The sequence below is a fragment of the Martes martes genome, assembly GCF_963455335.1.
Source record: "Martes martes genome assembly, chromosome: 3".
In the NCBI taxonomy this organism is placed as follows: domain Eukaryota; kingdom Metazoa; phylum Chordata; class Mammalia; order Carnivora; family Mustelidae; genus Martes; species Martes martes.
In genome coordinates, this window is record NC_137890.1 from 177,366,041 (window position 1) to 177,510,219 (window position 144,179).

At 40.3% G+C, this 144,179-nt stretch overlaps 3 protein-coding genes across 9 annotated transcripts; 1 reads left to right on the forward strand and 2 right to left on the reverse strand.

The window, feature by feature from the left end:
* Window positions 1-14,873: 14,873 nt before the first annotated feature.
* Window positions 14,874-33,037, reverse strand: LOC308340317 (uncharacterized protein; the record flags this gene model as incomplete). Its single annotated transcript, XM_080799449.1, has 3 exons — window positions 14,874-14,996; window positions 32,313-32,755; window positions 32,887-33,037. 3 exons carry the CDS (start codon window positions 33,035-33,037, stop codon window positions 14,934-14,936), a joined length of 657 nt encoding a protein of 218 aa, XP_080655575.1. The 3' UTR covers window positions 14,874-14,933.
* On the forward strand, window positions 32,542-57,494 carry METTL21A (methyltransferase 21A, HSPA lysine). Of its 5 annotated transcripts, none has more exons than XM_080798509.1 (5): window positions 32,544-32,689; window positions 33,609-33,788; window positions 34,191-34,302; window positions 40,874-41,190; window positions 56,961-57,494. In XM_080798509.1, exons 2-5 carry the CDS (start codon window positions 33,642-33,644, stop codon window positions 56,970-56,972), a joined length of 588 nt encoding a protein of 195 aa, XP_080654635.1. In that variant the 5' UTR covers window positions 32,544-32,689; window positions 33,609-33,641; the 3' UTR covers window positions 56,973-57,494. The 5 variants fall into 5 exon arrangements, with proteins under 5 accessions (XP_080654633.1, XP_080654635.1, XP_080654636.1 ...); XM_080798508.1 differs by having other exon boundaries at window positions 32,551-32,689; window positions 33,044-33,788; XM_080798506.1 differs by lacking the exon at window positions 56,961-57,494 and adding an exon at window positions 33,044-33,367 and having other exon boundaries at window positions 32,554-32,689; window positions 40,874-42,556.
* Window positions 47,487-109,279, reverse strand: CREB1 (cAMP responsive element binding protein 1). 3 transcript variants are annotated; one of them, XR_013966550.1, is made up of 9 exons: window positions 109,044-109,279; window positions 91,475-91,596; window positions 85,313-85,459; window positions 78,455-78,555; window positions 72,869-73,011; window positions 68,043-68,225; window positions 65,878-66,028; window positions 53,911-54,478; window positions 47,487-52,600 (listed from the first exon to the last, which is right to left on the reverse strand). XR_013966550.1 is itself a non-coding variant. In XM_080798504.1 (9 exons), exons 2-9 carry the CDS (start codon window positions 91,586-91,588, stop codon window positions 54,334-54,336), a joined length of 1,026 nt encoding a protein of 341 aa, XP_080654630.1. In that variant the 5' UTR covers window positions 91,589-91,596; window positions 109,044-109,264; the 3' UTR covers window positions 47,487-54,333. The 3 variants fall into 3 exon arrangements, 2 of the variants coding, with proteins under 2 accessions (XP_080654630.1, XP_080654631.1); XM_080798504.1 differs by adding an exon at window positions 84,540-84,581 and having other exon boundaries at window positions 47,487-54,478; window positions 109,044-109,264; XM_080798505.1 differs by having other exon boundaries at window positions 47,487-54,478; window positions 109,044-109,264.
* Between the last annotated feature and the right edge of the window lie 34,900 nt (window positions 109,280-144,179).

The window sequence follows — 144,179 nt, forward strand, 5'->3', positions numbered from 1 at the left end:
GGGGCAGGCAGCGGTGAACCAGAGAGGACAGGCTCCGTGTGAAGTGGGAAGTCACCGGTCAGCAAGAGCCACCAGGCATCTTGCGGAGATCATCCCATTTGTGCAATAAGCCAGAATTCTAGATATTCATCCGAACTCTACCAGATTTGGAAATGGCTGCAACTAATTCAAATGTTTAAACTGGGAAGGCCAACAGTGAATGGCCAGTTTGCAGTTTCTGATTTCACTTGTTTAAGCTTAACAGTCTCATCTAAATCATGGCATTATTATATGGATTAATACTTAACAAAAGCTACATTCAGTAAGTGCTTACTTTGTGCAAGGTAATGTTTGAAGTGCTTTACAGTATTCATTTCTTCCTCACAGCAACGCTATGATGAAAGTACCTTGTAACCCCATTTCACACACAGGGAGTTGAGGTATAGAAAAGAACAGAGGAGATGAGAGACATTAGCATACTCCGGACAGCAGACTGTGTTACGGGAACACAAGGTAGTCCTACAATCCTAATGGGGGAGAAGAGGATTCTTGAAACATTTGAGGGGAAAGCCGAACAACGGTATTCTGAAGGGTCTCCATGTGTTCCGGTTATTGTACTGTGTAACAGATCACCTCAAAACTTAGCGGATTAAAACATTTTACTGTTCTCTCTCATGGTTGATGGACTCATCTGGAGAGTTCTTATAGGGATCACTCATGCAGCTGTAGTCGGATGGGTTCTGAGACTAGAGTCATGTAAAGGATTCTTTACTCACAGGTCAGCTGCTTGGGTCAGGATGCTGGGTGATGGTTGGGCATGTTTCTCCACAGCATCTCTCCGTGTGGTGAGCTTTAGCTTCCTCACAGCATGGTGGGGTCAGGGTAGCTGGACTTCAATGGTGGCTCAGGGCTCTAAGAGGGCACCTTCCAAGAGACAAGAAGTGGAAGTGGCCAAACTATGAAGACCTTGGCACTGAAACTGACCCGGTCACTTCCATTGATTCTTTAAATCATGGAAAGGACATATTGTCCAGATTGAAGGAAAGGGGCCTAGACTCTGCCTCCTGATGGGAGGGCTGACAAAGAATGAGCAGCCATCTTTAATCTGCCAAAGAATGGCATCCAAATGGACAATCTATTATCCTAGTGGATAGGTTACCGCTGGAATGAGTCACTGGCAATTTCTGTCCTTGTTCTGCCTGAGTTCTATCTCCATGAGAGTGTGATTGTCCAGGCCAAGGGAGGGCAAGCCCCCTTGATCACAGTCCAACCAAGGGCACACAATAATGGAGTGGCAGTTCCTCAAAAGAAAATCAAGGTGTTCTCACCACAAAAAGGATGAATGGATGCTACAGAGGTAAAAGCAATGTTTGCTTCAGGCATTTATTGTTTGTTTTAAATCTTTTTTTTGTCCAATGTGAAAATCTTCACACAAACTCATGCCCCTCCCCCATCCCCTTCACACTCATACTATTCTCTGTGTCTCTCATTTTATTTAAATAACAAAGGTCTTGGGGTGCCTGGGTGGCTTAATTGGTTGAGAGTCTGCCTTTGTCTCAGGTCATGGTCCCAGGGTCCTGGGATCCAGCCTGTGGTCCACCGGGATCTCTGCTCATCGGGGAGCCTGCTTTTCCCTCTCCCCTTGCCTGCCTGCCTCTTGCTCTGCGTGTGTGTGTGTGTGTGTGTGTGTGTCTGTGAAATAAATAACTAAAAGCTTTAAAAAAATAAATAACAAATGTCTCCTTGTAGCAATGCTAGGCAGGTGTAGGCTAGGGTCTATGGGGGATCCAAAATGAGTCAGACCTAGAACCTGCCCCCGAGTCATTCACTCTCTAAGAGGGGGAAGAGAGAGAAATAATGGTACCATCAGAGAAGAAAGGGGAAAATGCCTTAAGAGGCATCGAAAAAGTGCTCTGGAAATGCAGAGAGAGAGAGAGAGAGATTACTTCCAGCTGCACCCTTAATCACATACTGCCTCACCACAACTCTTGTACTGCTGTCTTGTCTCGTTATTACAGCCTATATTATTGAACAACAGCAAAGCAGTCCCGCTGAATAATTCACGGAGTTGCTCCCTCCTCTGCCTCCAGGGCATCAGCTCCTCTGAGGCAGGGCTGAAGCCCAGGTGGGCATATGGCAGGCATATGGCATATGGCAGGGGTGAATATCTATAGACTTAAGAAGACCAGTTTCAACAGAAGAAATCACCGAATAACTATTATCTGAATAAAGCCTACACGGGGCCATAAATATAGACCTTTATAGGCCATACATATAGATCTATAAACAAATAAGAAATTCAAAGGTTGCTTTTCGCCACTGCCCCCTACTTTTTTTTTTTTCCCGGAAGGAAGAAATGTCTATTGGCGTCTCCTTCCAATTACTGACGTCTCAGGTGGGCGTGTTTTTCCACCTTGGCTGTGTAAAAATGTCAAATAAAGGTGAGTGACTGTCATAGTAAAACACATCTTGGCGATGGCTCTAGAAGGAACTTTACATACAACAATCTTAGATTTCTTCATGGGAAGTTCTTTTGTGTGCGGAGCCTCAGATTGTTGCCTTTTGGCATCATGTCCAAGTCTTTCTGGAAAATGTACTACGTTTCCTTTTTTGTTTCTTATTTTTCAATGACAGATGGTTAGGAAATATCTTCTTCACTCTTATAATTATTTCCCCTAGTTTTTCTCCATTAAACAGCAATTACCCTCATGCATAATCTAAGTAGTTATTTTCTAGCTCCTGAAGAGAATAATCACAGTGAATGGCATTCATCTTACGTACTTCATGGTTTTTCTCAGCATGAAACTTCTATTGACTATAATTTGTACCACAGTAACCAACACAGACACTTAAACATGCTTGGTAGTTAATTTTTTTAAGTGGACCAAGTTTTCAGATGAAATATTCAACTGTTTTACAAAGGGTAGTTTTCCTGGATTTTATCCAAAAGTACCTTCAAAGAAAATTAGATTTATGACTGCTGTGTTTTAAATATTTTCCAAGGGAGCTGTGGAGTGAAAACGTTTTTCCGCCATGGGTTAAATTACCTCACATTCATACTGTGCTAAGCATTTTACAAAACATGCAAATCACCGGCTTTATAGAGAAGGAAAACCCCTTTTGGATTTACTTCTTGGTGCTAGCAATATTGAAACATGATTTAATTTACATTATACCAAAAAAAAAAAAAAACCAACAACACTTTAGATAGGTTTGACAATTCAATATATAAATCAAGTCATAATAAAGTAGCAGAAAACAGGAATAGTTATATCTTTAGAGGAGTTATAAATTCTCTAAGCTTAGAAGCAGTAAATGAAATATCAAAGGACAAAAATAAGAGATTTGATGATTTGTAAATTGTACTACTAAATACGATTTTAACAAGCAACATTACTTTAACAAAGGTCACGCATGATTAATTTAGAAGAAACTATTCTTGGCTTTTGGCATTCAGTTGTGTCCACATTTCATAAGTAATTCCAAAAGCTAGTGGTATAAGGAACTATGTTATTTTGTTGAGTCAAAATGTGAATTGTGCTGAGAGCATCGTACGCTTGATAGAGTCCCTCAGAGTCCCTCACTGACCACTCCCCACCGCACCTGACTTTTGGGGTGACCTCATCCTTCTCACCCACTGATGATGACATACTCCATCTCCAGAAATCACATGTTAATGCATTTGCGAGAAGGAAAACATTCACTACCATGGTTTTTCTCAAATGTGGAGATTCAAAAAGGTTTCACCGAGGATGCATTTCTGGAGGATGATAAGAGTTGCTGGGAAATTCCATAGAATGCAGATAAAAGAAAGATAAGTGGAAAGTTACCAAATTTCTAGAGATGTTGCCTGAATCAGGACTCTCCTTAATTGGCTTTAGGAGAATTGCAACTTTGATATTCAAGGGAATTGGTGTTACTGTTTAAAAAAAAAAAAGGATAGAAAAAAAAAAAGAAAAAAGAAAAAACAAGAAAGAAGCTAGAGGAACAGGATGGGGAGAGGACCCAGTTTCAAAATCCCACAGAGCAAGAGTTCATGGAATTCCTGACCGGGAGTCCTCTTGAATCAGATGTCTCTCTGGGCAAGATTAACAACACGCCAAGTGGGACAATGTCCAGAACTGCGCAGGCGGACAGTGTCCACGGTCACACACCTCAGGCATAATGACGGTGGTTCCCAGCCACGCCTGCATCCCTTCCTGCTGTCCTGTCTCCTTCCTCTTTCTCTCTGAGCGAGTCACACCCTCATCAGGCCACGTCTGGACCCTCGAGGGCTCTCCAGCTGGTCTCCCCAGGGCTCCAGTCTGATCCATCACTAATCCATGAAACGCTTTTCCCGGAGGCTACTCCCGGAAAAGGGTGTGACCGTGTCTCTTCCAGCTTTAAAATGGGGGCGCCTGGGTGGCTCAGTGGGTTAAAAAGCCTCTGCCTTCAGCTCAGGTCATGATCCCAGGGTCATGGGATCGCACCCCGAGTCGGGCTCTCTGCTCAGCGGGGAGCCTGCTTCCCCTCCTCTCTCTCTCTCTCTGCCTGCCTCTCTGTTTACTTGGGATCTCTGTCAAATAAATAAATAAAATCTTTAAAAAAAAAACAAACATAAAATGCTTCAGGGAACGGTCCGCTGCCTTCAAAGGACTGGTCCCAACTCTTTCTTTTTTATTGTGGTAAAGAACAACTAACATGAGATTTGCCATCCTCATCATTTTCAGGTGTACAATACTGTAGTGTTAACTATATTCACGTTGTCGTGCAGCGGATCTCGAGAACTTTTTCACCTTGCAAAATTGAAAGCATACCCACAAAACAGCTCCTCTCTTCCACCTCCCCCTAGCCCTGGCAACCACCGTTCTACTTTCTATTTCTAGGAGTCTGACAACTTTAGATACCTCACAGAAGTGGAATCATGCAGTATCTGTCCCCTGGCTACTAGCATATTTCACTTAGCAGAATGTCCTCAACATTCATCCATGTGGTAGCGCCTGTCCAAGTCTCCTTCCTTTTAAGGCCGAATAATACTCCGTTGTATGTGTTTACCACACGTTGTCTAGCCGTTTGTCATCCATGGATGGACGTTTGCGTTGTTCTCCCCTCTGGGCTGTTGTGAGTATTGCTGCTGTGAGCATAGGTGTACAAATACCTCTTCAAGATTCTGCTTTCAATTCCTGTGGGTAAATACCAAGATGTGGGGTTGCTGGATCGAATGGTAATTCCATTTTAATTTTTTGAGGAATTGCCAGACTGTTTTCCTTAGTGGCTGTGCACAAAGGTTTTAATTTTTCCACATTTTCACCAACACTTCTATCATCATCATCATCATCATCATCATCATTATAATGGTCATCCCCTTGTTATTATTATTTTTCCCCCTTGTTATTATTGAAATTGAGGATCTTTTCATGTTTGTTGCCCATTTGTGTGTCTTCTTTGGAGAAATGTCTATTCGACTCCTTTGTTCATTCTTTAACTGGGTTTTCGGTTCTCCCGTTGTTGAGCTGTTATTCCTAGTTCCTAAGCATGGTCTACATCCTTCATGGTCTGGCTGTAAGCCTCATTTTCCTCCTCTCTGTACATCACACGCTTCTTTGTGGCAGCTCATTTCTATGAGGTTCCCTCATGGAAGAGCCATTTTATTGATCTTCTCCCGTGTTGTTCCTGACAGGGTGCAAACCACTGGAGCAACATCTACTTCCGCCGGAAGGAAAAATGATCTTGAAGGAATTGTCTCTGGGAGGCCTTCTATCACCAGGTCCTGAAGTCCACTGTCCCCCCAAGCACGGAGTTCTCTGGCTTCTGGACCATCAACCCCCGCTGTGTGCAGGGCTGATCACATGGGTTTGTGATTTTCATTATTATCGGTCTCTCCTACTAGAGTAGAAGCTAGTTCAGGATCAGAACCAGTATCTTATTTAATATTCAAACTCTGATGCCATGCATGGAGACTGCCACATCATCTGTACCATTAAATATTTTCTGAAGGAAGGGAGGGGAGAAGGAAGAAAGTCTGGCAGGCAGGCGGGTGAACAAGCCAGCACAAAGGAAAACACACAACCAGGCTTCTCCTCTGTGTCCCACTTCAACTCCCTGTGCCTCCTACTTCTCTTCCCAAAGGACGACAACCCTGAAGACCTGGGGACGAGGCGTGCGACACTCAGGTCCCACCCGAACTCGTCTCAACTTCCCCAAGCTGGAATGGCTTCGTCCTCACAAAGATTACCCTCTGCTTCCTGGTGCAGGGGTCAAAATGGGAGTTTAGATCCAGGGACCGCAAACTGAGGTCCACGGCAATCTGGCCAATATCCTAACAGGTCCTGGATTAGTGAGGGAAGTATCATTTACGGAGCCTCTACTCCAAGCCAGCCTGCATGTGAAGGCCTTTGGATTTGTTATCACATTTCAACCCCTTTTCAATCCTTTCAGAAGAATTGTTACCCTCACTTTTCTACTGAGGGAAATGAGACTCAGCCAGGATGCTAGCGAAGTGTTTATTTTTAAAGATTTTTTTTTTATTTATTAGAGAGAAAGAGAGCACAAGCGGGGGGAGGGGGAGGAGAAGAGAGTCCCAGCTGAGCAGGAAGCCCCATGACACAGGCCCTGGGATCAGGAACTAAGCCAAAGGCAGATGCTCAACCGACTGAGCCACCCAGGCGCCCCAGCCAAGTTTTTTTAACGCTAAGGCCATGCTCTCGTTATTATATCATGACACCTCAAGGTCAAAGTCTTTTAAGATTTACAATAGACATGGTTTGTTGTTTTGATAATTATTTATTAGGTATGTGCTGTACAGTTCACAGCCATAGAGTCTCCTAAGCCTGAGAGATATCTTAGAGAACGTCTCATCTAATCCCCTCATTTACGAATGAGGAGGCTGACAGCCTGACACAACTTATAAACTGTACAGTGAATAGAATATCGTCATGCTCTGTAGAGATATTTTTTTTCTATTTGATTTTTAAGTGTTCTATTTTGAACTGAAAAGCAATACAAGCTCAATGCTGAAAAACTGTAAATGAGAAATTTTAAAAATCCATAATTCCTATTCCAATTGCCCTAACTCTTGTTGATAAATGTGGCTTTAGACTTAGCTCATTGGTACGTGCTAGACCTTAGGAAACAAATGTATCTATCAGGCAAATGACTATATACTTGTATATATACACATGTACACACATAATTAGTTAACATTATAGTCTTTATAAAATATGGTATTGTTCTCACTGAACATCATGAATATTTTCTTATTTTATTAAAATTCTTTAGAAATATTCTTTTTTTTAAGATTTTTTTTTAAATTTATTTGACAGAAATCACAAGTAGGCAGAGAGGCAGGCACAGAGAGAGGGTTAGGCAGGCTCCCTGCTGAGCAGAGAACCCCATGCGGGCCTCGATCCCAGGACCCTGGGATTATGACTTGAGCAGAAGGCAGAGGCTTTAGCCCACTGAGCCACCCAGGCACCCCTAGAAATATTCTTAAATGATGGAAAGAATTTTCATCGTAATCATAAAAATAATATTTGCTCAGTGGGGATAGATTTTTTAAAATATAATTCTGAAGTAAAAACTATCTATTTTCCCATCAATAAGAGATAACCACCATTAATTTGGTTGTTTTTTGTTTGTTTGTTTTGTTTTGTTTTGCTTTTTTTTTTTTTGCTGTGGAGAATGTTTCTTTGCTCTGTTTGTGTGTGTGTGTGTATAATCGAGACAAATGGAATAGATATTTTTAAACCCTTGATACATTTTCCCAAATTGCTTTCCAGAAAGTTTATGCTTATTTAAATCAGCAGAATTGGTGAATGAGAATGTTCATCTCACAACATGCTCACCAACTTTAGATGTTATCTTTTCAAAATTTTTGCTAATTTTATCATGGGAAAATGGTTATGAATGTGAACTTATTAAAAAATATTAATTGTGAAATTATTGCTTATATTTGTCATATTTTATGAAGCAAGTAAGGATAACCATGTAATATTAAGAGCTCTGTGTAACTAAACTCTAGCTTATATCATGCCTATTTAGACTATATTAAACCAAGGCTTTAAATACAAGCCTTAAAACAATGGCTTAAAAACAGTTTTGCAAAATGCATTATATTAAATGGAAATCAATAGAATAAGTACCAGGTAAAGTAGGTGCAAGAGCTTCAAGTAAGAATTCTTTTTTTTTTTTTTTTGAAGGATTTTTTTTAAAGATTTTATTTATTTATTTGACAGACACAGATCACAAGTAGGAAGAGAGAGAGAGAGGGAGAAGCAGGCTCCCTGCTGAGCAGTGAGCCTGATGCAGGGCTCGATCCCAGGACCCTGAGATCACGACCTGAGCTGAAGGCAGAGGCTGAACCCACTGAGCCACCCAGGCGCCCCCAAGTAAGAATTCTGTAGAAGAAATGAAGGCAGCATCTCTCTGTAATCTGTTTATTTGTCTCTTTCCTATGACGTTCCAAAAAGGGAAGATATGATGGGCATCACAATGAGAACATGACACCCCACCTGCAATCAGGATTTCTTAAATGTTCTACTTGGGTCTACTTTTTTTTTTTTTAAAGATTTTATTTATTTATTTGGCAGAGATCACAAGTAGGCAGAGAGACAGGCAGAGAGAGAGGAAGGGAAGCAGGCTCCCCGCTGAGCAGAGAGCCCGATGCAGGGCTCGATCCCAGGACCCTGGGATCATGACCCAAACCGAAGGCAGAGGCCTTAACCCACTGAGCCACCCAGGCGCCCTACTTGGGTCTACTCTAAAGCCACTGCCAGCTTGGAGAGATATACATCAAAGTCACAATCCACAAAATGCTACTGTTAGAAACCTAAATGCCTTCAGAAAAAGTTCAATTCCTAGTCCAGTTACTACTTTGCTAAGGCTCCCCAATGTTGCTCTATGTGCCCCTCCTGTCCTTTTGTACACGAATGTTTTTTAAACATATATTTATTCCTGTTAAATTTCCAGTACGATTTACATGCCAACATTGACCCTGATGCTGTGAGGATGCTGTCTGATGAAGGTGAAGGGAATTATGTTTATGGGTTTGCAGTGATTGGTATTGATATTGAAGAGAGGAAAGCTCTCTAAAGTCCTGATGTATGAGGAAAGACATTTTAGATTTCTTTTTAAGTCAGTATGACTGTACATAAACTTTGTTCAAAGTGAAAGCCTGATTTATGGCCCACCAAGCATACATTGTGAACCTACTTTATAAATGAGTGGCTTAAAGGAAAACCATCTTGTCCTAATGCTATCAGTCAATGTTCTTATTCTCTGCATTCCTTGACGTTGAAACTTGTGATTCCTGGGGCTCAGTTGGTTGGGTGTCTGCCTTTGGCTCAGGTCATGATCTCAGAGTCCTGGGATGGAGTCCCGTGTCATGTGGGGCTCCCTGCTCAGCAGGGAGCCTGCTTCTCCCTCCTCCTCTGACCCTTTCCCTGCTTCTGCTCTCTCTCTCTCTCAAATAAATAAATAACATCTTAAAAAAAAAAAACCAAAACAGGAGTAAAAAAAGCTTTGTGACTTGCCTCTTACTGGAATTCTTAAAAACAACAACAACAAAAAACCCCCAAACCACACCAAAACAAAAAAACCTCATGATTCCTGCCTCTATGTTAATCTATAATCTTTTGAGCTTCTAAAAGACGTAAAAAGTGTGTAACCCTGTAAAAATTGTTCATTCTCCGGAGCTCTTTTTTTCCTGTGAAGAGTGTGTTTCCTGGGCAGCTGTCTTAACTTCGGCTCGAATAAAACTCTCTTTCTTACTTTTAGAGATTCTAAAGGGTTTGCTCATTTTGCGTCTCAACAGTATTCAGAGGTCACAGCCCTAAAAAGGTCTTCTGCCCCGCCCAAGGGGAGGCCCTGCTGGTTTGTGATGTCAGTGTGTAAAGCTACCCTCCCCGTCTCTAGAGAACTATGTGAGATAATCCTGGGAGAAGGAGCAAGAGAGAAATGAAAGTGTTTGGATTGTATTTTGTAAGTATCAAGACACGTGAGAACAGATGCAAACTTTTGAAATCGATTATAGCCTGTGAATGTCATATGATGCTGTTACTAGCATTACCATCTGAAAAATGAAATCCCTCCATAGTGAATGTATTGCCTGTTCTGTGACTGATACTTGTTAATGATTAATGCTATCACTGTTCTGGAAACTTTGTGTTAAAAATGCAGGATAATCATCATAAAGGAAGCATGGAATTCCAGCTCTTTGTCCTGACATTCAGGGCCTTATGCAACGGTGACCTAACAAAACTTCTAAGCTACATCTCTTCCCTGTGCAAATCTTTGTTCCAGGAAAACTAGTTACTCAACATTCCCTTCCCACCTCCCTGCTTCCTTAGTGGCAGTCACTCCGTCTAGAATGCCCCTCTCACCAACACATGGTCTGGCAGTTCTGACAATCCAGGATTATATCAAATGCCACCTCCTCCATGATGTTTCTCTCCTGTGAATTTCTTTCTCTACTCTGACAGAGGGTCTTTGAAGATAGAAGCTACATCTCACACAACAGGAATAACAGACCTCTAGCTTGTTCCCCCTCATTCCCGAGTATCAAGTTGTTGCAGGGAAATGACTACCCAGCCAGGGACCACATTGGCCAATCTCTGACATCCGGGTGTGCCCAAGGGACTTGTTCTTACAGGTGGATGCAAGTGGCAGTGACAAGTGTCACTTATGGGCTGGGCGCCTTAAGAAGTGTGCATGCCTTCTTTACTCTTCTAATGCTTAGGCAGCTTGAACCAAGATTCTGATGTCCGAGAAGATGGCAGGAACTCAAGACAGAAGGAGCCCAAATCCCTGGATCACCAGGTGGAAGAGAGTTGCCTGATGACCTAGGACAGCATCACTGAGCTGTTGAGTGAGCATGAAATTAAGTTCCATTGGCCACTGAAACCTGATGTTTTCTTTCTTATAGAGCTAGACCCATTTCCTGCCTAATATAGCTTGGTATTCTTTCAGTGTTTGGCTCATTCCATTTTATAAAAGCAGGTGGTCCAAAAGTATTTGTTAAATCGAAGGGAAAATTCAGAGACAAACACAAAGAAAGATAAATCAGGTTATACTATTAGAACATAGTTGGAAATACCTGATGACACTAAAATGTTCTTTTACCCCTAATTTCTTAAAAAATATTTCTTGCTCAAGTCATTTGTCTTACATTATAAGTATTTACACATTGAGATCAGTTGTCACTTTGTTCTTGGCAAAGAGAAAATAGGATGTTTTGTGAATTGACGGTCATTCCAGTTGAATGTGGGTGCCAAATTTCCTCTGGTTATATGAGCCAGATGGCATAACTGTGAACAAATAATGGTAAAATGAAAGAAAATCTTTTTTGATTGTCACATTCTTGGGTCAGATTTTCTAATACAACGTAACTAGTGGATAGGGGCCCTTGGCCAATAGCACTTCTGTTCACCCTCCAATTAGACTTACATTATAAAATGATGATGCTATTACTGGTGGTGTTATTTCTTAGGTTGTGCTCAGTCGTACAAAAGGGAGATATCTCTTAGCTCCAAGCTCCAAATTTCATCAAATCAAAACAAGCATGGGTCATCAGCCCTCCAAATCAAAACATCAGGCTGATTCAATATGACTGGGTATTTGTTAGATATTGCATTAAAAACTCAAGAGTATAAAGCTCGAAGAGTAAGAAGATGACAAGGTAACCAGAAATGTGCTATGTCTGGTCTTTCCCTCCACATTCCTAGCACTTAGTCAAGGGTGAGATCTTTACGTCATCATGTGGATTCAAGTGTAGTCCAATGTCCCCTCATACAGCCCGAAGAACTCCCTCGAGTATTTCCTGCAGGATAGGTCAACTACTGACAAATTCTTTCAGGTTTTGTTTATATTTGTTTATTTGAATAACTTTCAATGACACATTTTACGAAAAGATTGATCCATTCATTTTAGAGAGAGAGTGAGTGTATGTGTGTGTGTGAAACGGGGGTGGGGGGAGGTGTGGGAAGAAGGGTGGAGGGAGAGGGAGAGGGAGAGAGAATCTTCAGCAGACTTCCAACTGAGCACAGAACCCGACACAGGGGTCAGTCCCACCACCCTGAGATCATGACCTGAGCCCAAATCAAGTTGAACGCTCAATCAGCTGAGCCACCCAAGCACTCCTCAATGATGTCTTTTTGATGGATAGTTCGCTGGATGAATAATTCTGTTTTTGTTTCAGCACTCTGAATAGGTCATCCCCCTCACAACTGGCCTCCACAGTTTCTGGTGAGAAAAGTCAACTGTTTATATATTAACGATCAATTATATATGATACTGGATTTCTCTCTTGCTGTTTTCAAGATTCTCCCCCCATCTCTGGCTTTAGGCAGTCGGACAGTCCGTCTATGGTGTACTTCAGCGTGCCTCTCTTTGGGTTGATTGAGTTTGTTGAGTTTCTAGGATGTGCAGATTAATCTTTTCCATCAAATTTGGGGAATTTTGGCCATTATTTCTTCAAGTATTCTTGCTGCCTTTTTTTTCTCTGGTCTCCTTACAGACTCCCAATATGCATTAGTTGGTTAATTTCCATTTCCTTATTAAATTTTTTCATGCAGGCACAAGTACTCCTATAGATTTATTCCTATAGATAAAATCGCTAGGTTATGACAGTGACATTACAAGTTTTGATAAATATGGCTAATTGCCTTCTCAAATGTTTATAATAAGCCTCATACCCACAGTGTTTGAGCAAGCCAATTTCTCTTAGGGGCTTTTTATTGATTATGTTGGAGATTCTTTTTAAGTATTTAAGTATTTTCAGTTGGGCCATAGTTCCTGAGATGAGTCTTACTGCCTCTCAGAATCTTCCAATGATGTTGTTGTTACCTGCTCTGTTAGCTCCTCCTAGAATTACCCTCAGAAAATATTCATGAAGTAGGAAGAAATGATGGGCACATTTCCCAAAACTTTTTTGTTCTATTCTGTTTTGTTTCTCACTAAAGAGAAGTCTGTTCATTCTAAATTACCTCTGTCTCAAATGATAGGGTCAACTGTGACCCTTCTCTGGGCACTCAAGGTTGTGGGGAGACATACAATGTCTGTTTTGTTAACTGTTTTTTTCCACTTAAACTACCTGATGTGAACATTTTCCAATGTCATCGTCGTCATCTTCTTATTATAATTTTTAAGCTTATTTATTTAAGTAATCTCTACACCTAAGGTGGGACTCAAACTCACGACCCCGAGATCAAGAGTGGCATGCTCTTCCAACTGATTGAGCCAGGCGTCACTCCAGTGTCTTCTTCAGTACAATTTATAATGGCTGCATAGGAATTAATAACTGCAGAACAACAATAACAACACTGATTTTGGTCGTGTTGTTTCTATTTTTCCCTGTTATAAATAACACTGTAATGATTATTAATAATCTTTAGGCGAGCAGAACCTTATTTTATTTTTTGTTGCGTGGCAGCACCTAGCATAGAATCTGCCTCGAAAAAGACACCAGTGTGTGTAGAATGAATAAGTGACTGAATAACAAACTTTAAAAGATATTTAAACCTTTAACTCCAAATTTGATTATTTTCTTCAAAAAATACCCAGAGGAGAAATTGATGGGTAGGTAGATGTGTATGTTTTTTAAACTCTTGGTCAGAATTTTCAAATTGCCTACAGAAAGTTTTTGCCAATTTACATACCCACTGGGTGTATATGGGAACACCCGCCTCTCCACCCCAGCCAAAGACTGATTTGTTGAAATCTATGTAATTGATGGTCAGAGAATAGGGTATTCTTACTGGTTTTAATGTACATTTCTTGTAGGGCAAATAATATTGAAATTTTTAAGTATCTTTTAGTATTTGCTTTTTTGACCAGCAGAACTCATTGGTTTGGGAAGGAGAGCTGGTCTCTTGGACTCTTGGGCGCTATAGCCTGGGGCTACTCAGGGAATGAAAGGGCTGTCTTGTGACTCATATGACACATGCTTCTCAGGCAATTTCTCAGGGTGTCATCTTTATTGGCAAAAAAGAGAAGCAAGGAGAGTCCAGTTGTACCTTGCTCCTGACAGGTTTGCCTCTCCCTGCGCCGCGACCCAGGCAATTTGGGTTTATCTTTTGGATTTTAAAGAAATTTAGCATCAGGCTTTGGTCACACCTCCACTGTTATTCACCTTCCCCTAGGCAGAGAGTTTCTAAGCTTTTTTGGTTTTGGCCCTATGCTGGCAAACCATTTTCAAGCATGTCTTTCTAGGTTACACCTATTAACTAATAAAATCTATGCATGTAGTATAAATTTTAATGTATTAAGTACATATAAATCCGTTACATGAACCTCAAAATTTTAAAGACTTCATTTATTTACTTGAGAGAGCACACACGTGCACAAGCTCATGTGCAGGGCCGGAGGGGGGACAGAGGGAGAGGGAGAGAGAATCCCAAACTGACCTCACACTGAGCCCGAGGCTGGGATCTCAACCCTGCAATCATGACTTGAGCTGAAATCAAGAGTCAGACGCCTAACTGATGGAGCCACCCAGGAGCCCCTGAAAGCCAAAATTTTAAAGGGTGACATTAAAAGCACACATAACTGGCAGCTCCGTTCCTTCTTGCTGCTCAGTGATGCTGCCTTTTGGACTCTGCACGTTGGAGTCCCCGCTCTAGGGTAGCTGCATGAAAGCGGGTTGTCTCCCGTCTGAGCAGGTGGGTTGTTGACACATTTCTTAGGGAGCCAGACCTCCATCACCTCCACCACAGACCAGTGGGTGTATAAACCAGCACTTTCTATGGGCGCTGTTGAAGGGCAGCTGACACCGGGACAGGCTGTTCAGCAAAACGCAGGCTGCGTCCTCCAATGCACACTTTGTGTGAGGACTGGGAACCTTTCTCGCTCTGCTTGCTCTCTGCTATCTCACCATCTGTGGCTAATCTGCTTGTTCAAAGATGGCCTTGACATTTGAGTAAAGGCAGGTGAAGCAGGATCCTGGTCAGGTCCCACCCTTGGCTGTTTCCGTAGATTTTGCGTCACAGTGATCCAAGTGAGTCAAGTATTTGGTTCACACCATATTGTGTCAACATGTAAGGTCTCTGGACAGAAAAATAAACACACAAAATAACGTAAAATCTAACTGACGTAATGAAAGACACGACACACAAAAGTTGTGGCGGGGTTGTCTTTACGGTAAAATTTACCACCAAGTGCTTTCAAGGAAATACCTTTCCCTAAAGAGAGAAGAAAACTTCTCAAATAGATTTGATTTAAAAACTTTGACAAGGAGAGAATGAGAACCTCCAGAGCGGGACCTGCTGATGCCACCCCAAAGGGTCAGCTGTATTTAAAAGGGCAGGTGTCTCTGGAGCCAGACAACTAGGTTTTTTTTTTTTTTTTTTAAAGATTTTATTTACTTATTTGAGAGAGAGAGAGAGAGAGAGAGAGAACAAGCACGAGCAGAGTGAGAGGCAGTGGGAGAAGGAGAAGCAGACTCCCCGCTGAGCAGGGAGCCTGACACAGGGCCCAACCTCGGGACTTTGGGACCATGACCCGAGCCCAAGGCTCAGTTTAATGGACACCAGGAGCCCCAGACAACTGGATTTGAACTAGCTTTGGATCCCAAGCCTGCTGTGGGCTAGCAGTGTAACCTCTGACACTGAGATCTTCAGTCTACAGAGGGGAGGAAAAATAATCTTTTCAACTTAGCAACATCAAGAGGGTCAAACAAGAGAATGCTTACCAACCATCCTGCCTATGGTAGTTGCTCAATAAATATGTGTTTATGCCTTCCTCACGCTCTTTGGGCGATGGGGATTTCTTTCATGCCTGCTTATGCCCTGATTTCAGAGTTGGCCTCTTTTTTCTCTTAGCATTCATGATGTAGATCATTTCTGAGTTGCCTTAGCTACCTAAAAAATGCCTTCAATATGAAACTTCTATTTTAGAAGTTTATGCTCCATTCGATCGTTTCTAAGTCTGAAATGCAACCAAGTGATAGCTCTGATAAAGTCAGTGGGTATAGCCTCAGGTGCTTCCATAATAAACGATGGGCATCAGAACTGTTTTTGGCTTCATGAGCTGCTTTTTTTCTTTGTTTAATTATAGGCAACTCCAGTGTTCCACGAATCCACATATACAGCAAAATGCGCACTCACACCCACCGGAAAAAACCTGTCTTAGGAGAAGGCTTCTCCATCCGGCTCTCTCCGCTCAGCTTTTCTTTGCTCCTTATTCAGTTCTGTAAATACAGGTTTATATTTAGCCCTTTTTTGATTTCCCATATGTTCCTTCTAAAAACATTCCCTATTAAGGGATTTTCACGAGTTGATCTCGTGGAGAACTACTGAGTGAACACGACCCCAGGCAGGCATGACCGAGGTGTGTGTGTCGGTGGCATCACAACTAAACCAGGCGGGAAGGAAGCCCCTCCAACAAAGTCGTGCCTGGCAGCACCCCATCTTTTCTGGAAAACTTGCTGCTAATGGACCAGGAGGGTCCAACACGGTGGGTGTGGAGGCCTCACGCCCCTTTTGCCATCTCTGCTCTGTGGGGAGTGGGCAGCCAGAGGATGGGAAAGGTCAGGTCACAGACCAGAGGTAACCAGCTTACTGGTTGGGAGAAGCCAGGATGCCAACTGGTCCAGGGGCAGGGCAGGCTGGAGGGCCTGCCTAGCTTGGCCCAGCCTGGCCCAGTGGGGCCAGGTCTCTGACTGCAGACCGGCAGTTCTCCGAAGGAGCTGTTCCTGTTCTTGGGAAACACCTTACACGTGGCCCAAAAGGACAGGCAGGGAGAGGGGGGAGGGTTTCAGAGCTGGTGAGCCTGGCCCTGGGATCCCTCTACCAGCCACCTCGAATCAGTCATTCGGGGTCTCAGTTTCCTCATCTGTAAAGGGGTTCACGTTACGTGCTTTGCGTGGTAGTGAATGTGCGTGGCACTCACTAGCGCTAACTGAACAAGACTATGCCTCGGTGGCCGGCCCCGGACTCGACTGTTCACCCATCTATGCCAGGTCTCACTCTTGCTTTCCTGAATTTAGCTCCTGTGTCATAAAATACATCTTGGGTTGCCTTGTCTTTTTGTTCTGTTGCTTTTGTTTTTCACGCTTTTCATTCCGGTTGATTTACCCCAGTAGAGAGTGAGTTCTGCTTCCTTTTTTCTAGAAACTTGGTTTCCACAGTTGCTAAAGGTCACCACATTTACTGACCTTGAGCTAAGGACCCGGGTGATTTCACCGCACGCCTGGGAGGAGGGCATGGGTGTTCTTTGCTCAGCTTGTTAAAGAATTAACCCCCTTCCAGCCTTCACCAGCCCCAGCGGCTCCGAGCGCCTGGTGCTCCTTCCCCTCCCTGGGAGTTCCCACGACTGTCACGCCAGGCCTCTGTGCCCTTTGACACACTTTGGGAAGCCTGAAGTCCTGACATGGGGCTGTTCTGTCCTCCTCCTTCCGAGAGCGCGCCTGCACCCGGAACGCACACTCTCCTGCTCCTCTGCTGTAGGAAGGACTGGGCGGCCTACCCTGAACCACGATCCCCGGAACCCTGCTGGCTAAACCAGCTTGGTTTTACCCGCAGCTGGAAGCTGTGCCTTCCAACCTCTTCTCTCTCTGTAAACAGAGATCTGTTTTGCCTTCAGCTTTATGCACTGTCTTACTTCTCAGCTTGTTTAGAACCCAGAGAAGAACAGGAGAGATTCTGTTTCGTGGGGTTCCCTCCAAGACCCCACTGGTACTCTCAATGAACGGAGCTGGCTAGGGGAAAGGCAGTAGCGGGGAATGTGGGACACTGAGGAGAAGGGGCGGTCAAGAGGGTAGAGCCAGCTCATTGCTATCTTGTGGGCATTTGGACCCACTTTGGCCAGATCGTTCAAACTTTTTTTTTGTTTTTTTTTTAAAGATTTCACCTATTTATTTCAGAGAGACAGAGAGAAAGATGAGAGGAGAGAGGTCAGAGGGAGAAGCAGAGTCCCTGCTGAGCAGGGAGCCCGATGTGGGACTTGATCCCAGGACTCCAGGATCACGACCTGAGCTGAAGGCAGTCACCTAACCAACCGAGCCACCCAGATGCCCAGATATTTCAAACTTTCAAAGACAGCCAGAGATCTTAGTTTCTATCTGTTACTTCCCTACTCCTCAATGTTGACAGTGAAACTAAAAAAAACAAAACCCCGTGGTGTGGGATGAACAAAACACACTGCCAATCTGAGACAGCTGTCTGCACCCGGTCCAGGACCCCAGGGTGCCGTCCTCCTGGTCCCCTGTGCAGGTAATTCTAATTCCATCATCCAGCTGGAAAAATGTCCTTAGATTTCATCAGGATACTCGGACTCCAAAGGCCCCGTGTCTTCCGGGGAGGGGCACTGTTGTAAGGTTGTGAGTTAGTTCGGAACTGCAAGCTAGCATTTTTATTTGATAATACACCATTCTCCTTTTGATGCCACGTGAAATGCATCCACTTTGAGAGTTACACACGAATTAATAAGCACAGGTAAAGGAAAGGCAAACGGTTCCATCCCTTTCCTTGGAATCATCAAAAGATAAACAGTCCACCATGCCTTACCCAAGGAGGCACCATACCTGTGGGTACCACTGAACCCCAGGTTGAGAAAACACACACAGAAGATGACAACCTCTACAAACTCTTGATCATTGACTCAGAGGCATCTAAGAAGTGGAGTTTGAACTTAAAACCCCTGAAGTAAGGCAGGCAATAGTTGGGTAGGATAGCTCTGAACTGTCACTTTCGTTCCATCCTTTGTCAGGTTATTTCCTCCGCCGTTCTCTGAAAACCACCCCTGTGATGGCCATGCCCACCAGGAGGCAATGCTGGAAACTTCTCCCCCAGGTGCAGCTTCTATTGTGTTGTTGAAGGAGAACGTGGGGGCTCCTGGGCCCCGCTGCTGAGAACACGCACTGCTTCCCCGGCAAAATGAAAAACCCCAGTGTCGCCACTGAGGTTGCTCAAGCCCTCCGTGTAAATGGGCAGCTCTCCTCTTCCCGGTGCCAGGGAGGGCCTGCGAGCACTTGGACAGGGAGAAGCTGCAGAACTTAGGACTGTAGTTATGCCGGGACTCTACAAGCTTATCTTTCAGTGGTACCAACTGAAGCTTTATGCCTTCTGCAGTCTTGCATAGCGCGAGGCCTAACCTCTTTGACTCTGTGACTCCCACCCAGGGGCCCGGGTAGAAGATGCAGAGATGCCTCCCCAACAGGCTGCGCGCTGTTCGTGGGGTTTGGGGACTGCACAGGTCTCGGTCCCCCTGGGACGTACTCTCCACACTTATCTCTCGCCACTTCCCCCTTGCTTGGGGCCCGTCTCTGGAAAGTTTCTGGCATCTGCCTGGGGGCTTTTGCGTTTTCTAGTTCCCTGCTGGGAAGGCCTCCCTGCCCCCACCTTTAGGTAGCTCCTTTCTTCAAATCTTTTAATTTATGAAGGTTCTATTCTTCTAAGTTTCCATTTAAATGTCACCCCGTTCGCGTCCTCCCCTCCCCTGTGTGTCAGTGAAGAGGCCAGGCTACCACGCAGGAGGGCGTCAACTGAAACCCATGTCAGCGGTTTTGCCACCACAAAGGCTTACTTCTTGCTCACGTCACAATCCAGGGACTCAGAAATCCAGTTCCTCTAGTTTGTCCGCTGCTGAGGGTGTGAGCTGGGCAAGAGAGGGCTCTCAGGCAGGGGCGATATGGCCCAGAACCCGGCACAGGGCCCCAGGTTCCCTGGGAGGGGGCTGGGAAAGTCATCTCCCCTTACAGAGATTATTCCAGTTAAGGCTCGCAGCAGGCCTCTGAGGTCCGTAGGAGCGGCCTGCTCATTTTCCAGACGGGAAGCCAAGGCTAAGACGCTACGTGACCCCCTCAAGGCCACGTGGCTTAAGTGGCGGGGCTGGGATTAGAACCCAGAGTCCTCTCAGAGCACGTACTCTGTACTGCCCGTATTGCTTCCATGTTAAAGACAACAAGAAGATTGATAACGTATCAACTATAGACTTTATTCAGTGTTAGCAAAGCCGAGTCTTACAAGTATGCTTGTTCCTTTTCCTTGAATAGTCATAGTTTAGACAAAAAATACAGTTTTGCTATGAAGGCTTGGGAACCACTTAGACGAATGGTTCTCAAAGTCTGTCCTGAAGCTCCTGGGGAACACTGAGACCTACCTCGGGAATCCACAAGACCAAAATTGTTTTCATAATAACACTAAGATGTTTGTTATTTGTCTTTTTCGCTCTCATTCTCTCACGAGTGTACTGTGGAGTTTTCCAGAAGCTCCCTACATATGATGTCATTGCTGTGATGCTAATATGTAATCGAAGTATGACTGTTACTTGAAAATGAATTAACAAGTTATTGTTTTAGGTTTTAACTTGTTAAAATTTCTAATATGGTATGTATCAATAGATAAAACCCACACAAACAAAAGTTCTTTGGGGTCCTCAATAATTTTAGAGTGTAAAGGATCCTGAGACCAGGATGCCTGGGTGGCTGAGTAGGCCAAGCGTCTGCCTTTGGCTCAGGTCATGATCCCAGGGTCCTGGGACTGAGTCTTGCATTGGGTTCCTTGCTCAGTGGGGAGCCTGCTTCTCCCTCTGCCTGCCCTCCCCCCTGCATTGTGCTCTCTCTCTGATAAATAAATAAAATCATAAAAAAATAATCCTGAGACCATAAAATTTGAAAAGTGCTATTGGGTTAGAAGTTCAAGGCAATGTGTTTTCTGATAATACTTTAAACTCTAGTGTATAGCAATTAGGAGCCTCAGTTTAAAAAATATCTTTTAAAAATGCCTATGTCTCAATTTCTATGTCTTTAAAATGAGGTTATAGCACAACTATAATACTAATCTCTATTACAACATTAAATAAAATATAAGCTAAAAACATCGACCATAGTAACTTGGATGAGAACTAAGCAGTCTAAAGAAACACTAAGAGAGGAGCATTAACAATAAATTAAAAGAAATTTCCTCAACTTTCTGTTCCTTTTCTCACCTCCATTCTTTCTCAAGAATAGTAGGAAAATGGGTCCAATTTGCTTTCAGCACAACATTCCGTCCACGAAGTCTTCTACTTTTTGGAGATCAGTAGTCTAATCAATTTGCCTTGGCCCACATTAATGAAAATAGTCACTACAGATGAAATTTCATGGTAACAAAATTCATCTTAACTGCATACTGTGTAAAGAAACGGCTCCTGAGCTTGGGTGACAGCTTGGTGTGTTTTCTCATGCTGCTGTCACTATGGTAAATTTCAGTTCAAAGAAACCAAGTAGCCACTCTCTCCTGTTCACGGCAGTGGTATGCGATGCCCCGAGCACTTGGTCTTTATAATCCATTTTACCTTCAAAGGGTTAGCCATGTGGGCAGCACATTCACTGCGACAGAATACAATGTCTGATAACTTGATATTATAATCCCTGTTACTTTAATAGAAGGTAAGCTGTGCGAGCACAGAGTAGCCCATTTACAAGATGACAGATAAGACCTCCTTAAGTGCACAATGATGTTTGATTTAAGGCTTAATAACAGTGGATTTATTTAAAGTGTTCTCATATTTGCAGATTTTAAGATTCTAAATAAGAAATGAAAAAAAGTAAAGAATAGATGGTCTTATTAAGAGATTACTACGTGCAGGTGTTATGGTGTTACATGTGGTGATTGACGCGTGTTAACTCACTGCCCACCTCCTCCTCCAAACAGTCCAAAGATGTGGGCATTATTACCATTATTCTACTTTTCCCACACTCTCAAACACTGTCCTATACCATTTTCCACTATAAAATTGTGAATTTTAGTTATTTTCTTTTTAAAAAATTTATTGAGAGAGAGAGAGAAAGCACAAGGGAGAGCATGAGCAGGGGTGAGGGTCAGAGGGAGAGGCAGACTCCTCACTGAGCAGGGAGCCTGACATGGGGCTTGATCCCAGGACCCCAGGAGTATGACCTAAGCTGAAGGTAGACACTTAACTGACTGAGCACCCCAGGTGTCCCTAAAAAAGGTATTTTCATTTAAATTTTGCCTTCATTGGTTTGTTTCTTGCTGCTTTGGCTGCTATAATGGGTTGAATTGTGTCTTCTCAAAAGAGACACTGAAGTCTTAACATCTAGCACACCATGAATGCGACTTTATTTGGAAAGAGGCTCTTTGCAGATGTAATCAAATAAAGGTGAGGTCCTGCTGGATTAGGGTGGGCCTTCCGTCCAATGACTGGTGTCCGTATGACGAGTGGGAGATTTGGAGACAAAGACACCCAGGGAGACGACCGCCACATGAAGATGGAGGCAGAGACCGGGGGCGGGAGTGGGGAGGCTGCCACCAGCCAAGGAAGACCAGGGGCCACCACCAGAAGATGGAAGAGGCAAGGAAGGATTCTTTCCTTAGAGCCTTTGGAGAAGGTATGGCCCAGCCAACACCTTGATTTCAGACCCTTAGCCTCCTGAACTAGGAGAAAATACATTTCTGCTTCTTATAAGCCTCCCAGTCTGTGGTACTTTGTTATGGCAGCTCTTGGCAACTAATCCACCAACCTCATGGGCTGGAGGCCCAGCTGAACCCAAGACCCTAAGAGCGAGGCCTCCACGAAGGCTCTCCTGTGCCTGGCACCGCACAGACGCCCGCTGGACAGATCCCCATCAAAGCAATGGATGACAGGACCAAATTGAACTGATAATGGGGTCTGGGTCCAAAGACTATTTTGAAGGCCTACTTTTGTAGTGAGAGATCATGGAGCATCTTCAACAAAAATGAGATACTGCCAGATATTTGAATATCTTCTGGAACAAGGCAGGATATAAAGAAAAAATTAGGTCTTCGAATTGGATGCCATGAACTTGTAGGCAATGGGGAGCCGTCGAAATGCAACTCTAAAGACGGTGTGCAGGCCAAGTGACGGTGGCGGGTTATCGGCCGGAGAGGCGGCGGGGTCCTGCGGCAAGACAGGCCCCGGGAGGACACTCTGGTCACTGCAACCTCCTGGGCTTATATGGACAGCGACCGAACAGAAATTTTAAATGGGCACTGAAAGGCAGGAAGGTCACCAACCCTGCTAGGCAGGAAGAAGCTGGGGCCACAGTGAAGGAACCGGTAACAACCAGGATTCGGTGCTTACTGCAGGTCAGGCACCGTGGTCAGCCCTGAGCATGAGGGGACTTTCTCCTCACATCGAGGTGGCAGCCTTGGCCTTGTGGGAAGATCCTCCTTTTGCAGAGCAGGAAAATGAGGCCCAGAGATGCTAAATCACTTTTGCGGACTTCCCCTCCTCTGGGGCACACAGCAAGCCTTGAGTGAGGTGGGCATTATCATCAACCCCATTTACAGGTAAGAAAATGGAAACCAGGGGAGAGGCAGTACCTTGCCTAAGGCTGCATGATTAGGCACTAGGGAGAGGGGAGCTAGCATTCAAGTCCCGGCAACTCTAACTACCTGCCCCTCACCCCCAACTCTTGTACTGCACAGCAAGGGAGCTGGTACCTTTTTTTATTTTTCAAGTTGACTCTGCACTGAGTGCTGAGCCGAATGCAGGGCTTGATCCCAAGACCCTGAGACCATGACCTGAGCCCAAATCAAGAGTCTGATGCTCCCTCGATAGAGCCACCGAGGTGTCCCGGAGGTGGTACTTTTGGTATGGGAGGGGGCCATCTCTTCAGCCTAGAATGGGCAGAAAGATGTCACCAGAGATCAGGCTTCCTTTCCACCAGCATTTATCATGGTCTGGGCTAGCTCAAGTCATCGGTTGACCACAAGTGTGGCGAGGAGACAGACTTTTGTTTTTCAAACACATGTTCATCTGTTAGGATCATATTTGTTCTTTGGCAAATAGGACAGTAAGCTAGCTATCTCTGAGTTATATGCCAGGGACTTATAGAATGTTTGTATTCTGTGTACTTTTTCTTCCTAAAAACAACAGAAAACACACCACTCATTAGGACTCCCATGATTCTCGAGGTGTGCATCGGGCACTCAAGCCAGCTTAAGCAAGAAAAGGAAATGTATTCTCAGGTTACGCTGGTGTCCCGTAGGCTCTGAGAAGCCAGGTGCAGCCAGGAAAGGCTGTGGCCGGGGAGCCCCCAGCTGCTCCCCGTGACTAGCCTCTCCATACATATACCATCCAAACCGAGGACGCCCTGTGCTGGTATGGCTTTGTATCTCCTTTATTCAAGGGACCAGCCCAGACGGAACGTGTCAGGACTGTTTGGCTCCTGCAGGGGACAAAGAAAGCCCTTCAACCTGGCGTAAGCGAACTGGGGAATTTCACGGCTCAAATAACTCAAACTTCTCAGTCGGCTGGATCCAGGTGGTCACAGGGCACCCTAAGCAGCAGCCTCTCCCTCCTCTAGCACCACTGCTGGCTCCATTCCCGGCTGGCTCAGCCCTTGTGGGACCAGATGACCAAAAGGACCTCCAGACTTCTACCCTTCGCCAACACTCTGCTTTTCTGAGAGTCTCAGCGAGTCTTGGGAAGGGCTGCAAGCAAGCGCAGCTTCGGTCACGTGCCTTCTTCTGGACCACCCATGGGCAGATGGAAGGAAATGCTCACTGCCAGGTCTGGAGCCAGGGCCAAGGCTGGCTCTCCCCCAAACACATAAGAGCAAATGATACATGAAGTCGACTGTCGGGTACAATTTTAGGTGCTTTAGATAAGTTAAATCATTTTAACCGTATCTTCTTTGTTTGCTAATTTAATCAGCACATTGTCCCCTTTTGTAGGTGAGGAAACTGAGGCACAGATGAATGTGTCTCAGCTAAGGCCACACAGCTGTAACCTGCAAGAGCTGGGATTTGACCTAAACTGTCAGGCCACAAAAGCTGGGCTCTTGACAGCTAGCACAAGGTATCTGCCACCAGCAAAATGCAACATGGATGCTGAGCTAATAACAGTAAGAACGGCTGTCCAACAGCCACTCTGAGTTTTCGCTCTGTGGAGAGAATTACGGATCCAGCCTGGGTGGGGTATCCACCATGACCCAGGGTGGGACCATGTTGTTCCAAGGTGGCTGCTTCTACAGTCCATGACCTAGTACATGGACTAGTTCCAAAACACAGGAGGGACAAAAGAATAAGCACCCTTCCACCATTATTCTCTGGGGAGGTGGCTGGGGAAAGGCAATTAATCATGCAGATAAAAATAAAAAGCTATCAACCATAGGCCTCTGGGTGGACTTATTTATATTTTAACTCTTCCTAAGTTCTGCTTTCCTGCAAGAGGCTGTGTGGGCATGAAGAGTTCAATGACGCACAGGAAAGTTCAACGGTGCACCATGAAGGTGCAGAGGGAACCCCCTGGGCTGGGGGGATGCCCGAGCGCATTCCCTAATTAGTTAGCAAGTTCCCCTTGCTATTAGGAAAAAGCCTATCATTTTTGGGTAGCTATATTACGGTTGAACTGTACTTTGAAATGTGGGTAATACAAAAATGGGACCATTTTTTTGCATACCTGGAGGTATGCAAGACTGTTAGTAGGAGAATTGCCTTCGAGTCTTAGAATCCCAGCTGGAGAAAGGTGGTCAGTGGTCTCGGCTGACGTTGATGCTGGGGGCCCAGGAGATATTATGAGGTGGGCAGAGCTCCAAAACAGGATCCACTTTACTGGAAAGCTAAACTGAGCCACCCACTAAAAACCTGTACCTAATGCTTGAGATTCCTGTCTCTTTCACACCTTGCTCTGTCAGCTTCTGCTGAGTTATGCTGTAGGACCAACCCCAGATCTCAGTGGTTATCTCCACAAGGTTTATTTCTCACTCCCGTTTCCCATATCACACAGGGCAGCTGTGGTTCTGCTCCACGGGACCCGCAGTGAGGCTGTGTCCTGCTCTGAGACACGCAGTTCTTGAGCAGGGGAGAAGCAATGACACAGCTGTGCAAGGCCCCTCGGGCTCCTGCCTGCAGGTGGCCAGTGTCATTTCCACCCATGTTCCACTGGTCAGAGGAATCCCACAGCCAAGCCTGATCCTGTCCTGGCCCAGGGTGGGTGGAGAGACATCACTTCCTCCAGAAAGGACACCAAGGACAGGCCTGGGGAAGGGGGACTGGATATTTAAAATAATTATCATCTACTACATACCCAGTATTTTTTGAGGATTAAACATTAATTTTCAAGTATTCACAGAGAAGCAGCGGCTGTTTGGTTTATTTCTATAAAAACAAGAGCTCCACTTCATGTCTACACTGCTATACAAGTTGCATATGCCCTAAATGTTCTTTCTGGTGCTTCCGGAGCCAAGTGACACCAATTAGAACCTTGAGAGGGCGATGGGACATACATTTCGAGATGAAATGCAAGTAAATATAATGAGACGAACGTCCTGTGTTAGTGGAGTGCTGGAGAGGTCCGGGAGGCTCTGTCTCATAAAGTTCTGTGCATGATTTCAGCAAAAACAATGGAGAGTGCAGAGAAGGGGGGAGGAGGGCGTCGGGATCTCCGTGCCAGCCTTCACACATGAGGAGCTTGGGATCTAGGGAGCTTTACAAATTACTCAGGGTCATCCCGAGGAAAGGGTCAGAGGCAGAAATTCTTCTTTCATGGTCTCTCTGGCCCCAAAGCCCGTCCTTTTTCTTGTGCCCAATCCTAACTTCCCAAAGGAAAGGGACCAAGAGAGGGAAGAAGAAAATGGGATGAGAGGAAAGCAGAGAGGCACAGCCACGCAGAGACGGAGAGGAGGTAAGAGAGAAAGGAGACCCCGGGAGAGGGAAAAGGAGAGAAGGCCAGAGGAGGAAAAATAACACCGAAGGAGAAGGATACAGTTGAAGGACGGCCCTGCCTGACGTCAGATTTAGTACAAGCGGCAATAATCGAGACAGTGTGGGGCCGGTGAGAGAACAGGTGAACGGATCGGTGGAGTGGCGCGCTCACAAAAACACCCACGGAAATACAGTCAGCTGACCTCGGACAAGGTAGCAAAGGCAATACAATGGAGAAAAGGCACCTTTTTAAAAAAATGGTGCTGGAACAACCGGGACATCCACATGCGAAAACACGAATCTAAACACAGACCTTACACCCTTCACAAAAATTAACTGGAAATGACCACAGACCTAAATTAAAATGCAAAGCAGTGAAACTCCGACAAGATAACACAGCAGAAAATGCAGGCAACCTTGGGTTTGGCAATGATTTTTTTCAGTGTGAGGCCAAAGGCAATATCCATGGAAGAAATAATTGATAAGGTGACTTCTTACAATGGAAAACTTCTGGCCTGCAAAAAATGCTGTCAAGAGAAGGAAAAGACCAGCCACAGACTTGGAGAAAATATTTGCAAAAGAGCTATCTGATAGAGGACTGTTATCCAAGATATACAAAGAACTCTTAAAACTCAACAATAAGGGGCGCCTGGGTGTCTCAGTCAGTGAAGCAGCTGGCCCTTGATTTCAGCTCAGGTCATGATCTCAGGGTCCTGGGATTGAGCCCCAGAGCCCTGAGTCTGGCTCTGCACTCAGTGGGGAGTTACCTTAAGGATTCTCTTTCCCATTGCTCCCTCCCCACGGCCCCCCCACCGCTGGCACTGTCATGCTCTACCACTAAAATAAATGAACGAATCTTTAAAAAAAAAAAAAAAAAAAAAAAAAAAAAAAAAAACAACCTCAACAATAAGAGAATAATCAGATTAAAAATGGGACCAACAACAGGTACATGAGAAAATGCTCAGCAATCACTACTCATAAGGAAAATGTAAATCAAAACCACAATAAGATATCACCTCACATCCGTGAGAGTGGCAACTATCAAAAAGATAAGAGATAACAAGTGTTGGACGGGATATGGAGAAAAGGGGATGCTAGTACACTGTTGGTGGGATAAAATTTGGTATAGCCACTATGGAAAACAGTATGAACATTATAGAAGTTCCTCAAAAAATTAAACATAGAGCTACCGTATGATCCAGTAATCCCACTTCTGAGTTTATATCTGAAGGAAATGAAATCATTATCTCGAAAAGATACCTATACCCTCATGTTCTTTGACTACAGCATTATTTACAATGTCCAAGACAAGGAAACAACCTAGTCCCATTGACAGACGAATGGATAAAGAAAATGTGGTATGTGGGGTGATATATCTCATATATAATATATCATATAATACACATCATAGGTATACAAATATATGATGGAATATTATTGAGCCATAAAAAAGAAGGTGATCTTGCTATTGGCAACAACATAGTTGGATCCCAAGGGTCCTATGCTAAGCAAAAGAAGCTAAACAAATATTATATGATCTTACTTACATGTGGAATCTATCTAAATATTTTTTTTCAGAGAGAATGAATGAGCAGGCAGGGGGTGAGGGGAGGGAGAAGGGGAGAGAATCTTAAGCAGGCTCCACACCCAGTGGAGAGTCTGATGCTGGACTCAATCTCACTATCCTGAGAGCATGACCTGACTTGAAACCAAGAGTTGGATGCTTAACCTACTGAGCCACTCAGGAACCCCTATGTGGAATCTATTTTTTGAAAAGCTAAATTCATAGAAACAGAGTAGAATGGTGGTTGCCAGGAGCTGGGGCTGGGGGAATGACAAGATGTTGTTCAGAGAGTACAACTTACAGTTATAAGATGTATAAGTTCTAGGAATCTAATATTCAGCATGGTGATTATAGTTAACAATACCGTATCACATACTTGATAGTTGTTAGGAGAGTAGACCTTAAATATTCTTACTACACACATGCATACACATACAAATTATAATTATGTGAGATGACAGATGTGATAACTAACTTTATTATAATAACAATTTTGCAATATATACATGAACCAAATCATCACATTATATATCTTAAACTTAAATATGTCAATTATATCTCAATACAGCTGGAAAATAAAATAGGACCCCAAAAAAGGGGCCCCCAAAAATCATAAGATACTTAGGAATAAACCTAATCAAAGAAGCAAAGGATCTGTAGTCAGAAAAATAGGGAACACTCATGAAAGAAATTGAGGAAGACATAAAGAAATGGAAAAACATTACATGCTCATAAATTGGAAGAACAAATATTGTTAAAATGTCTATGCTATCTAGAGCAATTTATATATCCAATACAATCCCAATCAAAATGCCATCAACTTTTTTCACAGAGCTGGAACAGATAATCCTAAAATTTGTATGGAACCAGAGAAGTCCCCGAGTAGCTAAAGAAAGGCTGAAAAAGAGAACCAGAGCTGGCGGCATCACAATTCCAGGCTTCAAGCTCTATTACAAAGCTGTAATCATCAAGACAGTATGGTACTGGCACAAAAATAGACTATGTGTTCCAGATCAATGGAAGAGAATAGAGAGTCCAGAGATGGACCCTCAACTCTATGGTCAACTAATCTTCAACAAAGCAGGAGAGAATGTCCACTGGAAAAAAGACAGTCTCTTTAACAAATGGTGTTGGGAAAGTCGGACAGCCACATGGAGAAGAATACCTATACCATATACCATAAACAAAAATAGACTCAAAATCAATGAAGGACCTACATGTGAGACAGGAATCCATCAAAATCCTAGAGGAAAACACAGGCAGCAACCTCTGTAACCTCCGTGCAGCGACTTCTTGCTAGACACGTCTCCAAAGGCAAGGGAAACAAAAGCAAAAATGAACTATTGGGACTTTATCAAGATAAAAAGCTTTTACTCACAGCAAAGGAAACAGTCAACAAAATCAAAAGACAACCAACAGGATGGGAGAAGATATTTGCAAATGTCTTATCAGATAAAGGGCTAGCATCCAAAATCTATAAAGAACTTATCAAACTTAATTCCCAAAGAACAAATAATTCAATCAAGGAACAGGCAGAAAACAGGAACAGACATTTCTGCAAGGAAGACATCCAGACGCCCAACAGACACATGAAAAAGTGCTCAACATCATTCAGCATCAGGGAAATACAAATCAAAACCACAATGAGATACCACCTCACATTAGTCAGAACGGCTAAAATGAACAAGTCAGGAAATAAAAGGTTGGCAAGAATGCGGAGAAAGGGGAACCCTCTGACACCGTTGGTAGGAATGTAAGCTGGTGCAGGTGCTCTGGAAAAGAGCATGGAGGTTCCTCAAAATGTTGAAAATAGAGTTACCCTATGACCCAGCAATTGCACTACTGGGGATTTACCACAAATATACAAATGTAGTGATTTGAACGGGCACCTGCACCCCAGTGTTTATAGCAGCAATGTCCACAATAGTCAAACTATGGAAAGAGCCCAGAAGTCCATCGACAGATGAATGGATAAAGAAAATGTGGTATAGAGACACAATGGAATATTATGCAGTCATCAAAAATGAAATCCTACCATTTGCAATGGCATGGATGGAATAGAAGGTATTATGTTAAGTGAAATAAGTAAATCAGAGAAAGACAATTATCATATGATCTCAGTCATATGTACAATTTAAGAAACAAAATAGAGGATCGTAGCGGAAGAGAGGAAAAAATAAAGATGCCATCAGAGAGGGAGAGAAACTGTTAGAGACTCTCAATCACGGGAAAGTTGAGGGTTGCTAAAGGGGAGGGGGCTGAGGGAATGGCGTGACTGGGTGATGGACATTAAGGAGGGCATGTGACATAATGAGCACCGGGTGTTAGATAAGACTGATGAATCATCGACCTCTACCTCTGAAACTAATAATACATTATATGTTAATTGAACTTAAATAAAAATTTTTAAAAATGTGCCAAAGACTTAGCAGACACTTCATTAAAGAAGATATATAGATGGCAGATAAGCATATGAAAAGAAGTTCTACATCATATGTCACTAGGGAACTGCAAATTAAAACAACTAGTACACACCTACCATAATGGCTAAAATTGAAAAACACTCACAACACCCAATATGGACAAGGATGTGGAGCAACAGAAACTCTCATTCACTGCTGGTGGAAATGCAAAAATGGTACAGCCATTTTGGAAGACAGTCTGGTGGTTTCTTACAAAACTCAATATACTTTTGCCATAAGATTCAGTAATCACAGTCTTTGGTATGGACCCAAAGGGGCTGAGTAAAAAGATGAGTGGTTACGGCAGAGGGAGGGAGAGGAATAGGCAGAGTACAGGGGATTTCTAGGGAGGGGACCCATCTCTCTATGATGCTATTATGGTGGGTATATGCCATTATAGATTGGTCCAAACTCAAAATGCTCAATACCAAGAATGAATCCCAAGATAAGCTTGGGGTGATAATGATGTGTCAGTGTAGGTTCATCGGTTGTAACAAATGTCCCACTCTGGTGGGGGGTTACTGATCATGGGCGGAGGCTACGCAGGTGTTGGAGCAGGAAGGGAATGTGAAATCTCTGTACCTTCTTCCCAATTTTGCTCTGAACTTAAAACTGCTCTAAAAATAAATTCTATTACACAAATTTTTAAAAATAAAAATAAATGAACCGAGCAAAAAAAAAAAAAAAAAAGTAAAAGAGCTTCGCTGCTGATCTTTGAAGTTGATCAAGTCTCCTTCGCAGCCCCCCCTTCCTTTGGAAGGCTGAGGTGTGCAGAGAGACCGGCACGCCCCCTGCAGGCGGGGAGAGGCGAGTAGCGGGGTGGGGGGCGGTGTTCAGGCTTGGCGTCAGGCTCCTACAGCAGGTGGCAAAAGGGAATTACCAGGAAGCGCTGAAAAATACCAATGCTCGGGTCGCCTCACAGCGACGGAGACTTCCCCGGGGCAGAGTCCAGGCCGGGGGCGTTGAAAATAGCTCGCGTTCATTCTGACACGCAGCCGGGGCTGAGAATCCCCGGGACCGAGCGGCGGCACGTGGGGGAGGAACTGGGGGTCAGGAAGCAAAGGAAACTTTCCCGGAGAGGCGGACGCCGCTCCCCGCGGGGTCGTGCGGTGGCGTGCTCGCTCCAGCCGCGTTTTCCAAGGGCCGGCAGCTTGGGTCAGTGGCTTTCGCGTCAAGCACAGGGGTCCCGAGGCAGCTGAACCAACCGTCGGTCCTCCTGGAGGGACGCTAGGGCCTTGGGTCTGCGGCAACGGCCCGGCACTAGGTATGGGGCCCCATGCCGCGCCCCCGGCCCCGCCGCTGCCCCAGGGCGCTTTTCACGATCGAGTCCCGGGCGCGGCGCGCGGCTCCGAGTTCGCGCTCTAGTTGACAAGGGCTTTGTCACTTTTCCTACTCTATTGCCACCAAGTGGCGATTACACCACTTCGGACTTCCCTCTGGTGACGCGAGGACGAACGGCTGACCATGTCTACTTCGGAGCAAACTTTTGTCTACACCTGCTCATTAGTGACCTTTAACACTAAAAACAGGCCAGCGCACAAACTAGAAGAAAACAAAACCACACACACACACACAGAGCGCGGGGCGGGGGAGGGTTGAGAACCCGCCCACGGACATAAAAGTGGAACCAGCACGAGAACGTCTCCCCCGCCAGCCTGGTGGGCTCCCTCTCACCCCACCAGGGCACCCCGCGCCCTCTCCGCGCCCCTACCCGCGACTCCGCACCTCGCTGGGCTCCGGCTCCTCGCCCACGCTGCCCTCGGAGTCCCGGAAACTGATTGGGCGGACCGAGAACCTCGGGGACCCCCCGGAGGGAGGCCGGATCCCCTCTCCCTCAGCGTCCTCCTCCAGCGCGCGCCCCGCACACCTGCGGCCCTGCGCGCCGCGGGGCACCTGTCCGGGGTAGGAGGGACCGGAAACGCGTGTCCCCCGGCGCACCGCCCACCCCTGCCGCCTGCAGGCGCAGCCCGCGGCGGGCCGGCTCCCGGCTCCCGGCTCCCGGCTCCCGGCTCCCGGCCCTTTAAGGCGGGTGGCCGCGGCCGCGGCGGCCGTGCTCGGGGCGGGGAAAGCGAGGCGCGCGGCGCGGGGCCGGCTCCCCGGCAGTAAGTACAAGCGAGGCCCACCTCCGGCCCCGCCGCGTCGCCGGCCCCGCTTGGGGGCTGCCTGGGCTGGGGAAGTGGGCGGCGCTCCCGGGGCGGGGGGCGTCCAGCGCGGCTGGGGGGGGGGGTCCCTCCCCAACCCCCCACGCCCACCCCGCGGGTTCCGGGAGCTCTGGGGTCCGCCGGAAGCGAGTGCGTACCTGGACCCTTTGGAGGGAACTGGGTGGGGGGGGTGCGGGGCGGGTTCGGGGGACTCAGGGCAGGCCTCTGGGCCGCGGACGCCCGAGCCCGCCCCGGACCCGGGCTCCCGCTCTCCCCGCCCGCGACTCGGGGGTCACGAGTGTCTTTCATTTCCAGTCCGGGCGAGATGGAACTGCGACCGTGTCAGAAAGCCGGATGACCAAACCGTTAACACTCAGTCCAAGTGCAGCTTCGGGCCCAGGGCTGTCGCTGTGGAACGCGCTGAATTTAGAGGGGGTGGAGGCAAGACCGAAACGAAACAGCGAACACTCTCCCGCCGGCCGCCGCGAGCGGCAGCCGCGGTCCAGGCGGGCCCGGACGGTGTAGAAAGCACTACTTTCACCGCGGCCCGAGGCCAGCAGCCCTGCTGTGCTCGCTCTCACCGCGGCCCCAGCTCACCCGGTGGTAACCGCGGAGTGCCTACGGCATCCTGCGGGAGTGGTACGGGTGTGCGTGCTTTTGCCCAAAGACCTCGTCTGGCAGGCTTCAGAGCCAAATCTCCCTTCCCAGAAGAGGAAGAGCCATGCAGAAAGGAATTAGACAAAGCCGCTCCCCTCCCCCCCCCCACTTTGTTGTCTTCTTTTGAACCTGTAAAAAAAATTGCCTTAAAAAACCATTTGGGGCTACTTAACAGTGCATTTTTTCTGGCCAGAGCGTCACGCAGGCTTCTTTTGCCCAACAGCTTTGAAGGAGCAGAGAGCTGAGTGCAGGCGAAATGGCCCTGGTGCCCTATGAGGAGACAGCGGGAGTGGGGTTGCAGAAATTCCACAAGCCTCTAGCCACCTTCTCCTTTGCCAACCACACCATCCAGATCCGGCAGGACTGGAGACAGCTGGGAGTCGCAGCCGTGGTGTGGGACGCGGTAAGTACACCCTTGGGCCTCTGAAAACCACTGCAACTGATGATAAGACTGGACTTTATTTACTTATTTTTAATACCAGCTTTATAGTGAGATATAATTCATATACCAGACAGAAATTGAACTTGCCACACGGAGCGGCACCCTCTGTTGTGTGGGCAGTGTCCTTGAGCCCTACTGTCCTCAGGGGGGATCTTGTGGGTCCTGAGGCCTCAGTGTCTGTGCCGGATTTAGGGGGTCACCTCCCAGCAGCAGCTGAGTTTCTGCCTGTTGTTGCTAAACTGGGACTGGAACCTTGCATGGGGGAGAGGGGTGTGTGATGTCTCCCCGCTAGTGGGAAGTCTGCCTGAAATGGGCTCCTAAACCACTTGTTGACTTGAATCATCCCGCTGTGCTTTGACTCAGGCTGTCGTTCTTTGCACGTATCTGGAGATGGGTGCTGTGGAGCTCCGGGGCTGCTCTGCTGTGGAGCTGGGTGCCGGCACCGGGCTGGTGGGCATAGTGGCGGCCCTGCTGGGTGAGTGCCCTACGCTGGCTCACTTCTCTGTGAGTGGAACTCATTGCGTGGTGTGATTGCTGTTTCCTTGAGACAGACCCATGCTAGTTTTCCCCTTGCTGGATTTTTCTGTGCCCTGTGCTTATGAGTCAACTGCTGGTGCCCTTAACTCCAGTAAGTCTGGTTTCTTCTCTCTTGTTCTTGCTCTCATCCTGTTATTTACACTTCTCATAAAGCATTGCTTTGCCTTCTTCAGTTTTTAAGAAAAATTTTGTGTTTTAAGCAAGCACATTTATTTGGGCAATTACAGTTGCAACTGGGGAGACTATTAGGTTTGTCTGAATTAGGTTCCTGCCCCCCTTCAGTTTTATGCCAGTAATATGATCTGAAGGCAACTTTCAGTTCAAAGAGAATATTCATATTCACGCGCACAGCATTTTTTATAGTTTAGGGTCCTTCCCATACTCTGTTGGATTTAACCCTGTGACACAGGTCGAGCAGGTAGTCTCATTCTTATAGTTTCCCTGCTGAGAAAACTTTGCTGGTTTTTCTCTTCTAAGAAGGGTCGGCCCTGCTATAGTAGTTTGTACTGACATATTTGAAAATTGTATTCACAGCATGCAGTCCTGAATTGATATCAAGGTTTGCCATTTTTTGTTTGGTATACATACATTAACTTAGGCCTAGAGCATTTTAAAGCTTTTTTTTTTCCTTAAAGATTTTATTTATTTATTTGAGAAAGAGAAAGAGCACCGAACAGTGGGGAGGGGGTGGGGGCGGTGGTGGTGGGGGGAGAAACAGACTCTGCGCCGAGCAGGGAGCCCACTCAGGACTTGATCCCAGGACCCTGAGATCAGAACCTAAGTCAAAGATGGATGCTCAGCCGACTGAGCCACCCTGGCGCCCTTAAGCTTTGTTTTTATTTTATAATTTAAAAAAATCCTTTGTTGACTCCTTTCTACAGCTTCTGACTCATGCAGTTCAAACTATCCAATGAGATATAACATTCATTTCAGTATTGTCACCCGGGGCTCTTGTTAAAATGCAGTTTCAGCTTCTGTAGGTCTGCGGTCAGGCCCGAGAGCCTCCATTCTAACAAGCTCCCAGGGGGTGATGATGCCGACACTGTTGGCAGTCAGACCACACTTTGGTGGTCAGGAGCTAGAATTCCATCCCATTATGTATAGGTACTCAAGGACCCACAAAAGCCCGTCCTTTATTGGGTTCTCTTTCTGGTAACTTCTTTCTTTTTTCAGTCTTCCTTTCTCTGTTTAGCTCTTGCCTTTCCAGATGTGACGGAGAGCGGGGCTGGGTGGTAGGGAGCTAGGTTTCCGTCGCCGCACGCCACAGCCCTTGCAGGCACTGATGAAGCCCTTGCTCGTACCCTGCCTTTTGTTAGCCTTGTAACATCCCCATGGGTGTTAGGTATTATTTTGAACTTTTTATTTTCCAGTGAAACTGGGCTTCTGGGAGATGAAGTCCTTTGTGAAGTCCTGGTCAGTGGAGACCTGAGAGTCAAACCAGGCTCCTCAGACACTGCGGTCCTTTATTATCTTTCCTTGATGCTAACTTTGCTGCTGTGAGAGGAGTTACCTGTAAGGAAGATGAGGTTTCTTCTGTTTCTGCAGCAGCTGGCATAGAAACGGGTTAGTTGGCCAAGTGCATAGGTTTAGAGTTATACTTGGTTTTGACACCTCTTTTAACTCTTACCAGCTCTGTGACCTTTGGCAAGTTGCTTAATCTCTCAGCCTCAGTTTCCCTGATCTATTGTCTAATTTTCTGATTCCAGTTCTCCCTTTGTATGCTCCCCCCCTAACCCTCGGCCTGGCCTGAGCTCTCCGCATCTTTCTACCCTGTGATGCCAGGTGCATCTCCACAGCTGACCTCCCTGCCTCGCTTTGTCTTCTCAGGCCACCTCCCAGTAGGCCGGAGCAGCCCATTCTCCATGCAGAAGTGCTGGGGTGGCCCAGACTTAAACACCCCTGTGCCTCGGGGCACCTGGCTGGCTCAGTCGGTGAAGCATTCCTTGATCTCAGGGTTGGGAGTGCAAGCCCCACAGTGGGTGTGGAGCCTAGTTAAAAAAAAAAAAAAAGAAAGCCCTGTGCCTCCGCACGGCCTGAAACTCATGAGGCTCTACCCCATTTTGCCTGACCGTTTGGGCTCCTGTTACAGAGCGGCTGCATTGTCTGTGGTTCCAGGGACACACCCGTGGCTTCTGGGCTGTCCCTTCTGCCCTGAGTGCCCTTTCATCACCCCTTTCCCCTGGTTAATGTCACATCTTCCCAGTGTAAGTTCAGATTCCCTTCCTTCCAAGTTCTTGTCTGACCTCTGCCCCCCTTGAAGAGGGTCTCTGTTGTGACCACATCATTTCCTGGCAACCCGTTTCCATATTTTACTCCCCATCTCGCATCACAGTTGTGTCTCTTTGTTTCCCTTCCTCCTGAGCCTGAGCTCCTAGCGGCCAAGGTGGTTTTGCTCATCTCTGTGTCTCTGGTACATAGCATGTGCTCCCATGTTTGAATAAAGTAAGGTGTTGCTTGTAAAAGTACCAGCTGAAGTGATGGTAGGTGTTTATGTGTTCTTTCTCCATTACCGAGTAAGTGGCCCTGGGACATGTGATCGTGCTGGGTCAGCTCTCATGAGTCCGTCATGAGCTAAGTGTTGCTGCGCCCCCAGACGCAGCATGAGCCTGCGGGGAGTGGGGGGGGGTCATTTCTTCACCATCTTCACGCCCACGGGCACTCTGCCTGTCCTTGCTTCTCCTCACCGGAAGAGCAGGTGGAGGGTCGCCCTCGGCTGATTGCAGGCCAGTGTCCATATAGCCCCGTGCGGCTGCAGGAACACGCCGCTGCTGGGCCCCACTTTGCAGAGTGGGTCAGGAACCTCAGGGGGCAGGGGATGCCACTGAGCGGCCCCATTCTGCTTCCTCTCTTACTCTGCTGACCTCCTCTGTCCTCCGCCCACACTCCCAGCTGGTGACATTTCTTCTTATTTCACCGAGGAGATTGCTGCGGGCAGAAGAGAGCTTCTGTAGCCTCCCATGCCGCCTCTAACCCTCCCATGCCTGGGCCCAGTGTCTCCACCTTTGCCCTCTGTGGGACATACTCACAGGTGCCATCTGCCCTGCATGGGCCAACCCGCTCTTCCTTCTTCCCTCGCCTGCATCCTCACTTTTTTTCTGTCTTTCCATCTGACCATGTGTAATGAATGTGTAATGGAAATGTGTAATGGAAATGTATTTTCTGTAGCAGGAAATGGGCAAGATGACCCCGGTATATCTCATTAGCAAGGAAGTAAAAAAGGATGACACGGGGTTGTGTCAAAAGAGCACTGGCAAAAGATAGGACAAATTGAACATCAATATTCATAGTGGCACTGGATTTAAACATATCAAATGTTTAATCCATGAGTTCATGATACAACACCAACAAAATAAACCCAATTAGTCATCTTTCAAAGATGCTCAGAAACCAGATCTTTGGAATCTGGTGTATAAAAGGGGAGGCAGGGGCGCCTGGGTGGCTCAGTTGGTTAAGCGACTGCCTTTGGCTCAGGTCATGATTCCAGCGTCCTGGGATCGAGCCCCGCATCGGGCTCCCTGCTCAGCAGAGAGCCTGCTTCTCTCTCTCTCCCTCTGCCTGCTGCTCTGCTTACTTGTGCTCTCTATCTCTTTGTCAAATAAATGAATAAAATCTTTAAAAAATACAATAAAAGGGGAGGGAGGAGCATAGTTTATCCTGCCTTTCCTATTCAGGTTCTGTACAAAATGAGTAATCAAATAGTAGTTGAAAGAAACCTCCCTTTATAGAAATTTCTCAACACACAAATGCAAAAGGAATCTAGTGAATGAAAGATCTGGGCATTGAGTATTTGTGCCTGCTCACGTCACAAAAATGGAGCCTACCCAGTACTACATACCTTTTTTTTTTTTTTTTTAAAGATTTTATTTATTTATTTGAGACGGAGATCACAAGTAGGCAGAGAGGCAGGCAGAGAGAGAGGGGAAGCAGGCTTCCTGCTGAGCAGAGAGCCCGATGCGGGGCTCGATCCCAGGACCCTGGGATCATGACCTGAGCCGAAGGCAGAGGCTTTAACCCACTGAGCCACCTAGGTGCCCCTACTACATACCTCTTGATGAAGAACACACCACCACCTCTGAAATAGTCTTGCTCAAAACATTAAACTCAAATTTATAGGAGACACAGAGGAGCCAGGGACATGCTGAATTATATAAATGGTACAATCAGCAAAATCCAGATTGTGGGAAACTACTGGGCAAATCATCTATATCTTCCCCAAATTGCAAGGGGAAGAAAGATTCAAAGGAAACTGATAGAGTCAAAGAAATCTAAGACCTCTTCCATGCCCCTCCCTCTAAACACACACCTAGAAGGAAACCACGGGCAGAGCTGCCCTGTGCAGGGAGAGAGGCTGCTCCTGGGCAGGTGTACTGGGAGCTGGCCTCGGTGGGGGGACCTGGGGTGGTTACAGCAAGGGGCAAATTATCCGCCTTCTTCACCTGGGTCATTGTGGTGACCTCTTCACGCAACTCCTTGTTTCTGGCCTTGATCTACTTCTAGAAATTCTGTTAAAGCCTGAAATCATTGGCACTTCTGCTCAGCACTGTCCACTGGCTTCCCATCTCAGAAACGTGACCTGTGAGGCCATCTGCCTCCCGCCTGTTACTTGTTCAACCTCATCATCTAGTCATTCCTCAATCATTCCAGCCACAGCAGTCTCCTCACCTGCCCCCATGGAGGCCTTGGCACATGGTCTTTGGCCTGCCAGGAGGACTGTCCCCCTGCGATACACGGCCTTCCCTTTTTGTTCAGTCTGAGATGTCAGCCCCACCTCCCTGACTTGCAGACATTTCACACCTCTCTTTCCTGCTTTATTTTCCCCTCGTGCCTATCTCCAAATGACATACTGGCTATTCTCATTTTAAAAACCCCTCTTACTGCCTGGCTCCTCACTTGAATGTAAGTTCCATGAGGGCAGGGGCTTTTGTCTCCTGGCTGATGGTAGCTACTTGGCTCTGTACAGCTGACAGATGATACAGGGAAGAGTGGCCAACTCCCATCAAGGTCCTGCCAAAACTCCTGGAACCCCCAGCTGGTTAGGTTAGCAGTAGCCTCAGAAGCCTCCTGAGACAGGCCCTGAAAACGTCTACCTATAAGAAGCACTGAAATGAACACTGAGGTGATATGCAGAAGACTAGATCATTCCAGGATTGCCTGTAAATGCAGACTGTTAAGAAAGCCTGAGATAAAGTTTTGAGTTAAACCAGGAAAAGGCTGTCTGTGATTTTCTTATCATCAGGAGAGATGAGCAGTATCTCTGGATTCTGCTCATCAGGCAGCATGCTGTGTCGCACTGAATGGGCCAAGTGGTGGCAGCACGCTTGTAAAACCCGGCAGCTTGAGCACCGTCTTCAGTGTCACACCTGGGACTATAAATGTCAGATTGAATTACACGCCGTCCTAACATCACAGGTCAAGATAAGAAACATCAGTCTGAGCTACCACTGAAATGGTGCTTGCTGTAGCTGGTTTGAAGCCCCGTGGGGAATTGCCCATGACGATTCCAACTACAGAAGGGTGCAGAGGAGAGGTCATCTCATGAAAGAAGCAGCCTAGTGTTACAGTGTTCAGAATTCACTAGGCCCAAACCGAACAGGATTACGCATGCTGTACTGTTACTGCAGCGCAGATGATCTGTTTCAGGGCTGACCTTACGTCTTGTTTCACCGTGAGAGTGAACTGCCAGCTCAGTCTTCTCCGAGCCGTACTGGTTCATGGTAAATAACTCACAAGAAACAAGAACAGTGTTTCTTATTAACTGTATACACCGCACGTAGAAACTTAGCATTTAGGAAACATGATCTCACATTTTAATCTATAGTGCTTTGATACAATCTAGTATTTGTATATACTCCTCTAAATATACCATTTTTCAGAAATGATATAAGCATATAAATTGATAAATATATAATTTAATTAATAAATACATAATTAAAATGATATAAATATATAATGATATAAATATATAATTTGTATATACATAAATGCATAAAATACATAATGCTGCTTCCTAACAGCAGGAGATGTGGACTGGGATTTCATAATAGCCAGTTAATCTCTCCCTTGATTTCTTTTAAAGCTTAGACTCCAGAAAGTTAGCCTTTCCCTGTTTTTGCTATCTTGTCATCTTCGTAATCATTTGCTCCTAAATTTTTCTTCTGTGGATTCCATTTTATCCTCAGGTCTGTTGACCTGAAGATCATGACCTCATGAATGAAGTGTAGTGGTAGACACCTGTGCAGGGTGGGCCGGCTCTGCCTGCAGAAGTGTGTCAGAGAGGCAAATCGAAGATTCACCTTTGCCAGTAGGCAATGCGGAAGGAGCTACTGGTCGTTGTTCTGCTCTTCTGCAGCCATCCCTGAAGGGCATGATCTTCTGGCTATGCTGTGGAATACTAGAGACACTCACTCTGCTGTTTAACTTGATCTCCGCATCCCCCCCCCCCCCGCCCCCCAGCCAAGCTATTAGTTGTATTGATGTGTACATGACTGTCTTTCTGTCCCACATTCTAGGTGCTCATGTGACTATCACGGACCGAAAAGTAGCATTAGAATTTCTTAAGTCAAATGTTCAAGCCAACTTACCTCCCCACATCCAACCCAAAGCTGTTGTTAAGGAGCTGACCTGGGGACAAAATTTGGGGAATTATTCACCTGGAGAATTTGACCTGATACTTGGAGCTGATATCATATATTTAGAAGAAACATTCGCAGATCTTCTTCAGACTTTGGAACATCTCAGTAGCAAGCGCTCCGTGATTCTTTTAGCTTGCCGAATTCGCTATGAACGGGACAACAACTTCTTAGCGATGCTGGAGAGGCAATTTACTGTGAGTAAGGTTCACTATGATCCTGAAAAAGATGTACATATATACAGAGCACAGAAGAGAAACCAGAGGGAGGACTTATAGTTGTCTTTAATTTATAAGAATGTTGTTATTGAGTGTCAGCGAAGTTCTTTGGGAATTGAACGATATTTAATGAAATGGGTTACTGAACGAAAAGTCTAACCACAGGTTCTCAAGGGCCAAAGCACATGGTTAAAACAAAGCAGCATTTTGTTCCATTGCTGTGACATTTCAGTCCTATTTGACTCTGAAAAATTCAACTACCATTAAAGGAATGTATGAGGTATTTGTGTCCCATACTGTTCCCTCTTGATTCACAATTTCCCTGATGATGTAATGAAGGGGTGGTGTAAGCGTGTCTTTAAAGCAGCAAGCTTGTTTTGGGAGGCTGACCCATGCAAATTATTTGACACACATTTGAGATGTATGTTTAGCCCAGTTTTCTAATTTTGTGAATATAAAGCAAGAGGCTTGATGTATATCCCCTGAGCTGTTAATGCTCTTGAGAACTTTTTATCTGCCCCCTTTAGGGCTAAGTAGTTTTGGTTATTTGAGAGTAGGATATGAGTTCTTGGAGGTTCTCATTTCATGCTTTTTGGCTTAATTTCTGATTTAGGTATATAAATAAAGGATTAAATACAAATAAAATTTTAGCTACTTTTTGAAAACTCCTAAAATCTTGGCCCTCCATGTGCCGGGCACAGGCTATCTTCCTCAAAAGCTGTAGGTTTTCCCTTAGCACTCTCCTTTTTCAAATGTTCGAGTGTTTCTTGCTTAGGCTTTCCCCTCCTCTTTGTAATGCGTAGGGTGACAATGAAATCGGTTTTAAATCTCACCCCTTCATGGGAGGTTAGCTCCCTGAGGAGAAGCTCCTTCCATACTGGATTCCCTGAAGGACCGGGGTGGGTGGGGGGGCGGCGGCTCTGGAGAGCCAGGACTGTTCCGTGCCTCTTCCCTGGCTGCCTCCCAGTAGTCAGTGTCTCAGAGCCAAATAGTGTTGAATGAAAAAGATACATTCCATTTAGAGAGGACTGGTCTTTGGGGCAAATGATTGCTTCGTTGTTTTATGATTACCTTTGACAGACCTTATGAATGAAGTCACACATACATTTTTTTTTTTAACAAGGTACAAGCTTAACAGCTTCAGCAAATTTAGATAAGAATAATATAATCCCAGTATGGTATTTGGTACTAGAGATAGATTTCCTTTGTAAAACATTAGAAACAAGACCTCTTTCCTTTTAACCTTTCAATGACTATCTTGGATGTGAAAATACCCAATACATTATTTTCTGCATATATTTTAGAGGTTTTACTTTAATAAAGATGAATTACGAATTAAAAGTTCTGAGCATTCTGTGATGTACTGGTTCAACACAGTTCTTATATGTGCACATGAAAGAGAAATATCCATAGCTTAGCAAATCCGTAAAATACCAGTAGTGTGCCGTGAACATGGAAGGTCTTTGAAAACAAGTGAAGGAGGAGCCGTGCAGTATCATCAATGCTGTAATGAAAGGCCAGTCCCGTTCAGGTATGTTGTGTTTTTTTTTTTTAAGATTTTATTTATTTGACAGAGACACAGCGAGAGAGGGAACACAAGCAAGGGGAGTGGGAAAGGGAGAAGCAGGCTTCCCACGGAGTAGGGAACTGCATGTGGGGCTTGATTCCAGGATGCTGGGATCCTGATCTGAGCCAAAGGCAGACACTTAACGGCTGAGTCACCCAGGGGTCCCTTTTAGAAGTATTTTTTTTTTTAAGATTTTTAAAAATTTATTTATTTGACAGACAGAGATCACAAGTAGGCAGAGAGGCAGAGAGGCAGAGCAGCAGGCTCCCTGCTGAACAGGGGCTCGATCCCAGGACCCCGAGATCATGACCTGAGCCGAAGGCAGAGATTTTAACCCACTGAGCCACCCAGGCGCCCGCCTTTTAGAAGTATTTTAATTGAGTTTGGCTCCTTTACTTTAATATCCTTGACTTTGGAGGACAGATATTAAAATGATTGTTGGTGTGGATGGAGACAGGAGGGATGGGGTGGGGATGGGGAGCTTCAAGGTGCCTGGATGCGCTACCAGTGAAGTGAAGCAAGCATAAATCGGTGGTTTTACATGTTCATAATAAGAATCGGAAAAGGTTGAAGGTAATTTTTTGTGGTTGTTTTAATAGAAGAAAATAAAAGGCAAGAAAAATTCATCAGGAATAGTTGGGTGGTCTCAGTGAAAAATCAAGTGATTTTTTTTTGGCTTTGGGTTTCAAATGTTGTCGCAGGCTAAGCTCCCTGGGGAAATAGTGGTGGAGGTTAGGGTGCAAAGTTTAAATGGGAATGCTTTTCAGATCGACATCTCTGAGGAGGTAAAAAGTAGCAAGACTGGGAAGGAGGGGGAAGTTGGGTTGGGATGCAGTTATGAAAGTCCTCTGAGAACTGAGAGCTAGAATGGCCCTGCATTTGGGCCTATTAAGGCAAGGGGGTAGGCTTTATATCCCAGTGGAGGAGATTAGTCGTGTGACCTGAGGGGCCTGACCTTAGGGGAAAGAAAATAACTGGAGAGGATCTCAGCTCAGGGCCACCAGCCAACATTCCCAGAAGCTGGGGAAGTGACTGCTTCATGGGGGTGAGGGGTGGGGGAGAGAGGATATCCCTGGATAGCATGCCACAGTGTCCACTATAAATGTCAGTAAAGTTGTGACATTTTTGTCTTATGTTCAGGGATTTAATTGATCCCCAAAGTGTACATTCTAAGTGTGCTTGTTTTACCCTCAAGGATAGAAACCCTGTCCAAACTTACTATACACTAAGCCTTGATTCTCACATTGCTCAGTTTCTTAGAACTCTTAGACAGTTATCCAGTGGCTATCAGTGACTTTTCCCAGAACTAAAGCCAAATACTGGTGCCAAGATGCTATGTTAAAATATATGTATATATGACGTCAGGTTCTTAGAACTACCACTACTATAAAGTACGCTGTCATCTTCTAAGTGGATTACTTCTTGATGGTATCTTGCTTTTGTTTATGATAGATGTATCCGAAGCCCTGGTACCATCTTTGGTTAGTTTCTAGTGGAATGTTTATTCCTTCATACAGAAGGATCAGAATTCTAATCAAAATACTTTATCTAAATTAACTGAATATTAAATTGAAAACTCAGGGCAGAATAACAACAGTGTCTGGAATGTTTTATCTTACCAAATACAACTTATGCTCCTAGAACACAAGGCCTATACCTCTTTCAAGTGTTAACGTGGTGCCCTCTTCATAAAGGGCAGGTGTTTTCAAAGGGGTAAATAAATGTTTACTCATGAAAAATACAGATTCAAAAAAACCCCAACAGATTCCTTTACAGATGAGTTACCTTATTGCCTAATTTCTGTGCTTTACTTTCCCTTGCCCAAGGTGTAGGGATAATCAGGGAGATCAAAAAATAAAGCCTACTCTCATAGAGTTATCATCAACTTATAGAAAAGATTCACCTCTAATATCAAATCCATTTACTCTCTATGCTTTTAGTTTATGGTGGTTGATAGAAGGATTTGTCAATTTTTAAATCAAGAAAACAAAATTTTAATTAAAAAGATCACTTTTTTAATGTACACATATTGGTAAGAGGCCCTAGACATAGGGCCTGATATCATAGTTGGTGAACTAGGCATGTGAATTATTTTAGCATCAGAGATGTGGTCACAGCACTGCTGCTACCCCAGAACCACTACCTAGGCAGACGTAGTGGCATTTTCAAGGTCTTTAACAAGAATGAGGCAAGACACTGTTGTGAGCATGGAACCTTGTTCTGGGAAAGAAGAGGCTTTGTTTCTCTGGACAGACAAGCACTGCATGAAATCAGGGCAGATTTCTTCTCAGTTCTTTTTTGTCACTTTAAAAACAGGATTTGTTAGCTCAGAAATTTCTTTCCACTCCTAAGTCATGTTATGCTTTTCTTTCCACAACCAGCAAAGTGTTAAAATTTAACACTAGAAAAGCCGGCATGATGAGAAACTCTTTGCTAGCTAAGAACAACTGCTTCTGAGGAAGATTAGAAGGGAAAACCCTGTGGGGCGCCTGGGTGGCTCAGTGGGTTAAAGCCTCTGCCTTCGGCTCAGGTCATGATCTCAGGGTCCTGGGATCGAGCCCCGCATTGGGCTCTCTGCTCAGCAGGGAGCCTGCTTCTCCTCTGTCTCTGCCTGCTGCTCTGCCCTCTTGTGATCTCTCTCTCTGTGTCAAATAAATAAATAAATAAATAAGAAGGGAAAACCCTGTGAAAGAGGCATGAAAAGAAGGCCTACCTACTACAGAGCCTTGTGTTAAGGCTGGTTCTGCTACTCTTAACTCCTAAAAAAAAAGAAAATTACATACACTATATATAAAGTTTGACATTAAAAAATACTAACCAACATATTATTAATTTAGCAGATTCTTAATGCTTAGGAAGCAACCTCCAAATATGAATAAAACCATACTTAATAAATGACAATTTCCACTTCTTGGTATCTATCCTAAAGATAAACTAGCTTGTATTTATACTAACTCGTGTCTATCTGTAACAGTCAAAAGTCACAACCTAAGTGTGCACAAGAGGGTCCTTACTAAATAAACTATGAGGTATCTATACAGTAGGACAGTGCACACCAGTTAGCAAGACTGAGGCAGATGTACATATACTGAAATAGAACTGACAAGACACATTCAGTGAAAAAGTACCATTTATGTAAAAGGGAGAGAAGGAGAGAATAGACATTGCATTTGCATGTGCACGCACAGATTGTCACTAAAAGGATACACAAGAAACTGCTTTGTACTGCTTCCCCATTTGTAGTTTTTTCCAAATGTACATAGTACTTAAGGAAATGAAGTGAAAAAAATGAGAACATTAAAAAAGAAAAAAATGAGAACATTATCAAGAAAGGGAAAAGGAAACTTAAGAAAATGGGAGAAATAACTGCGAATCACATTACCTGATAAGAGTCTAGTATCCAAAAATATGTAATATGTTTTAGGAACCCCTAAAACTCAACAACAAAAAACACCATTAAAAAATGAGCAAAGGACTTGAACAGACATTTCTCCAAGTAAGATTTACAGGTAACCAACGGACCCATGAAATGATTCTCCACATCATTAAAGAGCTGCAAATCAAAACCACGAGACACCTCTTCACACCCGTAAGGATAGGCATAATTAAAACAAAAACAAAGTAAACAAACGTTGGCCAGGGCATGGAGAAACTGGGACCCTCATACAACTCTCGGAGGAGTGGAAGTGGTGCGGCAGCTCAGGAGAAATCTGGCGGTTCCTCAGAAAGTAAACGCAGAGTTGCCCTGTGGCCCAGCAATTGCACTCCCAGGTAGTTCTCCAACAGAACTGAAAACGGGACTCAAATGCTTGCACATGAATGTTAATAGCACTATGCACAACAGCCAAAAAATGGAAATACCCAGTGTCCATCAATGGATGACTGGATAAACTGTGGCTCACATAATGGATTATTACTCAGCCATAAAGAGGAATGAAGTAAAGGTAAGAACTAGTGCGGAGGAAATTCAAAAACATGCTAAGTGAAAGAAGCTAGACGCAAAAGGTCACATATGGTTCTATTTACATGAAATATTCAGAACAGGTAACTATAGAAACAGCAGATTGGTGGCTGCCAGGGGCTGGAGGAAGAGGAAAATGGAGTAACTCTTTAATAGGTACAGGATTTTGGCAGTGATGTGTTGGAACTGGATATACAGGGGGCGGTAGCACATTGCGAAGGCACTAAATACCACTGAACTGTTAACTTAAAAAAATGGTCAATTTTGTTCCATGAATTGCAGCTCAATTAAAAACAAAAGTAGCATTCAAGCGCCTAGAAATACCTCTCCTCTTCACTTGTTAGGCCTTCATGAGAATTCTAAGCCCCAAATTTGGTCAGTGTGCCTAAGAAAGATGTGGAGAATGGAAGGCTAATGCTGATTAAGGCAATTCTGGGCTTTTGCCTTAAGCAGTTTAGTGGAACAGTGGCATCTTTTATAAGATGGAAAAAACCCAGCTGAAGAATGAACAGATTTAGAGGAGAAATTAGAAGTTCTGTTTTGGACCTCAGTTTTGCAATCTGAGCAGAGATGACAAATGGGAGTTTGTAGCACGGAGTGGAAATTGTATAAATGTTTTAGAAAGGTTTCTTTGGCTGTCTTAGCTTCTTGAGGGCAGGGACTTCTTACTGCCCACAAGTGTGTCTTCAAGTATTTGTGAAATAAGAAAGAGACAACAAAGGTATGGATAAAGAGAAGATAGGTACTGTAAGGTACTGTATGGTTTTATTGGAGGCCCAAGCACCTGAACAACATGGGTTACAAGTAGGATGACCATATGTCCTGATTTACTCAGCACAATCCTGGTTTACCCCTTTTGTCCCTATTAATTAGTATCACCCTTTTACTCTTAAAAATGTCTGCAGAATAACTTACATGGTCACGCTCTGTGGAGAAAGAATAAAATTTATATAACAAGCTTCATAAACACGTCATGGTAATTTTTTAAAAAAAAGTTCTTTAGAATAAATGCAACTGCTTATTTTTAGAAATTGAATCAATAGGAGAATCTTTTATTATGCTTTAAGTAAAGAGCAGATTAACCACACCCTCTCCCATTTCCTTCCATTTTATATGATCACAGAACTTTAGAATTACAAAGGGACCTGAGAAGTTATCTATTCTTATTGTTCTTCCAATGCAAACATGTATTTTATGACACTGGAGACAGCTCCTCGTTTGTCTCCCACTGGTTTTCTCAATAGGGTGGTAATATCTCCAAATCTTCAAATAGGCACCCGTTCAATCTTACTGAACAAAGAAATCTTGTGCTAAAAATGAGGAATACAGTAAAAGTAAATAATTGGAGATATGTTCTTGTTGCTCACATTAGTTTTGTTGTTGTGCAACAAGCTTGTGAAATATTCTAACATAAAATTTGCTCATTTAACAAAAGTAATAAACCTAAGTTCAAGAAAATATAACTTAACACTACTGACAAAAAAGAAAATATAGAGATCCCATCCCCAAAAAAGAGACTTACAGAGTTTTTAAAAGCATGTTTATGTGACTGCACATAAATGTGTGTAAAAAGGGCATTATGACAGTTGATACCACAAAGATTACAGTAAGAAAAAAGCACTTTATGACAATATTTCACAAATTCACAAGGATCACTTTAATATACAAAGCAATTGCTACCATTCTGAACACAAAGCAGCTAATATGTACATAGTGTTAATAAAATGCATTATAACTCAGTACATTTTCTCTCTTTACACAGAGCACAAAAAGATTTAGGTAAAAAAATTAAAACAGGGATGTTTCTAGAATGTAGGGAATTTTATTAGAAATGTATTTCCCTCATTATAGTTATTTATTTAGTATTCAACTCCAATAGTAACATCAGAGTTAAAAATCAATACCCTGTTTTGTGCTGATAGTTTTGTGGGGGAGGTATTCTTTACCCCAATCCTCAAGGAAAAAACTAACACAAAAACAAAAAGCATCTTTCTCTCTAGAAACTTCCCTGATTATTTTGTTTCTAAAAAGTTTCAAGTGATACATCTAGGTTAGAAATCATTCCTTCTGTGGGTGGGGATGACAACTGACATATGGACAAATCAGTTGGGACAACTCTACATGGGAAACTGCTGACTAGCACTCTTCTTTGCCACCCCTCATAAATCCATACTCACAGAACAATGTTGACAAATTATTTCCCACTTTTAATATAAATAATTTTATTACATACACAAATTGGAGTGGCACCTGGATAAAAATACGTCTATAAAGCATTTACCAATTCAATTTTAAAAACATAAGAAAATAAAACCTCCCAAACACAATGATAGATCATTTCACTTGGCCAACTAACATAAGATTATTATCTGCAGGGATTTTCTTCCTTCCCTACCAATTTTTAAACTATCTCAGATTTACTCTCACATTTCTGAGATGGTCCTCAGACAGAAGCTTGGAAATGCCATACTTGTGTAGGCAAGTATCATATATGCCTGTGTAAAGTAGGCAAATCTAAATTTCCTACTGTTTGACCCTTTTCAAAGACATTTCCCACAGATTGTTCATTTTTCTTTTACTTGCTGGTGAGAATAATTAAAAATGTATCATGTTATGCCCAGCTAGGACCTGCACCCACAGTACCAGAATGCAGACAGGTCAATATCTTCCCTCTGTGCTAAACAACTCTGCCTGTTTATAATATCATCTTGCTTCACAGGCTTTGTTCTATTTTTTTTTCTATTTTTATTTTTTTAAAAAATAAATTTCAAGCTAAAACACCTGAAATATAATCCCTCCATTCAGACGTTATCTGGTCCCTCTTAAAGTTTGTCTGCCCCCTGAGGACACATACAAAGGCTTAAGCTACATTCACTAATCAGTAAGAACTTATCAGAAGCATATGAGACAGATGGAACTTCAGCACCCTGTTTGATTTATTTGAAATTCTTCCATACTGACTCAGCTTCATGATATGTTCAACCCCTCAGGGATTAGTGCCTCTCCTAGCCATTGATTCGAGAAAGTCAAGGAAACCAGTTCCCAGTACATACAGTGACTGTGCAGTCAACTTAAAAAAGTCAACATATCAATATTAAAAGTATTCAAGATGTATGCAAACCATCCAACAAAAGTTCTAGTTGTGCTTTGTACGATTGAGTGAGCAAACATATCCCCCAACTCTTCACCTACAGGCTTGCTAAAGCACACAGCACTTTCTCCTGTCTCACCTGACATCAGTCAAATTTAGGCAGCACTTCTTTGATGTTAAGAAAGCCAATTTAAAGTGAAAAAACCTTTGTCAAATGATTACACGTGGTCTCCATCATGATAGTAATTACCTTGAAAAATATTTTACTGTTCTGGACAAATTCATGGATATCTTGGCATCCTATAGACAACATCAATGTTGGAAATTAACATCTATTCACTCGAGTTGCTTTTCCTTCTATCTTTATCCATGATGAAAAAGAGTAACATTGGATCCAAAATCATCTTTTAACTAACTGGGCCAGGCAAATCTAATTTCCTGTTATTTTTCCTTTACAGCTATTTATAAGACTAGCCTTTAGGTGCTAAAATATTTTAATGAAAAGTTTCCATTTTAAAAAGTCACATGATTTGAAAAGAGGAGAAAGATATAAGTCAGTTGACAATTAATTGATGAGGGAACTTCTCAAGTTGCTAATACCCAACTGGGTCATTTTTAAAAGTGCAAGTTACACCAAACATTTACAAAGAATACAATGTAAATATAATCCAAATAAATATACAAGTTTTGTATTAGGTCAATGGGAAACAATATACCAAAAGTTTTCAGAGCCACAAAGGCAACAAAATAAAGCCTCCTGAAATAACTGAAAAGGTGTGTAACTACTGTTCTTAAAACCCACTTTAATTAACTTTACCATATTAGCCTTACTTAATCCTGCAAAATGAAGCAGCCTTTTTGATCTTCAAAATAAAGAGACCAATTTATGCTAGTAGCTGACTGTAGCAGATCACAAAATTAAGTACATTTTAAAAATGTAAAGAAGAAATCTAGATTGAAGTCACTTCAAGTAAGTAAAAGCATCCTGGTTTAAACAAACTTGTTGTTTCTTCCTAAGCCTTTGTATGATTCCACATGTCACCCCACATGGTCAAAATGACAGTAGGGATGAGGCCTGAGAGACCGAGAGAAACTTCAGCCAGATGACCTCTGATCACACAGCCTGCCCCACTGGTGTGTGCTTTCAGACACTAGCGCTGCTGCTGACCTACCATCAAAAACACATTTTCTGACAAAATCCCTGCTCAAATGAAAACACCAAAATTCCTCCCCCAGGATGAGTTTTGAAAAATCAGTGGTACCTTTTAGAAGCTATCTTCAAAATGTTGTTACCACTGTTATAGCTGCCAGAGACAAAGCATAAAAACCAAATACTTGGGGGGGGGGAGCGGGGGAGTTTTCAAGTGACTAGTAACATATGTAAAAGTATCCAGCCAAAGAAAACTAACAATTAAAAAAAAAAAAAAAAACTTGGAAGAAAATTAGAAGACAAAAATCAATCATGAGTGCTGAAGTAATGCAGTCCAAGAAACTACCAAAAGGGATGCAATAGAACACACAAAAATGTAAAATTTCATCTGACCTCAATATACTATAATACTCAGCATTCCTGACTTAAGAGCTCTCAGAGCTTCAGATTATATACTGTATGTATTTATATATATTTACACATATATTATACAAATGCCATTCCCCCCCAATAATATCTAAATGAACAGAGCACCTATGACAATATGATGGTTGCCAATATGGTACTTGAGTTTGAAAAGAATGAAATTAAAATTGTATCCGATATCAATTTTTTAATAATGTGAACACATTGGATCTAGCCCTTTCTAAACCACTTTTCAGTTAAACACTATCAAAGCTTGAAAACTCATGAGAGTAATATATCAAAAATAAACCCCTCCCACTTCATTTTTATTAGAGTTAATCTGTCCTATAGATAAAAGTGCCACATGGCCCTATATTTGCAAAGTAAGCGATATCAAACTTGCTATTTTCTAGGCAAATCAGTAGCATATGTACAGATTCCTATGATGTTTTCATTCCCTTTTGGCCAATATGAAAAAACATTACTGGTAATGTGGCCCATATATGTTCTTGGCTACAAGATTTTTTTTTTTTTTATTATGTCATTTTCTTAATAAAGATTCTCAATGTTGCATGCTTAAAAACAAACACCTTTTTTCCAATTCTTGTTAAAAAAAAAAGTTGCATAAAAGATGCTTATCTGTATAAACTGAAATATCTTCAAGTCTCTTTAAGGGTCTAAAACAGATTTAGCAACAGAATACATTTCTTACCTCACCATGAAGTAACTGACTTCAAACCAGTGCAATCATCCTCAAGGTACAAAGGACCTGGTATTTATAAAAACTTATAAATTCAACCAGCTCATACGGATGTGACTGCCTTGATTTATCAGGGACTAAGAGGACCACCAAATTTCTAATTAAACAGAATGCCTCAACTTTTGGAAAACGGTTTAGAGAATACAACTTGCTAAGTCCTAGGCAATTTTCATTTATAAAGTTTATGACATTCAAAACATTTTGACTCATTAAGAATTCTAGTTTGTGAAGAGATTTGTGATTTTGCTTAGTTTCTGTTGAAGTTTTGGAAAATGACAGATCTATGCTGATATACAAATAATTTTTATGCTACAACTTTCCCCATTAGCTCAGCAGGATAAACATCAAACTTTACAGTCGTTTGAAAGCCTTCTTGAGAATCTGGTGAATTGTCCAAATATAAGACTACATCACTCAATTCTTAGAATGATGCTCCTTCATAAACTCTGTTCATCCTTGAAAAAAGACAATGGTTTGTTATAAACAAAAATATACCATATACAAGTATTAATTAAAAGCCTTATTTTCCAACATGGACCCGATAACACCCAAATGCATATTCTGTTAACACATTAATAAACTTAATGTTTAAAAAAACCCCTCATGACTAAATATAAAACATCAATTTTCTATACTCTTCTTTTAAAAGGAATAACCTTCTTAAATGAGAAATTACATCTAACATTATGTCAGTCTCCAATTTTTAAAATCCAGCTTAGTCCTATTTTTCTCTTAAAGGGTAACTTTTAGATTTATCAAGCTTAGTGAATAAGATGAGTAATTAATAATTAGAAGTAGTACTGGAAACAATGTATGATACATATAAATACAGACTGTTATAGTCAGGGGTTCAAACAGGTAGCTCCTTTGTAGAACGACAAAGGCTATATAGCATATTGGAAGGCTAAAGCAAAACTGTCCTTTTTAGGAGAAAACAAACCAAAAAAATGTTTTGCAAGAGTGACAATCCAAATATTGTAGTACAGCAGTCATTCAAATATCTCTGAAGAAAATAACTTTCCTTGTGTATATCTAATCCTGTACTTTTTATAACTATACCTTACAACTTCTTTCATTAAAAAATTCACTAGAGATACTCTGTTAAAGTATGTTAATATGGAAAAGATTTCAAATCAGTATTTTTCTACAACACATAACATTTTATAAACAAATATATCATTTTGTTTTATTTAACATCTTGAAGGCTTTCCTGTTGGTGGTATACTGTAAGTGCAAATGGGAACAGTTTAATTAGAAGTATCTTTAAGTAAATGAGTGACATAAATATTTTTTGAAGGCGATGACAAAAACATTTATTTAAAAATCTTGTTATATAACTCAAGGGGCTGGTTTACTAATGAGCATCTTTTTACTATTAAGAATTTGGTACTAACTAAAACAATCTTTGTACTTTTACTTCAATTTAATTTAAAATTCAAATACCATGCTTTTTCATTCAGTTGGTTACTTCTTTTAATGTATTCAAAAATGCTGAACACATACAGAACTGAATTAAGAAGCAACAACTGCCCTATGGAAGAGCTATAGTTAATACAGAATGTTTTTAAGAACCAAGGACAAGTTTTCAGTATTGAAGAAGAGAATGTACATAGAAAGCACTCCGAATTCATTCTTAATTTCTTCAACACCATACTAAAATTCTCTTTTAGAGGGTATATCTCTTAACAATTTTACATAATTCACAATGAAAATGTGAAAACATGTCAATTTGGCAATCAACACTTCTTCATTGCACCTTACTTACTTTATGCATGCGGCCCACACATTACTTCAGCTCAAGAGGCTGGGGTAATTCTGTCCCTAAGGCAATCAAGGAGCTCAGCACAAACCTTGAAATCATTTTAAAAAAGATTTTCTTTTCCTCATTTCCCCCATCAATTTACAAGTAAACAAATTATTACTTCTTGAAGAGGGAGGGGGATGAAAAGCAGAAGTCTCTTCATGATTCCTGGTGCTGAAAATTTCTTGAGGGGAGAAGTGGAGGCAGGTGTTGGAACATTCACAGTTTAATGCAAAAGCACAAATGAATGAAATTCTGTAGTTGCTTTCAGGCAGTTTTGCGAATAGAAAAAAAGAAATGTTTAGAAAATAAAATGTTTATTTCGTCTTTCTGGTTGTGGCCAAGCCAGTCCTTTTCCACCGTAACAGGTGAAATTTAAATCCCAAATTAATCTGATTTGTGGCAGTAAAGGTCCTTAAGTGCTTTTAGTTCCTCAATGAGTGTCTTATTTTGGTTTTCAAGCACTGCCACTCTGTTTTCTAAACATTTCACATATTCTTTCTTCTTTCTACGACACTCTCGTGCTGCTTCCCTATGAGCAAAAAAGGACAGGAGAAATTATGCAACATTTATTTATATATCATTTATTTGGGGCTAGAGTACTTTCAAATATTTAGTTTAAAGCAACATGTATTTTAATATATTAAAGATTAAGCATTTGAAAAAACTGTACAGAATGATTTGGAGATGGCCTCATATAAAATTTTAATTAAACATACCATCTAAGTTTGACATGGAGGACACTGGAAGATGGAGAGGAGAAGTGAGTTGGGGAAATTGGTGGGGGAGACAAACCATGAGAGACTGCGGACTCTGAGAAACAAACTGAGGGTTTTGGAGGGGAAGGGGGTGCGGGGTTGGGTGAGCCTGGTGGTGGGTATTAAGGAGGGCATGGATTGCATGGAGCACGGGGTATGGTGCATAAACAATGAATTTTGGAACACTGAAAAAAAATAAATTAAAAAAAAGTCCAAATGTGAAAACCCCACAAACAACACAAAGGGCTGAATGATCACTTAAAATTTAAAAGTATATCACTGTTTATTGATATGTTCTATATCACACCTATAAAACTTGAAGTTCTATCAATAACTAAGTAAATATTAAGGCTAAATGTCAGTGTGAAAAACATGCTAAGTCAAATACAAAAATCTCATAAACTCATCATTTCAGGGTATTAAAAAAAAGCCTAACATGAGTCTCTTCCACAAATGATGTTGAGAAAACTGTATATCCACATACAAAAGAATGCAGTTGGATCCTTACCTTATACCATATACAAAAACTAATTGAAAATAGATTAAAGAACTAAATATAAGACCTAAAACTATAAAACTTCAGAAGAAAACAGGGGAAAAGCTTCAAGACATTGGGTTGGCAGTGATTTCCTGCTATGCCACCAAAAGCAGACAACAAAAACAAAAACAAATGGGGTGACATCAAACTTAAAAAATTCTGTGCATCAAAGGGGACACAATCAATAGGGTGAAAAGGCAACCCACGAAATGGGAGAAAATACTTGCAAATCATATATTTCATAGGGACTTAATATCTAGGACATACAAAGAACTTTTACAACTTAACAAAATAACTTGATTAAAGAATGAGAAAGGACCTGAACAGACACTTCTCCAAAGATGTACAAATAGCTAACAAGCATATAAAAAGATGCTCAACACCAATCTAATTATTAGAGAAATGCAAATCAAAGCCACGACAAAGTATCACTTCACACCCTTTAGGATGGCTACTATATTTACACAAAACAAAACAAAAAACAACCCCTCCTCCAAACCCAGACAGAAAATAGTGTTGACGAGGACGTGAAGAAATAGGAACCCTGTGCACTGTCCGTGGGTTGTAAAATGGCCCAGCCACTACAGAAAACACTATAGCAATTCCTTAAAAAATTAAAAATAGAATTACCCTATAATCCAGCAATCCAACTTTTAGATATATATCCAAACAATACAGAATAGGATATTGAAGAGACATGGGCATGCCTATGTTCATAATAGCATTATCCACAATAGCCAAGATGTGGAAGCAACCCAAGTATTCATCAACACATAGACACACTTTAAAAATGTGGTATATACATACAAAGGAATATTATTCAGCCTTAAAAAAGAAGGAAATCCCACCAAATGCTACAACATGGATGAACCTTGAGAACAAAATGCTAATAAGCAAAATAAGCCTGCCACAAAAAGACAACTCTATGATTTCACTTATATGAAGTATCCAAAGTAGTCAAACTCATAAGAACAGAAAGGAGAATGGTGATTGCCAAGGACTCACAGAAGAGGAAAATGAGGGACTTTGTTTTAATAGAGTTTTAGTTTTGCTAGGTAAAAAAGTTCTGGAGATCTGTTGCACAACAGTATGAATATACTTCACACTACTGAACTGTATATTTAAAACTGGTTAAGATGATAAATTTTAAGTTTTATACCACAATTAAAAACTATTAAACTATTTTTAAAAATCTAGCAGATTAAGAATAAAAAATATTTTTAGTGAGCCAGAAAGTCTAAACTGGTAAATTTTTTTAGCTCTATGGAATAAGGACTGCATATTATATCCTCAGTCACTAGCCAAGGGCCTGGCATAAGGTAGGTCCTTATTCCTGAGTGGACCTAAGAGTTGAAAGAAAAAGGTTCTAAGTCTTTAAAAAATAGAAAAAAGCAGCAACTTACAATCACTCATTTACAACAGTGGCAATACAGCACAGCACTTAAGAGTAATAACTTCAGTGTCAGGTTCTTAGGTTTAAATGGTTACCTCTTACCAATTATATGACCATAAGCAAATTAAGGCAATTACATGATCTTAGTTTCCTGACTGTAAAATAGAGAAAATACTATCTACTTCAAAAATTTTATGAGGATTAAAGGAATATATAAAAAATGCATGAAATAGTGGCTGGCATTTTGTAAATGCTATGTATGTGTCTGCTGTAATTATTTCTAGATAACTCTAATACCTTCATTAATGTCTTCATCCCCATATAGCCTACTGAGTAAGAAAAAAGGAGCAAGCTGACTTTTGGAATAAAAAAAAGCTGCATCTAATGTTGTACCATCCATGACATATACGGACGATATATGATCCATGGCATCACTGTACCACTGGTGAAAATTTCGGGGGGGAAGGACTTAAAAATGGCCACATTCTCATGCACAGTGAAGACAACAAGCCAAGAAGTGCGATGAGGCCATGAGTGATGTAAAGGATCACAGGTGGGAATGATTCTGAGGTCAATCTGGATGTTCCGTATGTGGTGAAATCTAACAATATAGAGAGTCTGTAGGATGTATGTACACACTGACAAATCTACTTCTATCCAGGGCTGTTATCTTGTTTTCCTTGCTTTCTCCCCCATCATTTGAGAATTTTAGAGTTCACAAGTGCTCATATGAATGCAGTATCTATCTACATGCTAGTTTCCAAAAAAGTTAAACTAATATGATCCCGTAGGTTAGTATCTTCTAATTTTGCTCTAGCAAAGTTAGTATACTATAGTGTTGCTAAAGCTTAGGTTTCTCAAAAGCAAAAAGAAAAAAAAACAAAAAAAGGAACACTGGATTAAGAAAATTAACTTATTTCTTTAATGTTAACACCTTTGATCCTTTCAATATACTTAATGTAAATTGAGACTCTCTCCAAAGAGGAATTCTAACTAGCAAATGCCACGCTGATTATGGGTATACAATACCTTTTTGGAGGAACACCAAATAAATTTCAAGTACTGTCTTACAGAATGATGCTCACAGTTTAAAATAAAAAAATGGATACAAATTTAATATAGTATGATAGAATAGCAAGACTTCTAAACAGGATCAGAAATCTTGGGTTCAGATCCTGGCTTTGAAACTAACTAGTTGTATAGTTTCCAACAGGTACCAGGGAAGAACTATTTCTTCACCTGTTAGTTTTTTGTTTCTTTTTTTTTTTAAAGGCCTAATCAAGATGTCTCCAACTAGGACCATTAGGTTTGTATTAAGGAGTATGCAAAATCAGGGAATAAACCTGCCATGTCATTCTAAAGCACCGATTCTGATTAATGGGTCAGAGGGGTGGCAAGCATTTTCATATTTAAAAAAGCATTATTATATTTTGGAGTGGAATACAGAATACAAATGAACTTTAAATAAAAATTTTAAAGAAATCCTTAACTTGGAGAATGCTACTTAAAGCTTCTCAAAAATTTTTAGATATATATTAAAAAAGAAGAAAATGAAAGGATTCTCCCAGCGGATTGGTCTGACAACATGGTGTGAAGATTAAATTGACCACTGATGTTTCTTCCAGTACAGAAATAGGATTTTATGATTTTAAGCATTCATGCAAACAGATGGCTTATAAATTCTGCAATTGATGTGATAGGCATATTTTTAGAAAAAAGTTCTTTCACATAATGTGTCCCAACATCCTCCTCCATTCACTGAACTAGTTCTTTGCCTCTAGTTCTTTGCCTCTATATGATTCTTATTCTCTCATTTTCAGCATCTTCCATAATTCCAAACTACCTGATTTTTTTCTTTTACCTTCAAAGTTTATCAATTGTACTTTAAGAAACAAACAAAAAACAACAGGCTTTTGTTACACCGATTTTCCTCTATTTTCTCTTTTCAGTTTTATTGATTTTATTTATTTATTTTTAAAAGATTTTATTTATTTGACAGAGAGAAAAGGTGGGGGAGTGGCAGGCAGAGGGCAAGGGAGTAGCAGGCTCCCCACTGACTAGGGAGCCCGATGTGGGACGTGACCCCAGAAACCTGGGATTATGACCCGAGCTGAAGGCAGACACTCAACCAACTGAGCCCCCATGCTCCCACAGTTTTATTAATTTTAATTTGGTCTTCTTTTTCTAGTTTCTTAAGATGGAAGTTAGGTTGGCAAACTTGTTTTTGGTAAATATTTTTGGCTTCTCAGACCAAATGGGCTCTGTCACAACTACTGCTATCGTAGCATGAAAGCAGCCTTAGATAACACATAACTGAATGAGCACGGCTATGTTCCAGTAAAACTTTGTTTATAAAAAACAGACAATGAGGTATAGTTTGCTAACCCCTGACATAGATGACTGATTTAAGACTTTGTTTTCTAACATTAAGTATTTAATGGTATTAATTTCCCTCTAAGCACTGATTGAACTCCCACAAATTTCTGTTGTATTTCAATTTGCACTAAGTTAAAGATACTTCCTTTGAAACATCCTTTTTGACCTATAGACTTAGAAATGTTTGATACTTAATTTCCACACAACTGGGGATTTTCCTGGGTGCTTTATGGGCCAAGAGCATATTCTATTATTTCTATTCTCTTAAATTAACAAGTGTCATTAAAATGCCAAATAGGTAAAGTTAGTTGATTGTCATTCAGGTTGTCTCTATCTTCTTTCATCATTCAGAAAAGAATGCTGAAGTTTTTTTTTTTTTTTGGTGGGCAGCAAAGCAAGGTTTATTGAGCAATGGTGAAGTGATAGTACAAAGCTCCTGAAGAGGGAGGAGACCTGCGAGGGCTGCCCTGAAGTTTTCAACTATTCAATTCTCTGTTTAGTTTCATCACATTTGGCCTCATTTATGTTAAAGCTATTAGGAGCATATACATGTAAAATTACTATGTTTTTTTAGAGAAACAATCCTTTTATCTTTACATATTGTTCTTTTTTACTCCCTTCCTTCTAATTTATGCTTGATATTGAAGTGAGATTCTTATAAATAGCATATAGTTAGGTCTTGGTTTTTTATTTGGTCTTTTACGTGGGTTAGACAAGGTTTAGCCATCTATGACGCATGGGTCAAATCCACACAGTCTGTTTTAAATAATTTTTAAACTTCTAGCCAGACTAAGTAAGAGAGAGAAAGGCCACAAATTCTCACTATCAGGAATGAAATCCCTATTAAATAGTGCCCCCACCACCCAAGAAAACCACAACCAAAAGCCCAGAAGTGTTTAGATATAAATCTAACAAAAAATGTATGGAATCTATATGCTAAAAAATGGAAAGAACATTGTGTTCCCAGAATGGAATACTCAGTATTCTTTTAAGATATTAATTCTCCTCAATTTGATTTATAAACTCAACAAAACCCTAATCAAAATCCCAGAAAACTTTCTTATAGACATCAACAAACCAATTCTAAAATTCATATGAAAATGCAAAGGAACCAGTACAGCCAAAACAATTTTGCAAAAGAGCAAAGTTGGAGGACTCACACTGTCAAATTTAAAACTTACTAAGATGCTGCAGTAATCAAGACAGTATAGTATTGGCTAAAGGATAAACACAAAGACCCATGAAACAAGCTAGCCAGAAACATACGCACACAAATATAGTTAAATGACTTTTGACAAAAGTGCAATGGCAATTCAGTAAAGGATAATCTTTTTAACAAATATGCTGAAGCAAATATATATCCATACACAAAAAATATGAACCATGACACACCTCACATCGTATATAAAAGTTAATTCAAAAGGGATCATAGACCTAAATGTAAAACATAAATTGTAACACCAGCCACTCTGGAAAACAATTTAGCCATTTCTTATGAAGTTAAATATATGCTTACCATTCTACCTGGCCAGCCCACTCCTACGTATTTATTCAAGTGAACTGAAAGTTCATACTAACTCCTGTGTATGTTTATAGTAACTTCATTGATAATCCTCCCAAACTGGAAACTATGATGAACATCAAGGTCAACAGACAAATAAACCACAGGATATGTGTATAATGGAATACTAGGGATAAAACCAAATACTGATCCATGTAACACTATCAATAAATCTTGAATGCATTTTGCTAAGTGAAAGAAGCCAGACCCTAAAGGCTACATATACTGTATGTTTCTGATTATATGAGATTCCGGAAAAGGCAAAATCCTAAGGACAGAAAACAGTTCAGTGCTTCCAGAGTCCGGGAAGCAGACTACCCATGGGGTATCAAAGAGATTCATTCTAGGATGGTGGTACTGTTTTGTAAGGCACTGTGAGGGTAGAAACATGGCACCATACAACTGTCAAAACCAAAAGAACTATAGAACTTTTATACTTTTTATAGTAAACAACACGCAATCCCAGAATTGAATGAAGATGGCGATGAATATCTCATACTACAAGTGTGTGATATAATCTTAATCTTCTGGGGGGGAAAAGGAACAGACCTAAACAGCCTGGAAAACAGTACTTTCACTGGTACTTCAAGGCTAAAAAACAAAAAAGAACCGTACATAAACACTGTATTGTATTTGGTAAATTTGTTTCTCACAGGTATACAAGTTAGCAATTTTGTAACTATTTTAAATGTATACTAGAGTTAAACATATATGTAAATAAACTATACTTAATGGGAAGCCAAGTATCTATGAATCTGTCTATTCATATCCTTAACTCATTATTAGTCTTCTGACTTGTTAAATGTGTCTAGCTTGTTGTTTGCTTTGCTACTTTATCTTTTTCTTGGCTAAACAAAGGTTTTATATTTTCATACAGTCAAACCCACCTAACATTTACATCTATTATTTTGCCTTTAGGAAATCTATTAAAACACTGCATTCTAAAATTGTTAGACAGGATGCAGACTCCATTAACTCCGTAATTTTTTATTCCACCTTCCCCGTGGGAAGAGCACACGTTCCCACTCCACTGACACTGGGCTTCTCCTTGTCTGTACTTTGGCCAGTGGTACATAAGTGGACATGATGTTCATCACCATCAAGCAGAGGATTTAAAGAAACACTGCCTTTTTTCCTTTGCTACAAAAATGACATGTCTCAAAAAAGGTGCTCCTCCTGTAGCTGGGAGCATGTGGAAGACACAGCAGCTGGCTTGCAGCTGTCAAATGTAATGTGAGGAAGAAATTTTGTTGTTCTAAGACATAGATTTTGAGGTTTCTGTTGTTACTACAGCAACAAAAATTAATATAACAACCATCTATCCTTTCTTTTTAGACCCCTTATCACTTCATTTCTGAGTAAATGGTAATTTGAACAGTGTAGAATTTGGGGATCATAACTTTTTTCATCAAATTTCAGTTTAAGATAGGCTGTGTTTGAGGTACATACAAGGGACATTCATCCTAGTGAGTATGTTCAGGAGGAGAGTGATCCCCTAATTTTTCTACTGAAGTGTACCCCTAATGGCAGAGGAAACGAAAATGGGGATTCTGGGGACACAGCCCAAAGCAACCACTGCTGGTGTGAACTTCTTTTAAGTCTCTTACCTTAAAAATATTTCTAATTTTTGAGCAAGATAAACATTCGAGGAAAGCATTCCATGTTTGCCTCTTGAGGCTACATTATCTCCAGCACACTGTCATAAGCTCTGGTTTGAGAAGTACAGCAGAAGAGAGCAGTATACTGAGATCTCAGAATTAACATGTAGACGGGGCTTTGGCCCCAGACACAGGCTCAAGCCTCAGGTCTACCAATTTAAACGAAAATTTCAAAGATTTTATTTTTAAGTAGCATCTACAACGTGGGGCTCAAACTCATAACCCCAAGATCAAGAGTCATAGGCTCTACTGACTGAGCCAGCCAGGCACCCCCGTACCTAATTCCTTAAAGGTGTGACCTTTGGCAAGATATTTAACTTCATTCTGAACTATAGCGCCTCTATAAAACGGAGATAAGCTTCTCCCTCATTGTAGGCAATATAAAATATGTAAAGAAACTACGTGTGATGTCTAGCATAAATTGGCCCTTAGTAAATAGTATCTCAGGAAAAAGGTCAAAGCCAGCATTTAGAATTAGAAGGTGTCAGCATATAGCTGATGCCTGAAATACATGGTTATGAATGAACATTCTAAGAGAAAACTTCAAAAGTAGTCGGAAAACCAGAATAAATCAGAGTTCAGGAGAATAAGTCAAAAGTGTCAAATATGGGACACCTGGGTGGCTCAGTCATTAAGCATCTGCCTTCGGCTCAGGTCATGATCCCAGGGTCCTGGGATCAAGCCCCACATCAGGCTCCTTGCTCCGCAGGAGGCCTGCTTCTCCCTCTCTCATTCTCCCTGCTTGTGTTCCCTCTCTCGTTGTGTCTTCCTGTCAAATAAATACATAAAATCTTAAAAAAAAAAAAGTGTCAAAAATTCCACAAAAGTAAAATGAAATAAAAAGAGAATACCAGATTGCCAAGTGCAAGGGAATCTGTATTTTTTAAAGATATTAAGAGTACTATGGTGAGCACAGAAGCCAGATTCTAATGAACGAAGTTGGAAAAGAGGAAGCAGTAGTAACGTGGGAATAAAGGGAAAAGGGAACAATAGCAGAGTCAATGGGAAATTTCCTTAAAACTAAATCCAAGCAAAAGTATTTTATTAAAGAGTCCATGCTAAAGATTTCAGACTAGCAAAGGTTGTTAGGAACTGTAGCTTTGTGAGCCCTGTTCCTAACTTGGAATATATGTATATAGTGGGTGGGGAGATACATAAACTAAAAAAATAAAGAAAAAAGGAAATTTGGTTTGCTAGACAAATGAACAAGTGTTCATAAATGGGCAGCTCTCTTCTCCATACAACAGAGCTGACAAGAAGCCATAGTGCCGCCTCCTCACCCACCCACTAATTATACCACCTCTTGGTCTTTTCTGTATAAGGGGAAACGTCGCTGGGGCACTTGTGTGTGGCTCGGTTGGTTGAATGACCGACTCTGGGTTTCAGCTCAGGTCACGATCTCGTGTCATGGGAAGTCTGCTTGAAGATCTTCTCCATCTGTCCCTCCCCCCACTCACACTCACTCTCTGAAATGGATAAATAAATCTTTAAAGGGGGGGGGGCGATGTTTCTGTCCCACAGAGGCAACTACAAGGACACAGCATAAAGTCCTTCTGCTGTTTTTATAATCAAGAAGGCTTTTTTTTCATCTGATTGCTTTGCTGTGTCTTACTTAGAACTGGTTTATTTAGTAAGTGCAACTGTCTTAAGTTTTAAAACCTGGCCTTTACTTAAGACTTCTTAATCGGACTTGCTTCTAATTTTAGAAAGGGTTAAACATTTCTTTACAAACATTTTAAAGCTGAAAAGATTTAAATACAACATTTAATGTATAATTTAGAATACATTTAAATGAATGCAGCTTTTGATGCTTCTGTTTATTGCTATTACTACACCTAAGGAAAATCTTGGATTGATAGAGCACAAATAAAATAAGCTACTTGGCTTATTTCCAACCCTTTTCCTAATATTCCAGAAAAAGTCCTGCCATTTACCATAGCTTAGATGTCATTTACTGATACTCTATAACAGCTAGGTATTTTAGGGACAAAAGAGGTTGAGCTGAGTGGAAATATGAAACTTCATAAAAACAAACACTTCAATAGAGCACTACAGTTAAAGTGCTTTGAGAGGAATGATATTTGTCCCATAGAACAGCCATTTGGATGGGTGGCAGAATCTTTTTTTCAAAGAAAAAGGAGGTTTAGAGGGGGTTAGTATGTTCTTTCAAAGTCACAGCAAGAAGAGTAGATCCAGGACATGAATCCAGACTGTCTAAATTCAATCGCTATGTTTCTTTTACTTTATGGCAGTGTTTGAAAAATCTTGGGGTCAAGAACAAAGGAGGGGCACCTGGGTGGCTCAGTGGGTTAAGCCTCTGCCTTCCGCTCAGGTCATGACCTCAGGGTCCTGGGATAGAGCCCCACATCGGGCTCTCTGCTCAGCAGGGAGCCGGCTTCTCCCTCTCACTCTCTGCCTGCCTCTCTGCCTACTTGTGATCACTGCCTGTCAAATAAATAAATAAAATCTTAAAAAAAAAAAAAAAAGAACAGAAGAATATTTTCACCAATTTCAAATTTTATCTTTATAAACCTTTATTTTCATTTTCTATGGTTTGTCTTAAGTCATTTCCATTTTAAATCCTCAGTTAAATATTTAAATCCTAAACTAAATAAAAATACTAAAGTAAATAAAATAAAAGCATTTTATTGTTTTTTTGGGGGGAGGGGCAGAGAGAGGAAAGAAAGAGAAAGAGAAAATCTTAAGCAGGCTCCACACCCAGTTTTAGAAGCCCAACCTGGGGCTCGATCTCACAACCCTGAGCTCATGACCTGAGCCAAGATAAGAGTCGGATGTTTAACCTACTCACCCATCTAGGCGCCCCTTACTATTTTTTTAGATGACAAAACCACTTACAGCTATAAATTACTTTATGAGAATTACTTTACCCACACTTCATAGATTTTGTTGTGTAGCATTTTCATTGTTGAAGACTAACTCTATTTTAAGATTTTGTCTAAGAACAAGGTAATCTTAGATTTAATCTATTTTTGAAGACTCTTTAGGTACTAAATTGTCAATTTTGAGTGAAGATAATATTCATTAAAATATGGACTGGCCATCATATTTCCTTCCTTTTAAATAAACTTAACATAAATGAAACATTTAATATTAATATACATACCTGAAACTCTTGATCTTCTTGAACAATACTATTCATGAAAAGAAACAGTATTTAAATAATCTAGGCTGCTGGTTAGAGCATAGTGAAAATATAACAGAGTTGTGTATTAAATCTTTCATGGAAAAATTACACAAAAGAAAACTATAATTACAGATTGACCCATGGGGCTCCTGGGTGGATCCGTGGGTTAAGCGTCTGCCTTCGGCTCAGGTCATGATTCTGGGGTTCTGGGATTGAGCCCCACATCGGGCTCCCTGCTTAGTGACGGGGTGGGGCTGCTTCTCCCTCTCCCTCTCCCCCTGCTTGTGCTGTCAAATAAATAAGTAAAATCTTAAAAAAATAAAGATTTGACCCATAATCCCATTAGCCATTTCATAAGTGCAGCTTATTAAAAAAGTTTTAACAGATCCATCAATTCTACCGGAAAAAAATTCATTGCAAAGATCCAATTATCAAATTCATGTCTGACAGAATCTGAAGATGACATGACCTACCACAATCTAAGTAAATGCAATGTATGTACCTGTTCTTCATTAGGCGAACCTCTCTCTTTCGTGCTGCTTCTTCAGCAGGCTGTGTAGGAAGTGCTGGGGAGGATGCCATAACAACTCCAGGGGCGATGGTGCTAGTGGGTGCTGTGCGAATCTGGTATGTCTGTACATCTCCAGAGGCAGCTGAAAAGAAAAACAGTGAACATGGCATAAGACACAGAAGCATATGACTCAGTAAAACTACGTGTGTCAATCATCAATTTAAACATACATTTTGGATGGAAAGGGAAAAAAAGGAACATGATTCTAACTAAAACACTGAAAGAATCAGTACTCTTTGGGTCATTACTGACAAATAATTTTCAGTTTAATATATTTATTAGTATAGACACTTGGGTGAAAGAGCCTTAACCTAGGTCTGCCGGGTCTTGTATTTATCTTTCATTGGAATGTAGTTCTATTCTGTTGTTAACATGCTTACCAACCTTAAGTCTAAAAGGTAAGTAGGGCACAGCTTGGATGATCTTCCTAGATAGAGTATACTCCTCAATGTCTTCCTTTGATATTGGTAAATTCATATTAAAAAATTTCAAGTAGACTCTTGCCACGACATAAAAACGACCATGATTTTTCATAAAATAGCAAAATGGGAGAGAAAATAAAGCATTATGGTCAACTATTATAAATTTCTAATTGAAACAAAACTGAAAGTATGAAAAAGTGTACACTTGATGTCAATTATATTACTTGTTTTAATGTAAATGCTAATTGCTAAATAAATTGAAGTTTTTTTCTAAGTGATCCATCACTTGTAAAAAGAAACACAATCATTATCTGTCAAACTGCTTCTAAAAACAGCTTAGTAAGAATAAAGAACCTAAAATTATCTGAGAGAATTTGAAGGTCTTTATAAAATTATCCATATTTGTTATTAATATCAATTAAAATGTGTGGTTTGGGTGGAAAAGATTTATATACTAAACATGTTACCATCTTCAAACTGACGTTCAGAATTCAAATTCACTGACATCCTGCTTTACAATTTTTGAGTACCTGCATGTAAAGTGAAAAGGTGTTTTACTCCCATTAATAAACAAAATATTATCTTCTTCAAATATTATTTGTTTAGTAACAGAATATGTTCTGTAAATACATTAGGGCCTTTAAAAATAAATGATGACTCTCTAGTTGGTGTTTTAGGATTATTAAAAAATTATCATCCATGCTGAAGGGGTACAATGGTCATTATTTAACAGAGGCAAAATATATTATTATTAATAAAAATATTTTTAGATACAGATTTTAACATTATTTCCTCAATATGCAAATTTCAATCTGGCATAAATTATATTCTTAAAATATTCAAATGGAAAAAAATATTCAAATGGATTCAAAGAAAAATGGTCAACGCCTATCCATAAAGGTTCCTGAAGCAAGAAAATTAAATAAAAAAAATAAATAAATAAAACAGAAAAAAGCTATTTCTATAGTTCATCAAGGATTTAACTACTACTTTTTCTCCACAGACCAGCAGACATGCATACTGGTATAAGATTTTTCAGAACATACTGTTTTCATTTGAAATAAAAAATGATGATCTTAGAAATGAGGATGTAAATTTTCTGAGCAAAAACCAGAAAAACAGAATTTTGAACCTTCAAGGGTTTCTTTTTGAAAGTAAGCTCTATACCCAATGTAAGGCTTGAATTCAGCCCCAGGATCAAGAGTTGCATGCACCAACTGAGCCAGTCACGCAGCCAGAACCTCCAGAGGTTCTTACCACTGATTTAGTATAACTCTTTATTTGACACATTAAAAAAAAAAAAAAAAAAAAGAGGCACAGAGGTGATTCTTACTCATGATCACATAGCAAATCTATGCAGTTAGATCCAGAATCTAGCTTTCCTAACTCCTGATTTCACTGTCTTGCCCTGTAACCTACCCTGTTTCTCCTATCCCCAAATGCTGAAAGTGTTAAAGATGTTATATTTTTAAAAGAGAAAACAGTTGTTTTTATGCCATGACATTTGGGTCCAACTGGAATAATGGAAGAGTTCATGGAGAACATTATCTATAATTAAAAAAATTAACTACATTTTCATAGTGCTTGGCAGTATCATACTTACTTTTTCTGAGTTTATAAAAATTTTAACCTTTCAAAGAATTTACCACACTTGTGAATTCTGAATTCTCTTACCTTGAACGACGACTTGGTTGCTGGGCACTAAGATCTGCTGTCCATCAGTGGTCTGTGCGTACTGTAGGATGGTAGTACCCGGCTGAGTGGCGGCTGCATTGGTCATGGTTAATGTCTGCAGGCCCTGTACCCCATCGGTACCATTGTTAGCCAGTTGTATTGCTCCTCCCTGGGTAATGGCAACTAAAACCCAATGGATTTTATTGTTATCAGTTTAATTAATGCCATGTAAGACTTACAACACACTAAATTCAAAGTAGAATAATGTGTAAGAAATAATCAAGGAGAAGTTATTATAACAAATAACACTGGCAAGAAACACTTGGTATACTCAGGTAACTTTCTGCTCTGGAAACCCACTCCAATTGCTATAATACAAATGCACTCTATGAACTGTATTATAATTTAAAATAATACCCATTAACAATTAAAAAAAATGAGATGTTAAATTCCTTTCAAAGTTGTTTGGTTCAGAAGAGGCACCACGCTGTGATCCATACTTCCTTTATTCTAGTCTTACTTAGGCCATATTTTAATTGTTTAATATTCGCTGTTCCACTAGCAAATAAATTTCTTGAAGGCAGGAAATGTGACTTTTCTTCTCTACTTTCACATACTTAGCACAGAAATGGGCAGTAATGGGCACCCAATAAATGGTTATTTTAATGCATAATTAAATAAAAACAGTTCAGTAGTGCATTCTGTTCTCTAACTCGGCTAGCAATGCATAAACTGTAAATTACATATCCATGCATTCTCATACAGGATCCTTTGATTATTCACTAATTAATCATACATCATTCATCTCTTATGAAGTAATCTACTTTGGCTCACACTAAAAGATATTTCACTTTATTAAAAAAATGAATTCACCTTTATGCTACAGTACATGGAAAAAGTTAATAGAAAGAAGTAGGTTATTATTTTATTTGAATAAAGCAATCCTTCAGATACTACCATCAAGACAGGCAGTTGGATTCTCTCTAGACACTCTCCCTATTAAAAGTTTTCTGGAAAGAGGTCTAAAAATCACAATATTACATATAAAATTGCATAATGGATTTTAGCTAAATAAATCAACAAACGTGTGACTTACTCATGTTCCTTTTTTTTTTTTTAGTTTGTTAGAAGGGAATTATTTGGGATCATTTGTTAGTCAGCTCTAGGCAACTAATATCCTGAGTCGCCTATATAAAGAAAATTGATTATCTACTGTTTGGTCAAGAAATTGTAACAGTAAATAAATATGATTTGATTTACAAATGACAAATGATACCTATGGAAATTAAGATACTGGCATATACAATCTATTCACTTTAGCCATTCCCATAAGTTTTACTTATCTTCGACAACTAAAAAGGAATATATAAGAACTATTCTGAGATTAATATTGCAGGTAACTTGAAGGAATCAGAAGATTAACAGAATTAAAACACAATTTCTCATATAGAGTTAATAAGCAAATTCTACTGCACTTAACATACATAGCTTTCTTCTTGGTTATATAACAATAAACTCAAGGGAGAAAAGAAGTAGGAAACTAGGTATCAGACCTGGATTCTAGTCCAGATTCTATCACTAAATTGTTATTTGAATCTGTTATCTCTTCTATAAAAATAAAAATACCCGGTTCTAGGCACTAAATACAACTATAAAAATTAAATGAGATAATATAGGTGAAAGTATTTTGAAAATGGAAGTCTGATCCTATCAGATATGTTTTTCCCTATAATACATATTTATATACTTGATTATTCCAAAAGGATTTGAGAGGTCTTTCAATAAAACTAAATGCATTAAAATAAGAGGAGGAAGCTAGAAGTCAAGTAACTGATGTGTCTCTAACCACAGAGATTCTATCAGAAAATCTAGAAGAGAATACAATTAAACATGAACTTAGCCAAGATTCTGAATAGCCAAAGTAAAGAGGAAAACATCATGGGTTACACTTGTATTTAGCGAAACAAAAAATTCAAGTTCAAAATGATAGACACATGTGTTTCTACCTTAGAACAGAATTTCTCGAATAAGACTTTATTAGGAATAGTAAACCAAGTAATAGATAAAACTACTAACAGCATTTAAAATGTAAAAAAAATAACCAGTTTATGAAAGGAATACAAACTGGTGCAGACACTGGGAAGGGAAATTGGGCAGGATGTGCTTTGATTCAACAATTCCACTCTCTGAATCCTATCCCACTGAGACCCTACGACATATATAAGAATGTTCCTATCACAGTGCTTGAAACAGTAGAAATGCCTTAAATGTTCATCAGTGTATGTGGGGTGGGGAGGGAATATTAAAGGGGGGGATGTTTAAATGAAAGTTATATTTATTTTATTAATTTTTAATTTTTTATTAACATATAATGTATTATTAGCCCCAGGGGTACAGGTCTGTGAATCACCAGGTTTACACACTTCACAGCACTCACCATAGCACATACCTTCCCCAATGTTCATAACCCCACCTCCCTCTCCCTACACCCCTCCCCCTGGCAACCCTCAGTTTGTTTTGTGAGATTAAGAGTCTCTTATGGTTTGTCTCCCTCCCAATCCCATCTTGTTTCATTTATTCTTTTCCTACCCCCAAACCCCCCACGTTGCCTCTCAACTTCCTCAAATCAGGGAGATCATATGATATTGTCTTTCTCTGATTGACTTATTTCGCTAAGCATAATACCCTCTAGTTCCAACCACGTTGTTGCAAATGGCAAGATTTCATTTCTAAAAGTTATATTTATACAGCGAAACACAAGATAGCTGTTAAATTGTATATATCTGTATATATACATTTGTCTGTAGTATATAAATAATGTAGGTCTCACTTGTATCAAAATACATGGTAATATATTTATGTATAAACAGAATGAAAAAGAATGGATATATACTAAACTTTTAACTACGAGGGAGAGATGAAAAGGATTATAAATTAAGAAATATAGAGGGGCGCCTGGGGGCTCAGTCATTAAGCATCTGACTTCGGCTCAGGTCATGATCCCAGTCTCCTGGGATCGAGCCCTACATCGGGTTTCCCGCTCAGCGGGGAGCCTGCTTCTCCCTCTCCCACTCCCCCTGCTTGTGTTCCCCCTCTTGCTGTGTCTCTCTCTAAAATAAAAATCTTAGAAAAAAAAAAAAAGAGGAATGTACAATGATGTATATATTTAAGTAGTCATTAGATTGTTTTTTCTTTTCATTAGAATGATTCTTAATGACAATCAAGAACATGCTACATCAATTCTGTCAAGGCTCTATGTAAATAAGGGATATAGATAATGTAATAAAGCTTAAAAAAGCTGAAGTATTAACCTTTTAAAACCAGCAATTTTTAGTTCCTGGAAGAGAGTGGTGCGTCAAATTAAATATACACAGTTCTAACTTCATTTCCCTATTTGAGATTCTGATATGCCTATTTCTAAAAGAGCATGCTTTCTCCTGCAAGCAAGAATCCCTACAATCACTGAATCACTGTCACTAACAGAAGTACGCTGTATCCCTCAGGTTTCTCTTGAGGCAGGGGAAAAGTAAAGTTCATGTATCAATGTCTCAGTATGCATACCTCTGGAATAACTCAAATTATCTGGATATAGGGCTAAAAATACATACATCTGTGTCCATAGATAGTACCTGTTTATCTCTGTCAACAAAGAACTCAAGAAGGAAAAAGGGGACTAAACTCCAGTAAGCACAGAGTGGACAGGAAGGTTAGTCAAAAATGCCATCCTTCTGCTCACTTTCCACAGTTTCAGCTTTGGAAGAGCTAAAAAATCTGGTACTTGGAAATCTGTTTTTAATATAGTTAGAAAGCAAATTAGTTATGGTTAAACCAAGGTTGAGCTGTACTGTGAAAACTATTAACTTGGGAGTCAAACTTTTACACATATTCCTGACACAGACCACCCCAGGGTATTAGAAAATTAATGCAACAAGGGAGTGTCAATGTGTACATTTAATTTGTAGTAAGGAGGAAAAAGGGGGAAAACTACATAATGGGAAGTACTGGATTTAATGAATAAATCAAAATGAAGAAATCTATATAAGAGGCACTCTGGGAGTCAAAAGGTATTGGGAACAGATAGAAAAACATACCATTCACACAAATGCCTCTGATCAAGCAAAAGCAGAAGTGGAAAGACTGTTAACAGATTTGGGTGAAAGATAAGAGAGACCTAAGTATAGGACAGAAATGGAGACTTTGATTAATTTTGCACACACACAAAAAAACCTTGACTTTGTGTGAGCCAATTTCAGCAGTCCTTGTGTATGTTACCATAATTCACTACATTACATTTTATATTAAAAAAGAATAATTGAATGTGCTGGTAGACTGCGACCAAGCCTCTCAACCACCACCAGAAAACATTAAATATGACTATAAAATGCTACCTTTAGAAGGGAAGATGAATTAATAAAATAGATGAATAGTGAGACCATTTTTGTCCTTAAACATAACCACAGAATGGTTATCTATCTTATCTGAAAAAGTATTCCCTTTATTAGCATCATATATTACACAAGGACTAAAATCTAGAGTTTTAGGCAGAGGTTCAAAAAACTTCCAAGACTCTCCTGGCATCTGTGCAAAACAAAGGACCACCTAAAGGGCTAACATGCTTGAGCAATACCAACAAAAACCCTGAAGAAAAGAAAATACTTCTGTTACAGAACTTTGCATACTGAACAGTAAAGGAAATATAATAATGGCATCCAAAATTGAGAAAAGGCTGGCACTTGTAGGATTCCTTTAAGGAGAATGCAGCCATTAGTTTTTTTTGTTTTTTTTTTTTAATCTCATTTTCCAAAGCAGAAATATCTTTTACTCACTATACTGTCCGCTGCTAGTTTGGTAAATTGGAGTTGGCACCGTTACAGTGGTGATGGCAGGTGCTGAAGTCTCCTCTTCAGACTTCTCTTCTTCAATCCTTGGCACTCCTGGTGCATCTGAAGATAAGTCATTCAAAATTTTCCTAGAAAAATAGAAATCTACATTAATCAAAATGAAAATAACATTTACTGGCTAAATATACATAATAGCAAAAGAAAATGGGCAGAAAGCTGCTAATACTTAGAACAGCAGTTAAAAGATTGTATTTATTTATTCATTTGAGAAAGAGAGAGAGAGAGAGAGCAGGCCTGTGGGTGGGGAAAGGAGCAGAGGGAGAGAGACAAGCACACTCAGTGCTCAGTGTGGAGCCCCATGTAGGGCTCAATCTCGCGATCCTTGAGATCATGACCTGAGCTGAAATCAAGAGTTGGAGTCTTGGGGCGCCTGGGTGGCTCAGTGGGATGGGGCCTCTGCCTTTGGCTCGGGTCATGATCCCAGGGTCCTGGGATTGAGCCCCGCATCGGGCTCTCTGCTCAGCAGGGAGCCTGCTTCCTCCTCTCTCCCTGCCTGCCTCTCTGACTAGTTGCAATCTCTGTTTATCAAAGAAATAAATAAAATCTTAAAAAAAAAAAAAAAAAGAGTTGGAGTCTTAACCGACTGAGCCACCCAGGTGCCCAGGACAGCAGCTTAAAATATAAGAAGAATAGACCATACATGGATGAGAGATCTAAATGTCAAAATGAAATCATACAAGGACTAAAAAAAAAAAAAAGAAATGAATTTCTCTTTAATATGAATGAAAAGGAAGGCTGTGATTGGAAATACAGGTGTAAGCAGAGATTAACACTGACTAAAAGAATCCTTCTGCAGGGCAAAAAACACACAAAAAAAGTTAAAAATGATTAACGATACTAGGAGAAAATGTTTACATATATTACAGATAAAAGGTCAATAGCCTTGTTATATAAAGAACTCGTAAAAATTTAGGCAAAAATAAATGAATGAATGAATGAATGAGTAAATAAATAAATATCAAAAACCTGATTTTAAGCTTTTCAACTCTCAGACTGGTAAAAAGTAAAAAATAAAAAAAGTTCAACAATACACTCTCTTAGCAAAACTGTGAGAAAACAGACACTCTCACTGTTTTGAGTATGAAATTGGCACAACCCTTATGGAATGAATTTGGTGACATGTAACAAAACTACATCTTTACACAGCAATCTTACTTCCAGGAATATATCCTTAAGATATACTTACTACAGTACAAAAATACATACATAAGGTTATTCACGGTAGCACTGTTTGTAGCTGCAAAATACTGGAAACAGTTTACATAGGAGAGTGGCTGAATAAACTACAGTTCATCCAGATAATGGGTATAGCATGATACCTTTTTTGTAAGAAAGAAACTGAAATAACATACATGCATTTGCTCTTCTACTGAAGAAGAAACTCAGAAAGAATAAACCAGATAAAGTTAATGAGATTGCTTAATCCACTGGGATTGGTAAGAAAGAAGTTAAAAAAAAGACAGGAAAAATTGGGAGGGGATACTTCTGAGCATGTGTATTTTTTGGTATAATTCTGACATTTCAAAGAACCATGTTCATGTTTCACATATTAAAAAAAAATCAAGAAGGATGGAGGAAAAATTCTAAAATGGAATACAAATAAAAATAATGAACCTTATTGTATTCCAAATGAGTGATATAATCACAGAAGAGGGGGGAAAAAACCCCACCCAAGTAATTTCTGACATCTTAAACTTCTAACAAACCAGTATGAATTAATAATATAGCTTCAAAAGTCTACCCAAACCCCACTGCTTTATGCTGCTACAGTCACAATTACATTTTCATATACTGTGTGTGCATTAACAAAGTCATAATTATTATTTTATGCATTTGTCTTTCCAATCACACAGGAAAAAAAGCGTTTCAAAGCAAAGAATTATAATATTGGCTTTTATATTTACCCATGTTAATTACCTTTACTGGAATTGCAGTAAGTATTCTACTATTATCTCTTCTAATATTTCTTTTGGCCCGATTTCCCCTCTGAAAATTCTGTAAATGCTTCTTCTACTGGAGCGCCTCACTCTATTCCCCATGACTTTTAACCTGTCTTTCCCATTTTCTCTGTATTTCTGTTCTCTATTCTCAGTTATTTTTTTAGTTCCCTTCCAGTTTACCAATTCTCTCATCAGCTACTCATATCTAGTTTATCCCACTAACTGGCTATTTTTCTTAATTCCACTAATTGTATATCTCATTTCTCAGACTTGTTAATCATTTCTTTTCCACATCTGTTTGTTTTCATTTAGCAAACTCCTATTCTTACCATAAGGATGATTTTCTCTCCCTATTTCTTTGCAAATGAGAAACACAACTATTTTAAACAGCTTATAGACTGACAGCTGGCCAAAAGATCAACTCTGGGGGGCGCCTGGGTGACTCAGATGGTTGAGTGTCCAACTCTGGGTTTTGGCCCAGGCTGTGATCTCATGGGTCATGGGAGGCCTGCACTGAGGCTCTGCTTGAAGATTCTTTTCCTCTGGCCCTTCTCCCATGGATGCACTCTTTCTTCTCAAATAAATAAATAAATAAATTTTGGGGGGGGGGTGGGGATCATACTCTGGGCATCATTGCTCTAGAACATCATTTCAAACTTTAGCACTGAAGCACTTGAAGAGCATGTCAAGACAGATTCCAAGGTCCTCACTTCACAGATTCTAATTCATTAGAGTATGTGGTAGGGGCACAAGAAGTTGTACTTCTAACCAGATTCTGATCGCCAGTGTGGTCTCTGGACCACATTTTGAAAAGTACTGGTCCTCAGTGCAATGTTTTTCAAATTTAGGTCACAACCCATACATTGCCATGAAAAGAGTTATGTATGTTGCAATCAATGTGAAACAAATAAAAAAACAGCTGGACATCATACATGATAAAGGTGAGTACTGCTGTATATTTTGCTTCAGATGCCTATATATAGGTAGAAATATGTGTGTACCTGTGTGTGTGTATCTATAAGTGAATATAGATAACTGTATGTATGTATATACAGAAAATGTAAAGATATTTTTCTTATCGTGTATTGTGGTCAAAATAAAAGTTTAAAAGCCTGTACTCTAGACCCGCAAATAAATCTTATCTTTTGCATGAAGCCAGTAATCGTATCTTGTCTTCTCTTTCTAGTATCTAATATTGTTGTCCTAGACCATTTTGGTCATTCTTGTATCTTGGACATACATTTCACTTTCTCTCACAGTATATTCCAGATGTGGTCTGAGCAGTGAGATTAATTCCCTCCCTTAATGTAGACTATATATGTATATCTTAATGATAATTAAAGAACATACTTATCTTTTATTTTTATTTATTTATTTATTTATTAAAAGACTTGATTTATTTATTTGACAGACACAGATCACAGGTAGGCAGAGAGGTAAGCAGAGAGGGAGGAGGAAGCAGGCTCCCCACCAAGCAGAGAGCCCGATGCGGGGTTTGATCCCAGGACCCTGGGATCATGACCTGAGCCGAAGGCAGTGGCTTTAACCCACTGAGCCACCCAGTGCCCTGAGCATACTTATCTTTTAAAAATGAATTCTTTAATCCAGAATCTTATACTTAAAGAAATGGTTTTATTTTAGACTCAATTTCAGAAATTTTATAATTATCACCAACAACTGACAGAATTTTCCTTGGCTATGATCTTTCAAAGCACTTATTCTCATATCCGTTAGGGCACTCTCCCTTAAAGTTCTGTCACATGCAATCTGACAAGCATGGCTTCTGTGTTTTTCAGCTGAACTGCTTGTAAAAATACCAAGCCAGGGAGATGAAGTGAGAGCCCTTCAAGAAATTTCTCTGTATAATTTAATCACTATAAAGCTGGGTGTATCAATTAATCCCCATTTCTCCAACCTTACAAGTGTATCATAAGGATTCTGTTAAAGATGTTGTTATGGTCAAGACATAAAAGCTAGGTATCAAGAATTTATAAGCCTAAAACAAAATAATGATACATAATGATTTTAAGGGAAAATGTATCATCTTTCATGAATAGAACTCTCTACGTATGTGTGGTCTCAGGCATCTTCTATCTGATTATGAATTAAGGTGTTACTATTTAAATGATCTTTGCTAAGATACAGGTTATAACAAAAGAGCTTTTTCAGCATAAAGCTCTTATTTTATTTTACTTTATGTTTTTAAGACTTCATTTATTTAGAGAGAAAAAGAGCACAAGTGGGTAAAGGGGCAAAGGGAAGGGGGGAGAGAGAATCTCAAGCAGACTTCACACTGAGCAAGAGTCTGACACCTAACTAACTGAGCCACTCAGGCGTCCTAAAGCTCTTATAAGGTCTACAACTAGAATTTACAGAACTTATTTACAACTATTTGCCTGAAATTTATATACAGAGAAGCCTTATGTCTCCAAAGCTGGTTGGATTTGCTTCAAGATTAAAAGTGTTAAAAACTAACATGAGATATATTTCGAAGTTCAAATCTAAAATTAGCTATATTTTAAAAAAATTATGAGCATAAATGCATACAACACATACTTGGTATCAAAATTTCTTAAGAACTCAAAATCAGTTTACTGATACTCATTTAGGATCCCTCCTTTTAAGAGAAAAGGGCTAGCTTAGTAGTTGAGTGGAAAAAAAATTTTTAACCATCACTTGGAAACAAAAATAACTTCGGCTAATAACAAGAAGAAATATTAGAAGTTTGAAATTTGTTGAACTTTGAAGCAAGCTTATGAGTATTTATGGAATTGCTCTTCCTGGAGTTATTTAGCATGGAGCCAATTTCTACATATTAAAAAAATGATTTTGGTATATCTTGGAGGCAGGTCATAGACTAGACAACCTCCACAATTAAACATGAAAACTATAGTAGGGTGCCCCTAAAATTAGGGGATATCAGCAAAACATCATCCTGAAAAAAATATTAAATTAATAAATAGCTACTAAGTACCATGGCTAAGAAATACTTACCATATTAAGAAATGGTTTGCAAATGTGCTGTTAAACAGATAAATAGTATTGTGCCAGAACTGACAAATAACTAGAAATGCTATAACTTAATGAAATATATTCCAAATTTTTAAACAAAAAAGCAGCAGCTGGCATAGTCTATAAAAACAGAAGCAGAAAAAAAAAATCACTGTTGATCCAGGACCGTTCAGAGTAAAAAGTTCTCTTATTCTGTATAATAAACTTCAACTTGAGAGAGAGAAATACCTCAAGATGAAGAGAAATAAATTCTGTGGTCCCGAACTGAGCACCTAATTGGTCTTCTGACATCTTTTCTTTTTAGAATTTATTTGTTGAGAGTGAGCGAGCAAGCGAGAGCGAGCGCGCGCGAACGCACAAGCAGGGGGAGTGGCAGGCAGAGGGAGAAGGTCCTGGGGCTCAATCCCAGGACCCTGGGATCATGACCTGAGCCGAAGGTAGGCATTTAACCAACAAAGCCACCCAAGTGGCCTGATCTTCTAACATCTTTTCACCTGTAAGTACCTAAGGCTTACTGACATCTTCGATTCTAAATTCTTTAAACAATCAAATTCCATACCTGTAGGAAGGCCTCCTTGAAAGAATTTCTCTTCGTTTTTGGGAATCAGTTACACTATCCACTGACTCCTGTGAATCTTCACTTTCTGCAATAGTTGAAATCTGAAAATAAAGAAGAACTTTATCTTGATAATCGAGTTCAGTTCCCATAAAATTTTTATGAATTCTAAGAAAAACTTAAATATAAAAGGACATATATAAACCTTACACATGCCAGTAGAAAAAAGTCAATTTTTATGGGAGACAACCATAGCAATCACATTCCTTTCCCCCTACAGAAGTCACAGGGCCCAATTTTTTTTTTTGTCAAAACCAAGCTGTTGCGATATCCAAGTTGTTTCACCTCTTTCAGAACCTCATGTAACCAATCTTGAATGCATCAATATTACTGTCAGTTTTTTTTTTAATTGTTAGAACAAAACTACCAAGTAAAATAAGGTTTCTGACATGATGGAGGAATAAATGAGCAAATATTTAATCATAAGTCTACATAGTGACTACACAAATATTTTCCTTTAAACACTTATAAATATATTTACAACCGTATAAATAAGGATTGGTGATCCCCCAACATATTCCAGATGGTTGTTCCTAGCAAGTTAGTTTACATATAGACTTTCAAAATTGGCATTCTATAATTTTTATTAAGCAAAAACTCAAGGTAAAGAACTGTGCATTTCTGGAAAAGTATCCCTGGACTGAAAAGTAAAAGATAAGCTGAACAAAGATTTTACATGGGATAATATTAATAATAGCAACTAGCATTTATTGAGAACTTACTATGTGCCAGATACTATGCTAAAGCACATACACACATTACATTATTTGATACTAATACAGTAATATCAGGTACTAAACAAGTACAATTCATATATTCATTTTGTAGATGGGAAGAACTAAGGCACAAAGAGGTTAAGTAACTCACCCAAGTCACAAAGCTAGGAAGTAGCAGAGCCACTGTCAATAGTTGGCATCTCAATTTTAGATATCCTTACCAGCATCAAAATCCTGTTGGTTCCAATCTCAAACCAGTTTTGTCAGAAGGAACAATCCAGAGATGTTTTAGACTAGAAGTTCACTCACCCAGGCATATATATCAGAATATGTACCATGAAGCTTCTCTAGTCTAATCAGCAGGAGTCTTCTGCTCTTTCCTAACTAGATGTGCATGATGCCGTCACAGAGAGAATAATTAGATTTAGTGAAGGCTAAAGAGTCTGTGTGGTTCAACTCCATGTCAAAATTTAGGGCAATGACAACAAGAAAAAACATATTCAGAGGAACCTGAGGAATCCCACGCGGACTCATATGTGGTCTGAGCTTATGAGTTCTGGAGAGTAAGGACTCATTTTGACACGGCACTTTGTAAAAAGGCACTCACTTTAAAATGAAATTAGGTAAATCTAGTCATGCCTCACAGAATTTACCTACAATCAAGTAACGTGCCCCATCCAAACACTTTAAAGTGTAAGAACTATACTCTTAACGACCTACACATTAACAGGCAACACTTAATGAATCCAGAAAGGACAGATAAAAAGATGTGTGAGTCTGAATTTAGTCTGTGATTCTGTGCAGAGTAATAATGTTACCCTTACTGCCAAAGGAGCACAGAGAACAATTCCCACTAATCTCAGAGGTACAGCAGATGACGAGCTATGAAGACCTTAGTAGAGTGTCAGAATTTCAAGGAATAACAAGACTGAACTCAAAGTGGACAGTACTGTGACAAGTGTTTACCTTCACAGTACTTCTCAGAACCTCAGTTCCTCTATTGTTCTCTGCCTTCTTTGCACGACTCTCATCCTTACAACCTTTTTCTAAGGACAGATAGTGACGTAGGCATAATCTCCCAAGTTGAAAGTCATTAAAATAATAATTTTAAAACATTCTATATAAACTACCCACAGAGAAGTTTTGAAATGAAATAAGTTAAAGTTGCATTTTAATATATGGCCTTTGATTGTTTCTTTTTCCAAACTTAGTGGATCTATTGCTCTTCGCAGGAAAAAAGCCTCCTTTTCTCTCATCTAAAAGATTTTGTGATTTCAGATAGAAGGAATTAACTTGTCACTATGTAGTAATAACAACTATTTTCATGTAAAGGGCATTCAGAATTATTCAGTAACACGTAATGAATATAACATTTCCTCTTTGGGAATATTATCCAGGGAGAATTTATAAGCTATAAAGCCGCTTCCTATGAACTGCCTACCAAAACAAACAAAAACAAAAACAAAATCCAAAGCACACACTGGATCCACATTTCTGAGACTAATAAAAATCATGTCAAAAAAATCCTTTTTATAAATAACTATTAATTACAATTTAAAATATAATTAACAGTTATTAGAAATACCCATATAAAAATGATATCCCAACCATAATGGTATCACAAACTACCACCATATTCCACTGGTAGAGACCCTTCCTCTGGTCCCTTACCTCCTGTCACCTCTTTCATTAACCCTCTCCTTAGCTCCTTGAATAGGTCTTTAACCCTACCACTTAGAAGTTGAGACATTTTCAAAAGCCAAATCACAACTTGTAGATGTAAAGTTTTAGATCTTTATTTCTCAACTTTCAGTTTGTTAAAAACCCATACCTCCTATTTGTAAGGAGGACTATCTTCCCATTTTGAAGTTATTTGAAATTTCAAAATTAAACATACAGTGACTAAAACCAAATTAAGATGCTTTCTCAAGTTACACACGGTCCCTTTGAAACTCAGACTTACGGTTTAGGTATAGTTACTTACTCCCTGGATCAAGAACATTAATAAACATCTAGAATAATGATTTCTAAATTCTTTTCACCTGCAGATCTTCCTTATAAACAGGAAAATTTTATATAAGCATATATATTCCCTCTGTAAATTTTAACTGTTGTTTTTATAATAAAACAGTTTTTAAAGAGAGGAGTGTAAGTATCAAAACATTTGTAAATTTCTTAAAATGTAAATCATCCCATTTTTATAGAGCAAGAACAATGTGATTTAATATTCTTCATTAAAAAAATCACTTACTATTTTATAACAGTGCCTCTGATTCTAAGCTTGGGCTTTTTAAAACCTGATTTAGCATTTGCTATTGTTGAAAAAGGGAACTCATAAGAAGCAGACATAAAAGTAAGTGCATTTTTGACTGGGCTTACTAAATACAACATCATTTTTCATTTTCACCTACCAATTATACAAACTTTTGATGAGATTTACCTAGTGTATTTTCATCTCCCTGGCTTTTAATAATTGTATGCTAATAATAGGTGTTACAGTTTTATATTTTAACAAGTACAAAACCTACTGAAATTCTAGAAGACTTACAAATGGTTTAAAGAATTCTATTTCCAGAGTTTTTTATATATATATTTGAGTTTTGAGCTGACAAATTTATACTAACTGCAGTTTAAAAAAAAAAAAAAAGGCATGAAAACATTTCCAAACTTCTTTCAAAATGCTCTCTCCACAGGACAACTTTCTTTCAAAAAGCAGTTAGTTACCCTCTTGCATTGTTAAAATGTCACTTTCTCCCGGGATAGTTGAAAGGGATTTCTTCTTTCAAAAGTATCTGTTGGATAACATATCCCTTCCAAATCCTTACTCACCATCATTAAAAAGACCAGAAACTTTGGAACACTTGTTTCATGTAAAACACAAACAAGTAATTCAGCCTCATGTTAGACCACTCTTAAATACTTTGCTGCAATAATAACCACTGATCCTATTTTTGCACAAAAAGTTATTATTGTTCCCATCATATTAAAAAGTATTATAAAGATTCTATCAAATGTTTCATCCAACCACTCTCCTTCTTGCTCATTCTATTTGAACCACATCCCTTTACTATACCTTGATATATGAAGCATATTCTTACTTCTAAGCCTTTGGGACTTGCTTTACTGTTTGCATGGCTTAGCCTCCTGCACTGCCTTCTGGTTTGTTCACTGTGTTCCCTGACCACCCTACATAAAACAGAACCCCCTTCCCTCCACATTCTCTATCCCTTCCCCTGCTTTCATCATCTTCCCAGCACTTATCCTCACCTGACATATTTTATTTTTTCATTGTTTCTCTTCGCTCAAATGTGATCTTCATGAGAATAGAGAAGTATTATTTGTTCACTGCTGTCTTTCATAGCACCTAGAACAGTGACTGGCACATAGCATGTGATCAATAAAAATTCGTTGAAGGAATGACCGTAATAATTTAAGGTAACATAATCTATAATCCTGACACGTTTAAACTGCACTTTATTAAAAATGCATTTAAAGCTAACAAATGAAAAGTGAAGATGCCACTGTTAACTTCTATACATTCGTGTAACTCCCACTATTTTTGCAGGGATTCTCATATAATCTGTGAGACTTGATACACATAAGGATAAAGTTAGGGCACTAATGTCAAGCCATATATGAAATACTGTAATTTCTGTAATTAGTGAAATTTCTAATATTCTTAGATTAAAAACAGAAACAGATCCTAATATCTTATTCTCACATCAAGAGAAATATGTCTTGTATTTTTTGAAAATGATGTTCTAGGATACTCATATTTTCCCATGTAGAAGTTCGCAGGATCATCTCTCTCTTTGTTTAAACACATCTCCTCTGATGTAAACTACTTCCTAGTTACCAAAATACTAATGCCTGTTAATCAGCTGAAATGACCCATAAAGTTTAATATATTCTTCATGATTTAGGCCCTTTAAAGAAAAAAATAAAGTAAAAAAAAATTGTGTCTCTATTTGTAGAATTCAGGCTTTCAGTTATAAATATAGCTCACCTTGATGGAAAAATGTGCTCTTGAGAAGATGAATAAATATTTCTACAAAGTTAATAGCCATACACTCCCCAGGTCCAAATTATTATTGTCACAAAGATTAAAATTAAAAATATAATTGACAATTAAATATCACATATTACGACCAAAAATTATAATCTTAACAAGTTTTGAAAATTTTGGTGTGTTCTTTATCGAAAGGCCTCCTACTTATAAGTGAAAAAGAGAAAGTGAGGATTAATGTGATCTGGAATCTAGGTCTCCTGATTAGCAGGTCAGGTTCTTTCCACTGTTACCAAGAAGAAAATGAGTGGGGAAATAGTAATGGCATCGTATTGAGAATAGTAATGTAGCAATCAATGAAATAAAAACTGAGGCAAAGGATCGGAGACTATTGGTCAGTCAGTGTGATTTCACATAAATGTCTAATTCTTTAGTTTTCACTGGGACGACACTGTCTCCATCTTGGTAACAAATTCCATTCTGAGTATCTTTCAGTATGTAAATTCACACGTGCTGATATTTTTACATGAAAACATTCTTTTCTTTTTCTTCCATGTAAGTGTCCAAGTGAACCAAAAGCATAAGTAGAGGTGGGTAATGGTGGCTCAAGGACTCAATAATATAATACGGCTGACTAAATCGAATATACCGTTTGAGGACATTAACAGAATGCTTCCAGGGCAAAGGAAGCACTTCTCCCCTCTACAAATATCAACCAGTCTGGCTACCATACTCAAGGAAAACACAACAGCTTTCATCCACAGGATGACAGCAAGGACAGTAAATAGCAATAAAAGCTACACTGTATAATAAATGACTGAAGAAAAATAGACATTTGTTTAGTCTGCACATTTTTTTTTTTTAAAGTAGGAAGGGTGCAAGAGACAAGGGAGAAGAGTGGTCCAAAAGAGAAAGAATTAAATTTGCTTAATTAGTTTCTGAGGATGGAACTGGGACCACTAGGTAGAAGTTTTAGAAAGGTATATTCTGGCTCACCACAGGGAAGAAGAGTTCAGCAATTACCCCTCTTTATAAATTGGTTACCTCGGGAGACAGGGGTTCCATTTCCCTAGTGTTCAAGTAATGCTGGACTACCATTTGGAGGAGAGGAGAAAAGATACACAGGGAAAGTAAGCAATACACTAAGGGCTGGGCAGGGAACAAGTCCGGCCTAGACCTAGATGATCTCTAAGATCTTTATGCAAACCTTAAATTGCATGTTTATAGAAGGATAACAACATAAAGAATAATTTCTCACCTTCCTTTCTAACAATAGTTCTTTCCAAATCTAGGACCTAGGACTCACCTGAGTTCCGGAGAAAAGTCTTTTTAAGTCCTTACAGGAAGACTGTGAAGCAAAAAATATGAAATGGGAGGCTGGGGTTATGGCCTACTTGAATGAACGTTCAAGTCTTTTTTTTTCTTTCAATAAGCTCACTGCAAAGATGTCTACTACTCGAGGTTCCCTACAGTTCAGTAGAGTTGTCACCTTCATTCAGAGCTCTGTGCGCTTTTATTCCCCCTGGATTCAATCCAAAGGAACAATCTCTCCAAAGAATTAGATAACATGCGCAGTGTAATCCCTGAATATATCATTATTTCAAAATTATATACTCTAACTTACACCCCTAGACATAGTTGGTTTCATAATGCTTTCTATGATCTCTAAATTCAAGTTAGTATCGTAGGTAAGGTTATTAATTTTGACAAGGGCTCATTTTTTCCAATTGCACGTTTAGAAAATAAATACAAAGTTATTTTTGTTATCTCAATTTTCCTGAACTAAGGTATATCAGCCTTGGTCTTTCCCAAACGTTTCCACTCTACCCCATGTACTTTAAGATTTTCCCCAATCAAGTCTTTTTCTTCTGTAGCTTAAGAAAAAGTCTTTTTTTATGTCTGTTCTTGTGTGTATATATGTTCCTATACATAAGGTGACTATACAGACGCAGCATATTCCTTTACCGTAAATAAACTCTGAACTAGATATGTTCCTATTTCCATAACTAATCAAAGGAAAGAGATATGGCTATAAACGACAGTTATGAAAGTAGATGCAGAACTTTTTTATACACATACCTGAACTGTCTGGACTTGTGGAGACTGAATAACTGATGGCTGGGCCGCCTGAATAACGCCATGGACTTGAACTGTCTGCCCATTGGGCAGCTGTACTAAAGTTACGGTGGGAGCAGATGATGTTGCATGAGCTGCTGGCATAGATACCTATGGTGTTGAACATGGAAAAAAATTATCATCACAGATACCTCCTTGAGAGTAGTCACGTTCAGTACGAAGCAACTTTTTTAGCAGGAAAAAGATGACTTCTGCTAGCCAAGTATTTCACTGGTGTGAAAGAAACTAATGATTACATTTAATATTAAAAAAAAAAACTGTACATGCCCCCTCCCTTTCAAATCCTTCCACATGACAAAAAACTATTTTAATGTAATATTTACAATTTGGGTTTTTTTGGTAATATTTAAAATTTGTAACACAGACTTCCTCTGAATACTAAATACACTTTAATTGTATGGTGCTTTAAATTTTCCTACCTGCTTTCATGTCCAGTTTCTCATTTTGCTCTTCGAAGAAATCATGACTGGATAATAAGGATTATCTCCATTTTAGAGTCAGAAATATCAACTGCTCAAGAGATTAAATAACTTACCCAAGGTCAAGAGCTATGCTAGCTTTGAAGAAACATAAAAGTCTTCAGAATATTTTGTTAAATAACTCATATTCTAAAATACAACTGCTCTCAGACTTGGGCAAAACTTAGCTAAGTCTAGAACAAAGATACATCTAAAAAGGTACAGCATAGTCTTCTCTTTTAAACTAATTACAAGTATGCCTTTTATTAGTGAGAAAGTATTAATATGTATTATAAACTGAAAATTCCTACCCTTCCCAAATCAAACTGATATGATAGTTGATATTTTAAGGATTTATTTTCCTCTTAAAGGAATAAAAGAACAGACCTGAGTGAATTTAAGAGATACTAATTTTCTCCTGAGGCACAAAGAAAGCAATTTTAATGAATCAATATCCAGGTCCAAAGAGCTCTTATGTCGTATCTATATTTATCAGATAGTATTTCTCGTTCCTATGCTTGAACACAGAGGTTCAATAATTTTTGCTCATTTGGTAAACAGTAATTGTGGACCCATGTGCTAAGAGCAATGTCAGAACTGAAACTATAAACATGAAGGAAATTACTGGGGTACATGTATGAAGGCATGGGGAAAAGAACACAAATAAATAAAATCCAGTGAAGTAATGAGGCTTGCCAAGAGAAAAATACACACGCTGAGGAAAGCTACCCAACCTCCCCTAAAAAGGGAAGAATGCAAATTTGAAATAAAGATTACAAATTAGGCATATTTTGACTCCCAGGGAGAGGCACAGAATTTCGGGGAAGAAGGGATAAATGACAGTTAGTACTACTGGACCGTGCGTTACTGTATGAATGTAGGAACCAGGGCAAGATAAAATTGTAACACAAATAGGCAGGGGCTAAATGAGCTTGTCATGAAAAACCATATATATCTCATTTAAAAAGTTGCACTATATCTTGAGGAGATTGGGAAAGGCACTGAACAGCTTTCAAACTCTGGAATATCACATAGTGAGGTTTGAATTTTAGATAGATCACTTCAGTGGCAGTATGAAAAACATTTATTTCAGAGAAAGAACAAAGTGGAGGGGAGGAGATTGAGAAAGCTTATATAGTAGTTAGGTGAGATGATAAAGCCAGAAGTAAAGTACTAGCTGTGGTACAGAGGAGAATGAGAGAACTGATTCAAGGAAAATTCAGGAGGCAGACTAGAAAGAGCTTCATGAATGACTGCTTGAAGGAGGTGAGAGAGGAATCCAGGATGACCTACATATTTCATGTTTGGGTAAGAATCGATAAACTATGCTATCAACTGAAACAGAGAACACAAGAAGTAAGGAGAAGCTTAGGCAGGAAAGATCCCTAATGAAATGAGAAGTTAAAACTATGAGTATCCATCTTTGGGCAGTTAGGATGTCCCTCCTTAATATAATCATTTTCTCTCTGGCCACTATAAATTTTGTTTGGTTTTACCTGGTTCTCAAAATGTGGTCCATGGACTACCTCCAACAGTGTTACACCATGTGTCTATTTATAAAGTCAGACTCTTGGTGGACCTAAGGACACTTTCCCCTATACTGAAATTTGAGAACCACAACCCTAAGTTATTCAGAATATTTCTTCTTAGTTCTGTACAAAAGCTCTTCTGATATCTGAAGCAATTATTATATCCTCTTCTGTATTTTATAGAATAAATATAACAAGCTAACTCAAGGAGCTAGTTAATCTCTTCTCTACCCGGATCATTCTGCAGAACAGTTCTTCTCATTATAACTTCGTAAACAATACAGATATACAAGAGAAAAATCCCTTATGTTCCTACCACTCAGAGCTAATCGCTGTTAATATTTTTGCTGAAGATCTAGGTGCTTTTAAAGGTGCATACGCACACTCAATTTTTGTAACACACAATCATGGAATCTAATTTAATCTTTCAAATCCATTATAAATATCTTCTCATACCATTAATAATTTACTTTAGTGGTCTTAGGGCTGTACAATAAAAATTACTTTGTTTAATAAATTCCTTATTATTGGATATTTAGGTTTTCAAATTTGCCTGTTACAAGGAAGCTGCAATGATCATCCTTTTACCCAACTCCTTAGTTAAATCCATAAAAGTTTACATTCTCATAGTCAAAACCAGTATTGTTTTTTTTCCTTCCCACTTAAAAAAAAAATCTCTGTAGGGGTGCCTGGGTGGCTTAGTTGGTTAAGCATCTGATTCTTGATCTCAGCTCAGGTCTTGATCTCAGGGTCGAGAGTTCAAGCCCCACACTTAAAAAAAACAAAACAAAACAAAACTCCATAAATTCCAAAAGTAAAATAAAGCATCTCATTATTGTTTTAGATTGGTTTTCTTCCTTTGCTAGCCGGGCTGAATTTTTTCCTGTTCATTGTTCAAATCACTACAGTCTTGGATTTGACAATTTTATATATTTTTCTCTTATTAAATACTGACAACAAAAAAATACCAGGTATCAGAATTATGAAAGGAAATTATGACAAAAATGCATCATGTATGTGTTAAGGACTTGGATGACCAAGTGAAAAAACTCTGTAATTAGGAATAAAAAGAACAAAAACTACACAAATAGGAATAAAAACCAGCTTTTTAAAAACTCAAACATCATGTCATTCTGCTCTTCAAAGTAAATGCTAAAGGACTGCCTGATAAGGATGATAAATTAAACATGTGTATATTATTTTGCTCCTTCCTGAATCTTCAATTAAACTTCATAAAATTGATTTTGTTTTTACAGGCACAATTACATGAGCAAAGAATGGGATAGGAGATAACAGTAAGAGTTTTGGAGGCTGGAAAGAAGATGGATGAATGGTAATGAACTTAGGAGACCTCAGAAGCCAACTCAAGACGTAGAAACAGGGAAAGCCTGATTTGAACCACAAAATCCTTAAGAGGCTCAGGATCTAAGTCATCCTGGAAGGTGGAATAAAGGGAGAAGCCGAAAATAAGGAAGGCTGATTGAAGGCTCTTTGAGAAGCAACTGGATCCCCTCCCCACACTCTCTGTGGAAGAATAATTAATCTACCCCATGCTGATAGAAAAATGGAGAATTAATTTCTGGGTAGTGGACCTCCTGACTGCCTACAACAGACACTGCTGAAGGTCGGGTTACTAACCTCCAGTCTACTCTCTCTTAGCTCCCTGGTCTTTACCCTATAAGCAAGGGATCAATAAAGCCTTCCCGGAGGAACCTAATCAGTGACAAGGGGCTAAACAAAGATTTAAAAGATACTGACATTGGGAAGGCCATAACCACCCTATAGTGAAGCTCACACACAACTCATAGTTGTTAGGCCCCCAACACACTTAGAGCTTCCGATAGATTTTTTGGTCCCCTACTTTAAACTTGAGCAGACAACCACAATTATAAAACATTTGAGGAAAGCTTCTAATATGAAAGATGGAGACCAAAACAAATTGAAGGGCAAAAAGCTATACAGAGGAAAATCTATGCGGGGAGAAGAAAACTTAAAACCTAATTAATATTCTCAGAGACGATAGAAAATATTCCCTTTGTTAAACACAAATAGGATGCTATTAAAACACAAAAGGACTATTCAGAGAACAAAAGGAACTCTTGGAAACATGACAGCAGAAATAAAACGTTCAACAAATGGGTTGGAACATCAAACTGAAGAAGTCTCCCAGAAAGCAGAGCAAAAAGACAAAGAGAAAGCACTAGAGAAAAGATGAGAAAACCAGAGAAACAATCCTATAGGTATAACATCTAGATCACAAGGGAAAAAGGAGAGAGAGAAAAATCTTCAACCAAATAATTTGAAGAAATTGCCCAGAATTGAAGACATGAGCTTCCACTAAAAAGGGCCCACTGAAAATATACAGCACAATGGATAAAAACTATTCAAACCAAGACCCTAATAATGAAATAGTGAAGCACTGTGAACAAAGAGAAATAAGATACCAGAGAGGGAAAATAAATGGACTTAGTCTTCTCCAACAGCAACACCACATGGTGACTGGGGATCAATGCCTTCAAACTTTGGAAGAAAAATCATTTTTTAAAAAATATTTTATTTATTGATTTGAGAGAGAGAGAGTGCACGTAGGTGGAGAGGGGTGGAGGGAGAATGAGAAAGAATCTGAAGCAGACTCCTCACTGAGCATGTAGCCCGTCATGGGACTCCATCCCAGGATTGGGAGATCCTGACCTGAGCTGAAACCAAGAGTTGGATGCTTAACTGAGCCACCCAGGTGCCCCAAGAAAAATGATATCCTTACCAAGAATTTTTTACCCAAACTTGCTCAAGAAACCACTGGAAAACATGCTTTATTATACCAAGAACACAAATTCAATAATAGAAAGCAGTGGGAAAGGAATTTCCAGGGCTGTACTGTATAGCAGACTTAAGAAGACAACTGGATCAGACAGAAAAGTGCCCCCCAAGAGACAGTTATTTGGAGGGCTGTCATCACCAAGAACCTTTCTGGGATTGTATCTTATTTTTACCATAGGGTCAAATGCTTGGGTGAGCCCAGATTCTGATCTGTGCATGTTTGCCTTGACCATGTACTGATGAAGTCCTGGCTCTTTCCCCTTCATTCCTCCATCTGCCTTATCCAAGTATTTACCCCCAGATTCTGTATTGTCTTACTCCTGAGGGTTGGAGGCAGACCCTAGTACTCTCAAAAGATAACACAGAGCAGCCCACTTCTTCTGACTATATTCCTGATGGAGATCCAGTATTTGGGCCATACTTTAATTCAGTGTAGTAACCATTTGTGGTTAGCCCCCTATAAGCCAAGACTCATTTTTGCTCAGGGACTTCCTTAGGAGCACTTTTAAATTCTTCAGGAAGCTGAAGCTCAACACTGTAGAGCCTCTGCTAGGATTATTTTCTCCTGGGAGCCTTTATCAGAAAGAGGCAGTATCATACTCCTTTACCTAGCAGGTTTATGTCTGTTATTTATCTATATATCTATAACTACCTTTCTTATATAAGACATAAGGTTATATAATGTTCTTATATTAGCTTATTTCTTATGTATGCAAAAAATGGTTAATAAAATATTTGAGGAAAAATAAATCAGAATAAAAAATAAGGATGAAAGAATATAACTCTAGAGGTAGAATGTTTAAGACAAAGACAAAATAAAGGAATCATAAATTATATTTAAAAGATATAGGAAACAAAACTTATCATCCTTGAAATTTACTTGTGTGTCAATTTATCTGCTTACCCTACTTTTTAGTTTAAGCACATAGAAAACTTGGCCTCTCAGATTGTCTAAGTTCCCATGCCTCAAAATAAATCTGTGTGATAAAAAAAAAAAAAAAGCAGTAACCATATCAGGTTTTCTCCCCTCATTTAGGAGAGACAATCTCTACCCATTAGTTAAAATGTCATTATTCTGAATCAGGTCACTACAAATAATGTTTTAACAATACATTTTTCTGTTCCGTTACTGAATCATTTCTAAAATTATGCTAATACTTAGTAAATAGGAACTTCAGTATTCTAAGAATGTCTTTGCTCAATTCGATGTCTATCTCTGCAATAAAAACTAAATCCTCTTTGTCTAAAACATATTCCTCTTGGAAGAGACATAACTTGGAATCTCTCCATGTATTTTATACCTGGGCTAATGTGGCAATCTGTGGCTGGGCTTGAACTGTCATTTGCTGGTTTTCAGCTTCTGTTACAGCTGCATCTCCACTCTGCTGGTTCTCTGCTCCAGATTCCATGGTCATTTAGTTACCTACAATAATATGGAAGAGTGTTACAAGCACTACAGTGCTTTGTGCTTTTGTGACTTTAAAGGCAAATTTCAGGTTATAAATAGGTATATGTGTGGTTAGGTTAGAAAATACACTCAGAAATCTAGTTAAAAAATAATCTAGCTCAATTATTGTAAACTTATCCAAGTCTTCTGAGCTGTAAAATTCTAACCCCTTCAAAAAACCTCCCCCCCCCAAAAACCAAAAAACCCCTCTCTTTTCCCTTGTTATTCCATCTAGAAAGAAGGAATTCCTCCCTTTCATGAATCTCCCCTATTAACAAGGGGAAGAGGGTCCCAGTAAAATTCTGATTTTTTTCAAACTGTACTCATCAGGTATAGAGAGAAGGTAGAGAGTAGAAGTGAGCTGATATCAGGGTCTATGAGATACTGGCTTCACGGTACTTCATATGAGGGCATTCCCTTCTATTATAGGGCAGAAACATAAAAGTATAAGCTACTTCCAAGATAATTACTGGTAGTGGGACAAAAGCAGCCCAGATTGTGGGGTATCAAGATAGAAAGATGGGATAAATAGACACAAAGCCAAATCAGAGACCCCAAACACTGCAGATCTTAGCGTTCTGACTCCTCACCCCATGTACAGTGTGCAACACTACACATGCATACAAACATGAAATGAAATTTTGAGTAAGTTAATCAAGGCTGCTCTTTTTTACTTTGGGACCCTGCTTTAGTAGTATATTTGTTGGGTAATCTGGCACTGAATGGCAGCAAGAGTTAGTGGAGAACAATTCAAAGCAGCAGCAGCTACATGCAGATATTTCTGATAACAGAAATAAATAAACTTCTGGTGATAATCATGTCTAAAGGAGTCACAAAAAAAGGGATTACTTCTCGCTTGTGTTCTACTGTTATCATTTAGTGCCTGGCATATTACCTGTCAAAAACGAATTTATTAATAGTGATGACTACCTATAGCAATTCCATAAATAACACAAAACCCCAATACTTTTCCAGAATTTATTACATTTATTTTATAAACTCTGAAACTGATCATCAAAATCGCAACTGATCCTTATATCATTACTACACGCCATCGGAACATATCACATACTAATATATTTTCCATCATTCACAGGGTGCTATAAAAAGTTTTACAAGTGACAGGTAAAAATGGAAGTAAAAATATCTCTGTGGAAAGAAGTATAAATAATTTAGAAATACAGAATCCATAAAAGAGATGACAAATGAAAAGATCAACAGACCTGACTACATAATTATTTAAAACATTCAAATGACAAAAGACACCAAGACAAGTGCACAGGGAGAAAATACCTGCCACATATAATCGACACAATAACACCTAGAATATGGAGAAACTACTAGCCAATAAGAAACTCCATTATTGACTAGTTCACAAAGATGTATGCAAGGATATTCATTGTAGAATTTTTTTATAATAGTGAAAAACTGGAAACAAATATCCATCATTCAAAGGACCTTTCGAGAAGCCATAGCAATGAAAGAGAAAAATCTAGCTGTACTGTAATGACATATAAAGTTTTCCAAGACAAACTGAGAAGGACAAGTCACAGAGCATACTGTAAAAAAAAGAATTCTACTTATGTTAAAAGAAAAAAAGTCAAAACAAATTGTTATAAAATGTTTCCCATGTATGTGCGTCAAAAAAGGTATGGTAAGTTATATACTAAGTTGTTAGTGGTAGCTCTGAGGAGAGGAAGATGTGGTAGAATTGGATAGGATGATGACATTCACCTTTTATTTTTTACATATTTTAGTATTTATTTTCTTTCCATCAGCATCGTTTCAGGATTACTTGTACGATTTACGATTTTAATACCAGAAGTCATGAAGAGCATTTTGAAAACTATGAACCAAAAACTGTATTTCAATCATGATTTTGAGATACCTGTTGAAAAAAAAATTTTAAATCCTAGATTTTTTTATATGAGACTATTTTTATTTATATCTTGCCTAAATTGTCTACCCCACATTTCCAAAGAGTAAAAATACTATTAAAAAATGATTGAATAATTTTAATTGCGATAAGTGGAATTATATACTTACAATCTGTGCTCTTTTAAACTAAAAAATTTAAGAAAGACATCAAAAATAACAAAACAACATCAACAACAAAATGGTTTATGTATCCTAAATGTTGTTCATGCTTTTGGTCTGCAAGAAAATGGCATGTGAAAACATTAAAACCTAATCTCAGGAACAAGCAGTGAATCCATTTGAGGATAAGACTGAACTCAGTCAAGCTAAATAAGGGCAGGATTCCATAGACTTTTTTTCATCTTCTCCCTACGCCATCATTTTAATGAGAATGAAGACAAATACAAATTTATCATCATAATATATCCTTTGTAGAGAGTATGCACCAACCATTTTTTGAAAGACTATTTCAGGCCATGTTTTTTGGTTTTTTTTTTAACCTGTACTGTCATCCATATATTTTTAACTTCCCCATTTGATTAAAGGCAATCTATGGCACAGATCATATTTCTTTTGTTTTTGTTTATTATACAAGAATCAGGACTACTTTTTTTCTGACACTTAAGGTATAGGAAGGACATCATTATAATTTTTTGTTGCAGAAAATACAATGTGATGTTATTATAATAAAGACACAAAACCACTAGTTAACATAAGTAATTATAGCTACAAGGATACATTCAAAACAGGAATGTGATTTGCATTCTTCTTCACTCCCCAACTTGGTAAAATTCTTAAAAAAAACAAAAAACAAAAACCTAAAAACAAAAAGAGTGATATTTCCAATGGATATGATTCTCTCATATAAACTGCCAGGGTTTTATTATCATTTCTTTCATTCAGGCAGACTATTAATCTTTTTTTAGAGAAGGGAACAGCATTCTTAATTTTTATAACTCTTAGCTCAAGTAGATATCAACATCCAAAGCAACAGTACAAATATTGTCTTTCATCAGAAAATTCTCAAAGTGCAGGTGAGAATTATTTAAGGAATAAAAATTTGTTTCAGATAAGCAACTCACTGAGCTAACATAGACATTATTCTTTTGGCCTTTACCACGAAGGTACTGAAATGGTCTCTCAACTAGACTAAACTAATATTTAAAGTGGGTGTATTCTTTTTGGACTTCAAAATCTTTTGTTCTTTTCTATCTTCAGGTGGTGAGGGAAGAGATACTACAGTATCACATCTACAGTCTTCAATTTTTCTATCAACCAAGGAGCAGCCTAGCCAGAAGTATAGTACCCAGACACACGGTCAATTACTACAGCCAATATGTGGATTTCCAAAGTTGTTTGAAGAAAGGAGATTTTTTTTAAAATATTTATTTTATTTGTCAGAGAGAGACAGGACAAGCAAGGGGAGCAGCAGGCAGAGGGAGAAGCAAGCTCATGCCTAGCAATGAGATGGATGCAGGACTTGATCCCAGGACCCTGGGATCACAACCCAAGTCGAAGACCTAACTGACTGAGCCACCCGGGTGTCCCAAGAAAGGAGATTCTTAATTCACTACACAAATGAATGCTTTTCAGGAATACAAAAATAAAAAAAGACCAAATACTACTATAAAATAAGTAAAAGATCAGGCACATAAAAACTCAGAATGTTCTATAAATACTGGGCCTGAAATATTAGAAACAGATTGGAGCTCAGAAATCACTGAAAATCTAGTGTAAGCTTGAGTTTGGGGATTCTTGTTTTTCCAATAATTCAGAGTTACAAAATTTGGGATAGATATTTAAGATTTGGGAATTTTCATGATTTATCCCCTAAAAATTAACATAATCCTTTGGAAACCATAAATTTATAATAAATTTCAAAACAATATCATGCGTAAAGGAAACAAAAATGTTTAAACCAATTCACAAAGATATGTGTCATTTTGCTATATAATGCTCTTTAGAGTTGTCCATCTTAATATGAAAAATAAAAAGTGAAGTGGTTCTTAGTGTTATTGAGAGAAATAAACAATGCTGCTGTGAGTAGTGGGGAAAGAGAGCCTAACACTTGTAGAAAGCTGGATCTGTCACCAAGTGATCATTGGAAAAATTAAACTTTTTGTGCTTTAGGTTTCTCATCTGTAAAAACTAGGAAGATGAATTAAAGAGCTCTTCCAATTTTAAACGTTCTGATCCTAGGAAATGACACAAGATGTATGTACGTATACATAATTATGCAGGCCACTTAATAAAATAGTATATATAATAAATGAAGTATTTCCTTTTACTCTACAGTAATATATGTAGACAGTAAAAGAAGACAGATTCACTAAGAATAGGTCATCTAGCCTCTTGATCTTGGATTAATACAGAGCTATCACCACTTACTGATTTATAAAATCATGAGAATGCAATACAACTTGACATAATTAGCAGTACCTTTAAAAAATGCTACAAGACCAGTCGACTAGTCAATAAAGATTCTCTCACATGTTGGAGAGCAACTCTTCTACTCATTACACTGATCTGGTCACAACTATTGTTCGTTATTAAATAGTTTTACAGTCCCCTTTTGTTAATTTTCAAAGAGGACAAAGTTTTTCCTTCCCATCTTAGAAAGCTTCAAGAAACTTACCTAAGACTGTACCACTTTTGTATCCTTTACACAATAAAGACAGTATTTAAAACCTTAGAATGTAGTTTAGATAAACCTCTCAGTAAAGTGTCAAATGAGTGCTTCCATGACATTTAAAAGAATAGAAAATGTTCTGCAATAGTCAAGAGAGTGGGAGAATTCCAAAGAAGCACTGAGGATGGACACAGCACCATAAATCTGGGGAAGGAGGATAACTTCTCTGGTAAGAAAAATGGTATGAGCAAAGGCTTACATTAGTATGCCTTTAGGGAAATGAGTGAATCAGTGGCTGGTGCCAGATTCTATATAGAAGGAAGGACAGAGGACAAATGATAACAGAAAAGTCACTCTAAAAGCAATCAGCAACAGCCTACTAGGACAAAATGAAAATTGAAAATAATGTCTCTTTAAAGTAACTGTGTTTAGAACTTTCATATCGCAATGAATTTTACTTCTACTCTATATAGCAACATATCCTGAGAGTATTCACCATTAGTAAGTTTAAATAAAACCAAGAGTATCTTCAGTTTTAACAACTGGCATTATATACATTATACTTGTATTAGGTTATCACATCTGAGGACTTATATTTCAGGCACTGTCAAATTACTGGGGAAAAAGAAATATACAATATAAATTTTTAAACCTTTGTGGAACTTACATTCTAGTGTGTGGAGCAGGGAAGAGAAAGTAGGTAAAGTGTGTAATAAATCAGATGGTGAGAGGTATTGCGTAAAAAATAAAGCTGAAGGGCTGCTGGGTGGCATAGTCAGTTACGTGTCTGACTTAACTTTGGCTCAGGTCATGATCTCAGTGTTGTGAGATCAAGCCCCACACTGGGCACCATGTGGGGTGTGGAGCCTGCTTAAGACTCTCTCTCCCTCTACTCCTCCTCCCCCTCTCTCACTCTCTAAAATAAACAAGCATATGTATAAATAAATAAAGAGCAAGCTGAGAAGTATGCTGGAGGGATTTTCAATATTTTTAAAGCTAACAAGTGAAAATCTCATTGCTAAAGTAGCATTTTAATTCACCTACTCAACAACTATACAGAACTATACCAAATCATGGACAATTTCTGGAAGTACTATTTCCATACCAACCTGCCTCTACCAAGTTAACCAAAGCTCATCAAACAAGAAAGCAAGCCCATATTCTCATTTTCTGCTAAAAATCATTAAACAAAAGAAACGAATGCTGTAGATCTTCACCTTGTTCTTTCCTCCTGAAATATTCTGACTTTTAGGAAGTGCCCCAGTCCTTAGGATCCTAAACATTCTATTCAAGTTTATAAAAAATAAACCCATCTACCCCCTCAACCTAGTTTACTTTTTAATCCCTTAAATCTATAACCAATTTAATCCAGTTTAGGATAAGATGGATAACTACCATATTCAGAGAAATGAACTATGAATTTTGACTGAAGAATAATACATCCATAACTAATGGAACATATGAATACTGTGATTGCTAAAAATGTAAATGACCTTCATTATAAATGAGGAAAAAAACCTCCCCCTGCACCCTAGCAAGTGGCTGACTCCTCCTAAACTCAAAAGGCCAGGGATTTAAGGAAATCACACAAGCAGAAATCCAAGGTCTCTAGGGTAACCATAGCAAAAGGAACATTTGGACACATGATTTTAAAACTATATGACTATTTTGTTGTCATAGTCAAATACAGTACTAAAAATCGTTTACAGAAGTATACCTAGAAACAGCCATGGGTGGTACAGAATACCTCATACATATTTTGTACCTCTTATTTAGTTCTTAGGATAATATAACTGACTCAAAGCACTGCTAACACATTCTCAACAACTCCAACAGGACTTGTTTAATTTTCTAAAGTGTTATGATTAGTTTACTAAATAAAGTAACAAAATGTCCAGGTGTTACACAACAGACTTTGGCTTTCCAAGAATCAGTAACTATGTTGCACTGCTTTTTTCCCTCAAGCCCCCCCCTCCACGTACATTTCTGGGGGTTGTTAACTTGGAAATAGTTGTCACTTATCATATGCTTAATCTAGAGTAATTGAGGTGTATGCAATCAATACTGGAAATTTAGCAATGCTCCAGGTTTCTGATGCTAATAATAAATAGTCTTGTAGTAACAAATTTAGCATATCTTCACTGAAACCTGAAAGGAAAACAGCTGATTCAATGTTGCATGTGCATACATAACATGTAGGTATATGTACATGTACATTACACACACATACCCCACAACACAGATACCAACTTCAATTCTAAAATTTTATTAAATTAGAATAATCACACACTATCAAAATGAAGTTAAATACATTTTTAAGAAAAAGTATGGACAGGAAATGTGATAAACTAAAATAAACTGGTGTCTTTATTAAACAAAGTAGATTCTGACAGAGTTTTCAGAAAGTTTACTCTGTGCTCCTACCAAAGTCTTTCTCCCTTAATTAGGAGAATAAATCCGTATTTCTGCCTTTAGATATTGAAGGCAAGAAAAGTTGTACCTGAAGTTAAATGATTTGAACTTGATGAGATTTAAACATTTACAAGAGAAAAATAAAAGCCTGAAAATTTGTGTATATATTTTAATAAATTCTTTGTATTAATAGTAAATATCAGTATCACCCAACCACTACTACCAAAAAAGGCAACATACAGTAACAGGGAAACTTTTCAATGTCATTTAATAAAGTTAATTCCCTGACTTACTTATTCACTGGATGGAACTGAGAGAAAACTGCTTTAAGTTCAATATTCTTATTTTACAATGTATTGCACTTCTGTAATCACCACAGTATTTGGATGCTATTTTTAATAAGTTATTTTTAAATATGTAGCATGTGCTACAAGAAAGAGGGAGACAAACCATAAGAGACTCTTAATCTCACAAAACAAACTGAGGGTTGCTGGGGGGTGAGGGGGTAGGGATAGAGTGGCTGGGTTATGGACATTACGGAGGGTATGTGCTATGATGAGTGCTATGAAATGTGTAAATCTGATGATTCACAGACCTGTGCCCCTGGGGCAAAGAATACATTATATGCTAATTAAAAAAAATTAAATTAATAGTTAAAAAATCAGAAAAAAAGACACTGTTCTCAAAGAAATATTTTAACAGAAGTGAATTAGAAAATTATTATGTGATTTATAGAAATGTACTGCATGACAGCCATCCTATAACGTGACTAATTCTATAGTAACTTTCAAGAGAAAAGCTTTAGTGCTTTCTCAAATCAAAGTCATTATTTTCTAAGTACTAGCAAATGTATTTGCCTTGTTTGCCTTCAAGGAAGACTGACTACTCACAGCTCTCAAACAAGCCTTCATGTATCTGGTCACCAAGAGACAGTGTTGCTTAGCAAGGCAGCAACCATGACTGTGCATTATTTTAGATAATAACATTTTATCCCATTCCCTTCCCAATTTCCTTTCTTTCTCATCCAATACTATGTTTACAGCTTTTCACACCTTAAACATTTCAAAGATGTGATCCTACATAAACTTCCTATATGAAGTTCTACTAAACCGATTTTTTTGGAGATGATTTTATTTTTAAGGAAAAAAGGATTATACACCTCCTACGAGCAGTTACTTATAGAAAAGCAATTTCTGTGTTGACTAAAGAGTGAAACTGTCTTCATATTTTAAGTTCTGATTCATAAACTAGCTCAATGCTAAAACTGTAAGGACCCACAAAAGTAATGCCCTGAAGTTAAATATTTAAAGACTACTATTCCATTTGCTCAATAAAACCAGAGGAACTATGTGAAAAATCACTAAATTCAAATGGAAAATGAATATCCAAGGGTGTTTATAAAGTTAACATTCATTATTTTGACAGGTCTGTTTTGAACTATATTTTAAAATGCTATTCTTGGTGAATTATTTACAAATTAGACATAGAAGAGTGACAATTCACTTTTCCTGAAGTGAGACAGCACGTGCTACAGGAGGAGTTATAAGACAGGAATCCCAGTTTTAGCTCTCACTTCACAGATGGAGAATTAGACATGTTAAGAGATTTGCAAGGAGTTTATAAGACTGCAGAGGTATACCACGTAACCTCCAGTATTATAAAATGCGAAGAATTCTTTGTATTTGGCAATGGAACGGCATGGATAATTAAGCCACATGCTAAGCATTTTTTTTGGCTAAGCATTTTTATTATGTTTTGCTTGCTAGAAAAAGCCCAAGCACCTAAGGCACCAAGAATATATCGGACTACATTTAAAAATTAGCCATAGTAAAGCTACAAAGCTGATAAATTACATGCAGACAATAGCAAAGACTTTATGTATAGTTCTGAAAAAATATTCAAGTTTAGGTATCTTTATTCCTGAAAGAATCAAAAACAAGTCCAATCAGTGATGTACTTTTTTTTTTTTTTAAACCCAACCTGGTAGTGATTTCTGGTAAGGTCGTTTTGATTAATAATACACTCTCATGCCATTTCTCATGTTTCAGAGGCAAGAAGGATTGGTAAAGCATCAGAGTTTAATGAAAACTTTAAGTAGAAAAGCTTCTTTTTAAGCTATGGAAAAATGAGCCTAATTTCCTTGGCTTTTAAAAAATAAATCTGGGGGCTCCTGGGTGGCTCAGTGGGTTAACCCTCTGTCTTTGGCTCAGGTCATGATCCCCAGGGTCCGGGGATCGAGCCCCGCATCAGGCTCTCTGCTCAGCAATGAGCCTGCTTCCCTGCTCTCTCTCTGCCTGCCTCTCTGCCTACTTATGATCTCTATCTGTCAAGTAAATAAATAAAATCTTAAAAAAAAAATCTGTAATTTCAGTTAGTTTAACTGTCTGAAGCATGTATGTCTGCTTCCTTTACTTGGTGCATCCCTACATGGGGACTGCTTTTAATCCTGCCTTTCAAAGCTGTGACCCTCCCAAGAGGGAATCATTCATTAAACAAATACATTTTCTGTGCCTATTACATAATAAGTGTTCTGCCAAAAACTATGGGGACTAGAGTTTAAAACAGACAAGAAATTTTCTCTCAAAGAGCTTTCAAGCTAACAAGAGATAAAATAAGTGTTCTATAAAAAGATACACACACACACACACACAGAGCTGGACGAGTATAAACTAATTTTTATAACCAGGTAGCCTACCAATTCCCTTCAAATAAGTATTTAATAACAATGATTTAAAACCATAAAATCCCAGTTTGAAATGAAAGATATACAATGAATTATGGAAAAAACAAAGCATGAGCCGGCTATTTATGGTAATCTATCTACTGATGCAGATCTTTTAAGAAAATCTTTAATTATTTATTTATTTAAAGTAAGCTCCATGGCCAGTGTGGGGCTTGAACTCTTGACCCTTTGATCAGGAGTCAACAAACTACAGACTGAGCCAGTCAGGCATCTCTCCTATTGATGTAGATCTAATTAGTAAGATAATGAAACCAACGTTTTTTTTAATACCTTGGCTAGAATACTCCTTCCAAGTGAAATTTTATAAACCTAAACTATTACTGTTTAGGAACAGAAATCCTAGTAATCATCAATAAAGCCAGAAACATGAAAACTTTCTTCAAAAGAGATAATGCTAGAAAAACAGTGATGAAGACTATGCTTACTATTATGTCTTGCTCAGGGAAAAGGCTCTACCAGCAAATAAATTATTTAAGCTCTCCAGGGCTGTTTAGTCATCTGTAAAAAATGAAGGAGTTACTACTCCCTCAATGGCAAAAGTGTGTTAAGTTTGAATTCCCCAGTATAGTAGAGTTTATGAGTAATACCCATAAAGACATCATAATAAACTGTTCATAACAAATCTCAAAATATGGTACTTCAAATTAAAATGTTTCACTGAAAGTTGCTGTATCTTGATTTTTACCTCACTACTTCCATGTCTTCATCTTTGTTGTCCTTGCTACTGCCTAGAACATACTCCCTTTTATCACTACCCATCCAAGTTCTTTAGTATTCAGTTTATATTCTTTCTCATAAACCTTTTCCTCACTAAATCCTTCTCTTCTGAACTCTACAGCCCTTCAAGACAGTAGTGAAGAACTGACACTGTGCTATGCATACACCCTTCTTCCTTACACTCCTTTTGTCCTCTCCACTATCCTTACGTAGGTTCCCTGGGGCAGAAGCGACATAGTAAGGTTTCATTGTTTACAAGCAACTAGCACAACACTTCGTTTAATATCTATAAAAATACTTACCTGAATAAGTTTTCTTACAATTATTTTGCTTAGTATAAAGTCAATGGTCAATAAATGTTCACCGAATAACTGACTAGACTGATAAATGACAGTAAATTAAACCAAAGCATTAGTATTACTGGTCATAGCAAACAAAGCTGCTGCTGATACTTCCAAGGAAATGATACTCCTTTAGGAGTACAAATAGTTCAGAACAAAAAACAATTTCACTTCAGTGATAACGCATTTCTGAGTCTCCTATTTGCCAATCATCTACAGAAACAGGGATAACAACCCTCAGAAATAATGGTTATTCAGCTTTGGCTAAATTACAAGCATTTTTATTTACATCTATACCATCATATAATTATAGCCAGAAACCCAGATTACCAGCTCATTAGAAATACTATTAAAATTGAAGAAAGAAATCTTACTTTCAGGGAAGATCCACTAACCTTTGGGAAAAAAATTTCCTATTATCATCAACTTTCAGATTCATCCTTTACTCCTACACCAAGGTCATTTTTAGCAATTTTAAGTTTCTACTTAATTCTCTCTTCTATAACAAAGTATCAGTCTTTACTTCTAGCCCTTTGGCAAAAAACTCACCATCAATCCCTCAGATCTCTTACTCTCTAAACCTTGCTGTTTATTAGATTATTCAGAGATCATAATTTTCTAATTTAATTCAACAGCAGAAAGAAAACTGCTTTCCTTTCCTTTTTTTTTTTTTTTTGAAGATTTTATTTATTTGACAGACAGAGATCACAAGTAGGCAGAGAGGCAGGCAGAGAGAGAGAGGGGGAAGCAGGCTCCCAGCTGAGCAGAGAGCCCAATGTGGGGCTCGATCCCAGGACTCTGGAATCATGACCTGAGCCAAAGGCAGAGGCTTTAACCCATTGAACCACCCAGACACCCCAGAAAACTGCTCCTCATTTTTGTTCAGACAGCCCATCTCATTCACAGTAAACTCCTTTATTATTTCAACTCAACCATAAGAAAAAGCAACTCAGGCAATTAAAAATTTATCAAGGAGTACTACTTTTTAAGTTGAAATTCATGTCACTAAGCCCCAAGAACTGATTAAATACATATAAAAGGTAATTTTTTTAGCTTTGGAGGTGTAAAATAGTGTCTTTTACTTATCTGTTGGAATAAACACCAGAATATGAAAGACCTGTCCCCCCCCCCCTTCTTTTTGATAACCTAGAAGACAGGTGAGCAAGACTCTAGGTAAGATATAACAAAATGCACTTCAACAGGGCCATATCTGGCAGAGCTAAGAACGTAAAACAAAGAGTATATATATTTATTAAGGGGGAGAGAAGCATTCTGAGTAAGAAAATCCAACAGCTATTCTTTATCCAGGTTTCAAACATGTCTCAAAAACCAATATTTATAGCTATCAATACAGAATAAGTTTAAAACCATCTTTCTTCTTACAGCTTCAGAGGTTGACTAGGATTAAGCTCTTCTATCATGACTGAGCATATAAAATTGGCAGAGGAAAACAGTCATTTTCACATTATCAGTTTGTCCCTTTAGTTCATGATCTTTACCTCCACCACAAAAGACAATTTACTGATTCCAGGATACTGTGAGAAATCATTTAAGTCCCTGGTTCCCAGAGATACGTTCTAGAAGGAAAATTCTCTGCCTTTACAGATTTCAATTATGAATCTCCATCCCCTCAAATCTGTAAAGATGATTGCTTTGTAAACATTTTAGTCCCTGAGCAGGTAAAAACCAAATATGTCAATATTTTAATAAAATACTGTATATCATGAAAATATTAGTAAGGCAATATTCTTACACTAAGAACTTTCACACATGTAACTGTCAGCTTGAGCATACAGAAAATGAAATATACCATAAGAGTTTCATTTAATGGGTTTTTTTGAAAGATAAGAGACTTATGTATGTCCCTGCTGCTGGATTATTAGTTATCATTTTCTAAGTTTAATCAACTTAAAACACTTACAGAATTTGTATTTTAAAGATAAATATACTAACTGCATGTAAAATGTACCTTAAGTTAAATGCTACGTAAGAGCCAAAAAGAAAGAGAAAGGTACTGAAACTTGTTTTGTGTTCTAGTTGAACTGAGTATTACTTTGTCCAATTAGTTGACCAGGCACTTAAACACACACACACCACACAATCACCTAAGCAGTAAAGTCTAAGTACTCAAGCATATAGGTGAAACTCATTTATTTCTTGCTATTTACCTAGGTATCAAATATAAAACTCACTGATAATTACACTAAGAAATACTGGAAAATCATCATGAGAAGGGGAGAAAAAAAAAACACAGGGAAAAAGCTGCACCCTACTCAGCACTACTGGACAGTAATACTGCATGAGAATAGTCTGCTTTAAAAAAAAAGAAAAAAAACCAAAAAGACTGGACTACATGAGATGTTCTTTCTCATTTAGGAAAAAAAACTACAGACACTTTTTTGGCTGCAATAATAGAAGGAAGTCTGTTCAAGGTACAAGAATCTTAACAAAAGAGTTAAATTCAGACAACTCAGTTTGTGAATTAACTCTTACACACTTGCCTTTTTATGCACATCTGATCATTTCACTAAAACTTTTAAAAACTAGCGCTAAAAAGGTAGTAAGGCAGCTCAAATAACCACTTCCTGTCAGAAACTGTATTTCTCATTCAAAAGAAATAAAGGCAAAATGACAGAAGCCTTTAGCTTAAAAGGTCATACAAGACCTAAAAATAAAATCAACTTACTAACTGGTTACTAAATACAGGTATATCCATACAATAAGATGCCTCATTAAAAAAAAGTGAAGCTCTTTATGTACTGATATAAACCAATGGCCAAGCCATTTTAGGTGAAAAAAGGGAAGATAAAGAACAGTGTATACAGTATACTATCATTTGTTTAAAAAAAAAAAAAGTGTGGGCACAGGGTGGGGAATACAGAGTATTTGCTTTTATATGGATAGAATTACCTCTGAAAGGACAAAGAAGAAATTGGTAACACTTGGGCAATGTGAATGAGCACGAGGGTATTATCACATGACAATCTGCTGTATTACATTTTATGTGCTCTGAGTTAAGGACTTCCGGAATGAATTACTTATTAAAAAAATAAAATTGGAAATATAAATATATAATCTTCCTTTCTGCCATTATTTCACCAAGGGTGATCTCTCCTTTGATTGCTTTCTTATGACATATATTCTGCCTCATTAGTCATCGTGTCCCCAAAAGTTCCTTGAGGGTAGAGATAAAACAGTGTAATTCATCTTTGGATTTGTTGCAGTTTCTGGCTGGGTGTATTAAATGTAGTAATAATGAATAACTTTAGAATTATAGGAAATGCTTGTTGAATACTTGTGAAATGCTAGGCATTTAATATGTATTAACTTATATAACACCTACATTTCTATGAGATAGGTATAGTATATTTGTGACCAAGGAAACTGAGGAACAGAGAAGAAATTTACTTAAGGTCCCACAGCCAGGAAGTTAAAAAAGCTTTAAACTGAATAGCTATCATTAAGTCCGTAAGGAGGTACTTTATAATTATCTCACAGCCCTATAAAGTACGTGGTATTCTAATTTAACAGATAAGGAAACTAAAGTTGAAAAGATTAAGAAACTCCCACAGGTCACAAAATTTCTTGAGGGTAGGCACATAATAGCAGTGGCAACAGAAGGAATGAAACCCAGGCCTGTGAGTCCAAACCCAATGCTCTTTCCACTAACTACACTCTCTGTCGCAGGCAACTAAATACTTGAATTACCACCAACTACTGCCTCAAGTGATTCTGCAGTACAGATGAGTCCACACATGAGTAAGGAAAAAAACCCTTGCATTTTTTCCATTCCCAGATTATCTAGTATATTCTTAAATTCAGATTAGATGCCTAAGTATTCAATAAAGAAGACATCACTGGAAGCAACACTGTACACCAAGAAACACATGCTTGTAAGACTGACACAGGCTGTTATAAGCAAGTCTATATAACCATATCTGATAAATTATTTTATGGAATAAACAATTATAAATTTCAGCGATACAATGAAAGCCATTATGTTACAATTTTTTCTACTGTGGAAAAAAATGACTAAAACTTTTAAAATAAGGTGAAGTGGGGCATACTTGGTTTTATTATAACCACATTACATGCCAAAAATAAAACCCAATGCCTTAGGATGGGATATTATAAAATAAAGCTACTTGTCTATAAAAATGAAAATTTCTATTAGTCAGGTATAATCAAGAAAATTAGTTTCAGAAAGCAGGAAAAGGAAGGTACCATTTTATGAATCAGGTTTCTAAGTTTCCTTAGGTTCTTACACGGGGGGGAAAAATCATTCAAAAAGGGGTATCACCAGAATTTTAATTCCACAAGAAGTGGCCCTTTAACATTTTTCAGTTCGTCTGAGTCAAAGATCTTTTTATTCACTTCCTGAATAGATGTATGCACTTATAAAAAAAAAAAAAAAGTACAGATTTAACTGTAATTTTTAGTGATTCCCTGAGAAATGACATAAGTATAACTTATAACCATGCTCCAAGTGGACATTCAAAAATTAATGAATATAAAAGTCTGAAACATTCCACTTGGAATTGCTAAGAATTACAGATTATGAATCTATGAATAAAACAAAATTTAAAAGACCTTTTGGATAAGACAAGAAAAAATCCATCCGAAAAAAATTTCTTTCCCTTTTAATTCACAAAAAGAGTCACTGGCATAGTCTGTATAAGGGAAAAATATTCTACTCACTTAAAAATATTCTACTCTATTCTACTTACTGCAGACACTGGTCTGCAGAAAATCAAAGGAAAAACAGTAATCTATGGCATCATCAATACTGTAACTACTTCAGTGTTGGTAAATAAAATCACCTCCCCAATCCTTATGTAAACACTCTTAACTGCATCTTAATTAAGTTTCTCAGCAATAACATATTGTTAACATGTTTTTTGTTTGTTTGTTTTTTAATGACTTACAATAGAGTAAAGTAGCTTTTGAAAAGTGACTTGGATACAGAAAAACCAAAAGACAGGGCTTCTATTATCAATCAGTATTTATTCTTAAGAAGAAACCTTGTATGTATCAATCACAATGCTATCCTACTATGAGAGTATTTTTAAAACAAATAACTCGTTCATCTTTTGCACCACCTAAAATAACCGTTTTGGCTTTACTTTTAAAGCAGGAAATGAGCCGTGAGTGTAAAAAGATTTCAATAGCTGACAACCAAAGTATCTTTTACACCAACCCTTTAGAAGGCTGAACTGATGCAAGCTAAGGCTAGGATAAAATTCTAACTTCTTAGGAAGCTATCACAAACTTAAATAGGTCATATTCCAGGTCCTTTCAAAACTGTCTTTTAATCTTTAATGTGTCAGTGACTTCTCTGCCGTTTCTTTTTCCCAACAGGCAAAGAAAAAATAAGCCTTGTGGCTTAAGCTATTGTCGGTCCCCGCCGGAGTTACTTCTTGCCTGGAAGGCAAACACTGGATACTTCTAAATGCCTATTTTTAGAATTAGTATTAATCAATCTCTTATTTAAGTTTAGACAGAAACGTGGGAACCTTGGTAGGGGGTGGGAGATCCAGAGGACCCAAACTCGGTTACCCCTAACCCCAAAAGTGATGTAAAACAAAAGTGCATCGGCTAACATTCGTTTCAAAGAAGTGTTTCAGAATGATAGATCTCAAGGATTATTACCTTATTGAAAAGGGTTAAAACCGAAACTGTTTTCAAACACCAGCTTCCCTTTTACAGGATCCCAACAGCTTTTTAAAAAAGTTTTACAAATATGTTTTTCTTAGCACCCCCCTTCCTCCCCAAAGAATGCATTTCCATGACTACTGACTTTAAAAAAAAAAGTGAGGGATAGAGTCAAAAATTATATTTAAAAGCACGGCTCTCATCATGTCAACTAAGCAGAAAAGAACAGAAAACAGTGTCTCCCCAATGGGGTGGGAGCGGGGGGAAAGGGCACGAATAAAATACAGTACGAGAGGAAACCTTTGGTTTCGAACTTTATTGCACAAAGAGAGTGGAGAGAAGAGTAGGTCAGACGTTGCAGCGCTTCCCCTCGCGAAGCGGGCATGGCAGACACCGAGGCTACCGGGAAGGCAGGCACCTTCACCTCCTCTGCCCTCAACTGTCGCCTTCTTCCTCCTCCACCCCCCGCGGGCACCCCGGCGGCGCTGCCCCTGCGGACCGTCGGGCCAGGTCGGGCCAGGCCGGGGGCGAGGCGGGCGGCGGGGGCCGGGTGAGCGGACGGGCGGCGCGGGGGGCAGCGCCGGGCCGGGCGGGCGGCGGGCGGCCTCCCCCGGGGCGGCTCCCGGCTCCCGGCTCCGCGCCCGGCCCGGCCCGGCGGCGGCGGCGGGAACGCGGGCGCCAGCTCGCCGCGGCCGGCCGCCCGCACACACCCCCGGCCGCCGGCTCCCACCCCGCCCGCCGCCCGCCGCCCGCCGCCCCCCGCCATGAGCGCCGCCGCTGGCTGCAGGCAGAGTCGCTGCCGCCCCGGCCGCCGCTGGCTCCAGTCCGCCGCCATTATTCTTTGTTCGCTGCGAGCGGCGGCGATGTTGTGGGGCTCGGGCGGAGGCTCCATCTTTACCGCGGCCCCTCCTGCGAGGGGAAGGCCCCGAGCGCGGGTGTCCGGCGCCTCCCCGTCCCCCCTCCGTCCCCCCGGCTCTCTCCGGCTCCTGCCTCCTCCTCCTGCTCCTCTTACCGGTGGTACAAGCTCCTCCGTCACTGCTTTCGTTCGCGGCCCGGATCTCGCTGGAGTTTTATTCTCTCCCCCACGTAACACACCGCGTCAAACTACACCTCCGCCGCGTCACTCACCAACACTCCGCTTCTCCCAGCCGCCCGGGCCACAGGCAGCAGCAGCCGCCGCCGACTGAGGAGCCGCAGCCAGGGAGCCAGCCAGCGCCGCCCAGTGCCGAGTGCGCAGCGGCCGCGCACGGAAACAGCCGAGCTCGGCCCGGAGGAGCTCGAGCGGCCCCGCCCCCCCGCGCTGGAGGCGGAACTTGCCGAAGGCCTTCGGGGTCCTTCGGCCGAGGCGAAGGCGTTCTGCCTGGAGTGGGGTGGTGGCTAAGGTGGGAAGGGACGGGCAGGGGAGGAGTGGTTTGAGCCCCACCTCGCGGTTTTGGCGGATAAAACCCGGCGGCGGCAATTTGCAGGAGGAAGGCGGCTTGTGTGTGGCTCTGTGGGGAATTCCTGACGCGTGTCGACCGTTCGGTGGAAACCCCCGCGCCTGTCTGCCCCTGTGGCAGTAAGCGGCGGGCTCTAGGGCGGCTGCGGCGGCGGGGGCCTAAACGTCGGCCCCCGAGCGCCGCCGGCCCCGGGAACTTTCAAAACGCTGCGGGGAGGTGGCCGACGCGCCGCCAGGTCTGGGACGCGGCTGAGAGCCAGAGCGGGGCGAGCCGGGAGGGAGGGTGGCGGAGGCTCTGCAAACGCCCCACAGCCTGGGGCCTGGGCCGCGTGCCGGGATCCGGGGCCCCTGCGCTGCCCGGGTGTTGTGGGGCCCGGGTGAGAAGGGTTTGCCGGGCCCGCGGCCTCTTCTCTCCGAGAGTCAGCGAAGATACCTGGCGGCCGCCCGTCCCACTGTTCGATCTCGGGAGACGTAGGCCCCGGGACTTGTGGCACCTCGCGGGGCGCAGCCCAGCAGCCAGGCCGTGATAACCTGTTCGGTCCCTGGGGATCCCCGAGCAATGACCTGTCCTGACCGAGGTTGCTCTGGGACACTCGGAAGTATGAACCCCGCCCCCAACCTGCCCGCCTTTTTTTTTTTTTTTTTTTTTTCTTCTTTTCCGGGCAACGTCCCGGGTCGCTGTCTTTTCACCGCCGTTTCTTACCGCAGTGGTTTGCAGCCACGGCGCCTTTTCCTTCACCCGCTCGGTAAACCCGACGGTGTGACTAACGTTCCTTTGACTCTGAAACTGCTTTCTCAGAGGTCGCTCAAGGCCACGTTTCTGACTCTTCTTTTTATTGAACTCTGCAGTCCTCTCCCCGGGCTCTCCTGTCTTATAATTCTTCTGTCCTTTAAGGCGAATCTGTCTTTAGGAAGCCGAGGGGACCGAGTGGGTTCAGATCCGACTGAGCCCCATCCCCTGTGGGCTTCCTGTCACAAAGCCGAGTTGCTCTTCCTGGTGCTCTAGATCTCCTGCTTTCCCAGGGACTTTGGGCTGGAGAGGATCCCTCTTTCCCTCTGTTTCATTCAACCCTTCCTTCACTCCTGGCTTTTCTATTACTTGAACACGCTTAAGTCTCTCCTTTATGTAAAAATATTTCTCTCCTTAAATCTTTCTCCAGCTGGGACTGAAGTTGTGTCTTACCCATTGGACATTCTCACGTGTCCGATTCCTCAGCCCTCTCTAGTCTGGCTTCTGTTCCTACGACTCAACTGAAGCAGTTCTGAAGTTTCAGTCCTCGTCTTCCAAGACCTCGTTCTAGCGTTGGAAACTATTGACCACACCCTCATCCTCATTTAAGCATTCTCTTCCCTCTGCTCTTATTTCAAAGTTTTCCTCTCATTTCTCTGATTGTTCTTTAACAAGCAGCTTCTCTGTTACCCAAATATTGGATAACCCAATATTTATCCAAATATTTGGATAACCCAGCCCTCAGGTACACTTTTCTCTGTGGTCTCACCCTCCTCCAGCAGCTTCAGGTACCCTCTGCCAAAGACTGTCCAACTCATACCTCAAGCCTGGATCTTGCTCTTGAACTCTGAATTCATATTTCTAACTGGCTTTGTGACACTTTCATTGGGATGACTGGGCCATGTCAAACTCAACCTATATATTATATTCCCTCCCAAATCCTCTTCTCACAGCCCTTGGATCAGTAAGGGGCATCCTATCCACCTACTCAGTTCAAGCCAGAAACTTAACATACTTCTGACACACCCGAATCACCTGCACTTGTCTGCCTTAAAAAATTGGATTTGTGGGGTGCCTGTGTGGCTCAGTCGATTAAGCATCCGACTCTTGACTTTGGCTCAGGTCATGGTCTCAGAGTCAATGGGGATCAAATCTCATATTGGGCTCTGTGCTCAGTGCTGAGTCTACTTAATGTTTTCTCTCCCTCTGCCCCACCCTCCCCAGCCCCCACACCCTCTCTCACTCTAAAATAAATAAATAAAATCTTTTAAAAATTTAAAGAATTTGATTTGCGACCTCTCCTTTCCTGTGGCTACTTTTCATACTCTAGTATAATCAACCTTCATTGTTTGAAGTCCTGCAATGATTACCATCTAGGTCCAACAGAACTGCTTTTGGCTTATTCCAATCCATTTGCCATGCTATAGCCAGAGTCAATTTTTTTTCTTTTAAATATAAATCTGACCAAGTCACTACTCTACTTGAATTCTTAATGACTTCCCTTTGCTTACTGAAAACAGTCTAAGGTCCTTATCATGGACACCAGACCCTCTACCGTATGGGCTTCTCATTCTCTCCAGCTTTCCCAACTGTCCTAGCTCTCAGCACTCCAGCCATACTAGTCTTTTTATTTTTTCTAGGCTCTTCTTTTCAATCTCTCTCTCTCTCTCTTCCCTACTGTAGGCTCTCATCTCTAGGTACTAATGATGTTGTTCCCTTCCTCTGGAATTCTTTTTTTGCTACCCACTCCCCATATGAAAACTGTAACTTCTCACTTTCTTTTCAAACTCACCATACATACTTATTTAAGGTCTGTCCTGGTAGGGATTATGTCTGTCTTTTTCACCACCAGCTCTTCCCCCTCCCTTCCCATTTCTAGCACCAGCAGCAATTTCTAGAATGTAGCGGTACTTGTTATTTATTGAATAAATAAAGAATATGTCTGGTCCTGGGCAAAGTTCCTTAATATCTTGGTGTTCAAGTCCTGGTTCAGCCACTTACTATGTGACACTGGGCAAATTGTTCATTCTCAACCTTCAGTTTTTCCATCTGCAAAATAAAGATGATGATAGCACCTACATCCTTGTGTTATTATGATAATTAAATGAGACCATTGATGGAATGTGTTCTTGGAACAATGTTTGGCATGTAAAATAAGTTGATTAAAATGTTACGTATTACTAGCTTTTACTTGCACATCTCACCCTTGTGTCAAATACGTTTTCAAAATTGAGCTTATCATCTTCCTCTTCTTTCTCTATAGATGATACCAAATTCTTGGAATTATTTACTCATAGCCTATTTTTATCACCAATCAAACTGGTAATTTTTTACTTCAAAATTTCTTCGCATTCTTCCTGTCTGTTCACGATGACCTTCAGTTAGGCCCTATCTCTTCATATCTGACTTTGCTAACTTCCTAGGTGCGTTCTGACTGCAGGCCCACTTCCCTTATTCCTTTGTGCCCTGTGGTCAGACCTATGGGCCACCAAGAGTTATAAACCCTATATTCTCCTTGAGTTCTGCTCTCTTGGCCTCTGTTCTCACCTAAGTTTGTTCATTCACTCGTTCATTCAATCATCCATTCATCCAAGTTTTACTAAACACTTTGGATATACTCCCGACTTGAAATTGAGTCTCCCAATTTCATCTAGTCTTCTCTAGCATCTCTATGAACCACGGAAATGAAGGAGAAATGTCAAACTTTCAGCATCCATTTTTTGTCTCTGTGACTTGGAAGCTGCCTTTATTTTTGACTCAATCATACCCCTGGAAAATATGATCAATATTGGGAAAAGAGGAGAAGTTTTGTGCCGTGAGACAGATCCAGAAAAGGGGAAGGTCTTATAAGTTGATTATAAAAACTTCAAGGAGAAAGTGATATCTAAGAGCTTCTCTCTAACCACGGCTTCCTTTTCCTGTTATTTTCCTCTCTTGCCTTTGCTGTTGAACCTAATTATCACTCTCACTACAAAGTCGTTTCATGAACCCTGCCTATTCTAGTTCATCACCTCTCGGTTAAACACCTACTTTGTGCCATGCACTCTTAGAAACTGAGGGCAGGGGCGCCTGGGTGGCTCAGTGGGTTAAAGCCTCTGCCTTCAGCTCGGGTCATGATCCCAGGGTCCTGGGATCGAGTCCCACATCAGGCTCTCTGCTCGGCGGGGAGCCTGCTTCCTCCTCTCTCTCTGCCTGCCTCTCTGCCTACTTGTGATCTCTGTCTGTCAAATAAATAAATAAAATCTTAAAAAAAAAAAAAAAGAAACTGAGGGCAGAGTAGTGAATAAAACATTGCTCCTGTCTAAAGGATACGAAAATCCTCAACCTCTCCTTTTCTGACATTTCTTTTTGTCCACTCCATTGTGCTCTCATCCAGTCTCAGGGTTGTAAACACTAGGTATATGCTGACAACTTTCACAATTATACCTTCCCCACAAGTCAGTAGGGACCCCAGGCTCATTTAAACAAGTACCTACGCACAACTTGACTTGGTTATTATCTTAAACTGGGTTGATAGACACCTCAGACTCAAAATATCCAAATCTAAATTGAATTTTCCCCTCACATTTTTACTCCCTGCTTTTCCCACCCTAATAGCGGAAGTTAAAAATCTTGGCATGATTCTTAGTGCTTTCCTTTCTCTCACACCTCACATTTATTCCTTTAGGAAAATGTATTGGCTATACCTGCAAAATGTATCCAAATCTGACTGCTTACCACCTTCACTGTGAGTGAGCCAAGTCTATAATACCTTCATTTCTTGCCTGGATTACTGCAATTTCTTCTGAAGAAGTTTCCTTACTTCTTGCCTGGCCATACACCAGCCATACTTCTGCCTTAGCACCTTGGGGCTGTTTCAGTGCCTAAAATGTTCTTTTTCCAAATATGGAGAGAGTTAACTCCCTCACTTCAAATCTGCTGAGGGAGAAAGCAGTTTCTCACCGAAGCCTTGACTTTTCTCCTTCCTTCCCTCCTTCTTTCCTTTCTTTCTCTATCTATCATCTATCTATCTATTTTTTCCTTTATTCATGAAGTTTTATTTAGGGTTACTTCCTCAGAGTGGATGTAAAATTACTGGGGCAAAGATCATGAAGCATTCTCAAGTCCTTGATTATCAAATTGCTAATCAAAAGCGTTATAGCAATTTACATTCCTTTAAGCAATGTATCAAAGTACCCACCTCAGTCCATCTTTATTTATTCTGATTGCTCATTTATAGATGAAAAAGGGCATCTCCTTGTGGGTTTTTTTTTTTTTGGACCATACTATTTAAAATTGCAACTTTTCACCTGCCTCAACTACACCCCCATACCCAGCCCATTTTTCTAGAATCTCCATATCCTGTTAGAATTTTTTTCTGTGGCACTTATTACCTTCAAACATACTATTTTACTACTTTTTATGTTTATTGTTGACTGACTCCTCTGCTAAAACACAAGTTTTAAAAAGTAATATTTTCATTTTGTTCACTGACGTATGTAAAGTATTAGAACCATGCCCTAACATATACCCTGTGCTCAATACATATTTGTTGAATGAATTTCCAACTTGCCTGTCTTTGATCTTAGATGGTTCATACTGTTCAGATTTATTTTCTTGGTTGTTTTTTCAGTTAAAATGAAGAGGTGTATAAAAGGCTTTCTTCTTATTTCATAATTACCTTATAATCTTAAACTTGATGTAATAGGTACCAGTAAATATTTCTGGATCAGGAAATAATTGAAATCATTGACATCTCTCTATTTATAACACCAAAAAGAAAAAAAAAAACCATGAATGACCCAAATATCCCCACTACTAAATAGTTAACTATTGAGATAATTTTTTGTCCCTTATAGGTACATGTAACTCTTTTAATACTGATTATATTGTAACTATTCATTTGCTTGTCTTTATCCTTCATTGAACCATGAGCTCCCTAATGGCAAAGTTTTGTTTTGTTGAACTTGCTTCCCTAGTAACTGGCATATAATAGATGCTTAGTAATGTTTCTTGAATAAAATAATGAAAGCATGGTTAGAGTTTCTCCAGCACAGGTCAAGGGAGAGGTCCCTTGCCTAGTGGATGGATGCTAGCATATGATCTACTGAGTTCCTCTCCTGCAAAGTTTAGAGGGATGCTTGAGGCTCTTCGTAGTTGGAATCAGTGAAATTTATCAATGCTCGTGAAGTCATCTTGTGCTTTTCATCATACTTTCCAGATGGTTTTCCAACAGAGAAGAGAAAGCACTGAACTGTTACAATTATTCCCGGTTTGCTTATAAGTAATAGTTCCCCACGTAAGTTAATGCATTGCTTCTTAAAATTAATCTTAACAACAAAAAACAACTCTTGATTTCCACTTCCTTCTCCAACTACTGTCTCATTTTTCTTTCTTTCTTTCTTCTTTTTGCTCTCTCTACAGCAAATACCCTTGAAAGAGTTCTATATTCACTGTCCCAATTCCTTTTCTCTTACTTTCTGTTAAATCTGCTGCAACTAGCTCTTACCCCAGCATTCCACCCAACTGCTCTCCATGTTACTTAATCCAATGACCTGTTTTTAGTCCTCATCCCACTTGACCGGTCAGCAGCATCTGACACAGTTGATGCCTCCCTCCTCCCTGTAACACTTTCTTCGCTTGGCTTCCGGGACGCTGTGTTCTCCTGGTTTTTGTCCTACACCACTGGTCACTGTTCTCAGTTTCCTTTGCTCACTGACCTCTTAATATTGGAATGTCTCAGGACATTTTCCTTGGACTTCTTTTGTTCTTTTTAAAAAAGATTTTATTTATTTGAGATAGAAAGCAAGAGAGGGAGAGCACAAGCAGCAGGGAGGAGCAGAGGGAGAAGCAGGTTCCCCCCTGAGCAGGGAGCCCGACTCAGGATTCGATGGCAGGACCCTGAGATCATGACCAGAGGTGAAGGCAGACACAACCGACTGAGCCATCCAGGGCCCTGGGACTTCTGTTCTTGTACTCTCTCCCTTAGTGATCTCTTTCAGTCTTATGACGGTAGATCTAAGTAAGCTCACAACTCCCTAGTTTCAGACTCAGACTTGTACACCCAAGTACCTCAGCATTCCTACTTGGATGTTTAACAGACCTCTCCATTTCCATCCTAACAAAACTTAACCCTGGGTCTCCTCTCCCCTCAAAAACCTTCTCTCCTTACAACCTTCTCTATCTCAGTTAATGGCAGAGGTTGATTCAGCACCTTTTATACCCCATGTCCAACTTGTCACCAAATGTGTTGCTCTCCCTTCAAAATATATGACCACGCTCCCCATCTCCTCTGACACCGCCACCGTCACCTTTGACTAGGATTTGTATCAGCTACCCTTAGTCTTCATTCTGTGCTCAACATAGCAGCCAGAGCGATCCTTTTAAACCACAAAGTAACCATGCTATCCCTGTCCGGAACTACCCAGCAGGCCCCCATCTCACTCAGAGCGAAAGCCATGATTCTTGCAATTAGCCTGCGATTCCCATTACCTCTTTGCTCTCCCTTCCTGTTATTCTTCCCCTTAATTTTCTTTGTTTGGTCATGTTGGCCACCTTGCTGTTCCTCAAATATCTTGGCCCTGCTTTCTCCTTGGGGATTGTGCACTTGCTGTTTCTTTCTTTTCTTTCTTTCTTTTTTTTTTTTTTTTAAAGATTTTATTTATTTGCCAGAGAGAGAGAGAGAGAGAACACACAAGCAGGCAGAGAGGCAGGCAGAGGCAGTGAGAGAAGGAGGCTCCCTGCTGAGCAAGGAGCCCAATGCGGGACTCGATCCCAGGACCCTGGGATCATGACCTGAGCCGAAGGCAGCGGCTTAACCAACTGAGCCACCCAGGCTTCCCGCACTTGCTGTTTCTTGTGCTTGAAATGCTCCTTCCGAAAAAGCTTCTGCACAGCAAAAGAAACAGTCATCAAAACAAAGAGGCAACCCACGGAATGGGAGAAGATATTTGCAAATGACAGTACAGATAAAAGGTTGATATCCAGGATCTATAAAGAACTCCTCAAACTCAACACACACAAAACAGATAATCATATCAAAAAATGGGCAGAAGATATGAACAGACACTTCTCCAATGAAGACATACAAATGGCTACCAGACACATGAAAAAATGTTCATCATCACTAGCCATCAGGGAGATTCAAATCAAAACCACATTGAGATACCACCTTACACCAGTTAGAATGGCCAAAATTAGCAAGACAGGAAACAACGTGTGTTGGAGAGGATGTGGAGAAAGGGGAACCCTCTTACACTGTTGGTGGGAATGCAAACTGGTGCAGCCACTTTGGAGAACAGTGTGGAGATTCCTCAGGAAATTAAAAATAGATCTTCCCTATGACCCTGCAATTGCACTGCTGGGTATTTACCCCAAAGATACAGATGTAGTGAAAAGAAGGGCCATCTGTACCCCAATGTTTATAGCAGCAATGGCCACGGTCGCCAAACTGTGGAAAGAACCAAGATGCCCTTCAACGGATGAATGGATAAGGAAGATGTGGTCCATATACACTATGGAGTATTATGCCTCCATCAGAAAGGACGAATACCCAACTTTTGTAGCAACATGGACAGGACTGGAAGAGATTATGTTGAGTGAAATAAGTCAAACAGAGAAAGTCAAGTATCATATGGTTTCACTTATTGGTGGAGCATAACAAATAATATAGAGGACAAGGGTAGATGGTGAGGAGAAGGGAGTTGAGGGAAATTGGAAGGGGAGGTGAACCATGAGAGACTATGGACTCTGAAAAACAACCTGAGGGTTTTGAAGGGGCGGGGTGGGAGGGTGGGGGAACCAGGTGGTGGGTATTAGGGAGGGCACAGATTGCATGGAGCACTGGGTGTGGTGAAAAAACAATGAATACTGTTACGCTGAAAATAAATAAAAAATTAAAAAAAAAAAAAAAAGAAATGCTCCTTCCAGGCATTTTCATGTCTTCCTTATCTCCCCAGGTTTTTGCTCAGATGTCTCCATTTCTGTGAGGGCTTCTCTTACTCCCCTGATGAGAATCATTCACCTTCCACTCCACCTTCCTTTGCTCTTTTGCTCCCCCATCTCCCTTTCCCACTTTATTTTTCTCCGTGGCACCTATCATTCTGTGGCGTGCTATATACTTAACTCACTTATTGTGTTTATTGCCCATCTGATCCCTCCAGGGCAATGACTTTTGTCTCTTTTTTTAATTGCTGTGCCCTTAACCTCTAGAACAGTGTCTTATACATAGCTGGCATTCAAATATCTGTTGACCGAATGTAGTTGAAATTCTGGATTCAGTAGTAATCTGGTATTTGGTTAGCAGAACAGATCCCCTTCAGTCTGATCACCTCTGGATGCATCCAAAGATACTGAGTTTCTATACTGCAGTCTGAATCATGAGGGTTCCACCCAGGTACTGCCTTCTCATGGGGCTTGATTTCAGCATGGCCATGCTCTCTGCCATCTCTGTATTGGTTCTATATAACCTGAAGGAGATGAGGACCCCTTTGAAGCTTTCTGATTTTCCCATGTCCCAGAGTCAGAACTGAGGAACTGACCAGCAAGATTCTGGTGACTTTTAATTTGTTTTGAGGACTAAATGGTAAGCTACCAGTGCCGCGACACTCTCAACTTCCTGTGACTGAGTGCAGTGCTGCATAAACAATCAGATGGCCTCTTATCCTTCTAGAAATTACAAAAGGGCCAGTGGTTGATGATTGAAATCAGTAGTGATAACAGGTGATTTGTTGAGTGCTTACTTTGTGCCAAGCACTGTTCTAAACACTTTTGCTGTATTAATTAATTTAATCCTCACAATAAACCAATGAGGGGAAATATTAACATTAAAAACATTTTACAGGGGCGCCTGGGTGGCTCAGTGGGTTAAAGCCTCTGCCTTTGGCTTGGGTCATGATCCCAGGGTCCTGGGATTGAGCCCCACATCGGGCTCTCTGCTCAGCGGGGAGCCTGCTTCCTCCTCTCTCTCTCTCTGCCTGCCTCTCTGCCTACTTGTGATCTCTGTCTGTCAAATAAATAAATAAAATCTTAAAAAAAAACATTTTATAGATGAGTAAGCTGAAGCATAGAAAGGCAAAAAAAAAATGTCTCTGAGGTCCTAGAGCTAGGAAATGGCAAGGTCAGAAGGGGAACCCAGGAAGTCAGGTTCCAGAGCTTTACTCTCAACCACAGTGCTCCCCTGCCTGGTTGTAGAGGGGACAGTGAGGAGGAGATTTGCACTAAAAGAAAAACAGAGTAATTATGATTTCATCAGCATAAGTCTACCATTCTGAAAGCCCCATAGGAACACAAACTCTTTTTTTCCTGTCATCTGCCTATTGACATTTTCCTATATAACACAAGAATCAGGGCAACTAGGGGCCCCTGGCTGGCCCAGTTGGTTAAGGGTCTGCCTTCGACTCAGGTCATGAACCCAGGGTCCTGGGGTTGAGCCCCACATCAGGCTCCCCTGCTTCTCCCTCTCCCTCTGCCTACAGCTCCCCCTGTTTGTGCTCTCTGTCTCTGTCAAGTAAATAAAATCTGTGTGTGTGTGTGTGTGTGTGTGTGTGTGTGTGTAGAATCAGGCCAACTATCTTCCAAGATACCATGCTTCCTCGGCAAGGAGTAGGCTCCTTGAGACACTGCGAAATTATTCCCTTCCCTCCCTACTTCACTAGCTCCTACTCTTTAGCTGAGCTTTGAAAGGTATATCATTAGCTCTGAGCCCTACCTAACTGTTCTACCCCCAACCCCAAAACCCAGGTCCAGTTTAGGGTCCTCTGTTTTTGTTTCCATCAAAGTGCCTATCACACTTACTGGTTGTGATTTATTGTCTAGTCTCCTGCTAACCTGTAATCTCTATGAAGGGAGAGATTACATCCTCCTTATTCACTGAGATATGCCTAGCATGATGTTTTTCACATTGGAGCAATTCAGTAAAATTGTTTTGAGTGAATGAATAAAAGTGTTTTTTTCCATAGACTATTATATCCATGCATTAAGGTGTATTTTCTTATGGCCAAGGTTGTCTGTCTAGCCTGAAATGGAAAAGATAATTTTCTTTTAGTCTGCATTTCAGCTGTTGGGTTTCCATGTTGTCATTGCCTACGCCATAACGCTAGTTGTCATTTGGCTCTTCTTTCTGCCTCAGATTCAACTATTATTCAACTGCTATGTGGTGTCTCCCTAGGGTCTTTGATATCTATGTGTTAATTTAAAACTGAGATAACTTTTCTGGGTTTCAGTTTCCTTGACCATGATACCTAATTGACTTGCACAAGATAAAACTGTAAATTTGAAGATGGATTTGAATTTAGAGCTTCCAATTCTAAATTAACTTCCTTTTTTTAAATATATATAATGTTGTCTTCCTATTCCCATCTCAAATCTGTGTCTACTAGGCCATGGGTAACACCCGTATTACTGAGTGACAGCCATATTTCATAATCTTAACATACATACCTCCTCTGCAGCCTTTTTCCCCCCTCCCCTTTGTTCTGGTTATCACTTTTTATTCGTTTTCTTCTCATTTCCACTCTGCTGGCTCCTCTCCCAACCAGTGGCACTCAGTGTTTATGAAAACATTCTCAGGCAGGTCCTAATCTTGTATATAGATTGAGGGCTTTAGTGATAATTGGTTATTTCTATTATATGTTCTCCTTACTTATATCTATTTCAGAAGTAGATAGGAAAAGAGTTTTAGAGATATGAACTGGGACGCATACTACTGGGCTCCTGATCAAACAAGATGATTAAATACACACTTTTTGGTCTATTCTTTCCTGACTCTCCATAGTACAGGAGTAAGAAAAGTATGAACCCTTATGGTACAGACAGAATAATGCCACCCTGCTCCCAAACACTCATGTCCTAACTCCCAAAACCTATGAATATGCTAGCTTACCTGGCAAAAAGAACTTTGCAAATGTAACAAAGTTAAGGATTTTGAGATGGGGAGATTATTTTGAATTATTTGAGTGTACTCACAAAGGTCCTTATAAAGCAAAAAAGAAGGCAAGAGAATTCAAGTCAGAGAGAAAGAAAAAAAAACATATTGAAAGATGCTCTGTTTTGAAGATAGATGATGAGGTCATTAGCCAAGGAATACAGAAGTCTCTAAGAACTAGAAAAGGCAAGGAAACAGAAGTTTCCCTAGAGTGTCCAGAAGGAGTGCCGCTCTGCCAACACCTTGATTCTAGCCCACCAAGACTGATTTTAGACTTCAGACCTTTGGAACTATAAGATAATAAATTTGTGTTTTAAGCCATTAAGTTTGTGGTAGTTTGTTACATTGACAATAAGAAATTAATTCAGCTCCCTAAGGACAAAAAGAACAGGAAAGGAAACCATAGCAGTTCAGAAAATTCAGCACATGTTATAAGATGTGATAGATGGAAGAAAAGTAACAGATGGAAGACGGAAGAAGCGGATACCTGAGTGCCTGCGGGAGGGAGAAGGGATAGAAACAAGAAGGAAGTAACTTGTCCTATAGAAATCCAGAAGGGGTCAGGAATTGGAGGTCATACCTGATGCATCCCATTTACAGAGCCTAGGAAAAGAGGAGGCCTTAAAATGTAAATTATAAAATGTAAGTTATAAATCCAGCTAACAAACTGCTAACTAAGGTATATTCTGTCCTATCTTGAGAAGTGCAGAGAAGCGACTTCCATTTGGGGGTACTTGATCAGCGTGAAAGAGAGAAACCAACAAACTATTCAACCAACTAAAACCAACCAACCAGAAAGCCTGATAAGTCTGACGATATTGAGATGAGAGTTAAAGTGATGGAGAGTTTTGAATTAGTGACATGTGCTTAGACAATCACATAAGTGAAAAGAACAATACAATTATTAGCTCCAGAAAAACAAGGTTAGGCAGGAGGGGAAAATTAATTATAGTCTATTATACGGCTCAAATACAATAGAATACAAGGCTCTAAAAATGCAACTACCAATTATTAATCTAAATAAAATGATGTTAGTGGCGGCTGGGTGGCTCAGATGGTTGCGCAACTGACTCTCGATTTCAGCTTAAGTCGTGGTCTCAGGGTCATGGGATCAAGCCCCCTGTTTGGCTCTGTGCTGGGCATGGGGTCTGCTTGTCCCTCTTCCTGCCCCTCCCCCTGCACATCTCTCTCTTTCAAATAAATAAATCTTAAAAAAAAATGATGATCTATAATGAAAGACCATGTATGTGGTAGGCATGCAGAGAGTGAGGAAAATAAACCCTCATTTCCATAATACAAAGTCAATAAGTAATGCCTAAAGCAGAAGTGCCAAGTGGCTACAATAAAACATGTGTAGAGATAAGGAGGTCAATCTGAAGAACCAGCTAAAAAACTCACAGTGGCTATCTGTAGGGTAGGGTAAATATTCAGTGAGAAGGCTGTGGTATTCAAACTATGAACATGTATAACTTTGATAAAACTAGGTTCTTCTTTTTAAAAAGGGGGGGATAAACGGTGGTCTTAGGGGAAAGATTATCAAAGATACTTTCCTGGATTTGAAAAACATGAGCATTAAGATTGAAGGAGATATTCAAATCTCTTGAAAAGAGCCCCTGTCTAAGCGTATGACCATACAGTTTTAGAACACCATGTATAAAAACAAAAAGAAAGTGAATGCCTCTGGGAGGGGCTGAAGGTATGTACAGAGGACATGGAATGAGAAGGGCACTGGAACTCTCAACAGCATCACTGGAAGCTTGAAGGCAATGTGTTAGTGTGTTCTGATCTTGAGGGGAAATTATTTCAAATGCAGCAGGCAGTTTGCTGTTATTTTTAGACATGCTAGATTTTTGCCTATCATGAACATTTCCTCAGGAAACTATGAGAAGTTACGCATTACCAAAATGAGGGAGTAAACCAAGAAAGAAGACCCGGGAAACAAGCTTGTATCTGTCAGCTTAGGGTACGATGTAGTCACAACCAACATGAAAATTTCCACGGTTTACAATAAAGGGTTAACGTTTACTCACCCAAGTGTTCACCATGTAGTTCTGTTGTCACTCTCTACCCGGGACATTATGGCTAGCCTTGTGGCAGAGGCAAAGAGAGAGAGAGAACAGATCTCGTCTGTCTCTCGTGCTTCTACCTTGGGGTGACACACGGATTGGCAAGCGACATGGTGACTTCTGAGTTTAACATGGCAGAGATGTAAACTCCTTCCGTAGGGTGGAACATCACAAGTCATGGCGTGGGCTGTCAGGAGGGTAAAGAAGTACAATCCACCCATCCATTGCAGGAGCAGCATGTATTTTGAACAAGAATATACTCTATCTAAAAGGGAGCCCTTGCAGAGAAGAGAGCCAAAGGAATATCTACAGCAGCACCTGTGAGGAAGGAGGGAGAGAGTTTCAGGAGGAAGTTTGGTCTGGCAGAGGAGGAGGAACGGACGATGATAGCTTTGTGACAGGTCTGACTGTTAAATGACCACCTGTCTGGGTAGACGCTAGAAGGTTTGGAGTGGTAGGGTAAGAGATTGCTGTTTCCTCATCAGCTTTTTTTGTACAAAATGAGTTCTTTCAAACCCTATGCAATGTAATAATTTAATGCAAATTTATATTATTTTTTAAGTGGGTAGAAGCTTACCTACACGGTGTGTTGTGTGCTTGTGTCTCTGTGACGTGTGTGTGTCCCATGTTTGCCTTATGTGTGTGGTTAGGCAGCTCTTCTGAAACTGTAACTGGGAATTTTTGGTACCTGTCTGCCACAAGCTCAGTACAGAAATTGAGAGCAAACATTTATAAGCTTATTAAGTTGATTAATTAATCAATAACAACTCATTCATTAATTATTCATTAATTAAAATTGATTAATTCAACAGAGTATTTTATGTCTGTTGAAACACCAATAGTACAAAACGTGAGGGTCTATTTTGTATTCTTTGTTTTTAAATTTTTTTTCCTAGTAATTTGTTTTTACTGTATTTCGCAAACATCTGCATTGGATTGGAAGTTTTAAAAAATGTGGTCCTTTGCCACAGTTTTAGAAGCACTGATTTAGGGTGTTAAAGTAAAGCTCTAGGATGAAAGTATCTGAGAATTATTGTCCTAGGACAGTCAGCAAATGACCCATGCTACCCCTCCAGTGATGCTGCCTTCTGCTCAATTATACTTGGAGAATTTTATGTAGAAAGAGCAGAAGCATATTGAGGTCAGCGCTCCTTGTCCTTAGGTGGCAAAGTTATTTACGATATCCTCCTCTTCATCCAGCTTGCCCCTCAATAAAGCACCTGGAAAGAGTCCAAAGAAAACAGTTGTGTTTTCCAAGAAACCATGGGAAAGCAGCATTAGCAACCCTGAGGTGAAGACTTTTGACTTTCTAAGGCTAACAAGATTACTTTTTTTGCAGTCCTGTCCAAATGCTGCATTTTTGACTGCACGGCTCTCATGTTAATAGTCAAATACTTAAGGCATTAGTAATAGTAATATAAAAACATAGGGATTCTCTTGCCTTTTTTAACTGGCTCGTTAGGTTTTTGCCTCTTTCCCTTCAGGCTTTACGCTCGTGCTACCCAAAGCTTATTAAAAGGAGACAAAAACGTCCATACTAAATGTCGCTGAAGGCTTCACAAATGGTGCTTTACAGCGATAAAGCAAAATACAATTTATCATAGGATGCATTTCAGAAGTGCCAGAGCACATTTCTTCCCTGGAATAGTGACATTTCTTTTCAATATATGAGCAAAAATGATGAAGTAGTCAGTAACTCTGTCAGTTTTAACGCTGAAGTTCATATGTATTTTGAAAAAATGCTTCTGGTATCTGCTAGTTGTGATTTAATCATGAACGTTGTCCTAGTGCACTGGAAAAGAACACAGCTGACTCCTGCCCTAACAGGAGTTGTGACTACCCGAACTCAGGAGCAGGATATAGAGGTTTAAACCACACACTGAGAAGCATCCCATCTCTGCACAGTGAAGGGCTGTCAAAACCTGGTTAGCTCCGGAGACAGGAGTCGCTGTGTCTCCTAAAACTCGCCGTATCAAGGTATTTGACTTGTGCAATTAGGGACTTAATGAGCGGTTTTCAAGTTTTCTTTCTCTCACAAAACACATTTCTACCAATAACATCCAAAGATGGAGTGGGGGGAGGAGTGCCGTGTATTTTCAAAAGCTCCTCCCACCCATGCTCGTAAACCCTCTCCACTCTCTCTCCTTCTACAAGGAATTTAGCAAGAGTTTTCTTGTTTGGATGTGTAAGGATGATAGGGAAGGAGAGAATAAATCTTTTTACCTGTGCATGTCACCAGGCTCGAATGAGCCTAAGAACACTTAAAAATGTCGATGTCATTATTCCCAGTGTCCCTTCTCTATGTAGACTTTTCTTAGTAAGGAATCTGGTCCTGTCAGCCAGATTGTTATATTTCAGTATTTGACATCCTTTTTTTTTGGTAAGGGACTTATCGATGACAATTTACTGTATGGTTCTGTATGCTGCATTAACTACAGTGTTGCTTCTTCCGGGAAATAACTTCCGGCCAACAGAACTTTCAGGAAGACAAGCGTGCCTCCTCAGCACAGGCAGATGTTATATCGTTAGGGTCGTGCATTTGCAGATCAGAAAAACAACTTTGTTTCATTTTAATCTATTGGGTTGGAACGCATATCTTCACAGTTCTGAGATCCTCTTAAAATAAGAGGTCCCTTAGTAATCTCTTCTCAAACTACAAAGGAGGGCTATATGGAATTGAATTTACTAGTAAAATGGAATTGAATTTACTAGAATTTGGCATGCTCCCAGCCCTGGCTCTTGACAGGGTGACATCTTATTCTAGGATCATGGAGTCTTCCTCTCTAGACTGATTTTCTTCCAGAATGGATCCCATCCTTTTATTTTGTCCCTCCCGTCGGTAAACTTACCTTGTGTAGATTTCATCTAAGGGATCTGCAAATGTTATTGTCTAATATGGTACTGTTTGACACCCTATAATATTCCCAACATCTGTTTTATGGCACAACACTAAACAGTTTTTATCACTGTGGTTTTGAAACGAGCCAGTAGAATACTTTTGTACCTGTGTGTCAGTTTCTTCTACTTCTTCCAGGAAGGCAGCCCTGAATCATTTTCAGGACTTTTTTTTTTTTTTTTAAATTGAACTCTCATCGATGTACAATATCCTGTTTTCACTTTTATATAACCTCATCTGTCATTGTTGGTCCAAGATTAAACAGATAGTGTTCGCACTTCAGGCTTACATGACGCAAGGTGTGAAAATACTTATAATCAAAACACTCCTTAAGTGGCTCGCTGCAGCTCCGGAGTGTTTACCAGAATTACCCGTAACACAGCACACAGCTAAAGGAGTTTTAAAAACACCTTTTCTTTCCACAAAGGCTTGTCCTAAGTTGTTGCTCCCGTCAGAGCTTGCTGCACACACACAGGCAGAGCGCCTCTTGTGTGTAAGGAGGTAGAGTACCCATTCAGGTATCAATTTGCCTAACCAGATGACTCCAAGCACCTCGGGGCCGGGGACGGAGTCTTACTTACGGCACCTCCTTCCGTGCCTGTTCATTGCCTGGAACAGAGTGAACCAAACTCAACATCAAAAACACAGGACACGAAAGACGGGAACGAGAGGGCTGAGTGGAAGAGGGGGTAGGCAAGGAAGACCCGGCCTAAGGATTGCATTCTTAAAATTCTTAAAGGGGAGAACTTATTAAACCAGAGGCAGAAAATTTCATCTCAGGACAAAAAAAAAAAAAAAAAAAAAAAGGCAGAGTACTGAGATTGTACGAGGCGTGCAGGAAACACATTGGTTTTCTTCACCGTTTGGAGCTTCCTCTATGAAGGATGGGGTGGGGGATGGAACTCCTTTGCTGGATTGTCATGAGGTGGAATGAAAAAAAAAAAACCCTGTATCTCACTTAGCGGTGTCCCTGACTCACTGTAAGAGATTAGTAAGTATTAGATATTTTTATCACCATATTTATTGTATCCAATTAAAAGATAGTTTTGTGTCACGAAGAAAAAACCCATCAATTAAACCATTACATGATGATTTCTTATCATAATTATTTTTTATTTATTGAAAAATTTTAGAGTGATTTGGACAGATTTTAAAAATCGTATTTCATCCTCAGGCCATATATATGCAAAGGAACCAATGCATGTTCAGGGTCTAACTCGTCAGAATCACTTTCTGACTCAGAGACGTGGATCTCCATGTTTTTTCTCACAATGTTTTCTGTGATATCAAGTGTTGGAAATTAGAAATGAATCCTCTGCGCAATCCCAGATTTTCTTGCAAACCACTGCCATGCCCTCTCCTTGCGCTTCTTCTGTCTTTCCAGAAAGCGTCCACAGAGCATTCTCAGGCAACAACCAAATTCATACTCTTTCTTCAATTCCTGCACACCACATCCTAACTTGCTTCTTCCATGGTCTTTCCCACACTAGCTCATGGTTAAGTCCATTGTAGGAGTTGCTCAGGACAAAATTCCTGGAGTCACCTTTGTCTGTCTGGTGCTTGTTACACCCCATATCCAATCCCACCAAGATTTCAAATCCAGGACCCAGCTCCCACATGCCTTTCTCCACCGCTGCTTCTCTAGCCTAAGGCATCATCATCTTTCACCTATAATCACCTCCAACAGGTTTTTCTGCTTTTGTCTTGGCCCCGTTACAGGTCTGTCGTCAACACAGTGGCCTGAATGAATCATGCAAAACTAAGTGCGCTCTTGTCCCTCCTCTACCTGAAACCAAGCATTAGCTGCGGGTTTCTCAACACAGTGGCCTGAATGAATCATGCAAAACTAAGTGCGCTCTTGTCCCTCCTCTACCTGAAACCAAGCATTAGCTGCGGGTTTCATTCATGGTGAAAGCCACAGTCTTTGCAGTGCCCCCCTCCCCTGGCCCTCCATAACTGATGCTCCCTGCTTCACCCTCCCCCCCCGCCCCCTCTTCCCCTCCTACTCCCTTCTGGACACTTCCTCCAGACTCACTAGCCTCCTGGCTGGTTCTTAGTCTCACCAGGCATGCTCTCTTTGTCCTCTCTTTCCTCTGCATGGAAACGCCTCCAGGATCCACGGACTTAACTCCCTCACCTCCTTCAGGTTTTGCTCGGGTTCTCACAGAAGTCAATCTTTGGCCACCTGAATTAATACGGCAACCCCAACCTCCCTTTGTACCCCAGCCCACCCCGCCTCCCTTAACACATTCCATGTTTTCTTTTCCCATAGCACTGAACAGAATAACATACGATATTTATTGATTATGGTGCATTGTTTATTAGATTTCTCACAAGGGCAGGCACCTTTAATTTGTTCAGTGATGATTCCCAAAGGCCTGGAACGGTGCCTGAGAGGCATCCCCTCAACACTTGTTGAAGTGCACTGAACTGTGATAAATCCCATGACCGAGGTCAGCACAAGGTGCCACTGGAGTGTATGGAAATGGCCTGCACTGAGCAGGTCAAGAAAGATTTTGTGAAGGAGCCGATGCCTTAGCTGAACTTGTTTCTCGATAAACAGACTGAGGTGGCTGAAGGTATTATGAGAAGCAATGAAATCACAGATGCAAAGTCCTCCCCTGCGTATTGTTTCAGGGGGAAATTCAGATTGGACACTACCTATGATTACTGTTCAGAGTAAGGAAGCTAAATCCCATAGGCAATGAACTTTGTAAGCAAATGTTTCAACAAAGGTTAGTCCTGTCTGGGTGTACCCTATTATTATCGTGAGCACCGATAACATTTCATGTTCCAACTGCATTGGCCAGGAATTCCAGTCTGACCAGCCTCAATCTTTGTTTTGGTCAGTAGAGTAGCCAGTAATGAAATTCTAAGGTTCTGCTAGCCAAAATAGTAGTTAGGAAAGTTTATATTGATTATCTTTAGAAAGGAATGCAATGACATAGATATTTTTTCTCATTTGAGGTGTTCTTTCCGTGCAGACCAGGGTTTGTCCTTGGAGAGAGCCCTAGCTATTTCGGTACTTGGGACAAGACACAAATTCACTCTCAAATCAGCTTTCTAAGTTACAATGTATGATTTATGTGTTTTTAACAATCTGTGCCATCTGGTGGCTTCATATTAAATAATTATTCTTGATAATTAGATGACAAGCTCAGTTGTTTCTTGCTGTTGGAAGAGTGTATGTGGTGTCAACATGTGAATATAACACATTTTAGAATTGTATGCTCTTTACAAAGTTTACCTGCACCCTTTGAATTTCAGTAGGCAGGTACGAGACCCTTTCTGCCTTCCCAATGTTGATTCTTTTCATAGAATCACCTAAGCTCAATCCCTGGGTGACACACGTTAGTCAATATGCATTATTAAAATGACTAAATCAAGTAAATTGTGGTCCAGAAGAAACATATAGGTTAAGCCTCAAGGTGTTGGGGAAACTGAACTTAGTATACTCTCGTATCTGTAAAATAGGTTTCACCATAATACCTATTTTAGTCTTTATGAGAATTAGTATGTGTAACAGGAGTTAATATTTGTAAGTGTTTGGCATATTTCTTTTATTAGTAGGCTTTATTTTTGTAGCTCAGTTTTAGATTCACAGAAAAAGCAAGCAGACCGTGCACTTACATATCCTCCCCTCACCCTACCTCCAGCTCAGTTTCCCGTTATTAACATTGTATACTAGTAGGGACATTAGTTACAGTCAATGAACCAATACTGTTACATTACTATTAACTAAAGTCTGTAGCTTATTCAGATTTCCATAGTGTTTACCTAATGTCCTTTTCTATTTTAGGATCCATGCAGGATACTATATTACATCCAATATTTGTGTCTTCTTAGGCTCTCTTTGCTGCAACAATCTCCCTGGATTTCTTGTTTTTGATGACCTTGACAGTTTTGAGGAATACTGGTCAAGTATACCGTAAATTGCTCCTCTATTGGAATTTGCCTTTGGCACATTGGAAGGTTTACAAAATTATTGATTGTTATTATTATTTCCTTTGGGTTAAAATGTGGAACAGAAGTGGGATGTTGGGGGGGATCATTTTGCTGGGTGTTCACTATTAATTAATTACTTCCTTAATGTATTATTATTATCATTTAAGATTTTATATTTATTTGAGAAAGAGAGAGACAGCAGAAGCAGGGGGAGGGTCAGAGCAAGAGGGAGAAACAGACTCTCCACTGACTGTGGAGCCTGACATGGGAGTCAATCCCAAGACCCTGTAATCATGGCCTGATCCAAAGGCAGATGCTTAACCAACTTAGTCACCGATGCACACCTGGATGTTCAGTATTCAAAAAAAAAAAAAAAAAAGATTTATTTTAAGGCTTGGTCAGTTTATTTGTGCTGAAAAACTGGACAAATTTGGTTTACCGACATCCATCCTTCCATCTGTCCATTTGATTCAATAAATATTCACCAAGTCTCTATTGTGAAGGTAGAAGTGTGCTAAGTGTTAAGGATTCAGTAATTTGACTTCTGGTCAAATAGGGAGACAGTTAATAAACAACTAAAGAAATAATCTGAAAGATAGCTTATCACAAACAAGGAAGATAAAATATTTTTCGAGTGAAGAATATCTCTGTAGGTGAGGAGAAGAAGGACTATTTTATTAGGATAGTGTATTAGTTAGGGTCAGATTTAACTGGAAGGGACAGAAAGTTTAAGAAACAGAGGCATAAGCCAAATAAGAATTGCCTTGTCATGTTCTGGAAGTCAGAGCGTCAGTCCAGAGCTAATGTGGCTCCATAGATCCAGGACCCTGGCTCCTTCCATCTTGTAGCTCTGCGGTGCATGATTTCATTCCCTAGGAACATCTCATGGTCTAGGACAGTTTCAGGGGCTCCAGCCATCACATTTGAATTCCAGCCAGCATGAAGGTGAGAGACACACAAGGGAACCCTCCTTTCCCCATTTTTTTTTAAAGATTTTATTTATTTATTGGACAGACAGATATCACAAGTAGGCAGAGAGGCAGGCAGAGACAGAGAGAGGAGGAAGCAGGCTCCCCGCTGAGCAGAGAGCCCGACTCGGGGCTCAATCCCAGGACCCTGGGATCATGACCTGAGCTGAAGGCAGAGGCTTTAACCCACTGAGCCACCCAGGCACCCCCTCCTTTCCCCATTTTTGCTTATTTCTTATTGACCAAAACTTAGTGGCCTTACCCAGCCATTGTACTTAATCTTTATCCAGGTGGCCTGATACACCTGCTACGTATCATAAGTGTTATTGCTATAGGACAGCAGTTCTAAATGCATCGGAATCACCTGCAAGACTTGTTGAAGCACAAGTTTCTCATTCAGTAAGAGGGAAGAATTTGCATTTCTCGCAAGCTCCCATGTGTTGCTGATATTGCTGGTCCAGGACCACACTTTGAGAACCACTACCCTAAAAGGCGAGTGTGAACATTTGGGGAGCAGTCTCTGATTTGGAGCATAATTTGGACTTTGATCATTTACATGTTTGTACTGAGACAGATTATGCTTTCTGAGGTCAAGTATCTCATCTTTGATATGTCAGATCTGGATAGGTATACACCGTTTTGTCATTTTTGTAAGAGGTTAGGTGTTTTGGTTATCTACTGCTATGTGAAACGCTAGCCCAAAAGCAAGCTTAAAGCATTCATTTGCTTGTGATTTTGTAGGTCTGCAATTCGAGCGGGACCCAGGGCAGAAGGCTTGCCTCTTTTCTCCATGTGCAGGCCAGTCATGACTAAGGCTGGAGGATGCAACATGGCTTCACTCACACATCCAGGGCTGGGTAGCTTGGAGCTTCTCTAGGAGACTCTTTCTAGCAGTATAGCCTGAACTTCCTTACTTGGAGGCTTGGAGTTGCAAGAGGGTGAAATGGAAATTCTAAGTCTTCTCAAGTTCTAAGCCTAGAAATCATACCAAGTCCCTCCTGCCGTATTCTGTTGGTCAGAGTAAGTCACAAAAGCAGCCCAGATTCAAGGGGAGAGGACTCCAACTACTGATGCGAAGGAGGAGTGGCCAAGTCACAACAAAAAAGAGCATATGATTGAGAAGGATTATTGTATCTGTCTGGTAATATAGTCTGCCCTGGTCAGGAATGAGAATGTCAATTGTATAATAGGAACCCCTTATCATTGTAACTATGGACACAGACCATTTATTGTGTTTTATCCTTACCAGGACCAGAGTATGAATTTGGAGAAAGCATTTCCAAGGTTTTTTTGGTGCATGGCTAGAAAAGAAGCATGGCAAGATCAAACAGGATTTTAGAAAGTCTTGTTTATTGTAAATAGCTTTCTCATACCTTTATAGATATAAAAGTTCAAACATGAGGAGGACACAATTTGGAAATAAGTCCATCAACATTTACTTGCTGACCTTTTTTAGCTACGTGGCTATTTTGATTGAAAGTTGTGATCTCAAATTTTGAAAGCCAGCATTTCAAAAATAATGTTCTCACATCCATACAAAGTGAATTAATGCTCTAAAAGAGGCCAAGTTTATAGTATATTTTTATACATTGTGTTACTTAGGCTGAGAGAAGAGACTCTACTCTCTCCACCCCCAGTGAAATCTCTAAGAGTGCTTGAAATTTTGCCAGGAGTGATTAGTCGTTCAAACATTGCTCATTTTCACTGATTCTTATGTAGCAAATACTTCTGGGAAGGGAAGGGTGTAAGTAAGTAGCACTGTACTATGAATAATTTAGAGGAACAGTCTTCTCAGAGAATCCTGAGAGTCCCGGATGCCTTTGGAGGAAGGGGGCCCTGAAGGCAGGAGCTTGGCCAGATAGGAATGGGAAGGTGAAGAATGGTTAAGACAGAGTTACCAAGCCCCAATTTCTTTACCTCAAACGGACTGCTGCTTAGGTGGCGAGCATTAGGCTTACACGATGTTAAAAGAATCAGTTCTGTACTGGCTTTTTTTATTGTGGAGACAGCATTTTGTTCCTAAGATATGATATCATACATTCTGTGTGTATGTGTGTGTGTATGTGTACGTGTGTGTGCTTCTAAACATTTCCCCACAAAGAGTATTTCTTTACCCCTAAAATAGCTCCAGCCGCCTGCTTGGAGGTTTTTTTCCCTCTCTTACAATAACTTTTAACTTCTGTGATTTTCCTTTGGAATGGACTATCTCCTGCTGGCCTCCCCTCTCACCCTGTTTTCCAAGCTCCAGAACACAGTGCTGGCGTTCTCCTGAGCCTCTGAACTTGCCCGTGCACTGTGGGAAAATTCCAGCGGGGGCGGAGACCTTGCCGTTTGCTCACCAGGTGTTGAACGGACCAGAGGGGAGCCGCCCTGCAGCCTGTGTTTTCCTCGTTTGAATAGCAAGCTTATTTCCGTCTTTGATTTCCTTAAGGGCACTGGGTCTCTCCTTTTCACGTAGGCCTTCACCCGGTGAAAACTAATCTAACTCAGAAGCCCTGAAGAGTTACATTCTCCGGAGCTGCCTTTGTTGGAGGAGCTAACACAGTGCAGAGCTGCAATTTTATTATGCCCGCAGAAAGCCAGAGTCTGTTCGCTGGTTCAGATGAAAAGCTCTGTGACTAACAGGATTCTTTCTTCGTTGCTTTCTTTTTTTGGGTTACATTTCTCCCATGAGCTGCCAGGTTGTTTCACAACGTTTCTCCCGGGTGAAGTGATTTATCACGCAGAGTGAAGAAGTGGGGACTGTCTGCTTTCCTTTGACCCCTTCTGCTTCTGCTCCTGCAATCAGGACAGGCCCACAGCCTGTCACTTAGGTGGTGTGGGCCCAGCAAAGGAAACTTGACTCACAGCTGTTACCGTTATGGAGAAGTCCCGGGATACGGGGCGGAGAGCCAGCTGGGTGCAGCCTGCCTCCTGGTTCTCCTTCCTAAAGCCAAAGGCTTTTGGAAGACAAGCCTTAGTTTTGCAGCCAAACTAAAGATGGAGGTCCTTCTGCTGTAGTCCTGGGTATCTTCTCCGTATGGATTTTATATGAGCCAGCGGCTGCTGTAACCGAAACAAGAGTGACCGGGAATAGGTCTCTTTAAGCCTCCATGTGGCTCCTACTCCCGCTCCCTAAGCTGGTTGACAGCATCCCAGGGGATACCCACAGGCTGTTGAAGACCCCTCTCATTCCAGTGTCCCGTCTTGCTCTCCTTAGTCACTCCTTTCTTCCCAACCACTTCATACAGACAAGCATGTTTTTTGGGAAAATAAGTGGCAGTCGGGCAAATCCAATTAGTAGCTCAGTGGCATGACGATAGCTGAAGAACCAGGTGATAAAGACACTCTAGTCTTGACAGCTGGCAGAGGTCCACCTGAAAACCAGGCAAGCCCTGGGAAATGAATGAATTGGAGGAAAGTGCTCATTTGCTCACAAGGTGGCCCGAGAGGATTGTCAACAGGTGCAGAACAAATGTAAATTCAGCCTCTGGTACCCTCTGGGGGGAATCTGTGTTGCGGGGTCCTCCAGCCTCCAGCCTCTGAGCCCAGGCTCCAACGAATGCCTAGAACCACCCCAGGGGCTGGGCTGGTCCTGACAAGTCCGAGCGGATCGGTGTACTATAAAAATGTAACCAAGAAAAGAGAAACCATGCTGAGCATTTGAAACTGGGAATTTAATGCAGGTAAGTGTTTATATAGAGACAGAAGAGCTGAGAAGCCAGACAATGGATAGTGAGATAACCCAAAGAATGGGGACAGCTGGAAGTCACCGCTACTACTTCTAAGCTGCAGGTCAATGGTGTGTGTAGGGAGTGCTTTTTCACTAAAGAGGAGGAGGCATGAGGGTCCTTTGGTGGGAAACCACTGTGGGTCTGTGAGCTGAAAGCTGGAGCCTGAGATAAGATGCCAGAGACACTGTCTTAGGCAGAGAGGGAGGGAGCGAAATCCCCTGGGAAACAGAGCTCTGCCCAGGCAAGGAGCGTGGTGTGTGTGTGTGTGTGTGTGTGTGTGTGTGAAAGAGAGAGAGAGAGAGAGAGAGAGAGAGAGAGGTGGGGGGAGATCGGAACTGAGTCTCACTGGGAGCAAACCTTGTGTCTGCAGTGCCAGGAGTGACTCCTGGCTGCCATGACTCCCACCAGCGGCAGCACGTCCCGTCAGCGGATTGTAGGGTAGAGTGCGGTGGTCACAAGTGCTGTATTTTTTTCGCGAAGAATGTGGGGCACATCCATGTATGCATTTATTCAAGAGTCACTGAACCATAATATAAAAATTGTACCTTGATAAAATGTAAAAGTACACACGTGCAAAGAGACTTAGGCTCTGGAGTCACACTGTTTGCTACTAGCTGGCTCTTACAGAATGAGTGGGTCCCCTCCTTCCCCCTCCCAATTCATCTGTTGACGCCTTAACTCCCCATGTGACTGCATTTGGAGATAGGGCCTTTAAGAAGGTCGCTAAGGTTAAGGGAGATTGTAAGGGTGGTCCCTAACGTTGTAGCACTCGTGACCTTGTACCGAGAAAGGGAAGCCAGAGATCTTCCATTCTCTACACAAAAGAAAGGCTGTGTGAGGACAGCAAGGCAGCCATCTGCAAGTCAGAAAGAGAGGCTTCACCAGGAACCCACCCTGCCAAGCACCATGATCTTGGTCTTTGAGCCTCCAGAATGCTGAGAAAATAAATTTTGCTTTTTAAATCACCCAGTCTGTGGTATTCGCTACAGCAGCCTGAGCTGACTAGTAGACTAGCTGTGTGACTTTGAGCAAATCACACAATTTCTGTCTACCTTATTTCTTCATCTGAAAAATGGAGATAATAACATTCCCTCCTCACAGGATTTTTGGGACAATTAAGTGAGACAGGAGTTCAGCGCACTCAGCATGGAGTAAGTACGCATGTGTAGCTCTTGTCATTCGTACCCCTGAATTTCTGCCTCGGTCTCCCTGACTGGAATTCTGGGTCTCACCTCTCCTCAGATGCTATCTCCAGCCCCCTGGCCTCACACAAGATCTTGCTGGTCCTCTCCCTATGTCCTCCTCCTGGCATCCTCTGGCTGACATTTGGGGTCCTGCTGGAATTGCTCAGAACTGTCACCTGCCTTTCTCTTAGCTGTCTGTGCTCCATCTCCACCCTGAGAATGTCGTGTCCTTACAGTTCTGTGCTTTGGTCCATTTACCAAGTGGCTTGTGACTGAGCCAGCTGTTTCGGTTTCCCATGACCCCGTCCGTTCTGATCCTGGCTGCATCCCACCAGCCTGGGCGGCTTAGCTTGGCCCGGCATCCTTCCCACCTCCGGTAGCACTCCAGGCTACTTGCACAGACTCAAGGAGTTGGTAGCTCTAGATTTTTCTTTTTAAATTTTTATTTATTTGAGAGAGAGAGAGAGAGAGAGAATGAGTGAGAAAGCATGAGCAGGCAGAGAGAGAAGCAGACTCCCCACTGAACTGGGAGCCTGACTCCAGGTTCCAATCCTAGGACCCTGAGATCATGACCTGAGCAGAAGGCAGATGCTCAAGGGACTGAGCCACCCAAACGCCCCAGCTGTAGATTTTTCTGTCTAGAAATACCTTGGGCTGGAAAGGGTTGAGAAGATGAACTTTCTCTTACGTGTTTAGCAAAATGCTGTTTTATGTTGTTGTTGTTTTTAAACTTACTTTGTGGACTTATTTGGGGAGAAATAATGGAAATTATGTATTCGTGTGGCGTTGGGGGCTATGATCACAGGCGGATTGGAGACAACTTCCCAGCATCAGTTCCTTACTGGGCACATTGTTGCAAGTTTTATGTGGTATTAGAATCTGTGGTTGTCTGTCTGAGGTTTGCTGGGTCATTTGTAAGCAGTGGTTCTCAGGTTTGTAATGAATCATGCCTATTAGTTTCCAATTACCGTATATCACAAATTTAACAGTGCAAACCAACACAAACTTATTATCTCACAGTTTCTGAAGTTTTTAGTCTTTTAAAGTTGCACAAATGATACAATCTGGTAATAACAAGTTTAAACACTGAGCAGTTTATAAAGTAAAAATGGCAACATATGCCCTTATTCACTTCTATCCTACCTCTCCTGGAGAAATGATTACTGGTCGCTGTGAGTACATCTATACACATTTTTTGCAGGCTTAGATGAACACACACTCATAGAATACACTCCCCCCTCCTTTTATTTGTGAAACAAGAATGAGCTCACACTTCAATTAGGTAGAACTTCTGTTTCCAAGTGATAGAAACTCTACATCAACGATTTCTGGCAAAAAGAGGAATTCACTGGCAGAAGAATTTAAACCACAGGACTCAATGTCTCTGTCTTTCTCTCTGCTTCTCACAGATCAGCGTTCTCCAGAAGCTGGAAGTCTGGTCACCAGAGGCTGCCTGGCTCCCAATTCCACGCTTCCCCACACAGAGGGCTTTTCCCTTGTCTTTAACTCTAAATAGAGCATTCCCGAGAAGGACATTGACTGACCATGAAGACCATTTAAAGTACCTTCAGCTGCAGATAACAGAAACCCCAACTGTGAGTGACTTAATAGAGATTTGTTCTTTTCATGAAACAAGATGTCTACAGGTACACAGTTGTTCTACAGCCCAGCGATGCCATGCTTCTGCCGTTCTTCTTGGCCATTCTTGGTCTTCCCCTCAGGGTTGCAAGATGGGTACAGCTGCTCTACACATCACCTTCTCATTTGAAGGCATTTTTTTTTTTTTTTTTTTTTTTTTTTTTTAACCTGGCTTCTCTCAAAAGCAAAACCTGAGACACAGGCTGTTGTGTAGGGGCCCAGGGAGGTGATGGCAAGAATAAGGACTGAGGGAGTGAATCTGGGAAAGAGGGACAGCCAACATAAGGAAGCATTACTGAGTGGGATGGTGTGGAGGGCCACCTTCTAGCATCTCCTGAGGGGCCTTATGAAATCTACCTCAGGACTGGCTGCTGCGGGACAAAAAGGGAAACATTCTTCTATCAGCAGACTCCCTCCACCCCTAACTAAACGATATGACAATGGACACACTTTCCAGTCAGTGTATGTGGTTATGATATACACAGTTTGTACCTTCATCATTATACAGAAGAGTCACGCTTGCCTATTCTATTAAAGGGCATTTAGACTGCAGTCCTGGTTTTATATCAAGTTGTCATAAACACTGAAAGGCGGATGGCCTCCCTCTCCCGCCTCCCGGTCCCAGAACTGAGGAACTTTTATCCTGTCTCAAGGCTTTGGCACACTGAAAAATATAGCAGTATTTCATCTTGCCAAAACATAACTATTTCACACTAACCTATTCAGAGCAAAAATAGAAAAGAGGTAAAATTAGCTTCTGAGTAGCCAAATAGATGTCAAAGAGTTACAAATTCCAGCTGGACTGCCCCCCCCCCCCATGTGCGATGTCACTCTGGTTTGCACTGAAATCTCATGCACTTGCAAGAGAGAGCTTTGTTAGGAGCCTGTTTAACCTCATTTTACTTACAATTCTAACTAGCTTGGTATCCTAGTTACTATTTCCACAAATGAGAAGGGGAAGGAAGCTGCTAAAGGAAGCCACACTGCCAACTCAAATGAAAAAAGGGACTACTGACGGTAATGAAAACAAAACAGCAGAAACAATAACCCAAAACCTTTTTAAAAATGTCCCAAACATGTAAAAAGAATACTGATATTCTACCTACTCCGCGGAACAGGAAAATAACAGAGGTTCCCAGGCAGGAAGAATTGTTAAAATCACATTCAGAGGCCTCTTTACAAGGCATGGCAATGAAGAATTTATTTTATGCTGTTATAGCTTTTCATGCAGTGTTGATTCAGTGTGATTGTTCTTTTTGTGCAATAGTTTGGAGAGATTTCCCAATATGTAGGTTTCAAATGATGAAAAAGTTGATTCTAAAATCTCTGGGGAATATCACTGTCCAAACAATTGGTTTCCATGGAGTTTTAGCCATAAAATTTCCTCCAGCAGCCTGGTTGGGTAACCATACAGAATGATTTCTCTACCTCTCTGCATAAGGGGGTGATATCGGCCAGCCTCCCCTTCTAATTCAGGCCAGTGGTGCTCCATTTTGTGAGTGCCCTGGGACCGTCACTAACCATCCTTGGACAGTGATGGGTTAAGGCAGATGGGGAGACTTTTATCCATCCTCCTAGAAAATTTCCAGAAATGTTAGAGATAAACTGGAATGGACAAGAAAATAATCTTTTTTCAGGAAGAAATGAATCTGAGAACTTTTTTTAAAAGAGGTTTATTGATTTATTTTTGTGAGAGAGAGAGAGAGAAAGAGAGAGAGAGAGAGCACTTGCACGAGCTCACAGGAGTGGTGGGGGGGGAGGGGGGAGGGGCAGAGGGAGAAGCAGACTCCTGTCTGAGCAGGAAGCCCAATTCAGGACTCAGTCCCAGGATCCTGGGATCATAACCTGAGCTGAAGGCAGATGCTTAGCAGACTGAGCCACCCAGGCACCCAAGAACTTCTCCTACAAGTGTTCTGTATGTAACAAAATGTCATTCCTTTCTCGTTTAGTTTATCTAATTAGTAAATGGTGTGGCATCAGTTAACTGGGATATTAGTGTGTTTGTGAGTGTGTGTGCATGTGTGTGCACCTACTCACTTGAAACTGGCTTATAGCATTAAATAGAGAACTTTTTTTACTTTGTTCCAGAATCTTGTTACTAATTACTATTATTACTGGTATTAATGTTACCACCTTATTTTGTCCATTCACTGTTATTTCTTACTTTGTTCTTCCTGTTTTTTTGTTTTGTTTTGTTTTGTTTTACATGTTGTGGTAGACAAAATAATGCTTCCCCCCCCCCCCCAAAGGTATGCATGTCCTAATCACCAGAAACAGTGTATACGTTATACTACATGGCAAAAGGATTTAAGGTTGCAGATGGAATTAAAGTTGCTAATCAGCTGGCCTTAAAAGAATGAGATTATCCTGGATTATCTGGCAGGCCAGAGGTAATCACAAGATTCCTTAAGGGAGCAAGGCAAAGGCAAAAAAATCAGAAACAGAGAAATGGCACTGTGAGAAAGACCAGCCTTTGGAAAGTACAGCCTCTAGCAGCTGGAACAGGCAAGAAAAACTGAATCTCTTCTATAGCCTCCAGGAAGGAATGCAGCCCTGCTGACACCTTGCTTAGTCCCACGAGACCCATTTTGAACTTCCGACTTCCGGAACTCCAAGATAGTAAATTTGTGTTGTTTTAAGCCACTGAGTTTGTGACAATTTGTTCCAGCAGCAGTAGAAAAAGGTATACACATTTAAGACATATTTATGAAATGTTTACTATGTCCTCAACTTTGTGTATGGGGAGAATATACAAAAGTAATGTAAACCTTGTCACATCTTCCTAGTGATTGATGACTCAGAAGATGAAATAAGGCTTTATTTCTATAATGCAGACCTTGAGCTGTCATTGTGTAATGCTCCTAGTTATGTAGGTAACTTGATTCATCTAATCATCCACATTTATTAGTGCCCTTCCTGTGCTGGGAGCTGTGCATGCAATGATAAGGGAAATGCAGTGATGAACAGTTACTTACTACGACCAAGAAGAATTCTTCCACTCTGCTACAACGCAATCTGCTTCTCTTGCTATCTTTTTCTAATCTCTCAACTCCTCAAACTCCAGATCTACCAAATAGTAGGAGCAGAGGTTTTCAACCAGTGGTGCTTGTGAAAGGGCAGGTGAAAGTACAATGCCTAGACTTGCCCTGGGAGATTCTGAGTAATAATCTGAAGAAGCATCTGGCTATAGGTTTTTTTGGTGAAAGCTCCCAATGTAATTCTTTACCTTGCTTTAGAGAATGAGATACATGTAGCACTAATAGGCTACAGAAGAAATTACTTGTTAAGTGTTTTTTTTTTTTTCATTGTTGTTGTTATCATATAAGTAGTACCATGTTATTTAATTACAATGTCATGTATTTGTAAATTAACAATAAGAGAGTCATTCAAAACCTATACATTCGGGAATTAACAAAGCACATTCCTAAATAATTCATTTTTGGGATGAAGAGGGAATCAGGGTGAAATTGCAATATATTCAGAATGAAACCACAACGATAGTAGTATGTATCAAAACCACAGAAAGCAGCCAAAGTGGCATTCAGAGGGAAATTTATAGCCTACAGGCGATTAGAAAATGAGAAAGCTTGAACATAAATTACCCCACTTAAGAAGATACAAAAACACAACAAAAATAAATCCTAAAGAGTGGGTGAGTTTGCAGAAGATTACATATAAAAGCAAAACCAATGAAACAAAATAATCGCAGTGGAATTGACTAATGAGAGCCAAAGTTTGTTCTTTAAAAAAATGAATAAAACAAACTTTGGTTATGATAAATGAGTGGGAGTGGTAATCGTGGTAGTGGTGGTGGTGGTAGCAATAGGGAAATGTGTATATAATGCTCTGTGTCAGATATTTCTTCCTCACTACGCTTGCATGTGCTTCCCTGCACTTCTGGCCCCTCTTTCCCATGAGGGCCATGCTGGTCGATGAACTGGCAGTGGAGTAGCATTGTGCAATGCTAAGCTAAAGCATTTAAGAGCCTCGGTGTGATCCTCCAGCTCCCTCTCGTCCCCTCCCTCTGCTGTTGTGAGGTTGAAAGCCAGGTGCTGAGATACTGAAGCCATTCCATGGGAACAGCCTGGGTGACTGTCTAGGATGACTGATATCTCCAAATGAAGGACAGATTCTCCTGGGGAGTTGCTCAATTGACATGGTGCTCTGCATGAACAAGAAATTAAACTCCGTTGAGTAAGTCACTGACTCATGTTTTAATGTAGCACAGCCTGGCTCATCCTGACTAATTCATGTTTCATAAAATGTGGCCTTTCTAGAGGACCTCTGGGTTGTTTGATAAATACTGTAATGTAGCCAACGTATTATGAAAGTGTAAGTGCAGAAAGCGAGTGGAAAAGGAGAGAGCAGCTAAGCTCTTTAAAGTTTATGATTTTTCCTGTTTGTTGCTAGACAAATATACCTGAAGTCCCAATCAGTTATAGAGACATACTGGCCCAGGTTGTTTGTATCCATAAACACATATCCACCTCAAAGCCTGTAGAGGGGAACGGTTTCTAGGCACCTCCTTTACTATTTTCTGTTTAGTATATTTCTTTAATTTGTTAATTCACTGTTGCTTTAGGAAGATAGTAAAACTCAGCATCAGCTCTTTCTTGATTTCTAACTCCAAAAGACTATTGGTGTGATTTATCATGAGTAATACATTGCAGCACTTTTTTTCACCAAAATTTGAATGTGGAAACAAACACAACCAACAGATCTCTGCATTAAATGACCTGTAATGGGTGCCTAGGTGGCTCAGTGGGTTAAAGCCTCTGCTTTTGGCTTAGGTTATGACTCCAGGATCCTGGGATCCAGCCCCACATTGGGCTCTCTGCTCAGCGGGGAGCCTGCTTCCCTTCCTCTCTCTCTGCCTGCCTCTGCCTACTTGTGATCTCTGTCTGTCAAACAAATAAATAAAATCTTAATAAAAATAGTTAAAAGAAAAATGACCTGTAACTGAGATTCAGCTGATTTCAGTGCGAATTCTCATGTTCAGAGTACTCTAGAGCAAGCTGTTCATTCACATTCATTGAAAAGGCTAGTTCCATGTTATTTGCACAGGAATGTTTTAAAGTATCATATTTCTGAAATGTATGGAATACTGAAGTGTGCAGTGGTTTGGCATATGAAGTCAGCTTGTCTGAGTTCATATACCAACTCTACCATCTTACTAGCTAGGTGAACTTAGGCATTTTTTTAACCACTTCGAGCCTCAGTTTCCCTTTCTGTAAAATAGGATTAACAAGAGTTACCACCTCAAGGGGTTTTGGTGGGGATTAGAAATGATACTCGGTAGAAATTGCTCAACAGGTGTTTGCATGCTGGTGGTGACGATGATGATATTCATGACTGAGCAGGTTTGAGAGGAGTCTAGCCACACAGGGCTGGCATTCATGAGCTGCTCTGCCTCTTACTACCTGTGTATCTTTGAGTAACTTACTCTCATTTCCAATTTTCTCATGTATGAATGAGGATAATTATAGTTATCTGGTATACCTGTTGGGAAAATTAAGTCAAATAGAGTATTATAAATAGTGTTCAGCACAGAGACGGGTACACAAGGCACTCAACAAATGACAGCTACTACTATGAAAACCAGAAATTAAGTATTATTTAGTTTACCTAGATAGTACAAATATCATTCAAAATAATATTTTGTGTTACCCTACTCTTCTACTCCTTCCTGTGGCCTCAAACATCACTATTATTGTCCTCTGAATTACAGGTCAGATTCTGATACCAAGAATTCCTGTATGCTCTTGGATATTTTTCATTTTTATGTTTTTTAATATCTTGATTTTATGAAATTTTTGTTGCTGTTATGAAGATTTGACTCCTACCCGCTGGGTTTAACTTGGAGTCTGTGTTTTTGTTTTTCCACTTTTTTCCCCCTTTCTTCCTCTTTCTGTCAGTCTTCCTTCTGGTCTTCCCTCCTTGGCTTCTTCCATTCCTCTACACTGTAATCCTGGAAACTCCCAGCAGCACGAAAGACTAGATCTGTTCCCTGTGGAAGAACAATGCTGAGAAAGCAACATCAAAGCTAACACTGACCTTTTTCAGTTACCAGATGGCTATCTAATGGTCATCTACTCGGCCATGCAGAGGCCACCATGGCTCCTATAGCTTTTGCTCTCATTTCTGCTTAAAGTTTACATTCTCCAAAAAGCACTGTTCATTTTAGGTTGCAAACACTTCATAATTTTTAACCTATTTTTCTTTCTTCGATGCTACCATAAGCATATTAGCTCCCAAGTCTCTCTCTTGCTTACTAATTTTAAGTCCTTAAAGAAGATGGCAATCAAAATCCCATCTTGTCTTGCAAAGTAACTCAACAATATAAAAGGGTATTTCTTTTGGGTCAAGTCCTGGCCATGCAGGGAAAAGTATTCTAGGCAAAGTCCACAATTTCTTCCTTGGATTCCGGACCGTATCCATTTGTTTGTTTGGCACCAAGCTGCAGGGGAAATTGAATTATCTAGATTGTCTCCAATAAAGAAGATTCCCACTTTCTGAGAATGGTATGCTTTATTTCTGGAGAAGAAAAAGTACCCATGGTGTTGATGCTAATGTCAATATTAACAGCTGTTGTGTGGGGTTTATTATCTTTTCTCTGAAGAGGGGAGGGTCATGGTGAGGTTTGAGGAACTGGGGAGAGAATCCTTTC

Coding starts and splice junctions, on each gene's coding strand:
- METTL21A (XM_080798507.1), top strand. CDS start 33,642: ATGGCCCTGGTGCCCTATGAGGAGACAGCGGGAGTGGGGTTGCAGAAA. Junction 33,789..34,190: donor CAGCCGTGGTGTGGGACGCG/GTAAGTACACCC, acceptor GCTTTGACTCAG/GCTGTCGTTCTTTGCACGTA. Junction 34,303..40,873: donor CATAGTGGCGGCCCTGCTGG/GTGAGTGCCCTA, acceptor CCCACATTCTAG/GTGCTCATGTGACTATCACG.
- CREB1 (XM_080798504.1), bottom strand. CDS start 91,588: ATGACCATGGAATCTGGAGCAGAGAACCAGCAGAGTGGAGATGCAGCT. Junction 85,460..91,474: donor AGATTGCCACATTAGCCCAG/GTATAAAATACA, acceptor TCAACACCATAG/GTATCTATGCCAGCAGCTCA. Junction 68,226..72,868: donor AACTAGCAGCGGACAGTATA/GTGAGTAAAAGA, acceptor ATTGGGTTTTAG/TTGCCATTACCCAGGGAGGA.